This window comes from Saccostrea echinata, unplaced genomic scaffold (genome assembly GCF_033153115.1).
Source record: "Saccostrea echinata isolate AGI-Se365-2 ecotype Australia unplaced genomic scaffold, CSIRO_AGI_Sech_v1 ptg000028l, whole genome shotgun sequence".
Lineage (NCBI taxonomy): Eukaryota > Metazoa > Mollusca > Bivalvia > Ostreida > Ostreidae > Saccostrea > Saccostrea echinata.
Window position 1 is genome coordinate 9271580 of NW_026889777.1, and position 123333 is coordinate 9394912.

General features: G+C 33.6%; 6 protein-coding genes and 1 long non-coding RNA gene across 9 annotated transcripts; 4 read left to right on the forward strand and 3 right to left on the reverse strand.

Annotated features, from left to right (window-relative positions):
• Window positions 1-2156: 2156 nt before the first annotated feature.
• On the reverse strand, window positions 2157-9140 carry LOC133194099 (alpha-amylase-like). The gene is made up of 8 exons (XM_061330066.1): window positions 9076-9140; window positions 8172-8308; window positions 7381-7532; window positions 4506-5027; window positions 4306-4424; window positions 3988-4208; window positions 3550-3880; window positions 2157-2212 (listed from the first exon to the last, which is right to left on the reverse strand). The coding sequence occupies exons 1-8, from the start codon at window positions 9116-9118 to the stop codon at window positions 2175-2177; spliced, it is 1563 nt and encodes a 520-aa protein (XP_061186050.1). The 5' UTR covers window positions 9119-9140; the 3' UTR covers window positions 2157-2174.
• Window positions 9141-13084: 3944 nt separating this feature from the next.
• On the forward strand, window positions 13085-13679 carry LOC133193720 (uncharacterized). Its single transcript, XM_061329665.1, has 2 exons — window positions 13085-13311; window positions 13416-13679. The coding sequence occupies exons 1-2, from the start codon at window positions 13130-13132 to the stop codon at window positions 13594-13596; spliced, it is 363 nt and encodes a 120-aa protein (XP_061185649.1). The 5' UTR covers window positions 13085-13129; the 3' UTR covers window positions 13597-13679.
• Window positions 13680-13920: 241 nt separating this feature from the next.
• LOC133193986 (uncharacterized) lies at window positions 13921-16453 on the reverse strand. Its single transcript, XM_061329897.1, has 7 exons — window positions 16328-16453; window positions 16136-16238; window positions 15292-15507; window positions 14941-15187; window positions 14770-14847; window positions 14341-14648; window positions 13921-14093 (listed from the first exon to the last, which is right to left on the reverse strand). Exons 1-7 carry the CDS (start codon window positions 16436-16438, stop codon window positions 13921-13923), a joined length of 1236 nt encoding a protein of 411 aa, XP_061185881.1. The 5' UTR covers window positions 16439-16453.
• Window positions 16454-19589: 3136 nt separating this feature from the next.
• Window positions 19590-100576, reverse strand: LOC133194100 (DNA mismatch repair protein Mlh1-like). 3 transcript variants are annotated; one of them, XM_061330069.1, is made up of 20 exons: window positions 100475-100576; window positions 99062-99201; window positions 97476-97566; window positions 96586-96758; window positions 96148-96220; window positions 95777-95868; window positions 91452-91494; window positions 83181-83269; window positions 42662-42774; window positions 41915-42008; window positions 33704-33857; window positions 30077-30149; window positions 25855-26026; window positions 24732-24832; window positions 24419-24527; window positions 23820-23883; window positions 23466-23630; window positions 22879-22971; window positions 22073-22189; window positions 19590-19771 (listed from the first exon to the last, which is right to left on the reverse strand). In XM_061330069.1, the coding sequence occupies exons 2-20, from the start codon at window positions 99175-99177 to the stop codon at window positions 19607-19609; spliced, it is 2097 nt and encodes a 698-aa protein (XP_061186053.1). In that variant the 5' UTR covers window positions 99178-99201; window positions 100475-100576; the 3' UTR covers window positions 19590-19606. The 3 variants fall into 3 exon arrangements, with proteins under 3 accessions (XP_061186053.1, XP_061186052.1, XP_061186054.1); XM_061330068.1 differs by having other exon boundaries at window positions 30074-30149; XM_061330070.1 differs by lacking the exons at window positions 97476-97566; window positions 99062-99201; window positions 100475-100576 and adding an exon at window positions 96934-96941 and having other exon boundaries at window positions 30074-30149.
• On the forward strand, window positions 20649-20969 carry LOC133194101 (uncharacterized). The gene is made up of 2 exons (XR_009722041.1): window positions 20649-20722; window positions 20875-20969. It is a non-coding gene; the product is annotated as an uncharacterized LOC133194101 (long non-coding RNA).
• Window positions 62280-76447, forward strand: LOC133193721 (melanocortin receptor 3-like). The gene is made up of 2 exons (XM_061329666.1): window positions 62280-62394; window positions 73484-76447. Exon 2 carries the CDS (start codon window positions 73519-73521, stop codon window positions 75193-75195), a length of 1677 nt encoding a protein of 558 aa, XP_061185650.1. The 5' UTR covers window positions 62280-62394; window positions 73484-73518; the 3' UTR covers window positions 75196-76447.
• Window positions 100577-100863: 287 nt separating the features above from the next.
• LOC133194102 (cilia- and flagella-associated protein 221-like) lies at window positions 100864-114822 on the forward strand. Its single transcript, XM_061330071.1, has 21 exons — window positions 100864-101081; window positions 101393-101580; window positions 102204-102299; window positions 102514-102614; window positions 102851-102954; window positions 103291-103447; window positions 105531-105663; window positions 105973-106090; window positions 106371-106423; window positions 106623-106775; window positions 107308-107496; window positions 107929-108025; window positions 109654-109781; window positions 110329-110517; window positions 110680-110868; window positions 111191-111343; window positions 112131-112231; window positions 112584-112673; window positions 113066-113179; window positions 113531-113602; window positions 114259-114822. The coding sequence occupies exons 1-21, from the start codon at window positions 100937-100939 to the stop codon at window positions 114383-114385; spliced, it is 2697 nt and encodes an 898-aa protein (XP_061186055.1). The 5' UTR covers window positions 100864-100936; the 3' UTR covers window positions 114386-114822.
• Window positions 114823-123333: the final 8511 nt, after the last annotated feature.

Here is a 123333-nt window from a genome sequence, read left to right on the forward strand (position 1 = left end):
CTACAATTCTAGAAAGAAATGGTGGGTAACTCATTACATGCTTTGGTTCTATGAATATGCCGCCAGAATTGGTCAGCAATTAATTTTTTTCAGAAATTTTAAAAGGAAATCAAGTCAAAATATCGTATATACTCGCCTAAAAGTCAATTTGCTTATGAGTCGGTTGTATTTTTTTTTTTTTTACATATTATTTTGGAGGAAAATTGTCTTTGGCTCGCTTTTAAGTCGATAGGTTTTTTTGCCAGAATTGTTACAACATATATTCTAGATAAATCAGCACAAAAAAGTAATGTTATTTATAATTTTAATGAAATTTTCGAAACCTTGTAAGTCTACCTCATCAATACATAGGGCTCACGGTGGGTTTGACCGGTCGACGGGGATGCTTACTTCTCCTGCGCACCTGATCCACTTCTGGAATTTCCGGGGATCCATGTTTTATGCCCTGCTCACAGATTTGTATTGTTTGTAGGTTTTTTGAGCTCGAACACTATTCGTTATCTTCACCTTTTTCATTAAAGAGAAAGAAATTGATTTTAAAATTGTTGACACAGCCATTGGTATCCTCAAACCGAGTACCAAGAAAACATCTGATGTTAATAAAAAGGGATACAATAAAAAGGATGGAATTAAATAAGTTTTCGTTCACAAAACAGTTAAAAACGTTACACAACAAAAGCCATAAGACTTTATAAAATTAAAGATATAGAAATGATGATGATAAGGAAGGCATGTATTATATATTATATATAAAAAAGTAAATGTATCTAAAAAAGTATGTAATCGTGCACAATATCTAAGAAAGGAAAAATTAAAAAAAAAATTCAAATCAACGAATCACACATATGACTGGAAAATTATAATTTCGGACAAAAAGAAAATGAAGAAAAGATAGTTAATCAAAGATTACAGAACTCGCCTCAACGAACGTTATCTTTAAATAAGATTAAGTCCCTAATTGAACTAATAATAAATCTAGTAGTGTGCATCCCTAGATGCGACATGTATTTATGCAATTTTGGATCTATTAGGGCTTGCAGTTACTTTGGAATGGACTTGTTCTAACAAACTGGTCATTCATCTAGAAAATGCAGGTCAGATCTAGCATACAAGTAAGCCTGGTAGCTTCCCTAGATGTATCATCCGGCAATACAAGCTTGCTCTATGAAAGACTTAAACTGGAATAAACCTGCTCCAAAACCTTTAACAGGGTTACTTGTCCAGAAAATGAAGGTCAAATCCAGCATCCGAAGCAACTCCGGTAATGTGCATCACTTGTTGCCTCATACATGCAGGTTTGCTTCAGATAGGCCTTATGCTAGTCCTTCAAACTTCAGCTTGGCCTTTCGTCCAGAAAATGTAGGTCAGATGCTTCATATATTGTAATAATCTATGGAAGTGTACTTAGTTAGGCTTGTATATATAGTTACTTGGAATCAGACCTGCTGTTAAATATTTCACCTTGGACATATAACATACGTTCTTCTCGACTTCTCTTTGACTAATACCGGCATTCCCCCAAAGTTTTCCCCTAAAACTTTTGCATTAAACCATTCCAGTTGCAAGTACTAGTACACCCAATCATGTTAGTACCCGTTTTTGTATCAGTTTTATTTTTGAATTAAACAATGAAAAGTGAAGAGAATAGTAGTTATGTTCAAAGTCCATTTAAACAATACAAATTTTGAGCAAAGCAAACACAGACTTCTTAAAAGCAGAGATGGAATCAAGTGCCTTGGAGGAGTGAGATTCCCCAGTCGACAGGTCACACCCACCGTGTGCTTTTTTATGTTCGTGGAAGACGGAAAAATCTGTATACAATTCAGTGTCATAATAACTTCAAAACAATTCGTATGAAAGACGTCTATCAACATTCGACTTAACGATAGACTTGTATTCGAAAACCAGGTCATTATATCGACCATAGAATTTGCGAGGTTGTTTATATTATTGTATCATGTACTTATTTGTCAGAAGTCTGCCTCGTTTTACAAGCTAATCGTATGTAGAAAATGCTCTTGCGTATCGAATAATTTCAGAATTTGGGTATAATAATCAAGGTATGGATTCTTTAAGTCACAGAGACACATTTATTTGTAAAACATAGAGAAATTCAATTACAAAATAACTTTTAGAAATACATTTTTAATTGTTTATTATACACGTTTAATTGTTTACGTTGTAACCTTTTTAGCCGATCCCTTTTTGGCACCTGCAAAGAAATACATATATTCTCATAAAATTGCAACATGACAGAGATATAATTTATAATGATCAATGAAGAAAGTTGTACATGAAAAACATTTCCCGGGTGATGAAAATTTTTGATTTGAATTTTGAATGAGAAAGTGTACGACCTTCACCTTAAGCAAGTGTTGATCTGAACCTTCCTGAACAAATGTGAGACGATCTTTTATATCACCAAAAGTTATACTTAAGGTATGTCACTCGTCAGCTTTTTAGAAAAGTTCAGTCAGAACCCTTAACTTCAAAACTATTTGTTACAATTCAATTTTTATAACATAATTAAATTAAACAATGCAAATTATTCAAAATTCAATGAAAAAACTGCTCAGAAATTCATAAAGAAGCAAGATTTATGAGGGACTATTTCTTGTGGTGGAAGGATATTTAGAAGAAAATTCTTCAAATCTCCACATTTGTTAAATTTAATGTCTTGGAACTATAGCATCACATATTTTTACTTAGAGGAAATTTTCCGTTATGATATGCTAGGAATATTAAATATAGGTCTCAATTTATATTTTTAGAATAAATTTTACACATTCACTTAACAGACTTTGCCAAGAAATAAAGATATATTAAAGAAGTCTAGATAAAATTTACACCGTTTTTTGCCTGAAAATCGCAAATTTTGCCAATATCTCAAAATTTACATCACTGACCCCAACTTTTTCTTTCATAATTTTAAACAACACGATACTTCCAACCGATCAGCACTTAAGTCATAAAAAGTTTGATACAAGAAAATATTTTATTGCCTATTTAGATCTTTTATACCCCAAATATAATACTTTTTTTAGTGCAAAGAGGTCACACAATAATTTATGCGCATTAATTTGCATGATTTGTTCAATGATAAATATCATTCAAACTATTTTACGTAAAATGAGATTATATTTATTGCCAGAATTACATCTTATAAAATATGATAAAGATTAAAGTGATTGACCAAAGAGTTACAATTTAAGTGCAAAAAGGTCAACTTAATTGTACCCTAGCTCAAAAGGATGCACACTGACCCCCCATTTTCTTTGCGATTTTGAGTCATGCTATATGAGTACTTATTTAAAATATACTTCTCAAAAAATCCTTGATATAACTAATTTCACGAGTGACATACCTTAATGTAAAATTGCAGAAAAACAAATAAAAAGACAATAACACCAGATATACACCATCTTTTATCACCTCAAAATGAAGTTCCCATGCAGATATTTGGGAGTATTGTAGAGGAGAAAATACACTTTATGAAAATAGTTTTGGGTTTTTTTTCCTCCCAAAATGCAATACTAGTATACAACTTGCCTATATGAATTGCAACAACAGGGTCATCGCTGCTGTGGCTGATATGGAAGTGGGCGTGTCCATCACCTCCCACGTGAACTTCATTTCCGGTACATCGTCCATTATCGTAATCACCGGATATTACATCACAGTATGTACCCTGTGGTAAACCAGTCTGTAAGTTGACATTAATGTCCGATGTTCCCGCGTTGATAATGATGAAGCCCTTGTTTCCTCGAGAGAAAGCGATGGCGTAGTCTCCATTATCCCACCAATGTGACATCGTTGTTCCCATAACAACATTACGGAAGGCGACCATGTTGTAAATTTGACGCCATCTATGTTCACAAACCTACAGAAAACTGCGCAATAAAATGACCCTGCTTTCTAATAAACTGTGAAATGAAGACCTAACAATTTTTATTCTCGAAATTTTCCCTATCAGAAATTTTCACTAACCCATCCATTTCCACACGTGTTATCGGAGTGAATGGAGGGGCCCTTAATGCTCATGTCCCCGTTATGAGGGGGGCCCTGCCAGTTGTTGTGATCTTCCCCACCTTGGAAATTTCTGTTCCATCTGTAGCTGCTCATCACACGCGTAAAACCGTAAGGATGCGCCAACATGAACTCCGTTGCCATTTTATAAGCACGGGGTTCAAAGAACGTTAAAACGCCACCTAGTGAGAGGTCGATCTAAGCATTAGGCAAAGAAATAAAGATTATATTGAGAGACAATTTGAAACAGGTATCAATAAAAATTATATGTGTTTATACCTCCTCCGCCATGTCCTCTTTGGTTGTCATGGTTATCAATAAAAACAACAACGTCATTTGTATTTGGCATGCCCCAACTTTCGCCCCAACTTTTCAACCATTTTGCTTGATTATGGCGTCTAATAAAAGAAAGAGATGTCATAAACTTTTGCATATACAAACAACAATAATGAAAATGATCTCTGAAAGGGGTATGGTACCTGAACACGTCAGCTAGTTTGATTCCGTAAATGAAGTTTGTAACTCGTGCAATTCCGGTATATTCGCCCGCACTAATTGCCTCGTGACCCATATCAATCACCTCTTGATAAACAAAGGGCTTAGTTCCTGATGGAAAAAAGGCAGTGTTCAAATTATGGAGTCTTCCAAAGACAGCACGGAGATCGCCCGGCCACATGTGTTTGGCAGCATCCACTCGGAAACCAGCTACTCCTAGACTTATGAGGTGGTTGAGGTACCCCGCTATTTCATCCCGTACATAATCTTTGGAAAGTTTCAAGTCTACAAGACTGACCAATCGACAGTTTCGGACCTCGTTGGGGTCGTTGTAGTTATGGATGTTCCCGTCCCCAGTATGACACTCGGAACCACTGTTAAAGTCCCAGGCAGAAAAGGGCACGCCGGGATAGCTCAGTTTGTTCCCGTCCCAGTGGGATCCGCCCGTGCCTGTTCCACTTCCTCCCGCCCCTGTCATGTGATTGATCACAACATCAGCGTAGATTCTGAAGCACAAAGAAAAGATAGGTGCATGGAGAAGTCATAATGTACAGGCGCATATCCAGGAATTTTTTTCCAAGGAGGGGGGTCCTCCCCAGAAAAAAACCTAAACTCCTTTCCCAAACGTATCAAACCAAGAAAATTTCTTGACAAGCAAAAAAAAAATGTCCCCGTTTCCCGGGGGGTGGGGTGGGGGTCCCAAAGTAATTTTTAAGAGTCCCCCCTCCGGATCCGCGCATGATGTATACAAATTTTATTCCATATAGACAGGTTTTCTATGCATTTTTCGTTAATCAGCTATGAAGTTATTAAGTTTCAGTTTAATCATTATTCATTTGTTGAACCCCCCCCCCCCCCCCCGTTTCAAATATAAAATGATTACAATACCAATTTGCGGACAGATTCAATCGTGGCTTGGAAAGAGTTGTCGCGAACCAAGTTTGTGCATCGTTACCGCAGCGAACAAATATTTTTTTTTTGGGGGGGGGGGGGCACCAAGTCCATGGTTCTATTTCTTATTAGCTAGCTTTTTTGTCCCTCAATTATCACGCTCATATTTGATGTGTGGAAAATTTTCCCTGTCCCAAACCGGGGCGGGTTTTTTTTTTTTTTTTTGGGGGGGGGGTCATAGTTTACTCATTTAAAACTTTACTTTAACGTACGATTTTCCAAAATAACTTTGTAATTAAAATGCACATTCTTTCACCATAGTCTTTTAATTTGACATATTTACATAAGAATGATAGTAATTTGTCTCAGAGAGAGAGTTATCTCTCTTATCAGAGGGTAAATAACGTTAAAGACACACCCTTCAAATGAAGATCTGTTAATCCGGAAATTTTTTCGGCATCGGTATTCTTTTATTTTATCAGGTTAAACTTCGTATTTCTCTAATAGGGTGATGTGTTTTCAATTTATTGAGAAATTCGTATGATTTTTGGCAAACATATATTGTTCTGCCGAGCACATTTGGTTTTTTTAGTCAAGTCTTCGCTTCTTGTTGGAATCATTTCGAGTTATAGACAACAGACAATAGACAATATATTTATTTTCCAATCAAGGGCCCCCAGAGAGGCATGAAAGATACATTAGTAGACAAAGGCAGTACATTATCAATAAGGAGATAAATTTAGTTATAATTACAGTAAAACAGTCATTGTACAATTCAAACAGTCATTACAATTCATAGGACAGAAAAAGACCATTCTGTTGTTAATATATGAAACTCTTGGTCATGCACCCAGGGATTTATCAGTACCTTCTCAGGGGCCGAAATTCGGCCCCATTCCCATTTGAAAATGAGTTCAGTTTTTCCCAATTTGGCAGTATTTTTTCCCAATTGGTGAACAATGCTATTATATTTAATTATCTTGGAAAAACACAAAGTAAAATTGTCAGATTGTCTGTAATTTTCACTTATTTAACTAATTTAGCAAAGCTAAAGTCATAACATATGTTAAAAACATTGTAAAAACATCGCCAACTTTTAATCTGAATTTCCTCAGTTTTTTCTGAAAATGGTGATATTGTGTAATTATATAGATTTATTAAGTTATTTCTATCTACTCAATTGATCTATGAGTGAATGTTAAGGACTGTAGGCATTATTTCAAATAGAAAAAATATATTTTCATTACATTAACACATATTAAAAGAGGACTTTGAGAAAATGTGTCCTTAGTATAATTTTTTGAGGTTTATATATAATCTCCAGAAACAGATTCTGTAATGACCTAAATTGGAATATCATACACACATGTACTACCCTAAGTTATATAAACACTTTATACTCATTGAAGTCAATTTTACTTTTATTAACTAGTCTGTTATTCATAATTGATCTTGAATGAAGTTGGATCATATTTAATTGTCTGTTTGGTTGTCCAAATTAGAGTTCATGCTGAAATGTTAAATGAATTACACCTGAATACATGATTTAAGCAACATTTTAAATTTTCCCAATTTCATAAAAAAGCCGATAATTTTTTCCCAATTCCCCCAAAATGGTGTTTCCCAAAATAGGCTGGTAAATCCCTGGCACCTTACGTCGACGACTTCCTACAAACGCCGTTGCACGACTATGAACGCAAAAGGGTGTCGAGAAATTGAAAAGTACCAAGTTAATATCAGATAAAAGGTAAAATACCCCGGCATTAGATATCTGAATTATTATATATATTACTTTTAAGTATATCCAATCATTATTAACACCAATTTAAAATAATTGAATCATTCAGTTGGTCTCTTTCTTCGCTCGCAACCAAAGTTCGTGTTCTTTAATGGTTTTACAACCTTTACTTATCTACAGTAGGTTAGTTATGCCGCATATTTTGTTATATAACTCCTAGAAATTTTTACCTGACATTGACCTTATTGCACCTCTGTATCATATCCCTGAGGTCAGCCTCGTTTCCACTTCTAGTCGACAGCTTGTATGATACAGGCTGGTACCTCTCCCACCATGGTCTGTTGGGACTGGTGACCACTCGGTTCTCATTGGGTGGCGAAATCTGAAAAAAAAATATTTGTCCGAGAATTTTAAATCTTACAAACATAATTTTTTCATAAAGTTTTGCTAGACGTCAACAACACGACGAATTTGATATTAAAACATGCTGTAAACGTACAAAAATTGGCGCACTCAAAATTCAGGTCTATTATTCCTCTTTGATTAGCGCAATCATAAGTTAGCGCAATCGAGCCTTATAGACGACATACATAAGTTTAATCAAGCAATATAGCGTGTACATTAATTACAAAATAAGACGCAGCATGAACGCGCTAAAATATTATTACTGCTAAAATAAATAGTATTACGTTTACAGAATTATCCAATACCAGAAGACTTTATTAACAAAGGAAATCAGACAATAGGCTAGCTGAAGATATATAAAAAAAAAAACCAGCTGATAGTTTTATAAATTTATAATATATGTGAAGTAAAATATTTCGACCACTGACAGATGTCGTAGTCGTTATTACTTGGAGATAGTTACTCCTCCATGGCACCTGATCCCACCTCTGAGGTTTTCAGAGGTCCGTGTTTGCTCACTATTCGTATTGTATAATCGGAATTTTGAGCCCGATTACTGTTCGTTATCTCCACATTTTATTCACAAAAAGTAAAGGTGGGGGCCTGAAATGCATACCTGAACGCCACAATAACCACGAGGTCCAAGAAAACGTTCACATTCCGCAGCGATGTCACTCCATTTCCACTCAAACAGATGTGTAATGGTATGGCGGCCAGGGGCACAGGTCGGGTTACTCCACGTACCACCCCGTGCTTCAGAAAACGAAAAGAAGATGGTCATAGAACAACAAAAGCAATGTATTTTGTGGAGCAATTTTTTACCTTCTGATTTTTCCGATTTATACGAAAGTGCATTCGTACGTGAATCTAAAAAAATAGTGTCTAGAATATTTGACATGAAACTTCTGGGAATATGTCCTCCTTTTAAGGGACATGTATCGCAAGAAAATCTGATTTCCTGTGTCATGGATTCGCCAGTAATTTCCTTTACACTCTAAAAACCTGATAATCACTTTGAACCTATGTCTCAAGACTTGATCTGTGAGGAGATTAACTTCTATCCTTTAGTAAGAGACATAAATTCCCAGAATTAGCCAGGCTCGTAGCAACGGTTTCAAAAGGGGGAGGGGACAACTTCCAAAAATTATCTGACAAGTAAAAATCCCCAAATTTACTGTCCAAATTCTGGAATTTGCCAGTGCTCGACCTTAAAATAAAGTGGGGGGGCGGGGGGCAGCATGTAAAAGAAAGTTTACTGAAGCAAAATACTATACTTAGAAAAAAGAGGGGGTGTCGACGTGTCATGTTTGGTGAAGACCGCGGTTCTCTGAATGCGCCCCCCCCCCCCCCACTCTTTCTACGTTGTCCGTTCCTTTTATAGTGTATTAGAATCGCCCTTGACAGATGTTACAATTACAATTAAATTTTTTTGTCATATTTCGATTGAAGAATTTTCTCCTCGTTCTTGTTCATGTGGAGATTTTGACAGCAAATTTTAACACTTCAAAATAAATACTTACCCAGGGCAACAGATAGTAGTACTGGTAGTAACACTTGGAACATATTCACTAAACTGACTGCAAGGAGATTTCTTATCAGTCAATAAGTACTATATAGGTACTAATTATAGTAGCACCTGAACGGCACTCACCGGCTGCGCTAATGCAAGCAGAATTACAACACATGTACAGCAGGTTATCTTTCAAAACTGAAACCAGTTTAAAAAAATATATCCCAATTAGAACGTCAATACAAGGATGCAAACAGTGTAAGCACGAGCTTGAATTAAAATCTGATTACATACAACTGTAAAAATACATTGGTGTCATGAACAGTATTTGGGAAAAAAATCTCATATTAATTCTGACTCTTCTGTTTTATTTCTTGACAATCGTGCTACGCCTTGTTTACCAATTTATATACACTTATTTTAAATGAAAATATATTTGTCACTTGACAAGGAATTCCAAAACGCAATATCGCACGTGATTTTGACCACGTTTCCAGGTACTCCTTGAGTAATTAATATCCTGGTAGAATTCTACAAAGTTTAAAGAAAATGTACATAAATTATCTATAAACTGTTATTAATATCATCTGGAAATCCCGATATAGAGTTTTCAGTTTATTGAGAGGTTTTTCTTCAAAATTAAAGGTTTCAAATGACCTCTGAAATCGAAATCAAATTATAATAAATTCAGTAGTAATGAAATAATAAGTACACATCTTTTTTCCCTCTCTCTTCTTTTTTCCCCGTTTCGTTTTTTTCCCCTTTCATAATTAATAGATACCCATTCTCGGAGCCTCAGGAAACAAATCAGATTAACGAGGTTGGATCCTGATATTTAAAGTCTTAAACTTTTTTGTCAAGTATATTTTTAGTTTCTACACACATAGCTTAATTAAAAATCAAAACCAAAAATGGGGGTCAATACGCTTCTTTTGGCGCTAGAGTACATTTAATATGACCTATTTGCACTGAAATTTGTGTCTTAATCAAAATCACATCTTTACACTTTCCCTCCAATGATTTTATCCAAATAAATCATTGAACAAAATAAATTATTAGTATTTTTAAAAAAAAAAACACTTTAAAATTGTGACTAAGAAAAAGTTTCAAATTGCTTCGCATAATCAATTATTTGACCTTTCTGCACTCAAAAATATGATTTTTCTGTCATTAGAAATTTAACAAGCAAGAAAATTATTTTAAAGTCTTAAACTTTTGCTGACCTAAGGCAGATTGATCAAAGTTATCTCATATTTTTAGAAAAGAAAAACAAAAGTGGTGGTCTATGATGTAATTTTTTAGATATTACTAAAAAAGTATTAATTTTATGTTAAAATTGGCTAAATTTTTCCCTAGACTTTCAGAATATATTTATATATTTGTCACATTATAATGAAAGAATTCATAAGAAATAATTTAATAGATATTTCAGAACCAGCATAAAACATTTCACTGCAAAAAACAGTTCTGTGTGCAACCAGCATGGAAAAATAGGAATCTAAACTTAACAGTACTGTATATATTTCAAAAGGGAAAAATTGATCATTTTCTCCTAAAAAACCTTCCGCCACAAAATATGGTTTCTGGCTAAATCCTATCTGAATGGAATTTAATCGCGGTTTTTTCATTAGACATAGTTTAATTTGCATTGTAAAATCCAGATTTAATGTTTGAACTTAAAAATGATGCAGAATTTTATAAATAAAGGTCCAGACCAAAATCTGCCCAAAAGCACAGGATCGAACCTCCTTACAGGAGAAGAACCAGAATATTGCGAAATCCCATTATAATACACTTTAACTATATTATATATATATATATATATATATATATATATATATATATATATATATATATATATATATATATATATATATATATATATAATATAAATACTGCATGTAGTTGAGTGTAACATTGAAAATGTTCACCCCAAGAAGAAAACAATTGTCAACCGAGGCGTAGTTGTTGGTAGACCAACAATGGTATTCATTGTAATCACATTATTCAGTTTGTCCACTAGATGTCCTAAAGAAAAGATTTTCAAAGATGCAATGTATTTTCACTGTACTACCAAATTAGCCCCACCCTAGGGCCTGGACCCATGAGCCATGAATTTCACAATTTTAGTAAAGGGTTTACTCATTATGTAATCAGGTAAAAGATTCTCAAATGTGAAAAAATATATTAACTATGATCAACTTAGCCACATCTCTGAGCCTACACCTTGAACAACTGCAAGGGGCCATAAACTTCACAATTTTGATAGAGGGCTAAGTGTTTATGATTAATAAAGAAAATTACTTGCCTGCTAAATGCTCATGAGTAATGTTAAGATTTTTAAATACAGTGTATGTTGTGTATTTTCAATATCTGAAAAACTAAGTCCCATCCAATGGCTATGTATTCCACAATTTTGAAAAAAAGGTTGACCACTCATTATAACCAGGCAAACAGTATGCCTGCTAGATATCCATGAGTAAATCTATCTTTAAAAATTTGTTTGGTTGCCCTCTCCCGACTGACTGGCTAAAAATGGCCTGACTGAAAACTTTTATAAACCCCAGGAAAGAATTATTCTTTTATGCATTCCATAAATTAGATTTTGAAAATTCAGCATTGATTTGTAAATTTTCTGGGATAAAAATTTTCCCACCTAACTACCGAGCCAAATTTTTCATCCTGAGTCAGGAGAGCGCAAACAACATTATCTTAAAGCTATCGCGCAAGAATATAAAGCGTTATGCGTATTACATGCGATACGGTGTCGGCACTATTTCTCTTCTCTACTAATATCTCAATTCCATATATAAGACGTTTGGTCATCGTCACGGGCTGATGCACACTGACCTAAAAGGCCTAGTGTATACATTGATAGGTATGTCAAACCTGTACTGTCTATGGGGATTTCTATTTCATTCAAGTAATACAAAATGTAACACTAATCGTAAATCAGAAATGAATAAAAATAATAATTAGTAAAAAAATAAATAAAATCAGGATTGAGTAAATAATGTTTTGACACACACTAATAACTTACACGTTATTACAATCGAACTGCAGTGAGAGACACACATCGAACACTACGAAAGTGGACAATTTGTGGAGACAGTACAAGTTTGATGGATCCAACGGTAAGTAGAAATAAGCATAAAAACGATCAGAATAAAGTATCAAAATTCTTTTACGAAATACATCCAGAACACATTCACGCCCTTCCAACATGCTGACAAGTCACTTGACAATCCAGTTTTGCTAAAAATAGATAACATAATTTCCATTTTCGTGCGCATGCCTCTCAATGGGATCGGTTATTATTGACCATTTTCCTGATGATTGCATTTTATCTTTGAAAAAAAGTAATAATATATAAAAGCAGGATTCACCGCATTGTAAGGTGTGGTTTTAAATGTTACTTATGTAGTTGTAATCGATTTTTACCAAGATCCTGTTAGCTACAGATTTGAAGAAAAATTGAGTAAAAAAAAATATTGGAGGTTATATAAAAATATTTGTAGGCCTCCTTTTTTCCTAACTAATATGAAAAAGGACAAAACACATATGTACACGTATATTGAAGTTGTATTTTTCTTGATCAAAATAAAGCTTTTCTTCATTAAAAAAAATTAGATAGTACAAACATCAAAAAGTTTCCAACAAATATGTACAACTTGTACTGTTATTACACATGTAAAATATTTCTTCCATATATGTACGAAAATAACGCCATACAAAATCCATAATAACTAATGTTTGACAGAAACCTACAGCACAAAACATGTACATACCGTTTTTCTTCATACAAAAAAAAAAAAAAACAAAAACAAAAAAAAAACACCCAATAATTTAAATGGTAATTATAAATGCATGACCTGATATATACGTGTATTTAAGAGAAATAAGTTTTTACAAAATAAGCTGTTTGATACTCTCTCTCTCTCTCTCTTCCAGGCTTATTGATAATGTATTTTATCTGCTTTCATAGATAAATTGTTGTGCATGCCAAAATAGAGGGCAGTGCAAAAGTTGTGTATGCAGGAGAAGGGGCTGCACAAACTGTAGAAATGCTAACTGCCAATTCAGGGAAGCAGAAGGAAATCCACAACAATCCAGGTTTCACCCTTATGCCAACAATAGCAGAAGGAATTCAAGAGGAGGAGATGGTGTCCCTTCTCTTAATCAAATGCTGGAAGATAGAGCTAGACCTGAAAATAACAGAGACCAGGGTCAGGCAGTTAGTTTGCAGGTACACCAAAATTATACAAGAATCAACGGACACAGAATTAAATTCCACACTTTATGCATCTGTGTCTTTATTATTTTAAACATGAAAATTGTTCATTGTTGCAGAACGCCATTACCTCCATGCCAGAGGCGGAGTTGCGTGCAAGAGTATCAGTTGCGGCGACACTGCTTCCTGACGTACTGGCCCCATACCTCTTGGAAACAAGTGGATTTTGTTCGGGTAACTTCAGTGTTGCCTCATGGTGTTGTTGTGGGAGGTGTACCGTTTTCTCTGACCCACGGATGAACATCTGCTGTGGTCATCCCCACTGCATCACCACGAGGCCAGAATTTCGCAACCTATGTCTCAGACATGATGTTATTGAGATTGCGAACATTCTAAACTGGAGTTTCCGAACAAATCTTGATCCTAGTTTCAGAGCCAGTACGTTCAGGAACCAGGCATACCGCAATTTTGTACTCTGGCAGCATGGGCGGTTAGGAGCAGGAAGGCGAGTTGTAGTACCATCCTGTGTCTGTCGTCAGATACGACTTCGATTTCCTGAAGTCAATCCTGTGGACTATAAGGGCTATGAGTCTTTATACTCTGATTCAGATTAAAATAGAAATGTTACTTACCACAAGTTTTTCTTTTTTTTCTGCTGTTTAAAAGTTCCTTAGAAGACGGTGTAGTTTCTCCAGAGAGATTAGTAGCGATTTGATCCAATGTTTTTGCTTGTAAACTTTTCGTATATGCTTCTCTTCGGGCGCCATATGTTTGTCTCAAACAACTTGCAATGAGATCTAAAAAAAATTGTACTGAATAATTTAGTTATATCTTTACAGTGATAGATTTTTACCACCCCCCACCCCACCCCACCCCCCCAAAAAAAGGAGGGGGAAGAATAAATACAACCTGTATGTATAAACAAATTCAGAAAGAATACGGCATGTTTATAAGGCAATGCATACTTTATTAATTTCATTACCCCCCCCCCCCCACCCCCTAGTTTTTAACATAACATATGAAAAAAATATCTTATTTACGTACCAGGAATATAAGTATAACATTTAGCTACTCGTCTATCATAAGCAACCCACTGCTTCGTTTTACGAGAAAATTGTACGACAGGGACGCTGGTTCCATCCTTTGCTTGCTGAATCTCTCTGTCCAGATGGTGATTATAGTCGATGACAGCAAGTTGGTTCCTGATGACGTAGGAGTCAAATCCAAAGGACACTTGTTTTGGACAGTAGTGCAGGAGAGTGTGGGAATAGAAATTTTCAATTGCCCACGTTTGTCTACAGGTAGTGTAATAATTGAAGTTTCCAGTAAACTCCTTATTTACGACGATTTTTCTATATATAGAAATAAAAAAAAAAATTCATGATTTCTAATGATCTGTACTGTAATTGTTTGTATAGATAGTAAAAAGAGCGTACGTCTGTTCACTAACTTCAATAAATAATAAATACGTACCGAAATTCTGTGTAAGTAGATGAATTCTTGGAAAGCCACTTTTCCATACTTGTATTTGTGTCTTTAGCATGATTACATCTATAAGTTTACAATTAAATAGATAAAATCGCAATTTTTTTTAAAACAGTTCAAAATAGTTTCATTGGATATGTTTTCATAATGCATGGTTACCTGCCACCAGACCATTCATGCTCGTTTGTAACATGGTGCAGTATTTTAAACCATTTTTTAACCAGTTTTTGGGCATCCCCACCGCACGAACTACAGCAATACCAGAAGTGGTTTACAGTAGGGCGGATCCATGGTAATAGACTGCGATGGGCAGCTTTCTTTGCAGCATCCCCCAACATATATGCAAGCTTCTTAGCTTTATGCCAAATATCCAAACTGTGGCGAATGTGTTTAAACCTATCCGATTCTAAAATGACAATCAAATTTTATTGGAACGTGTATATACTTTTATCTGATTATGAATAGATAATATATACCAGATAATTCCAGTAAAGTATTATAAATTATTACTTAGCAAAGCAATGATCGTTCTGCTGGCATCAGAAACGATTTCCCAAATCACCAATGGATAATGGTATATAACCTTCTCCAGTCCCCTCTCAACCAACAACTTTTCCATTTTTGGACTGTATCTCTGTACTTCCCTGGAGTCTGCAACATCTAAGTGCACAATCAACCGACTTTCGCAGTCCATAAACACTGAAGTTGCTTTGTTAGCGGAAAATCCTGCAAGACAATTCACGGCTTTTACTGCTGTCATGACAGACATATCCTCATGCGCGGATCTAGAGGGGGGGGGGGGGGTCCGGACCCCCTGGAATTTGCAGAGTTATTAAATTTATATACTAAACCAAGTAAAAAGTGACCTTGGACCCCCCTTAGAAAACGCAGACCCCCCTCGAAAACGCGGACCTGTGTCAAGTTGGTACGAAAAGTTAAATGTAAGAAGTCAACCACTAACACCCCCCCCCCCCCACCTCAAGAAATATAGGTTTTTCACGTTTGGGCGGCGAGTTTACATTTTTTTTTTTTTTTGCTTGTCAACAAATTTCTGGGTTGGATTTTTTTTGACTGGGGTGGAATCCCCCCCCCCCTGGAAAAAATTCCTGGATCCGCGCATGATCCTAGTAGTACCAGTAGGTGGGTGGGGACTGTTCCCTTCATTTTTCTTTCATTTCTCTATTGTCAAAATTTTTCAGTTTTTTCTCAAATACCCCCCCCCCCCTTTCTATTTGAAAAAGCTGTAACATACTTGTATAAAAAATCACTATTTTTTTAAATAACAGATTACTGTTTATTCAGTATATCTAAAACCTGACATTCATTTAGCTATTAGAGTAAATATCTCCTGTACCTGGTGAGTCATATCGGACGTCAACTGCTAGGCTCAATGGCTTGCTTGCTAATTTTTTATGCACATTAGTCAGATGTTTTTCAAAAAAACTGTTTATTGCCTCCTGCAAAGAGAGTAATATCTAGTTTGTCTACTTTGAATTTCCTTTTTAATTGCAAATATTATTGATTGAAAATTTTAAAAAAAAATTACCTTATATAGAAGTTGATGATGGTAAAATGCACGGGAACACCCTGTTACTAAGTTTATAAACTTCGCTCCGGTGGCAAACTTACTCCAAGACGCGCCAGATAACAGTACCATCAATTGTATTAGCAGCGCCACCAGACTCTTCCCACCATAAAAAGGGGTCGAAATCCATTTGTTCTTATGGGAATTCTATTTTTCAAAAATGTATAAAATCAACTTTCATCCAAAATTATTACAAAATCATTGAGATGATCAGATAAGTGTAAGTTTATACCCCACCCCTTTTCCTGTCTTGTATATTCGTGCAATAAAAGAAGAATAAAAGAAATTCTTCAATTTACTTTCCTCCACCTAATGCTATTTTTATGAACCCTTCTGTTCTACTTTTGTTTATCCTTTGTAAAATAGACCAGGATTGTTTTTTAAAGTGTACATGTATTTTTTTTTATAATCATCTTATACATTTTAAATTCTTTTATAATATGTACGGATCTCAAATTGGTCAATGCAAAACGTAGTTATGTCTAATAATCAATTTACCTTTTAAAAAATTCATTCTATTGCATTTTATTTTCATTTTTTTTTCTTTTTTACAGAATAAGGTTAGTCAGTGAACTATTTCGTTTCTAATTGATGTCAGACACCTCTCGTATATAAATGTTTTGATCAATGGAAATATCACACAAAGATGATTGGAAACCTGGATTTGTTTTTTTCTTTTTTGTATACATACAACGCAGAGGTACTGGTATTTTATACCAGCAGCAATCTTCTCCCCTTCTTGTATGGTAGAATTATCAATGCGCTCTCCACACTCTGAACACGTTGATCTTTCTGTAAGATAGAGAATTTCCCTTTCGCCGACGATAAACCTCCTGTCCTTTACAAGATGGATTTCCTCGTCTTGCTCGTTTCTCCTTCAAACATAAATGAGTAATGTAGCGTATATAAATATAGATAAAGGTTTTATAAGCGCTTTTGATTATGTGGCGCAGAGAGAGAGAGAGAGGGGGGGGGGCTCATACTCGTGCCATATAGCTTCATCTGCGTCGTTTTCTCCCTCTGTATCTACATCTTCTGGATCCATGGTCTCTTTTGCATCATCGTCACCAAATATTTCTCGTAGTAATTTTTCCACTGTACTTTCACATTCCTACGTATACATGCATATTTTTATTGAGAATAATAGAGTTATTAACGATGAAAGAATATAATTTGAGAGATATTGAACCTTTATTTCCTTAAAAAATGACTACATGCATACATATGAATATTTTATTTCACACAAATTCTTTATAAGGCATAAAGTGCATGGATTGTTCCAAAAAGTATTTAATCCATTTTCCCGCTTCATATAATAATGATAGTACAGAAGCTACTTTTTTTGTAGAAATTGATTTTTTAAAAAAATCATAGTACATGAAAAGGGCGAAGAAATGATTATAATATAGATGAATTCATACACTGTAATCAATCAGATGCAGGATGATTTTTGTTTGTTTGTTTCTTTTGTTTTTTTTCTACACACAATGACTACAAAGTTATATCATTTTACATCTTTTCAAAGCGGTTCAGGGTTGGTGGCCTTCTTTTTTTTTTTAAATGAAATTGAAACTCTGACAGAGATCCTTTTTCAGAGGGCAGACCATAAAAAAAATAACAAAAATAAAAAAATAAAAATTATCACCTCTGTATCTGAAGTCTCTTCCTCAGATTCCATCATGTTCACAGAAACCTTTATAAATAAAAGTGATTGAAATTCTACACAAATTCAGGTGTCCAAGCTTATGCTTTATTTCGACATCTGATTTTTGTACGTTTAAATTGTACGCTTTTATATATATATATATATATATATATATATATATATATATATATATATATAAAAGTGAAATTTCCTCAAATATACCGGCTTACATTTTGCCTATTAACCCCATTGAAGAATGAAAGAAAGGCAAGAATTTATCTGAAAACATGCACCCTCACATTCATGTAATATATATAAATCTGCCCCCCCCCCCCCCCCCCGGAGTTCTGCAGAATATCATACAGACTAGTTAAAATGTGTAGAACATAAAAGACAGACAGACCATTTTCTCTTTGTTTTAAATACTTCTTGCAAAACCTTTAAATAATTAGCAGGAGGATGTATTTGAATTATTGAATATATTCATTGAATAAAAAAAATAATAACCGATCCTTTTGAGAGGCATGCGCACGAAAATGGAAATAATTATGTTATCTATTTTTAGCAAAACTGGATTGTCAAGTGACTTGTCAACATGTCGGAAGGGCGTGAATGTGCTCTGGATGTATTTCGTAAAAGAATTTGGATACTTTATTCTAATCGTTTTTATGCTTATTTCTACTTACCGTTGGATCCATCAAACTTGTACTGTCTCCACAAATTGTCCACTTTCGTAGTGTTCGATGTGTGTCTCTCACTGCAGTTCGATTGTAATAACGTGTAAGTTATTAGTGTGTGTCAAAACATTATTTACTCAATCCTGATTTTATTTATTTTTTTACTAATTATTATTTTTACTCATTTCTGATTTACGATTAGTGTTACATTTTGTATTACTTGAATGAAATAGAAATCCCCATAGACAGTACAGGTTTGACATACCTATCAATGTATACACTAGGCCTTTTAGGTCAGTGTGCATCAGCCCGTGACGATGACCAAACGTCTTATATATGGAATTGAGATATTAGTAGAGAAGAGAAATAGTGCCGACACCGTATCGCATGTAATACGCATAACGCTTTATATTCTTGCGCGATAGCTTTAAAGTTGGCCTAGAGAAGATTTTATAAGATATGATGCATTTTCAATATATGACAAACTTAGCCCAACTTCGCATCCTGAACCCTAAACAGGGATCCGAATTTAACATTTTTGATAAAAGGCTCATTGCTTATCATAATCATGACAACAGCTTGACTACTTGACATCCAGCAGGAGTAGATTTTTGAAGAGACCATGAAATTCACAAATTTTGTTCCTCTTTACCCATAATTTCTATACACCAACACTGATTGATTTTGGCTAAACCATTCCAGATGTTTAAAAGTTTCAGACCAACACACATTGCAAGAGGATGGACAGAGGTAACCTAAACAAGAGGCCTATGGGCCACAACGGTCACCTTCTTTATGGCCCTGTTGTTCTTCATCAGCAGACTTCTTCTCCCATATATTCATATGTAAAGCTTTGATTGCCTTGAATCAGGTGAGCTAAAAACTTAAAACAACACAATCACTGAGTAAATATTTTTATTAACATCGTTCAAACACTTTATATAAATCTGGTAAATTGGCAATTTGTAAAATACTTGAGTCTTCAGCAAAAGACTTGGGAGGGAACAAAAGATTCCGGAATGCACTATATAAAACGTGTTCCACAGTCCACTTCCAGGATTTATCAGTCACTCCCTCTTCTTCCTGAAAGCAGTTGAAAATTATATAACACAGAAGACAAGGGAATTAATCATGATCATTTGTTTGAAGCTTACTTTGTTTAAATAAAATAAACATTTCCAGAAATTATTAAGAATTTTTTCATGAAATGTACTTTCAAAATATTTTTAAAATATTTATAGTTTGAAATCACTCTTTTATTGAATGACTACTTTCTTATTTCATATGAAGGTTTTCTATGGATAATTCTGGTTGATTTGCTAATGTTCAAAATGAGTGCTTTTGAAAAAAGAAAGCCTATTGTAGATGTTTATTATCAAAAAATTGCAAAAGTAACAATACGTCTGAAACACTGAGTATTTCACTGGCTACAATTGATTCATGTGGGACAAAATATCGAAAAATGGAAAGGAATTCAGCAGAGAGAAAGAGCTGGTAACCCCATTTTTCTATACTTAGTGTTGTTCTTACTGAGCAAATAGCCTTCTTCATTCTGTAAATGTTGGTTTACTAGACCTACAAACTCTTTTCCTTAACTGAATTCCTCCTTTTTTAATATCTGTATCACAAAATACGAAGAAGACACTGAAATTGGTATTTCAGAAATATCACCAGATTTAACAATCCCTTACTTATACATTTCTTAAACAGGCTTTCTATTTTCTATAGCAGTAATTTTGAACATCAGCAGAAAACAGGAAGTATATTAAAGGGCCTGAATACAGTTGCATTGTTTACAATTTTAAATGTCTATTTTTATTCAAACTAGAAATATGTCTATAGGACATGAATGCCCCGTCGAGGGTATATTAGTAATGTAACATTTTGACACAAATTGAGAAAAAGTGAGGTCAAGGTCAGGGGAAAGGTCAAGGTGAAAAAATATTGATGCAGTTGAAAAGCTTACATCAGTATGTATCAGCGTATGAAGTTTGACACTAATTTAAGAAAAGTGAGGTCAAGGTCAAAGGAAAGGTCAAGGTCAAAAATTGTTGATGCAGTTGAAAAGGTCACACCAGTATGTATTACCATATGAAGTTTGATAAAAATATTATGAATGGTTTCTTTAAAACTGAGAAAAACACTAATTTAAGAAAAGTGAGGTCAAGGTCAAAGGAAAGGTCAAGGTCAAAAAAATATTGATGCAGTTGAATAGCTCTCATCAGTATGTATCAGCAAATGAAGTTTGACACTAACTTAAGAAAAGTGAGGTCAAAGTAAAGGTCAAGGTCAAAAAATGTTGATGCAGTTGCATAGCTCTCATCAATATCTATCAGCATATGAAGTTTGATAAAAATACCTTGAATAGTTTCTTTGAAACTGAGCTTTGAACAGAGCTAAATGCAAAGTGTGACGGAAGGACAGACGGAAGACTGACATGACAAACACTATATGCCCCGGCCATATTCATGGCGGGGCATAAAAATAACTTCAGTTTAATGAATACATGAATAATCTGAGAATTCAATGACAACGAAATTCTTCAAAACGTCATATTCAAACACCTATGTTAGTAAACAGGGCATGAGCTCTGTTATTGTTAGTGTTGACATTTTACCAGGTGTGTTCAATTTGTTTAGTCTGCACAAATCAATGAGCATAGACTGACAACACTGGTGAGTTGGTTTTGCTTTCTTGCATTTCTACTCTGAACTTTTTGGATTATAGTTTTTATATATTTTTCATTAATACACAACAAAATTTCTACTTTTTTCTCAAGTTTTATCCTTGTGAAATTGCAAGGATATGTGTCAATCACATCCCAAAAATTGTAGTTTTAATAATTTCCAGATAAAAGAATTTTTTTAACGCACTTTTAATATACTTCAGTGTGAAATGCTCTAGCAACATATAAGTCATGTTATTATTTAGAAAATTTTAGAAAATATGAGCTTCAAATCAGTGTCCCAGCCCCTTTAAATAAATAGGATGCTATCCATGAAAACTGCATGTATCATTAGAAAGTAAAGGGTATAGACATTAGGCCAACATTAAAATAATGTTTGCTTGCCCTATCCCGACTCAGGATGAAAAAATTCGTTCAGTATTTCTGAAATGCATAAAAAAAATTGCTTCCTCAAGGTTAAAAAAAGTTTTTAGGCGGACCATTTTTAGCAAGTCAGTCAGGAGAGGGCAACCAAACAATTCTTTAAAGATGGCCTTAAATAAAATAGTAACAGTAAATTATATGGTATGTTATTAATCCAACATTTTAGAGAAATGTATCATAAAAAATTCTCAATATATAATTTCTGGGAACAATATATATATATATATATATTTATTTATTCATAATGGCACAATTCATTTTGATATTTTGATTACCTGTGAATCTGTTGATTCTTTTTCCTGGTTCTGAAATAAACTGGGCTTGAAGCAATAAAACTCGCTTGTCTCCTTACAGAATGTATCAAAACACTCCCTCTCTGAGTCCCAATTTACCTGTGTCCAAAAAGAATAAAAAATGAAAATAGAAATGACAGCTATGCTTCTTTACATACTTGTACGGAATGTTATGTATGTTAACTTCTTTCTACAGAGAAAAATACACAAGCATTTGTTTCAGGTATTAAGGGAATTCATTTCAATATTATTGTAAAGTTGTATAAATACAATTTTTTTAAATAGCGAGATGTTTTACAAATTTAGAAATTATTCTTCAGTGTACCTATGAATTATGTCTTACAAAAATGAAGAAAACCATGAATGTACTATAGATTCCAAAGAATATGTCATATAGAAAGCTCATTTTAAATAATTCATGTTATCAAATACATTCAAGGACAAGTATTTTTTGTATCAGTTTTATTAGAAACACAATCCCTCAATTCACACAAACACATTCTTACAGACTAAATGTTTCTCCTATGTAGTATTAAACTGTCTTAACCTATGGGCAGATAAGGAAATTATATAACTTGTTTGGTCTCAACATAAATTAGCTATGCATCACCATAGCATTTAATTATTTTCACACTCAAAAGTATGATTTAAGAAATGAAATTTTGTTGCAAGAAATAGTAAAAATTTCCCTTCCGAGTTGAATGCATTTTAATGTCTCTTGCAAGGGGAAAATAAATAAAGTTTTATTTTTTTTGTCAATCTTTCTCAATTCTCAATCAATTACTTACCTCAGTGGCCAGCCTCAGTACAAACATTGGAAGACCCTCCATGTTGGGTACATAGTTATCAAGCAGGAGCGGCAGTGTGCATAAATTACCCTTCTGTAAAAAATAAAGTCATCAAATTCTTGGGATAAATACTTGATTATCAGCTCCACTACAATATTGTTACTACAATTCAATTGTACCTGTAACAGACCTCGATAAGTATTAATTCATTAATACAGCTCAACCTCAGTATCTCAAACACTGATACCTCAAACACTGATATTTCAGATATCTCAAAAACTGATATCTTAAACACTGATATCTTAAACATTGATAACTTAAACACAGATATCTTAAACATCATAGATAGGACAAAGTGATGTAGAAGTCCACGCTTCTTTTTCTTTGTGTATTTTAACTTTATTATCTTGAATCTTCAGATATATCAAAGTTTTCCTTGGCCCCATCCATCATGAGTTTGAGATATAACAAGGTAGACTGTAAATGATTAGAGGAATATCAGTTAAAAACCAGAGGGAAGGAAAACTGAGTCACAGTTGTCAAGTCCTTGTTATGTTGATGGTAATCAATTTCTTATGATCACTTGCCTGGTCAATCTCCATGGAGAAATAATCAGACAACATCTCCGCTTTAGATGTCAAGAAATCCACAATGTACTGAGCAAGGTCATCCTTTGGACCATCTGCCTCCGTCCAGCCACTCTCTTCTAGGTCAAGGGCAAGCATGGCAAGGTCATATATAGGGGCTGGCTCCTAAGTGGAAAGGAATAATAATATTTGGAACTTTTAAAATCATAATTTTATTTCCTCCATAATTTAATTTTCTTTATTTTATTTACAAGAATCTATTAAAAATATTCTACAAAAATTGGACGTTTGCAGAAATTACCAGATATATAAAGTACAAGTATAAACTATAATATTCACTACTACAATACTTACTGAAAGTCTAAGTATTCCAAAGTTTCCAAAATCAAATATCATCAGCTGGTAGAAAAGTTCACGACTGAAAAAAGATTTTGTCTAATGTTACTGAATAATCATGTATAGAGCAAAAATGTTTTAGACAAAGTAAAAAATGTTGAAGGTATATTTGATCAATTTATGTTGTATGTACCTTAGTTTGGTTGTGTTTACTAGGTAGAGTTTTGTCTGGTTTGTTGTATGTACCTTAGTTTGGTCATGTTAACTACATAGAGTTTAGTTGGATGCATTGTATCTACCTTAGTTTGGTCATGTTTACTACGTAGAGTTTAGTCTGGTATATTGTACATACCTTAGTTTGGTTGTGTTTACTAGGTAGAGTTTAGTCTGGTATATTGTACGTACCTGAGTTTGGTCGTGTTTACTAGGTAGAGTTTAGTCGGATGTATTGTACCTACCTTAGTTTGGTTGTGTTTACTAGGTAGAGTTTAGTCTGGTATATTGTACATACCTTAGTTTGGTTGTGTTTACTAGGTAGAGTTTAGTCTGGTATATTGTACATACCTTAGTTTGGTCGTGTTTACTAGGTAGAGTTTAGTCTGGTATATTGTACATACCTTAGTTTGGTCGTGTTTACTAGGTAGAGTTTAGTCTGATGCTGCATCAAGGAAAACTCTTTATTGACACAACCCACAAATTTGTGGAACTGGAACATTTCTCTCAGATCTACAATGAATTTAATTGGATAAAAATACTTTTAATGTTGACAAGATGATTGTAAAAATGTCCATGTGAACTTTTTTTATGACCTTGAATTGCTAGAAAGCTTACATTTTGACCATTTGTCAATAGTACAATAGAATTAACGGTGGTGGAGGGAAGGAAAAGGATAAATGTTTCATTCTCTGGAGGTATGAAATATAGACTGACTTTTATGCATATTTTCTTTGATGTCTTCCTGAAGTGTGAGAACACTGGTGAGTTTTACAGGCCTCCTCTTCTGTTGGGCTCCACAACTGGGTAATACCATTCTATAAATAGCAAATCACAACTGGGTATTACCATTCTACAAATAGTAAATCACAACTGGGTAATACCATCCTATAAATAGCAAATCACAACTGGGTAATACCATTCTATAAATAGCATATCACAACTTGGTAATACCACCCTATAAATAGCATATCACAACTTGGTAATACATACAAAGCTCATCTCCATGACTGTTATCTACATATGAAGGCAATGTCTCTCATGATCAATTGAATGTTTAAGTAGTATGCATATCTAGTTGCAACATCCCTGCAAGTTTGGTCTAGATAGGTTTAATAGTTTCTTGGGATGTTCCAAAAATTTAAACTATTTCAATCATCTTGAAAATATAGGTCAGATCATTCTAGAAAGTCAGATGCTGCATCTGAGGAAAGTTTATCCCTAGATGCATCATCCATGCAATTTTGGTCCAGGTAAGCTTATTCCTACTTGAGAATGGACCTGCTCCAAACTGTCGGTCAGATCCAGCATACAAGGCAAGTCTAGAAGTGTTTATCCTAGATGCATCATCCATGTAACTTTTGTCCAGGTAGACCTAAAAGTTACTTTTGAATGGGCCTGCTTTAAAATGTAGGTCAGATCCAGCATCAAAAGCCAGTCTGGTAGTTTGCATACCTAAATGCATCATCCATGCAACTTTGGTCCAGCTTAGGGTTATGGTTACTGGGGAATGGACCTGATCCAAAATATTGGTCAGATCCTGCATCTGAAGCAAGTCTGGAAGTGTGCATTCCTAGATGCATCATCCATGCAACTTTGGTCCAGGTTGGACTTATAGTTACTTCTCCCCTTTCAAACTGTTGCTACAGGCCTGTTATAAATAGCAAAACAATATATGGACCTGCTTCTATCAATCATTGATAATCATACAGATTCCATGATAATTGAACAACAGCTTTAGGAGAATATGAACAACTTCACATGGAGCATGTACTTCTCTGTAATATCAGACATACAAGCCTACATTTTCATATTTCACGTGTCTGTTGTTCGTACTTACACATCACCGCTGGGTGAAGTCTCCATCTGGCTGTCCTCAGACTGGGTGGTGTCTTTAGGGACATCTTCAGTGGTGGTGGTGGTGCTTGGGTTGACTGGCTTCATGAAGGCATCCAGTTTCTGTTCTCTGCTGTCTGTTCTGACCATGTGATGGGCATATGTTTTCTCTGGTCCTAAAAGCAGAGAAAATCTTCTACAATTTGAGTGTATAATGGACATAGTTACATATCTGTATTTTGTCTTTCTTATCCCATTCCTTAGTTTTTCAACAATCTCAATATGTAATAGAAACATATCTCTTTCTCTGTGAAAGATGTTCTAAACTGTGAATCGCTAGTATCATTTTATCAACACACTATTTAAAATTCTGATGAGGAAAATTATGCTAAATTTTGAAACTTGGAGCACTTATTCATGTATAGCAGCTCTCAGTATGGACTGCATGCCCATTTTCATTTAAATGCAAGGTTCAATTTTATATGTCTATGTACCTGTGTTAACTGTTCTAAACAGCCCTATATGGCCTTGGAATGTTGGTTTTAAAAATTTACATTCCGATGTCTATCCAACGAGGTAAATATGTCTATCCAAGAATATACACATGCAAATCTAAATTAATTTTTTTGGAGAGTCAAATAACATCTACATCATCTAAAAAGAATGCAGTATGTATACATAAAAAAAAATACATATTAACTCAGGTGTGTTATTTTACCATGACTTCAACATGGACATGGTTATGATTAGCCATAATGGTTCTTGAGATTTTTTAAAAACCACCACTTTTCGTTTTATTTTCCGATTATCTCTCCCTGCTTAGGGGTCACATCCCTATTTTTAGTACAAATAAAAGCCCTTTGGATACTTTGTGATAAATTAGACAAAAATTGGCCAAGAGGTTCTTGAGATATGGCCTTTTTTGGCTCAGAAGAGATAGATAGCAATAGGTCACATGAGTGACTCAGGTGACCTAAAAATAATATTTTGAACTAGAGAACCACTCAAATATTCTTTAGATCCTAAGGGTTTTTTTCCTTCAACCAATCTAAGTACAAGAATAACTTCTGATCTCGAGTGATTTAACTGCAGGTGTCCATGCCCTTTGAAATACTTTGTTTTTTTTATCCACTTAAATATAGTGCAGGGAAGAGCCTTTCTTCATGGACGAAAATGGAATTGTTAGCCAACTGACCAGAGAAAAAGCTTAACAGGTGAGTTTGATTGCATATATTCGAATTGAAAGAAAGAATATTTGTACTTACAGTAAGACTTGGATACTAGAAAGTCACGTATTGGGACTTGGTATTGAATTTTCTCTCTTTATAACTAAAATTATTTATATCCATGCAAGGAACAATCTTCTATGGGATTAATTAAAGTTTCCTCATCAGCTAGATTTCCTTAAAAGCAAGTTATTTATAACCAAGTTTTACTGTAAAGGAATTGTATTATGTAACATTTCATAATTCTATGATTTACTAAAATTTGAAGAAAACATTTTTTTTTTGTATTTATACACAAATGCACAATTTGTAATGACAAAACTCACTGAAAACTTGTGAGCCCTGAAGTGCAACATTTTAGATCACTGCATTTGGATTATGGAAAAATTATTCCAAAATACATCAGTTTTGCTAAAACATTACTTATTCTGGACTTACAGACTGATTGGAAGTTCATACATTTGCCATACGGAATCTTGTATGCTTTCTAAGCTACAAATAAATTGGATTTATGTATGGAATTAAATATCACCGAGGTCTTCCTTTCCAAACTCTATGACTGTCAAAGCATTGTTTTTGTTTGACACAAATTCTCAATTAGCATACAGATTCAGCTTTGAAAGCAATTACAAAACTTTTAAATGAATCAACTCTCAAGCCAATAAAATCAACTTTTTGACTCCCTCAGGACATGATATAATCAGCTTATATTCCCTAAAATAATTTTTCATATATGGAAAGAGATGCATACTTCCATTTAAATGACATTAACATTGGGATTCTGACCAAAAGAAGCCTAATAAATGTCCTTACTACATCTGCAGTTTTAAAATTGCTCAGTTGCTGCACAAAAGATAGGTTATCTACTCAGCTGTAATTCCCAGCAGCTATTTCAATGCTCTATCATATTCAATCTAGTAAGACCCATAGACACTTTTTCTGCTGTTTTTTAAGATAAGTATCAGAGACCAATTAATAAAGCCATTGCAAAATACCATTCATAGGATGAGCATTTTACAAGTAGAGGGGATGAAAATAGGTCAGTTACTACTAATATATCAAAATCTAGAACAAGTATGAATGGAAGCAACTTTGATCTCAAGAGTTTACTTAAAGCATTGTACAGTACAATGTTTTGTAAAATAAATATAAGTGGAAATTTTATAACTAAGACAAAACAGTAAAAGCCAGCTATAGTTGAACCTCTGTATCCCGACTTTATTTAGTACTTGAAATAAATCTCAGGGAGTTGTCTGTCCTGACCATAATAAGAATATGAAATTCAACTTCAATATCTCAGGGACATGAGTACTTCTTTTTGGACAATCCCACAATGCTCCACAGTTCTGCTTATACGATATCAAATCTCCTATGAGCAATGTCATTGTAATGTCAATTTGTATTACAGTAAAACTCGGATATAATGAAGTCACTGGGACTTTGAATTTTACTTACTTATGACTGAGATTCTTTATATCCATATAAGATTGATTGATTGTGCGTTGTTTAACATCCCGAATTTTTCACTCATATAGAGACATCACCATATTCCGGTGAAGGGTTTCAAATTTAGATCTTTACTCGACACTCAGAGCCATTGAGCAGTGAGGAATCTTTATTGTGCCAATGCCTACCATGACATGGGGCCTCTGTTTTTAAGGTCTCCAAGAGACCCGCAACTTTCACTCCAAAGTGCTAAATAGACTCATTAAAAATTCCTTATAACTGAGGCTTCCCCTTTAACCATGCAAGTTCTTTATACCGCGAGTTTTACTGTATTGACTTGTAATTGTTGCACTTTTTGGCAAATACGTTGTATTTCCACTATTGAAGAGTTATACTTCTTAGTGCGCTCTTTTGTGAAAAAGTCAGGAAATGTACAAATCTCGCGGGATTTTTGGGACAAATGTAACATAAACATGTAAACAAATGTTGAAAGTCGATGAACAATTCCTAAGAAAATGCAGATGAAATATTTTATTGTTGTGGACTTTATATACATTAAGAGTAGAAATGACAACGATATCAATTTACATCTATTGTTGATCGTATGTATCTATTTGTCGTATGGTACATTTAAATACAATACACATGCCTCGGAAACGTCGTATTTTTTATTAATGGATGATAAATTTAGGGTTCTTGCTCTCTTACATATGTCTTTTAGTTCGTATATTCTTTAATTGGAATGATAAATACATTTAACATTTAAAATTGGATTGAGGTTGGCATGTTTTGTATAATCCACACCATACCCAGTCAGACGACCAAACGCGCCTCTAATTTTGAAGAGTTCACTAATGGAAAACAAACGTATTAGGATATTTTTATTGAAAGTACATACTTAACATTATCTTATTTGCTGTGACAATTTTGAAACATTTTACCAGAATGGCAGTGAACAGATCAAATATCCTGTGTAAATATCTCAGATAATACTATTATTGGTTTATACTATACTTCTAAAGCTATTAATGAAATTCCTTTCATCAGCAAAAAATGATGAAGAGAAAAAATACTTTTATTAACTTAATATCCTGTAAACCAACTTTTATTTGGGTGCAAAATATATCCGTGAATTTCACAACCTTGCTTTACGTGTGAATAATTCTTGTCGCCAACTATTCATTTTATTGTGTATATACAGTCAAACTTCATTATCTCAATCACAATGGGATAGGGAAAAAACTTCGAGGTATAAAAGTTGTCACAAATAGTAGTTGGTTTAATGTATTATAACAATTAGATTAATTTTAATTAGATTAATTTTTTGAGTCCATATAAATCTGCCAAATAGATTTAACTAGTCTAAATACAGTCAAACCTCATTATCTCGAACCCAAAGAAACAGAAAATACTTCGAGATAACCGAGGATTACAGATATCCAGGGTGAAATACTTAAGGAATAAGCAGTTGGGACTTAAAAACCACTTTGAAATATCCATAGTATTTGAGATATCCATGTTTGAGATACCAAAGTTCAACTGTATTCTTACCACCACTGGTAGATTTAGAAGAATTTGGATCCTCCTCTTTACTGTCTAGGGACACAGGTGCTCCTGGTAGCAGGGCCTACAAAAGAAAAAAAAAAATTTATTAGTGATTTAAATCCTTCCACTACTAAATTTGAAAGCAGCTAATTTTTTTTTTTTTTTAGAGTAGTACTAGTGTAAGCATATTTTAAGAAATAGCAATATTTTAAGCAAATTTTGAAATGTTAAGTAAATTATTAAGTATTTTGTGACTTGTGCCACAAAAAAATAGTTACAGACATATATTTGTAAATCTAGATTCATACATAGAATTTGGACCCATAACAGCTCAACCATTTCTATGTAAAGTGAATGCACATGTGTGAATCATTTTGAATAAAACCATTAATCTCTGCCTGCAACTGAAAAATCTAGACTGTGAATGAAAAACTTTGTACACATATATTCCACAGTAAATAATACATCTAGACTGTGAAAGATAAACCATGTACAGGTAATTCCATAGATATCTCTGCCTGTAAATGATAAATCTATACTGTGAATGATAAACTTTGTACTAGTAATTCAACAGGAATCTATAAACCAAGACTTGTATAAACCTGGGTACACGAATCTTAACCTGCATGTGTACAGTAAATGTAGACCTGTATACAGTATATCTAGACTTGTGTACAATTTAGATCTGTGTACAGTAAAACTAGACCTGTTTACAATAAATCTAGACCTGTTTGAAACAAATCTAGACCTGTTTGAAGTACATCTAGTCCTGTACACACTATATCTTTGTACAATAAATCTAGATGTGTGTTTAGTAAATCTAGACCTGTGTACAATAACTCTAGACCTGTGTACAATAAATCTAGATGTGTGTTTAGTAAATCTAGACCTGTGTACAATAAATCTAGATGTGTGTTTAGTAAATCTAGACCTGTGTACAGTAAATCCAGATCTGTATTCAGTAAACCTAAAACTACAATAAATCTAGACCTGTGTGCAATAAATCTTGGATTGTTTTCAATAATAAAGTGCCCCGCCACAGCATGATACACCCGTCAAATATTGTTCAATTATCACAAACATTTTAGAGTGCAAGAAAATCAAGTCAACCTTGATACACGGATTTCCATGATTTTTCCATTCCTTATAATATTTCTTTATACATTTCCTGTGGTGTAGGCATGAATTATAACAAATATTACATTATAGATCCTCAACTGGTTGTGTTAGAGCTTGACAAATGCCCATCTGCAGCCCCCCCCCCCCCCCCCCCTTTTCATATTTGTGAGACATGATGCTCTGAAATTTGTTAGTTGATATTTTCAAAAAATTAAATAAAAATATCATATTATTCAATATGAATTTACTCTTAACAACTTAATCTATACCATCCAAATTAAATTTAAAATAAAAGACTGGCCATCAAATGAAATATGCTATAAACTGACCAGCAGTTCTTCTGTTTAATTCCCAAAGGATACAGATAAGAACTGCTTGATCAGATATGCTCTAACAGAAATGATTGAGACAGCTAGCCTTCCTACACTGAACTCATTAATTAATCTTTAACTGGATGCATGTCCACTCATTACTCCCAAAGGATGAATGAATCTGCGCTATCTGCTTTGTAGTGCAATTAAAATGCATATTTATGTCACACTGAAATTAAATTTGAAAACAAAGATTTTTTTTCCAATTTGTTACAAAGATTTATAAAAAGAAAAAAATGTAATCTTGATGCAACATTTTTAATAAGGTTTCTGCTTGACTCTTAGATTTGTAGGGACTATCTACCATAATTAAAACTTTTTTTTTGAAATACTTAATTTTTTTTTTTTAGACTCAATGTCAGACTGGTTTTAAGCTGCAATTCATATGGAGAACCGGCATGCTAATTCCAATATCACCCCCCCCCCCCTTCCGAGTATAATTAGTTTTAATTAATTAGTTTAATATAAGATATCAAATTAGTTTATAATACATTTAATACAATATCAAATTAGTTTTAATTACTTTTCACCAAATTCATTTTAAAAGTTAGGCTAGCCCACAAAAACTATGTAATCCAACATGGCTGATTCCTCTGCCCAATTCCCAAGAGATATAGGTATCACACCGGTAATTGACCAATCAAAATGAACTTAGTCAATTGTAGTTCCATACATAATAAAGAAATATTTTTTTATTGTGAGAAATTTTTTTAATTTCCCTTATTCTCTTTTTACATTTTTGGTATCTGTGCTTAAGATATTTTATGTACTTTGTAAAATATTAAAGGTTTTTGACAGGAACTATTTCTTTCGGGGCATAGGAGGCCACTTCCTGGGGTGCACACAGGATGTTTATAAACACATTGAATACACGTGGTTTTGAGGGTATTCCTGTTTGCGGATGGAAAAAATCAGAAAATGCCGTGTAGGTACCTTATTTTTTGGTGTCAGCTGATGTGACTGGTAACGTTTAACACTTCCTGCGAAAAATTTTTTCATGAATACGAATACCTGATTTCTAATGATTTTTTATTCTATATAGAATTACATAGTGAAAACAATTACAGGTGTGATACCTTATAGATAACACCTGCTTGATCGGCAATGCTCTACCAGTTAGCTCCTCACACTAAACTCATTAATTTCTCTCTAATTTGACATGCAATTTTCTGTTATCAAAATTCTCCTTGACCAGTGCTTGATAATTACACCCATGGGAGAGGTGGAATTTCTCTTGTAACATTATGTTTCTTATAGATTGCTGTAAAGTATATAATGAAAAAAATAAGTATTTTCTTGATTTTAACATTTTTTAATAAGGATACTGCAACACTTTTACATTTTTTGGGATTGTGTAATATAATAGTAAAAAGACAGGTTTTTTTTAAAATTTCACTTAAATTAAAGGTCACAGTGACCTTGAAATAGGTCGCGACACACCTTCCTCCTAAGATGCATAAACTGGCCAAGTTTGATGATTCTAAGTCTAATAGTTTTCTAGTTATGAGCCGGACAGGATTTTTCCATATTTGGCCATAGCATCTTAATTAAAGGTCAGAACGACCTACTTTTTGTGCGCGACACACCGTCTACCCAAGAAGTATCAGCTGACAAAGTTTGATAATCCTAGGCCTAATAGTATTAAAGTTATGAGCCGGACACGAGAAAAGCTTACAGACAGACAGACGGACAGACGGACGGACATGAACGCCATAACATAATACGTCCCGTCTAAAGACGGGCGTATAAAAATCTAAACCTGTGTACAGTAAATCTAGACCTGTATTTATTAAATCTAGATGTGTGTATAGTAAATCTAGACCTGTGTACAATAAATCTAGATGTGTGTTTAGTAAATCTAGACCTGTGTACAATAAATCTAGATGTGTGTTTAGTAAATCTAGACCTGTGTACAATAAATCTAGATGTGTGTTTAGTAAATCTAGACCTGTGTACAGTAAATCCAGATCTGTATTCAGTAAACCTAAAACTACAATAAATCTTGGATTGTTTTCAATAAAAATCTAAACCTGTGTACAGTAAATCTAGACCTGGGAACAGTAGCTCTGGACCAATTTACAGTATTTCTATAGAACTCTGATTCTTCATCCTATACCTGTATGACTTGACTATGATAAATCTTCACCTGTGTATAGTAAGTTCTGCTTGTGTTTGCTCCCAGAAGTTTGGTCTCAATAGCTGACTGAATACTGGCAATAATCGCATCCTCATGAAGAAAATGAACCTCATGTTTCGTAGGGTGTACATTGACATCAACATTTTGAGGAGCAATTTCTAAACTGAAATAAAAAACTTGAAATTAATACAACATTCTCAAGGGACTATATTCTGTACTGACCAATTTTTGCCCTTAGAATAAAATTCTGAAGCAAAATCATCCATCCCTGGCACTTCATTATAAGAGTGTTTTAATGTACTGAACATTGCTCCTCAAGAAAAAAAAACCTCTACCAAAAATCTATACTTATAAATTAATAAATTTTGCAAATAAACTCCGAAACGGATGCACCAGAGTTTTTACTTACTCCTCTAAGAAAACACTAGATGCAATATGATGTCCGTAAACTATATTTAGATTTCACTCGCATTGTAAGTATCGTACATTAAATCAAAAGTCTACTTTTATTTTCTATAAACAGCCATGAAATAGCAAAAACGTGAGTACGATGGCGTTTCCGGTTGGCGGATCTAAGTTTCTGGCAATTTTCAATGAAACTGACAACAATCGTTTATTTATTTCATAAAACGTCATCACTGAATTATTTAACCAAAACTTGATTTAAATGACATAAAAGAAATAAGTTTTGATAACCGATTAGAAAGGGAAATGTGCAAATAATTTTTGTCATTCACCGATCTTAATATTGACGGAAGCTTCTAGAACATCATATAGCATCGAGCCCGATGTTAAAAATAAAAACGAGACGATTATAGCTGCAGGAACATAAAAAAAAAAGCTTTTGTGTGAATGGTCATTGAAATAATGGTAAATCATTGATAACACTTTAAGTTGTGAATATATTTATATATCGAAAGACTATTACATATGTGTAGTAGGTTTTCCTAATAAATTTATCGGTATAATGTGTATGTTTTCCTTACTGAGAGCATCGTGGCAACGAACCCGAATTACAATTTCTACTTCGTAATAAAATTGCTTACATGAAAAGAGAAAATTAATGAATAAAATATTGCTCATATACAATTAAAGCTGTAAAATTTTGTGCTTTAATCAATACATTTCAGTTTTTTTTTTTCTGAATACAGTCTTTTGTATCAAATACTCGGCCTATACATAGGGCGTTAAAAGCTAATTTTTACACTGGTACTTGCGTCTTGGTTTATATATATGTATGTACCTTATTGACATGTAAAAAAGGTAACGTACATTTTTTACATATCAATAAGGTACATACGTATTTTAAACCAAGACCCAAGCACCTGTGAATTTTTAAACACCCCCCCCCCAAAAAAAATTATCAGTAAAATGTACATATTCGCTGCTTTTATCCTTGACGGAAATGAAATAAAAGCATCTGAAGTACAATATCCATAACATAGTATAACAGATTTCACAATAAACATCAATTAATGAAGTGTCATTTTTTCAAGTTTTTACAAAAGGGGGTGGGGTGGGGGGTTGCAGACGCACATGCGGGATTTTGAACAAAGTATTTCTTCCTGCTATAAGCCTGTAGGCTGTCAGTATAAACTATAATATATTTTCTGTTGGTAGTGGTATTTTAATTACCCGCGCTTGCGCGGGATTTCATCTAGTTTTAAAAAAAAAAAAAAGAACAAAATATTGACCAAAAATATTGATATTAAGGGATCATCTTTATTACTGAATTTCAAATTTCAAAAAATTTCAAATATACCACAGCATATACTAGTGTTAATTACTTATTGCAAGCTGTGGAATCTGTGTTTCGGACAATATAGTATGAAAAAATGTTAAAAACAACACCAGAAGCTTTGAAGTGACACCAACCAAAACAAAGCAATACCAGCACTCATTCTTTATAGACACTGTGATCAAGTGGAACCACCTGGACAAAGATACAGTGAGGGCAAAATCTGTCCAGGCCTTCAAGACCACCCTTGACAAGATTGTCAATAAGATGGACAGCGCTCTCTCCCATCATATAAAAACCAGTACTGGGTGCTAGGACGTATACAGATACAGCATGCAACTTTCACAGCTTTTAGAAATTCCTTTTCAGAGCAATCCCTATTATCAATATTGAATTTTGTAAAAGGACTGTCCATAGTACAGTTAGTACTAGTGCACCAAGCACGAGTCTCTGTCTACAGTCATCTGCATTTGCTTTCATGAAACTTAAGCATCTTTCTGACCTAATGTGTTAGAATGGACAATACTTGTGGCTAATCTCTCAAGGTTGCTCTGATTCATGTCATTTTCTCTTTGAAAAGTCTCTCTACTGACAAAATTCTAAAAATTTCTGATTGAAATTATTAAACTTTAATATAGGTGCAAATATTTTAACACCCGCAAAGATAGGTTAACTGGTATCAAAAAATGAAAAGGGTATTATAATGATATAAGCTTTGACAAAGAAATCTTATTTTTATTGCCAGTTTTGTTTGAATCAACCCCTTTCAAGTAATGAAAACATCTATTTTGTGTTTTAAAAATGTAGAAAAATGCATTAATAAATTATGTTTGCAATTATTAGCTGTTTACAATAAAAATTTCAAAATAACCTAAATTACCTACACACAAAAGAATATTTACAACTGGATACTGACTTGCTCAATAATGCAACAAAAAAAAAGGATGATTAAGAAGCACCTACATATTTCACCTTTGACAATGTTACTTTAACAAAACAACATAACTGACCTATTTTAAATTTGACAACTGAACTGTTTAAAAAACAAACCTGATGACCAATGAAAAACAAAAATATTTTTACCTCTGTTTTGCATAAATGCATCATTTGCTTAATAATAAATCTATTGTTTATTTTATTCAGATTTTCTATCCCCATCACCTGAACAATGATAAACATTCAAACAATTTTCTCCAGATTGTTCCCCAGGGTTTTCCTAATGATGTGGGCTAGTTATAATTAATGGTCTGTTGACTAGAAACTTAGTCCTACTTAGTAATACAATGGGTAATTTGATTTTTCAATTATGTGTTTTCATGGCCAGGGTCCCAGGAGTCTCGACCTTGTATCTGCCATTGTCTACTGACTGAAACAGGTCCCTAAGAATCATAGCATTCGTCTCTACTTTGTATATCCTGAGGCTGAAATACTGAACTCAAGAAAGAATCTTTATCAGTTTGAATTGAAAACATTTAAATTTAGGATTTGGAAAAATGATCAAATCATTATAAAGTTACCCTGCCAAAAACCATTATACATGAATACTGTAAGTCGTATAATTCCATGGTGTTAAAATTTCACCATTTCTCAAAAATTACCAATCGCGATGGTTTTAATTTCACACTGCAAGAAATTGATTTAAATTTTGTATAGGCATTTAAATTTTTTTAAAAACTTATGATAGCATTCACTATGGGTTTAATTTCACAGAAAAATGATGAATCGGGAACATAGTGAAATTTAAACCATCATGATTATTTGCCAATCTACAATATTTAAATTTTCAATTTTTTTTTTTTCGAGATAAAAGTACAAATTAGTAAAAAAAAATTTGATTTCTTCTTAAAACTATCCTTTCTTCGATAGGCATGGTTAACCAACAGTTTTACTGTAAATTGACTTTTTTCTACGACGCTTAACATCTTTTCTATGGTGAAGTCTTTTCCTTAAAGTAAAGAGGGGCTGCATGCTTTCAGCATTTTTTCAGTATTTAATTCTAAAATGTATTACAAACAGGCACATTTGGAGCCAAGCTTCATTCACACTTGTATCTACAGTCAAACTTCGTTATCTCGAAGTTGACGGGACTGTTGATGAACTTCGAGATATCCGGGGGTTCGACATATCGAGGGTTATAATTCAAATGAACTTCAAATAAACTTAGAGCAGTGAACATATACTTAACTGTAAAAACATGTCAAAATTCCTTCTTGTTTGAAATTCTGTATACGATTTCTTTAGTATACATGTACAAGTATTTAGCAATAAAAAGATTTTTGCATCCTCTTTATAATTCGCAAAATAAAACCTTTGTATAATATGCACAGAAGTATAATCCTTCTACCAACACGGCAAGTCAACCACTAGCATCGTTTCCCATGTATACATAACCGGATATCGTCTATGCATAGTAAATTTAAAACCGGTCGCTGTCAGAATAACGAAAACGAAATTTACATTTCTTTTATTGGAAAAACATGATCATACATGTATAATCGGTTAAAATAAAATTATTTTACCAGAATAAAATCAAATGCAAAATAAGAATCACACACTTTTGTCTAAAGAGAACAACACTGAATCACAGGGCACTATATAGCACAAGTTTTCAGTGCGACACACGTTCACATGATAGTTTGTACGGACGATTGTAAATTTTGCACGCTCATATAGGAAAAATAAATTCTAACTGCATAAATTACAGAATTTTGTTTCACTTCGATGTTTATAATTTTCACTTTCATATGCATAAACTATGTAAGCGCGCATATTTCACATAGCATTAAATAGCGATTATCAAGATAAACGTACCCAAGTCACAAAACAATTAACGTGTCATCCATGCGTATGCATTAGACTAATACACACAACCTTTGGCTTGCATGATTAAAATCAAGGTAAGCCATACATACACTTCGCATAATTATCGCGCTATTATCTGTTGATCACAGGAACACAGGTAACCCGAGCGTGACTGACAAGTGGGTGTTATCAATAGAGCATTCAGTTTACCTAACGGACTTGATCATCAGAGCGGAAAGTTATCCTGACTTCGAGATAACGCATATGATTTTAATGAATGGGTACACAATTTTACTTCGAGATAACCGGGGTATTCGACATTACCGTGTTCGACATAGAGGGGTTTATTTTAATCATTTATAAAGCAAATATCGTCGGGACCGCGGCCTTACTTCGACATATCGGGGGTATTCGAGATATCCGTGTTCGAGATTTCGAAGTTTAGCTGTAGTTTGTTTTAAAATCATTACATTATCCTGTACTTGAATTCATAGACAATAAACAGTCTGAAATGCACAAAATATGATTACTGCTAAATTAAACATGTTGGACCACGAATATTATAAATGTGAACAATTCCGTCATCTTTGGAAGGTCGTTACAACTAAGTTTTACCGAAATTTGATTTTCATTTCGTGTTGTGAAAAAACTGAAAATAGTACATCAAATTTATCATTGAAGAGGTAATGAGAATTGTACCGAAAATTTTCCAAGTTATACACAATGGTATACTGAAACTAAACACAAGGTCCATGGGCCACAACATAATTAACTGATTCACTATGGTCCTGCTGTACGTTTACCTGAGATTCTTGAGTCCTCAGATATCATGAAATTTTTTTCTCTGTCGAGTTCAAGATTACAAGGATTGATTGTATATAAAGTCCTCTAATTCTAATGAATAAGAGATATTTCTATTGTCTACAATGTTTGAAGATAATTAAAGCACTAATAGTGATTATCTCTTTTTAATTATAAATTGGGGATAATGAATGCAGACCAATGCAGATGTAACAAGTTTTTAGGCCTGAGTTTTACAATATACAGTCAAACCTTGCTATTGTAACGTATTTACATAAAATTACAGGGATCGTACCTGGTCAATTCCAGGGTTTTGGGTGTTCAACATTAACAGATTAAAAACTGACTAGTATGATTTAAGTGGACTGCCGAAATATACAAATATGTCCTAACCTTATCTAGGTAAACAATAATCAAATGGTATTTTTAAATCATTATAACAATCGGAGGCAAGCAACAATAAATTATTTGGTAGTCCTAACCTAATACTAAAACAAAAGCCCAGTCTCCCTCGGACTACCACATATACTGTAGGATGCCTTATTCAGGACGGACAATATATGTGATAGCCCTTCAACCACTACACTCACTGTAGGATGCCTTATTCACGACGAACAATGAGTATAGCAGCCTGGACGACGGACTGGTCAGCCAATGCAGACAAACTAACTAACTTTATGGCTAGCCTCTTTACTGGAGGACAACCTCTTCGTGGCAGGCCTTATATCTGGTTTGCCAAACCTCAAATGGCCTTCCAAATTCACTCTCAAACTGTGAAAACAGGAGAGGAATTAATAACTGAAAATATTTTATCCAGTATACTTTCATTCGTCTTCTCTCCTTGGCTGCATCCGAAGAATAACCGTAGACAACTGCGGAGTCTCCCTACATATACACAATTAAAGTCACGTGATGTCAACAGTGACTAATTGAGAACTCTGCATGGTCATACCTTAAAATTCCGGAATCATTACACTATGTTAAAACATTTTGAGATTTTTGAGGATTCAAAATATATACATCAAATAAATCAAAGAAAAGTGGTTAAGAATACCAGCTACAGACACAACCTAACACCAGCGCAAACCCCAAGCGCACCCCGGGTTCGCTTTCTGGGTTCGCTCGGGGTCCGCTTTCAGAAATTTTGGGTGCGCTCTGGGTTCGCCTTGGGTAATGTTTTACTTACATCGAATAACAAACTGGCATGCCGATTGGTCGACGCGCTGATTGGTTAACACGTCTTATCCCTAATCCTAATTGACAGTTCTGTTACGCAACACCGAACGCACGATCGCTTTCTGGGTTCACTATTGAATTTGGGGTTCACTTTCGGCATTCGCCAGTGTGCAAAATTAACGGTAGACCGATAGACAAAATCTATAGAAAATGCGTCCGGTCTATTGCAAGGTGAATATCTCAAAACTGATTTGTCTATAGAGTAAACGCGGCCGTTTTTCTCGATACAACTTTTCATGTAAGGTCTCTGAGGAAAAATCACCATGAATTTCCCAAAATTATTACTTCAATGATTCCAAGCCACTGAAAACTTAAGCTTAAATGCTCTATTGTTCAAAAATCTCCTTCATCTAATCCATTTTGCAGTACTAAATTACTACGTACATGATTTATTTATTCCTAAAAATGATCGTCATTTTTTGTAATCCAAATTTCCTCACTTCCTCTGTTTATGGTAAATACGTCTAAATTTCCCATTAAATTATCTCCTGACTCAGTAAACGAAAGAATGGTATTGGTTTGATTTATATCACATAAAAAATATATAATTAAAGTACATTTAAAATTTTAACATAAAAAAATCAATGCTCACTATACAATCTAAAGGCATGCACCTTTGCAAAAGAGGATAGAAAGATAGTTAATGTATATTAAATTCAGTGATATTCATTTTCATGACTGTTGATTAACTAGTACATAAAAATCAATTTCATTCTGAGAAATATGCTTAAAATTTTTAACCAATATAGCCAAAGAAAAAATCCTTGGAGCCTAGCATTTTTTTCTTCAACATGTTGCAGTAAACATTTTTTTTTTTGCCTATTCACACAAGTTTTCATTGACAAGAATTGAAATCTTCTTAGAAATTTTAATGTTCCCTGCATCTGAAAAATTCAACATGTTCAAATTGTACAAAAAAAAACCTGGAATCATTACTTAATAATTGTGGTTATAAACGTCCATGTGTCTAATGTCAATGCATAAAATAATAAAGTGTAGCGAAAAAGGAAAAATCCATTGAAAAATATGCAATTAAAATATAAATATACAGGGTTGTCCCTAAAAATTAAAATAGCAGGGGACATTAAAAGAGTAGAAGGGGATTTGGGGTTCCTCTCCTAACAGGGGAGTGAGGAGGAATACCAAAGTAACTTGGGGGATTATGTCATTATAGGCGGGGAAGTTCCCCGGCTCCCGGGCCTTAGGGACAACCCTGAATATATATATATTTTTTTTTGGTCTATAGGAAATTTGTCAGGCCTATAAAATTTGAAATTATTGTAGACCAATTGTCTACAGCTTAAAAGAGTTAGTTTCGCACACTGATTCGCTCTAGGTGCGCTCGGGGTGCGCTCCGGGTTCGCTCGGGGTCAGCTATAGCGAACCCCAAGTGAACCCGAAGAGGACCCAGAAAGCGAACCCGGGGTGCGCTCTGGGTTCGCTTTCTGTTAGGTTGTGTCTGCTCAGTACTGTAACTTTGAAAAATTCAACATTATATTGACATATTTATCAAAGTCATCAAAGATATCAAATTTTGAGATACAAAAGTTCAACTGTACTCTGATATCTTGAACTTAAATATGTCAAAAAGTTCAACTATACCTGAATTTGAAACAATGTTTTGTCAATAATTCTACAATTACCTCAGGTAGGCAAAAGGATGCATGTTTTTAGGAAGATATGCTTGGTAAATTGTGTCCACGGCTTTACGTAGAGATGAAGAATCCACCAAACGGTCTGAATAAAAAAAAACTACTTAAGCATTAAGATGCAAGAAATACAGCGCCTTGAAAGAAAGTAAATTCCCTGCATTATTTTACCCTTCATGAGATCTGGCTGACTGTAAGTCCTTAACAAGTATTACTTACAAGTCACTCAAATACATATGTACGTAACAAGTACTGTACACAAAACTCGTTTATTACAAACGGATATAGCAAATTTTTCTTGGATCCCCAGCTATATACATTTAACCAATTTCTTATATGGATATAACAAATTACGGATATAGGGAAGTAATTTCACAGGTCCCAGTGACTTCGTTATAACCGAGTTTTATTGTAAACTTATTACATTTGGCTGTGTATTCTTTTTAGTGCCTTTTGCAGTAAGCTACTTCCACTCATTTAAGTACATCGCTAAATGTCTTCCACATATACACATAAATTAGAGCACTACGAAATGCACTAAATCAAATCTACGCTAACTTGTTCAAAAATTAATTTCCGCCAAATATCGTCCCTGTGCATGAGGTAATGCCTTAATTTTTAAGACAATTCATGAATTCTAGTAGATCACAATAAATTTAGTGATCCTGTCTGTTGTGGTTAACAAATGGATAATTTTCAGCTTGAAGACACATGATGCTACATTTCAAATTTTTTACTTACGGTTAATAAAAAGAAGAAATATACATTTCTTCATTGAGTAATTAGCGTTGGTCACGTAACCATGGCATTTGAAGGATAATTTTTTGTCCTCATGTTGAATTTCCAGTAGTTCTCTACAAAAAGACAGAATTGTATTTACACACTCATGAAATTTACAAAATTTTAACTGCATACTTAAATTGGGACTGGACTTCTTTCGAAAGATACAAAACAAATTGAGAGAAGCTCTGAGAAAATTCAATGTAAACATCACTTTAACAATGTAGATATATTGAGTAAATGCTAGTTCTTATAACTGTAAAATTGCAAATTTTGGCAACCTACAACTTTATTTTCAATGACAATTCACAATAAATATTAGAATTGTTCTAAGGTTTCTGTTAAATATTGGTACAACTTTCAATTTTGTTATCTTTTAATGCAAAAAGTTTCCCACCGACATCAGTGTTTGAAACTCCTAAAAGTACAAGTTCTGTTAGATTTTTCATTTACAACAACCAATGCCATACTCTCTGCAATATACTGTCTAACTCAGACTTCTCTCGGACCTATACCCAGTTACTCAGGATATCATTTCAAAACCACATGGCCAGAAATTTTTGAATTCATCAGCAGCTAGCATGAGATTTGAGATGTAGGTACAGTAAAACTTGTTTAATTGAGATATTATGCATTCAATTTTTACTCCCTTTCAGTAAATTCATTGGTTTATAATGTTGCACAAACCAGAATGATGTCTTTTCAGTCTACAAAATAAATGGTGTCCAAATTGGACATGTTTTGAAAGGGTCTGACAATCAACAAGCATAGAAAATTTTAACCCTATTAAATCATGTGGAAAATGTCATGTAGACCCAGCTTATCATCAGAAGCATATATGACAAGCCTTTCATGTAAGTGAATTTAATGATCCTTTATCGATATCACACTAGCAGTAAAACATGGGTAATACTATTGGCAAAAACTTTTAAGCTCAATGGTCAAGATTGAGATATTGCAACATCATCAATTTTGATGTATGAAATAATTGTCTCGCCATTCACAAAATTTTCAAAATCAGCATGCAATTATGATATTTATCCTTTTTTGTTTGTAGCTGCAAAGATAAATGGTCTTACAGTGATTCATTTTGAAAATGGTTATCATGGGTCCAAAGGACCCCTCTTACTGACAAGTCCCATGCCAAAATCAGTGCGTCCAAATCCAAGAGTGTTGTATATATTAAATATTACAGAGGAATTATGGTGAAATATAAAAGGGTATTGCACAAAAGTTTTATTGTAGCTGTGAGTGGTTTATAATTTTACTATTGTCCAAGTAAGAGTACATGATTTTGTGTCATAAAAATAATATATTGTCAACTGTGCACTTTGGTTCTATTTTTATTAAGATCATACATACGATCTCACACATTGCATCAGTCATAAAATGCACAGAAGCAGAATAAGTAAAGAAAGTTTAAGAAGAAATGAAAATAGAAATAAAAGTAATTAAAAATTTTATACTTCTTATCTTGTAAGGAAATAACGAAAAAAAAAAATTATACAGGTTACAGCTGAAATACAAAGGTATAGTATTCGCTTCAGAAATGTTCCACAGTATAATCAGTGATAATCGAACTATGCTATCTAACTTTCAAATATTTTCTGATAATTGCTTGTTAACTGCAATTGTGAAATCTGACCTGTTGTTAGCAACCTTATACCTGTTAAAATCGTTCATGCATATCGCTTAGCACGTGGATTATGATGCAATCGGTCAAGTTTTGAATCAGATTATACCAAAAAAAATTAAAATAATACATGTCATTCTATAAATTTATTGCATCCATTGGGATGCACATTTATTGAAATAATGCGTCCTGAGCAAAATTTGTGCGTAATTTACGCAGGACCGGACCAAAATGAATCACTGCCTTATAAAAAAAATGCTTTCGTGGTATGAATATGACCATTTTTTTATCATGAAGGTTAACATGTTAATTGTCCGATGCTATAAAAATTAGCCAGTGTGTCTCAATCACTTTTATTACAGGTTGTGCTGTGATGACAACTAAAAACATATATGTTTAAGGCAGTTTGACCAAGTTTACACGTTCGTACTTCTATTATGGGTTTTATTTGTTGTTTTTTTTTGATTTTTTGTTTTGCAAAGCTGTCTATTTATTGATTAATGCATAATGCTTATGTGACATCTGCCTGCCCACCATTGCTGGGATCCAAACTCAAATAGTGAAGAAATAAATTCTTCTCTTTTTAACCCCCCCCCCCCCCCCCAAAAAAAAAAACAGTAGTCTCTGACAGAACTGTAGCTGATTTATACTTAACAAAGGTAGAGAAAACTAGCACTTGGACTTGAAACTTTGGCAAAAGCAATAAATAAAATAATGATATGATCCTTCCGTAGTTTAGTGTGTTTTTTCTCCTCCTACAGTTGTCAAGTTTAATTAAGAAATAATAAAATAACAAGGTTAAAAAGTTTTCTGGGACATGAGCTCGGTTGGTCTTCTGAACAAATCCTTTAGGCGCAATAAAACCAAAACACAGCTATCTTCTTTTAATATTTAGTAACCATGGCAACATCATTCATCAAAATCAAAAACTGATAAACAGAATTTTGTACATGTATCTTTAAGTGTAGTCTACTTGTCTACCATGTTATATTGAAACTGGACCAAAACTGTGTGAGGAGTAGCATTTTTGAAAAATTGTTTTTAGACAAACTAACAGACAGACAACGGACACAGTAGCTTTACTATTGCATCAGCTCTTCCGGCTCGAAGACCATAAACTGAGAACAGACTTAAGTCAAAATTTCAAACCATTATAACTTGTGAAATAATTTTGATAATAAAACAAAATTTTCGTCATTTAATTGTTTAAATTGAAATGCTTAACAAAATTGCAATATTTTTAAGCAAATTTTTTAGTTAAATAAAACTCAAGATGTTGAAAATTATATTAAAATTTTGACTTATAGACACATGCCATAAGTCACCGTCAAAAATTCAAAATGGCTGTGAATGAAAAAAAAATACTGTAGAATAAAAGCATTGTTAACCTTCAAACGACGTTGATGTCTGTTCTATTTTTAGTATTGTGGAATTCCCCTACATTCCTTAAATGTTACGTAATTTCCGGAAGCTAGACTATCGTCTGCACTATTTTTAATAGATTGTTTACAGTTTTAAAAATGGCAGAAAAAAAGGAAAGAATTGAATCCTGATGTAAAAAATATTATTGTGTGAATGCGGAATAAGGAATAAACATTACAGCATATTGCTGATACACTCAACATTCGTTGTGGAACAGTTTCCGATGTTATAGTATGATATAAGAAGGAGGGGTAGCACGGAAAACAAACCTTGAAGCGGGGGACCATGAATTCTTGATCTAAGGGATGAAAGGTGTTTAGTGAGACTGGTTCGGACAAACCGTAAAATCCCTTTGGGTGATTTAACCAGCAGATTTAGTCAACAAAGACCCAGACAAGTGTCTCAACGAACAGCTCAGAGGTGTTTATTCGACATGGGTATCACAGACGTGTTGTAAAGAAGAGAGAGGGAGGGAAGTGAACAGGAAAAAGAGACTGAACTGGTGTTGGGGTAAAGTCAGGTGGAATGTTTATGGTCAATGGGATAAAGTCATTTTTTCTGGCAAAAGCCAAGTTGTTTTGGGTGCGAATCAGAGGATTTTCATTTAGCATCGCAAGGATGATGCCGAGTCTCCCAAGTGCGTGTGCCCCCCAGCTCAATGAAAGGTCAGTGTTATGATTTGGGGGTGCATAACCTGGCATCGTGTGGGAACTGTAACAACTGTTGACGGTACTATTAACAGACACAAGTATATTGAAATCTTAGAAAATAATTTATGGCTCGTTATAGCACAGCACTTTCCTAATGGAAATTTCTTGTTTCAAGATGATAATGCCCCTATACAAAGAGCCAGAGATGTTGAAAATTATAAGGCTAGGAAAAATATTAATTCTATAAGCTGGCCAGCACAGTCGCCCGATTTGAATATAATAGAAAATGTGTGGTTGAAACTTAAAAGATGATTGCAATGTCGTGCTGAATACATTCTGAGCGCTGCTGAACTTTCACATGCATTAACACAGGAGTGGAAAGCTTTGACAGTAGGATATATACAGGGCCTCTACAGATCTTTACCAAGGCATAAGAGAAAAGTAATCAGGGTGAAGGGGGAAATGACAAAATACTGAACACAGGTATGTCATTTTATTATATTTATTTTCCATTCAAACAATCCCGTAACACAGTGTAAACAAACGCCGAGACGCCATTTTTGCCGGTGACATGGCATGTGTCTGCAAGTCTGTTCTCAGTTTATGGTCTTGGGACCTGGTCTCTGACAGTAGAGCTAAAAATATGCGAGCAATGACTCCATACTCAATATCACAAAGTCTTTAAAATTAATCTGTTAATATTTAGACAAAATAAGTTTAAGTTATTATCCCCTTGCAACAAAATATCAAGGGTAGAGGATATGGTGGCTAGTCCATTATTTCTTGCCTGTGTGTCAATCTCCCCAAAAACAAATTGTGGAAACAATAGACTACTAGGACTATATAGTTTCACTTTCAAAGGACAAGATAGGCTAAGACCCCTTTTTGGCCCCTGGTTTGGGGTGTCTTTTAGAATGATACAACAGTTTATCAATTAAAAACCTGTTGTCATCTCTGCCACAAAAAGAGTATTGTTTCTAAGTTATGGGATACACTGAGGTCATAGGAAGGTCAGAAAATATGTAAATTTCCGAATTTTCTCACTTTTATGCAAATTTTCATCGATTTTACAGCACATTTTGGTTCAGAAAACATAGAGCACAAGCTTGTCTATCTACCAAATTGATATATTTCATACACTAGTATCAGATGCTTCTTCTGTATAAAAATCTGATAGACAAGCTTGTGCTCTATGTTTCCCAAAGTGAAATGTATCTCAAATTTGACGAAATTCTGCCAAAATTGAGGAAATTTAGGAAAATGTCTCACTTCTGCACTCTCTTGTGGCCTCCATGTAAGCTTTGAATCAAAATTAGTGCTGGTTTTAAAACAAGCATCATTTTAAGTTCTTAACTACAAACTATCACAATTTTAACTGTATTCTGATTTTTACATAAATTAAGGGGCCAGATTCGGCCATTACCATACCTTGTCCTTTCTGCAGGAGTAATAAAGTGACCAAGGAAATAATCCTTTTCATTGGAAGTCAAAAAGGTTCAAAGGTCAAGGTCAGTGTCATGGCATCTTCTAACAAAAATTGTTAATAAAAATATATAGATTACATCTTTGAGCATATAGCCTATTTAACTTGTTACAAAAGTAGTAGGTGACCAGAGTGGCAACAAAGAACTTTAGATCAAGGAGTAAATGAATGCAAGTTTGTAACAGGTGTGGTCACAATAAAGCACAATTGGACTTTTTTACAATCAAACTTACTACAAAGTGTAAGAGATGACAAAGAAAAAAGGTCTGTATGTTTTTGTGTAAATTAAGTTATGCACAAAATTAAAAGGCAATCAATTTGACCATTTATATATACAGTCAAACCTCATGAGCTCAAACTCGAAGGCACTGAGATAAAACTTCGAGATATCTGAGGGTACGAGATATCAAGGGTATAATACTTAAGAAACATGTGGTTAGGACTTCCAAATCACTTCTACATATCCATGTTATTGAAGATATCAGTGTTCAAGATACCAAAGTTCAACTGTAATTATTGGTTACGTAATCATAATATTGTTAACACAAGATCAATTCATCAATTGAAAATCACAGAAACTAGCTGTGCTCTTTGAATGAGCAGCTTTGAAATTTTTGTTTGTCTCCATTTTATCTTATAAATTATCATTGGTCTTATTTACCGTAAGTAAGGACTACCAGTGCTAATTAATTATATCACTCTAATAAATATTAATATTTCTACAATTCTTTGAATAATAAGAAAGTTGAACACATTTCAATAGCAGAGCAAATCTGAAGTATCATATTAATTATAATGCCACATTTTAAGGGAACATAATTCTTTCAGAACTGTGGAATCATCTTTGAAAACTGTTTTAGTTATATATTTACAGTAATTAAGAACAAGGTTCATTAACCACCACAGCACCTGTTTTACAATGCAAAGGAAACATTTATTGGAACATTACCTGTCTAAATTAATAGGCAGATTATTTGACATGCCAGAGAAGCATATTATTCTAATGACCAAGTAATTAATTAATGGACTAAATTTAATTAATTACTACTGCAAAATGTCTAGCCATATAATCATGAAATTGTACTGTTCAGGAAACTGTAAATTGATAAAGCAAGCAAATTTAAAGAATTCAAGTTCAAGTTCAAGTTCTTTATTGACTTTGAGCTTTACGGCTCATCAGTGCAAATATATACAAACATGACTGTACAAGTGGGTTTACAGGAGAATGTCATGATAATTATGTACATATGATATTTACAATAAATACTTAATTTAACTTATCTTTTCTAGTTTTTAAGCCAAAGTAGATAAATTTACCTAAATTGCATAATTCTTTCACATTTTCAACATTAAAAAGTTGCAACAATTTAAACATTGAAGGTTTTTTCCAGTAATAAGACTTTATATATTTTTTACAAAGGATTTCATAAGCAGGACAGATTAAAATAAAATGATATTCATCCTCAACATAATTTGAGCACAAAAAACAATGTCTATAGTGTCTTTCTGTATTACTATATCGACCTGTTTCAATTGCCAATTGGTGTGATGACAGTCTCAATTTAGAAATGCATTTTTGATATTTTACTGGTATGGATTTCTGTAAGTAAAATTGTAAATTATAATTTGCAATTAAATATCTGTAAAGAAATGAACATTTTCTAGAACTATCTATTTGAGAAAGAATATTCTGTCTTGCTTGGTCATAAATTCTTTGCTTTATGATGGGAAGGTCTACACATTCAACTTTTTGTTTATCCCACAATTCAAACATACCTAAATTACATAAAATACTTTTAACATTTGACAACCAGTTTTTTGAATTATGCATTTCTACACACTCATATAAAACATTGTAACAATGTTGAATGATACAATTTTTTTGGTCAAGAACTTTCTTCCAAAACTTGATTATATCATACATTGTATAATATGAATTGTATATATGAATTGTAGTCCCCTGCTTTTGGGGTCATATTGGTTGGGGTGTAATGAACAAATTTTCATATAATGTTTTGTCTGTCAGCTTATATATTAAATGTCTGTCCATCAACATGATCAAGCTAAAAAGAATTTTATATCTTTGAAGTAATATACTATGGTGCAAATGTTACAGCCAAGTTATTTTTTTTAAAAGTAAGTTAAACTACAGTTGAACTTTGGTATCTCAAACATGGATATCTTGAATACCATGGATATATCGCAGTGATTTTGAAGTCCCAACCCCTTATTCCTTAAGTATTTTACCCTGGAACTGGATATCTCAAATCCTTGGATATCTGGAAGTTTTTTCTCAGTCCCATGGAGTTTGAGATTATGAGGTTTGACTGTATATGAAGTATTGTTGAAAAGAAGATTTTTATTTTCATATTTATATTCATGCATTTTTATATAAATACTACAAGGGCATAATTCCACGTAATCACAATTTCTATTCAATCTGCAAGTAGAAATTTATTTCTTGGATTCCCATTACATGTCTTTAATGAAAAACTGTGACAGCTTACATAGGGCAAAGTAATCCCAAGCAAAAAAAAACAACACATCTACAGTAGAATTATCTGAAGTGTTCAAATAACAAAAGACCCAAATTTCTGTCTTGCCCAAATGACCTTGATTTAATATCGTACCAGTAACTTGTGAGCAAGTCAAAGATAGACATTCTGATTCCTTTCAAAAATGTACTTGTTAACATTTTTCGCATGATCTGTGTTAATCTGCACATTCTCCAGAAATACATGAAAAAACTACTTAATTTTGGAACATACAAATTCAGAGATTTAGTTCTTCAAGAACAAGATGACAGTTTGTGAAACACTGATGCCTCTGCATGGCAGCTCATGGTTTCAAAAGTAAGTGAACCTCAAAGGTCAAGGTAGGTCAAAAATGTTGGTAACCAAAGAAAGGTCTTATCACAAGGAAAACGAAAGCCCTCATATCATATGTTTAAAAATTCTGGATAAGGTAAAGATTTTCAAGAGTAAGGGAAACTCAAAGGTCAAGGTCATAAGGTAAACTAGAAATATGTCCATAGGACATGAATGCCCCGCCGAGGGTATATTAGTAATGCAACATGAAAATTTGTATTAGTGTATGAAATTTGATGAGAATATCTTGAATAGTTTCTTTAAAATTGAAATCTAAAAAGTTGGATATAGATGACAAATTCTCGCCAAATTATGTATAAGTGCATAAACTTACATAAATATATCTTAAATGGTTTCTTTAAAATTAAGCAAAATGCAGATCTAAGAAAAGTGAGGTCTAGGTCACAGGGAAGTTTAAGTTTGATAAAAATATTTTGAATGGTTTATTTAAAACTGAGCTAAATACTAATTTAAAATAAATGAAGTTAAGGTCAAAGGAAAAGTCAAGGTCAAAAAATGTTGATGCAGTTGAAAAGGTTACATCAGTATGTATTAGCATATGAAGTTTGATTACACTATCTTGAATGGTATCTTTAAAACTGAGCTAAACACCAATTTAAGAAAAGTGAGATCAAGGTCAAATGAAAGGTCAAAGTCAAAAAATGTTGATGTAGTTGAATAGCTTACATCAGTATGTATCAACATATGAAGTTTGATTACACTAACTTGAATGGTATCTTTAAAACTGAGCTAAACTATAATTTAAGAAAAGTGAGGTCAAGGTCAAATGAAAGGTCAAGGTCAAAAAATGTTGATGCAGTTGCATAGCTCTCATCAATATCTATCAGCATATGAAGTTTGATAAAAATATCTTGGATAGTTTCTTTGAAACTTAGCTTTGAACAGAGCTAAACGCAAAGTGTGACAAAAGGACAGAAGACAGACATGACAAACACTATATGCCCCAGCCATATTCATGGCGGGGCATAAAAATGCTGGTACCCAAAGAAAGGTCTTTTTACAAGAAATACACAAATAAAAGCCCTACCACCCACTTTTTAAAAGTTATGGCCAAAATTAAAGTTTTTTTTTAAAAGAAGATAAAAATTCAAGGTCAAGGTCATGACATCAAAAATTTTGATAGCTGAAAAAAGGTCTTCTTACAAGAATTAATACACATAAAATATAAAATCCCTAGCACCAACCATTTAAAAGTTAAGCAAAGCTAAAGTTGGTAAAAGTTTTTCAAAAATAGATCAAACTCAAAGGTCAATGTTACAATTTCAAATATGTTGGTTTCCAAAGAAAGGTCTTGTCACAAGGAATATACATATGAAATACAAAATCCCTAGCATCAACCATTCAAAAGTTACAAGCAAGATTAAAGTTTTTGCAGACAAATGTAGTGAAGATCGACAGACTATAAACTTACATATTAAACCCACGAATCTCCAAGTACATAAAAAGAAATATTGTTTATAAAGAGAATACTTACTCTAGAGTTAGCATATCTGAATTGTCATTGATTATATTATTATATTAGCTTTTCATATTCCTGCTATTTTTTTAAATACACAGAAGTATGAAGTGCCATTAACTACCCCCCCCCCCCCCCCCCCTTGGAATTTATTGGGTTGAGGTTTTTTTGATGTCTATTCACAGTTCTCTTTGTATGTTTTATAAGAACTTCGAAATATTTACCTCAAAATTTCAACTTACAAATTTCTCTTTCATCTCAAAGTATATTTAGAGATCTAAGTAGTACAAGTCAAATTTGTGGCAATTTTCAGCTCTGTAAACTGATGACCTTTTATGCCAACTATCAAAGAATGCACTCATGACCATAATTAGTACCCTAAAATAAAATACAGCAAAATACCATGACATGTCCATCTAAATATGGGCGAACATAAACCACACAAGAATTAGGTAAATTACCAATATTATTATCAAATAATGCATCATATAAACAAACAGTAAATAACTACTATTAATTAAAAATGGACAGAAATAGTCCCAGGCTATGTATGTCAGTGATGGAATGTATGCCTAACTGTCCTCTGTGATGTAAACTCCTTCTGACTGCCTGATGCTATTTTTAGCCATGGATTATGATTTCTTCACTTTTGGTGACAGCCCGACATGGCCCTATACCATTACCTTGACAATCACAGCGCCATTAATCAAACCATAATGCAAATTTAACATCACCCACAAAATGCAGTGTTTTTCCTAACGGAAAAAAAGAAATTGCACTCCCGTCATCGATCGAGACTGATAATTGATTTTCTGGATTGACATTTATTGGGATTTTTTATTTGGTTCTAAACAAATAATCTCTTGTTGTATTCTTTTTTTTTTTTTTTTTTTTTTAAAATAAAGTGTCAGGACTAATTTGAACTTTCAGGTAAGAGATCTTTTTTATTTTCAATTCTTCATTCATTGATTGAATTTAAAATTTTGTTTTCATTCTTCAAATTATACAATGTCTTAGGTTGCATTTTTTTTTAATTTCCCATTTCTTTGAATATTTTTTTTTTCAAAATTAAAGAATAAGTGATTATAATTATTTGGATATTTTTAAATTTATAATAGACATATTTTTTCTGATTATACTCACTTACAGTCATTCAAAGTAAGCGAATAAACAAATAAAATTTTAATTTTAACATAAAAGCTCGATCATTACATTATTTTTTATTTCAATGAAATTATTTTTTTATTTTATAATTTCATGGGTCTTGTTATGTAATTGAAAACTTTTATTTACTAACTTTGATGAAAATCTATTTACTATTGATTCTTAATTGCCATTAATTGAAACTACAATTTTTCAAGTCCCCCTATTCAAATATCAGAATTTGAAACATGCAGATTTTACATTTCAAACTTTGATCATAATACTATGCTATGGCATTTGTCAAAATCTAAAAAAAAAAAAATACTTTACTCAACTCCAGATGGGTTTATACAAATAAAATATAACCTATTAAAATGACTTCAAATTTTACAAAAAAAAGTTACCAATAAGCTTTCAAATTTTTCTTATATATATCAATATTTCCTTTTTCACAGAAGTTCACAGCATGTCTTCATTATGAGGAAGTATACAATACATCTAATGAAAATCAACCTTCAAAATTTTAAACTTAAGTTCTCCATGTATTAATTAACATGAAGTAAGCAAACGTTCTCAGTACAGTATACAGGGAAATTTTCACCTCCGTTTTATTTTCATCCCTTCCGCCCTAGGCACAAGTGGGCCAATTTAAGACGGGCAAATTCAAAGAAGACAGTATAATTTCTTGAACAGAACTATGACTGGACGAATTTAAAACTGGGCAAAATTGTTTGTAAGTGTGTTAGGGCAAATATAACCATGTATACAGTATTTTATTCTGACACCCCACCCCACCCTCCTTGTGAAAAAAATTAATAAATTCCAAGTACTGTAGGTTTACTTCTGAATATATAATTTTTCAAATCTGTCTCAACTTTCTTTTGAAATATTTATAGTCAAAATAAACTTTCCCTGTTGATATGTACTAAATGCATTTCATTAAATTATTCTATATTACTCATGTCTCATTTTATGATGTATTTTTTAAACCAATAACTTTAAAAGTATTTCTAGTAATATAATTACAGTTTTGTAGTCAATGACATTTGCTAATTTCAGAAATGAAAAGCACTTTCAAACATATTTCTTGTTCTAAAAACAATGAAAATATATGCATGTATGTGGTTTTATTGTACAAGTTTTTGAAATGTCATTAAAAACAAAACCACTGGAAGAGTTAATATTTGGGGTTTTGTCAGTGTATACAGAAATAAAAATGCCAAAGTTTTCCAAGGAAGTTCTAAATTAACGAAAGACATAAGCAGCAATAATTTAACATAATCAGCAAGTACAAAAAAAATTATTTTTATAAAAGGTTACAATCAAGGTCGTCAGACAGACTAAATAATAATAATACAGTTTTAATTCTTCATTAAATAGTTCATTTGTAAACATGCATGCACATCTGCGAACATAAAGAAATCAATTGTACATCCCTTGGTAATTAAAAACAATTTCTGGAAAATAGCATCTATAGGAAAATTCAGGTAAAAATCATATACTGAAACTTTTATTTTAACAGAAAAATTCTTTTAAATATGATTTTTGACAAATTAAATACAAACACATTATTTGTTCTTCAGAAAAGGACAAACGATCAACATTCTAAAGGAAATAAGATCTTCCTAAAATTGTGCCTATAAGATATACATGTACCTCTAGATAATATTTGTTATGGGTAGTTCGATCGCAATTCATTGCAAAGATGTTAGATTTTTTTAGTTTAATGGGAAAATAATGAAATGATGCATAATTAAATTTAGAAAACACAAGGAATTAGGTGATTTTTCCTAAATAACATGATTCTGATCTTCTACATGTTTACATCAATATAGGATACATACATAAGATAGACACACCTAACTTGATGACTACATAAAGAGAATCGGCCTTTGTTTGTTTGTTTTTTTTTATTAATTGACTAATTTCTTGATTGGAGGGGATTGGTTGGTCAATATAAATATGATATCTATACAGTAAAAAAAAAAATTAATTTGGTCTTTTAAAAGGCAATGCTCATAAAGGAAATTTAATAATCTCCATTTTGTGAATAAAAATTCATGATCATCATGTATGAAAAATAAATACAGAAAACATGTTTGTAACAATTTAAGTGCCAGGGATGAACGATTTTGCTTCGTCATAAGCTAATTTGTTATATCAATTCAGTTTACAATACAGTCAAATCTCGTTATCTTGAACTCAATGTGACCAAGAAATAGTTTGAGATATCCGAGAAATAGTTTGAGATCAAATCCGAGGATTTGAGATATCCAGGATAAAATACTACTGTAACAGGAATAAGCAGTGGGACTTCCCAATCACTTTGACATATCAATGGTATTTTGAGATATGAGTGTGCAGGATACCAAAGTTCAACTGTTTATTTTAAAGTCCAGGGGAATAAAGATCACTTTGCCATAAGAAGCGTGTTCACTATAAGAGTGTTTCACTGTATTACCTTTCAACTTTGAAGGTTAGAACAGGGTGATGCCCTTTTTTTTTTAATAAATAAAGAAATGCTAATCTGTCTAAACAAAAAACCCTCTGATAGCTGACACAGACAACACTGGGAGGTCCTATAAAAGTTTATATTACACTTAATTAGTAGTTTGTGGGATTTTAAATGATACTAAGAAAACATTATGTATTGTAATTACAATGTCCATCTCATTAACTTCAGATTGAAATTTAGGCACTGTAATAAAAAAAAATTTCAACTTAATAACATACTTTAAAACAAACATGACCAAAGAATCAAAGGTTAAATTTCTGGGAGTCCGAGTTTTATGTTCATAGATTTGTATTCTTTGTGTTTTTTCTTTTTTTTTAAATTTCCCGGGGGTCTGTGTTTTAATGATGTTCATAGATTTGTATAAATTGTTTGTGGGTTTTTGAGATTGATCCCTGTTGGTAGATGTCTTCACCCTTCACTGAATATGAAGGAAGAAATGGTTTGGATACATTATATAACATGTATAATGCTAACAGCTTCGAATGTCACATGCAACTATATTTATATATGATGCTTCATGAAATTTTAACTATGACATATTTCTTACTTTTTTATTGTAAATTTAGTGAACCAAATTCAAACATCAAAGCTTTAAATTACTTAACAGAAACCCATAATACTTTTCTTATCCACTGATCTTCACCCTGCAGAATTTCTTTTTTAAAAATGACCTTGATTTTTTAGACATACATGTAAATCACACAAAATAGGGCTTGACATTGCCTAATATTAAACTAAAAGCAATTAATCCTCCTAAAACCAGAATGTATAATACAGTTGTAGTGCATATTGAAAGCAATCTTCTAAAACCCAGAAACATTAAAGGCAATTCAAATTTAATTCTTTGCAGTTGTTAGCTCACCTGAGCTGAAAGCTCTAGTGAGCTTTTCTGATCACCCGTTGTCCGTCGTCCGTCTGGCCGTCCGTCCGTCTGTAAACTTTTCACATTTTCAACTTCTCAAGAACCACTGGGCCAATTTTAACCAAACTTGGTACAAAGTATCCATGGGCGAAGGGGACTTTAAATTCTTAAAATAAAGGGCCAAGTCCCCTTACAAGGGGAGATAATCAAGAAAAGACAAAAATAGGGTGGGGTCATTAAAAAATCTTCTTCTCAAGAACCACTGGGCCAGAAAAGCTAAAACTTATGAGGAAGCATTCTGGGGTAGTGTAGATTCTAAATTGTTCAAATCAGGACCCCCGGGGGTAGGGCGGGGCCACAATAGGTATTACAAGGGAGGAAATCTGGTAAAGAACAGCATGGCCAAAGTTACTCAGGTGAGCGATGTGGCCCATGGGCCTCTAGTTTTAAGTTTAAATTTTATTGATAAAAATCTATATCGTAGTATCAAGGAATTAATAGAAATCCAGGTCTGAATCTCTTTTGACATAAATGCTCATCAGGTTTGACTGCATAGAAATGAATGTATTGAATGGATCATTAATACATCTGGGACAGAAGCTTCCAAAATGTGTAGGATGGTAGTCAGAGTGCAAATGTCCTTAAAATTTTAAGGTAGTGACCTGAATGATGTACACCAGTTAGCTGTGTTTCAGTCACTGTTTAGCCCAATAAACAAGACATATTAGAGGGGAAAAGGGTTTTTTGGGGGGTGGGGATGTTCAAGAACTAATTGAAAGAGAGAAATGTCTATTGGTTGAGGAATGCTAATATCATCATACTTCATTATATACAATATAGATTAGAATATTAGGGACAAGCTCAAGTCCAAGTTGTAATGTTACAGGTTTTTTTAAGTTTTTCAAAACCAAACTATTTGTATATTTTTTTTATGCATTGTATTTTTCATTAACAGTGTCTTTTGATAAATGATAAACGTTTTTGCCCCCAAAAATTAAAAATTACAGAAATTCAACAAAACTGCTAACATAATTTTCATAATTTAACCTATATAATATGCAGTAAAGAAATCATCAATTATGAAAAGGCAGTTCTATAATAATGCCACAAAGTACATTACACAAAACGCCTACCTATTTATAAAGAAATGGTGGAAAACTTTAACTCAATAATTGGTTATATGTATTCCTTACAGTTTTTAAATGTCATTCCCATAACAATAATTCAGACTATCAAAATAAATGGCTGAATAATTCTCTAATCAAATGTTCTTTTATTTTTACTATAATATTAAGTTTTGCTTTTGATCATAAAAATTACTGAATAACAATTTAAATATGAAATTTGCAATTTCCTTTAATTACCTCTCATTTTGACATAAATACACTCAAGTTTAAAATGCTGCAATCAAATGTATATAGTGTTGAATTCATGTTATCATAGGATAACCAAACATGTACCAACCTATATATACAGCTGTCTGGTACAAATAAGATTTTAAATTTTCAACATTCTAACAAATTCAATGACTTTATTAGGAGTAATTTTCAGGTAAGTATAAAGTCAACTGAAAATCTATTTCATTAAATTAATTTTCTTATTTCAAGTTTAATACAACGCTGTATCTATATATTTCTATTATTTTCTTTATCGAATGGCGATATATTTTACAAACATTGTTAATGCTTTTTTTTTTTTTAAAGTTAACATAATTTATTTTTATTATTTATTTAAATACAGCATGCAAATGAGATTTTAAATTAATCTAATTTAATGAAAAGTAATACTTTAAAACATTATTTACAATAAATAAGTCATTCATGTTTGTAAGAATTCAAAATAAAAGGTTCAGAATCTCAGGGTTTTTTAAAAAAATTTTATCAATGATTCAGTAATAATCTTAATAATTAATAGGGCTATAAAAATATATAGACCAAAGTAAACAATAAAACTTTAAATTACAAGCTTTATAAATCATAAATACTGTCACTTGAGAGACAGAAAAGATTTTAGTACTATGTTAATTTTAAGAATTTGATTTGATTTTTATACAAACAATATTAAAAACATAAAAACGAGATTGAAAATAATCTCTTCTACTTCCTGCTTTCTGACTACTTTAATTTTAATAGACATACTTATCAGATTTTTTCCTGCATCCACGTCATGTAATTTGACAGACTAAACACAGATATCGGAATATTAATCATACAGACCGACTTCTACGTAATGCCTTAATATAAGCTTGTCCATCTATACTCTATATCGCTGCTGTTTTAATTGTTTCAGAATTGAAGCTTCAAGACTACTTTTATAAATGTCTTAAATTTTCCCTTTTTTTCCTGTAATATTTCAGACAACAGTATATTAATGATACTTCATTAGAAGGGCTGCTTTTACAACTACAGTCAAACCTCGTTATCTCAAACTCAATGGGTCCGAGAAGAAACTTCGAGATATCCGAGAGTTCTAGATATTGAGGCTAAAATATTTAAATAAAAAGTGCTTGAGCCTTTCAAATCCCTTCGACATATCTATTGTATTCGAGATATCCATGTTCAAGATATCGAAGTTCAACTGTACTTCAAATCTTTGTTGAAAATCAGCTGCTGTCCCTGCTTGTACACTGTTTATACTCATTAAACTTTTTTTTTTATATTCACTTTACAAACAACCAATGTACAAAATTACAGTTGACTTGTTTTTTTTTTCCAAGCCCTGGAAGACCATAAATTAATATGATACAGCCAGAATAACAATTTTTTATAGAATTTATTTTAAGTGTACCTACATGACAAATTCTGTAAAAATGTGGTCTTTGTAATTTTAACCAACAATGCAGTCTGATATACTCTTACATACAGATTCAGAATTAAGTATTTTCTGCAATTGTATATATGATCCCTCAAAACTTTTTATACTGTAAATTACCTTTTATTTGCAAGAACTTTATTTTAGTTTAATTACCCAAGTCTGTCTGCTCGCGAAAATTTCATTCATGTGTATATTAGTAAAGTTTATATGCAACAAAAGCCATAGCTCGCAAAAATTTTGTCTCGCTTGTAAATACCAAATAGCTATATCACAAAAATAAGGTGTTGCGAAAATATAGTGATCTACAGTAATGAAATTTCTCAAATCATAAGCTTAATTAATTGATAGATTAGAATTTCAGATTCAGAACCAACTGAACTAGGATTTTGAAATCAAAAACCACCGGTAACTGGATAAGGACTTCAAAATCCAAACTATAATCAGATAAAAAAAAAAAAAGCTAGTTTATGGTATTTCAGAATAAAAAATAAAAGAAAAATTTTAAAAAATTGAATTTACGACTTTAAGATCAAAACTTAAAAACTATATTTATAATTAGGATTCAATAAGAAGGTCTCAACACTATCCAGATTAATATATCAGAAACAAAACTGACTGGATTAGGTTTCCGAATCAAATTTTAAACATATTTAATTAAGATTTCATAGTCAAAACTAAATGATTTCAGAATCAGAACAGAATTAGGACATATAGAATCAAATTTTACTGAATAAGGATTTTTATTTTTTTTTTGTAATATAAAATAATTGAATTAAGATACCAGTCGACTCAAAGCTTTCTGAAACTGGATTAGAATTTCAGAATAAATTTCTTCAAGGTGTCTGAAGTATTGTTGTTATTTTGTGTACTTGTTGCAATACAATTGATAAACATCATAAATGGGTACAACTATGGTATCCTTCATTATAAGTCAGGAATCAGCAATTATCTGGAAAGTGTCCGAAGTGTTGTTAATTTGTGTACTTGTTGTAATACATATATTGGAACAACTATCCTACATAGTCAGGAATTGGTAAGTGTCTGGGTGATACACATCCATCGATAGATCAGCATCAGCTGCTACTGCAGGTGTCATACAAGACATTACTGTAGGCAGGGACAAAAGTTATATCAGTTATAAGTAGTCCTCAAATGTTTCTCATCGCTATCACTAACTTTCCAATTTTTTGTTTTTTTGTTTTAGGTTGATCATTCTGCACACTTAATTGAACCACTTAATTGCTTTTCACACACAAACTATTCTTGTATCTGCTCCATATTTGGGAATTTCCAGGAAAGATGACATTTTCTGATAAAAATATTTTCTCATTATACCTTCTGTTTTTCAGCCAAAGTGAGTGTCCTAGGGAGAAAGCTCTCCTAATTGAAATTCAATAACCTCTTTCCTTGAAGGAACATGTTTAATGCAATGACGTTGCATCATATTACTCATTATAGACTTCAATCTTAATCAATTATTTCAAATTTATGAGAAAACAATCAAATCAAAACCCATGCGAACTTAACTGACTCAGAGGTAATTGCTACACCAGATAATAGAAAAATAAGAGAGACTTTATACTAAATCACTTAATCTTAAACTGAGAGGCAGTCCATTTCCATGGTAATTATACATATATATAGCACAGATCTAGCTATTAAATCATGAACATATATCCCGACCAATTCTATATCCAGCATACAACTAGCCATCAATTACCAACACATGTTCATTTCCACAGACTATATATAGAAAAGACCTTCAAACATCATGGACTTACAAAGACATAATATATATATATATAGAGAGAGAGAGAGAGAGAGAGAATTTCTTTTAGTCAATACTTTGTGCTGTTTAAGCTGCTATTTAAATTTTTTCTTTTTCATTTGAGGTTCAGAAATATATTAGATAATTCTGAATCAGTGCATGGATGCTTAAATGATTCACATCAGTTTAAAAGTCATTTTAATTCTCATAATTCCCTACAAGTTAATTAGTAAGTCTTATTTATAATTTTACATGAAGCTGTCACTTTAAATTGAAGTTTTTTTTACATTTGCAGGAACTGTAGTTCTGGGGCCCGATTCACAAAAGAACTTACGACTACGACAGACCAAAATTTAATTTTGTAAATAATTTTTTTTATTTTACATTGATTTGAAAATGGTCTGAATCTTTTTGAAAAGAAGTTGTGGAATCATATTAATGCGAAGAATTTTAAACAGAATCATTAATTTTGCAAGATTTTACAATCAACCAAAATTTTTAGACCTAATCGTAAGTTCTTTTGTAAAACGGGCCCCCGAATTCTCTCTCAGAGAGTTACAGTTCTCATGAAGTGAGTCAGATATTACATAATCATCATTACATGGCAGTTGTTATTTACGTCAACTGCAACAAAAAATATGGAATTTCCTTCCAAAGTTGTATCAGTTTCTATGTTCCATTTCTGTCTATTGCACGAGACAGAAAATTACACATTATGATAATCTAACCCCCCACATCATTTGATAAGCATCATTTAATATAACCCCCAGCCTGTTAACTTACAGTCTGAAATCACAAATATTGATGTTCAAAGCCCATGAAAATTTGTGATTGTACATGTAGATTTAAAGAGAACTGCCATTTTCACACACGCAACACAAAAATAAAAATGGATATTCCAATTATACAGCATGTTTATAAATTTTAGGATTGGAGTACTTTGAGTTTCCCACATACGCTCCCGAACACAAAAGGAAGATAATTTATTGCAGATTGGATGCTGGTAAAATACAAAGCTCCACCTACCTTTTGAATGAACACAATGGATTCAATGACTCAGGTACAAATCTATTTTTTTCTTTATTTTTAAAGGCACTCATGTAATATTTTTTCTCCAAAGTTCAATGATTCTGAAATCATAGGACTTAGAGATGTATGTAATATAAGGTATGTAAATTGCAGCTGATTTAAGTTAATCATATGTTCCAATTATTCAAATTCTTACTTTATTTTACAAAATTTGGAGACTTTCCTCGACAACCGTGAAATTTTTTTTATTTTTATTTTATGTTTTTTTTTTTTTTTTTTTTTTTTTTTGGCTTTTGCAATTTTAGAGAAGTAACTACAAGTCTGAATGTTCTTTAAGATGTTTATGTGTGATACCATCATTTTATCTATTCTACCCAAAGTGACATATAGGGAGAAGTATGCAATACTGAGGGATTTAGCTCAATATGAATTACTGAACAGATCTTTGATTTATTGAAGATTTCTATCACTCTGATCAGAGAATCTCTTCCTATCATATTACGTAGATCTTTTTAAATATCTTGTATGTTGTGTAACTTGGTGAGTTTTATCTCAGATATTTGCATAAATTTACAATATGAGATCTGGAGTGTAAAAGGCAATGTTTCTTGTAAAAGTACATGCAATTATAAAACCTTCTTGAAGCTCAATGCACTTCCAGGATACATTTTAGTTTAACGAGTGCATATAATTCTCCATTAATGCATATAATGTCTAATCAATGTTCACTGTTTGGAATATGTAGCCACAAGCCCACAACCATTATGGATACTACAGTGCAAAAAATTGCTTATCTAAATGAGAGATTTTTTGTGTTTCGTGGATATAAATGAAGCCAAAATGAAAATTCGTTTGAAGTAGGCTACCGGTAAGATGCCATCCTCTTTAAATTGTTTCCAGAATATTTATTTATGGATTGACTCCCTTATGTGTGTGATGACCAAACATGATTCCACTGGTAAATATTGATTGCCTGACCCATTACTCTCTTACTCGTTAATTAATTTTAACTGTCATTTGTGCTTCTGGGGCCTGTTTTACAAAAGTACTTAAGTAATGTTTGTAAAATTTTGCAAAATCATTCTGTTTAAAATTGCTAGCATAAGAAGTATCTTTCTACATTACTTTTAAAAAGATTAAAACCATATTTCAATTTAATATAAATTAGAAAGTTATTATAAGCTGAATTCAATTTTGGTCTAAGTTGCAAGTTCTTTTGTAAAATGGGCCCCTGATCATACTTAATTTTAAACTTTTTTTGTTGTTGACTTTTTACATTCTTTCTAAGACACAAAATAGAATGAAACTAAAGGTGCTGTGAGCCATGAGCACACAAAATGACCCCCCCCCCACTTCCATATGAGTATAATCATGGTAAAGTCCTTTTTTTTGCCATGGGAAAGTCCAAATATCTTTCCAATCAATATAATCCAATCAAAGTAGGAATGGCACAATGGTGCTATATGTTAAGTGCATTTATTATATACCAAACTGTTTGTCACTCAGTTTTACTGTTGAATTTACGCAATCACGAGACGATGTGATCCGACGTTCCGGATCACCACACTGTGGTTTTCTGAATCCATATCACCCCTCTCTGAAACTGATGACGTAGTACACAGACAAGAGGCCCACGGGCCTTATAGGTCACCTGAGTATCATGCAACAACTTCGCCACAATGGATTCATGTTTTAAACCAGAGGCCATGAAATTCACAATTTCGAAAGAGGCACACTTGCTCATCATAATTTTACATTGAGTAAGCTTACTTAATACCCAGAAAGAGAGCAGAGGATTATCAATGAATTAATGCATTTTCACTATGTAATCATTAGAGCCCTGCCCTAACACCAGAACCATGATGCAGGGGCCATAAAATTCACAATTTTGGAAGAGGCATCCTTACATATCATAACAATACTCTTAGTTCATCAGCTTAATACCCAGGAGAAAAGAAGAAGATTTTCAAAGAATTATTGCATTTTTACTATGTAATCATTAGAGCCCCATCCTAACACCAGAACCCCTGACCCAGGGGCCATGAAATTCATAATTTTGGAAGAGGCACCTTTACTCATCATAACTATGCATCAGTTTGTTTGTTAAATACCCAGGATCAAAGAAAAAGATTTTTAAAGAAATAATGCATTATCACTATATATTCAACAGAGCCCCACCCTAACCCCAGAACCCCTGACCTAGGGGCCATGAATTTCACAATATTGGAACAGGCACCCTTACATATCATAACTATACTCTTAGTTCATCGGCTTATTACCCAGGAGAAAAGGAGAAGATTGTCAAAGAATTATTGCATTTTTACTATGTAATCATTAGAGCCCCGCCCTAAAACCAGAACCCCTGACCAGGGGGCCATGAAATTCACAACATAGGAATAGGCACCCTTATTCATCATAACTATGCCTTCAGTTTGTTTGCCCTGGATCAGAGAAGATTTTTAAAAGAAATAATGCATTTTCACTATACATGTATATTCAACAGAACGCTGCCCTAACACCAGAACCCCTGACCCTGGGGCCATGAAATTCACAATTTTGGAAGAGGCACCTTTCATCATCATAACTATGTATTTATTTTGTTTTCATAATATCCAAGAGCACAGAAGAAGCTTTTTAAAGAAATAATGCATTATCACTATATATTCAACAGAGCCCCACCCTAACACCAGAACCCCTGACCCTTGGGCCATGAAATTCACAATTTTGGAAGAGGCACTCTTTCTCATCATAACTATGTACTTAGTTCATCGGCTTAGTACCCAGGAGCAGAGGAGAAGATTTTTGAATAATTAATGCATTTTCACTATATAATCATTAGATACCTGCCCTAACACCAGAACCCCTGACCCAGGGGCCATGAAATTCACAATTTTAGAAGAGACACCTTTCCTCATCATAACTATGCATATTGTTTGTTTCCTAAATACCGAAGAGCAGAGGAGAAGATTTTTTAAGAATAATGCTTTTCACTACATATTCAACAGAGCCCCACCCTAGCACCAGAACCCCTGACCCTGGGGCCATAAATTTCACAATTTAGGTAGAGGGCTCAATGCTTATTACATTCATGCCAACAGTTTGCCTGCTTGATGCCCAGAAGTAAAGAAGAAGATTTTTAAAGATTGCATTAATTCTGATGGTTTTAGCCCCACCCCTCAGGCCCCAGGGGGGTAGGGGTCATGAATTTCACAATTTTTACTCCCCTTCACATATAGATGCTATGTGCCAAATTTGGTTGAAATTGGTTCAGTGGTTCCAGAGAAGAAGCTGAAAATGTTCAAATGTTAACGCACGACGGACGACGCACGCCGACGGACGAAAACAGATAGCAATAGGTCACCTGAGTAAACTCAGGTGACCTAATAAATGACGTTTTTAGTCTTGCGCATCAAAAAGTTCCTTGACAAAATGGTTTGTTTAATGGATAAAAGTTATGTAATTGATCCAAAAAGTTTTTTCTTTTATCATATTTTGCTAGTTGTTAAGGGGTATATAATAAATTTATCATTATAACAGTAACTTGATCCAAAGAGCCGTATCACGTCTCATTGACAGGCGCGGATCATCAGATCAAACTCGACGCTTCGCGTCTCGTTTGATCTGATGATCTGCGCCTGTCAACTTGACGTGATACGGCTCTTCGGATCAAGTTACTGTTATAATAATATATATTTATCATTAAATTTTATTCACTGGTATAGGAGGAGATGCAGATAAGACATGGGTACCCCAAGCATAATGGATGTACAGCTAAACAGATGAAAAGACACCCCCATCTTTATTAATGATAAAGAATAAAAGAATACATGTTTATAGTAGGGATGTCAACAAATTTAAATGAGAATTCCACTATCGGACTATCGACTAAATATTTTTACTCGATTATTTGTTAAAAATTTGTTTCTTAATAGTAATTAATAAAAATGAATCAGCCTAATTCATTTCTAAACACAACAGTATTCTTGTAACTGTGAGTTAAAAGAGTTAAACTCAGAATCCTTAACTGGTCTTTGTTAATTGATCAAAGGGAATCAGTTGCTTGTTGGTTGGTAGACTGTGAATTAAAACACCAATCTCTCAAAAAAATCTTAATTACCCCAATAAAGATTCCCTTGGATGAAAACCTCTTCCCTTTCCTGGCATTATTAGCCCATAAGTTACTGTCTGTGCCTGCCACATCGGTGCCTTCAGAAAGGATTTTTTCGTCAGCTGGTCTTCTACTGTCCAAGTTCAGAAACAGCCTGTCTTCCAATATTGTAATTCAAATCATTTTTTCTTTTAAAGAATAATTAAACAGCTGTTACATATTTGTACGTACATGTAAATTGGGGAACAGTTATGAACGCAATTTAATGGCGTTTCTTTCTGATGTTAGTATCAGTCATTTCAAGATTGTATTGATGAAAAAAGATAATGAACATTGATCGATCTCAAAAATCTATAAACAATACAAATCTGTGAAAAGCACATAAAACATGGACCCCTGGAAATTCCAGATGTGGGATCAGGTGCCTAGGATAGTTTGCACAAATTCTCATAATTAAAATTTATCGCAAGCTCTCTATGATCTTATAAGAGGTATGCTTTAAATGTTTACCAATCACGGGTCAGACTTAACTGAAACTAGACATGTTTATGTCGCCTCGAGTGATAGATCAATAACAGGTACATGTATAAGCATCATGAAATATGAGTGTTTGATATCCTGCATAAATCAAATACATTAGATACATTTTTTTTTTTAGTTTCATATTCTGTGATTTCATCATTTTTCAAGGAACACCAATTTTTGTGGATTTCGTTGTTGAGTCGATCCACGAAATCAAATGTTCATTGAAGTTTAGTGCCTACATTTTGATTTATGATAAACCTTTAAAAAGCCTAATTACGACTTCCATTAACATATGCGAATAACCCCCCCCCCCCCTTTTCCCCAACAAGTTGGCTTTATAAAGGTATTTTATTTAGACAATTTTCTGGCAATTTTAAGTCAATTTGTTTGAATATTCTGCACGGAGATAAACAAACAATACATAGAACTGTCAACGCAGTGCATATACCAATCAGTGGTATAACACAAAGGATGATAGATAATCATGCAGGTCTAAATGTGTAGTTTCGTTATTCTCAAACAATATCCAATACCAATTATCACCTGCACTATGAAACACAAATTATCATAAAATAAAAATTCCTGTAGAAATAATTAATTACTCTCTGTTCATAACTGGCTTAAATCATACAAATTACAAACATAATTTATTGCTAATTTGACTCTGAAACAATTTTTTGTTAAACATGAGATAACGGGTATGTATGTTGTGGAAGGCCTGCCATTTCGAAGCCCTTCAAGGCTTGTTTGTCGTCCATTTTGCATGTTTAAGCTTTGAGTCGTATCCAGCGAGCCTGGATATGTTTGTACGGTGATCTACAAACAAGGGTCTGGATTTCACTGCATGTTGAGTCCAGATACAACACGCTGTGCATGTGAAAATACGTCTCTAACACCATTTTGTAAATTGAAGTACTTAATAATTTTTGTTACTTTTTTTGTCACACTTAGTTATCATCAGTATGTAAAAACTAAGAAATAAACATTTGCTACAAATAATGTATAAATTAAATATCAACCCAATGCATCCAGAGACCAGAGTAAACAATTTACTTGTGTATATATAGTGACTCTCTCTCTCTCTCTCATTAAAAGTAAAAATTTGGGGGAAAAAGTATTAATTCTCAATAATTAATACTCAAAATTAAAGTACAACTTCGGTTATTAACACTATATTAATTATAATATACAAATCATAACCAGCATGTAATTAGCATTGCATAATTGAACTAGATTCTAAGCCTGACTGACTTAAGATTACAAATTTTATTAATAGGTAGACACCTATATCAAATAAAAAAAGTCAAACAGATAAATCTGTGTCAAATTAAAAAAAAAAAAATACATGCTAATCATCTCTCTATATACTTCTCATGTCTTTGAATTTAACTGATCAAATATATTCAAATCTGGCATGCATTTAAAATTTAAATTCGAGATATGCATTAATGAAAATCAATTTGCTTTTCAATCAATAATGAGAAAAGTGTTTTACATAATTAATACAAAAATAGCATAATTTATACCTAACAAACATAAAATTTTCCATCATTAACTGCACCAGGATAATTTACATGTAGTAGCTAAGAGTCTAGTTACTGAATTCTCAAATTCTCAGACTAAAAATTTAATGGAAGAGGGTTTATATATATATATATATATATATATATATATATATATATATATATATATATATATTTATATATATATATATATATATATATATATATATATATATATATATATATATATATATATATGCCCTGAGTGATTGCCATGAAACATTAAACACACAAAAAAAGAATTGATAAATAAAATATACATTAGTCTCCATGAGACAGACTGAGGTACAGTTGGCCGAATAATATGACTCTAATTTTCAGGGAAAGATCCAAAATTGGTCATAATGACCAAGGCCAGATATATGTTTGTTTATTTTGATATATATATATATACTATAGTAATGTACTGCTTGTGTCAATTTTACATTCAGAAGACATAAAACAACTTTAGAGCACTAAATCCTTGAGCAAAAATAAACATCGACATAAAATAAAGCCTGATGCCAGTCTTAAATGGACATATTTATATCCCCTACGTCAAAAAGAAACTCGGACCAATAGTCCACTTTATTAACATACTATTTATGTACTTATGTTACTATTTTTTTCTCTCATAATTTTTTACCTCTGAGCTGATTTATTTATATAAATTTGTGATTATATTAAGGATACATGACGACAATGCACTTTATTTTCCTTTGATTAGAAGAACAATTTAAGCAGGTATTATGTGTACATATACTAATTTTTAGTGGAATTCACCTTTGACACACCTACTCCTTTGTGGTGTAAATTATGAATACCACCAAAATAAAACTTTATGTAGATGTCATAAAAAAACCAATAAATGAAAACATAATTGTATGTGGGAAAAAGTCCATGATCTATTGCAAATTATTTTGTGCAAAATTTTGAAGACAAAAAATAACACTATAATTTAACACTGTTAGTCCATATTCGATAGGCAGTTTTAATGCATTCATTTTCAGTTTAAATTTACAGTGTGCTAGCAAAAATTTAATTCACATTTATAAACTTAAGTATTTCTTAAAAATTATACAGAGCAGTAACCACAATTCGTAAATATTCTGTCTCGCTAATAAAGAGTCAATGACTATCTCGCGAAAATAAGGTGTCGCAAAAATTTAGTCATCTACTGTAAAATAGTTATTTATAACACAAGGCAAGTTACTCAGATTTAACACTATTAAACTTTTATAAGGCTTAGTTTTTCATGCAGCCTAATCTAATTTCTTAAGACATACTCCCCTTGGACTGGAAGGAACAATTTTTCTTTCATTTATAATATTTCTAAAAACCTTGACCTCGACAAAGTGACCTTGATACAGATAATGGACCACTTGTATAAAAAAAAAAAGATACATGTAGTTGGAGGATTAAAATTTATCTATCTGACAGCTGTGACCTTTAGCTGACAGGGAAAAAATGGTTTTCTGGTAATCATGTTATATATATAGATTAATAACCTTTGCTGGTCATCAGGGGTTCTGTGATGTTTACTTAATATGGACGCCAGCCTTGGGCCTGGTGGTATTTTAGAACACATTCACCCTGCCCAGTCCAGTAATGTATTTTGGTTTATTTTTTCTAAATATATAATCAACGATTCTCGAGACTCGTAGACTGAACAGTGTGTCCAGAGGTTGAAAATTAATAGCACAGGGGCGTTATATCTACCACTACAATGTTACCAAGGTTTCTTGTGATGGACACTGCCTGATATCATAAGTAAAAACTACATGTATCAGACCTGATGGCATCAAATTTGGTGAAAAAGGATTAAATTTTATGGAATATGGAGAGGTTTTCTTTCTGGTAGGAAATAGTTTTATTAACATCTCTAACTTAACAAATATTTCAAGATGACATGACAATTCTGTTGTTTAATATTTGGAATAAATTATGAAGAGAAAATAATAAGAATCAAATGTTCTATTTTAAAACTGGTGGCTACACACCAATGAATATATCACTGCTTCAACTTTATAGGGCTGTAAATGGGATAGTTCCATTTTTTTCTCTTTTTTTTTTCATTATAATTCTTAATTTTTCAGTTTTAGTTGAAACAATTCTTGAAAATTTAAGATTCTTTATCAAAAAATATCATTTCAATTACCGGTAATGATAAACATTTTTCTCTTCAACCACAATTCAGCATTTTTTTTTTTTTTTTTTTTTTTTTTTGAAAATTCGAATTAAAAAAAAAAATAATAAAATGTTTGGTACAGATAATTTAATGTATTACTTTAAAATGATTTTGTACACTATTGTTCACCACCATCACAAACCACTGTTTTAAGTCCACAAGTTCTTTTAAATGATGATAGAAATGGTTGTAGAACCCTGGGTTTCCATGCAACAATGACTGCACAGTTAACAATAAAGTCTCTAAATGGATGTGAGCTAGACTATAATTGATTCTAATGTTTTCTACTTATTACTGATAAAATAAAATAATGTTTTTAATCACTTTAAAGTTGGTCTTGATTGCTTTCAATTTTTGAAAGTATTCTGAATACATGTCAGTACTTAAATGTATAATATGAGACCATGTTTAGATTGGCTTAATTTTTTGATTTTTTTTTTTAAATATTTAAATTTGTTACTTTTTATTTTTTTTTTAATTATATTTATTTATTTATTTATTATCATGATTATTAAGAGTGAGCTCACGATGAAGTAGTAATTGAAAATCCATAGCAAAGCACACATTGTTTTGCTTACAAACAAATTTCAAATTGCAGATAATCCCCTATAAAAACGGGATTATGGATTCCAGAATTTTGTACTCTTCTGAACTTTTAAAATATTGCAAAACTTAATTGTTTTAAGACTCAGTTCAGAAATTGTCTTTCACCTAGTACTGAATCCAGGCATTTGTCAGCCCTGCATTTTTATTCAGTCATGCAGATTTCAAATAAAAAAAAAATTAAAAAAATTACGAATGATGCATTTTTTTTTAATATGCCATTGTAATCCTTAAATAGCAGTAAGATTGCGAGATGTGGAATATTTGTTTCAAAGTGGAAGGTCCGTCAAATCATGCATTAGTTACAAACCTTCAAGCCAATCACTTATATATACCTATAATAGAACTAAATTATAGTCATTTCAACAATTTTGTTTAAAGTCAGCATTTCATAAATTCTATGGTCGTTATAATGACCTTGTTAGCAAAAATAAGCATCATTGGGTTTGGATCGTATTTTGGCTGACATGCCATATCAATTGTTATAGGCCTTTGTTTTTAAACTGAATTTGACTAGGGAATATTCTGTCTACCTGATCAATACATAGGGCTCACGCTGGGTGTGACAGGTTAACAGGGGATGCTTACTCCTCCATGGCACCTGATCCCACCTCAGGAATATCCAGGGGTCCATGCTTTATGCCATGTACACAGATTTGTATTGTTTATAGATATTTTTTGAGATCCATCACTGTTTGTTATCTTAACCTTTTTATCCTTGTTAACTTTGACACATACAATGATATGTCATAGGACCAACAGTTGAATGTATTTAATAAGTAAGATGTATAAATTGACCAACAGCATCGTTGGACCACCTGATTCAACATCTCCAAAATATGACATTTCAAAGCTGATAAATCACTCAGATTTGAATTATATATTTCTTATAGGCACCAATCATGTCAGTTTCTGACATCATATACAAAGCTTAAATGATTTATGTCACATTTATTTTTTAGACTAGAGTGTTCCAAAAAAATGCATGTTTTGCCTTCTAAAGCATCATTAAATATATATCAATCTTAGAGTGGTCAACTATTCATTTGCATACTAGTATTATCATAAGTTCAATGCATTTGCCTGCCAAAAAAGCATCCAAGGATATTACATTGACTGCGATAGAAATAGCATTTATCATAAAATGTGACGATATCATATGGAAAAATGATTCCTCAACCCTCAAACTTAATTCAGTGAAAAAATCAAATTATTAAAAAAAATATTTAGGTATTTTATTCAAATGATTGTGCCCCCATATTCATAACAAGAAAAAGAGATATTCCATATATCTTTACTTTAACCAGTTAACTGTCAATCTACAACTTCATTTGAATTAAGATCCATTTCGCTATATCAATCTTTATGTAACTTCGTAGTAACATTATACAGTTTAAAGTATAATGTCACACACTCATAAACATGTTATATCTGTGATTATAATTATCCAAGTCCTGCACCTCAAAATTCAGAGGATATGAAATACAATCAAACCTTGTTATCTCTAACTCGACCAAGAAAACACAGAAATCAACATACTTTAACTTTTAAAGTTGTCACAGAGAAAAGAGTTGTAAATGTAAATACAGCTGAACTTCAGTATCTCGAACACGGATATCTCCAACACCATGGATATAAGTCAAAATGATTTGGAAGTCCCAAGTTCTTTTCTTTAAGTATTTTACCCTCAGTATCTCGAACCCTCAAATATCTAGAAGTTTTTTCTCGGTCCCATCGAGTTCGACATAACAAAGTTTCACTGTACTTTGAAAAGTAGGTTAAAGGTCAAGTTGAATGGTCCCAAGGTCAGTAATATGGTATTTTACAAAAGCCATAGTGTCAGGCAATACAAGACCAAAATATCAAATCCAAATCTGTTACAGTTCTTTAGATATATTGTGTGACAGATTGATGGACAGCTAGACAAACAGATAAAGTGATCCCTAAGTGTCAATGTGCTCTGCAGGTGACACAAAAATTAAGGTTTAAATTAGTTTTCTAGGTATATGTCAGATTAAAATTTACTTGTCCAAATGCATTTGTTTTCTGAATATGCACCTTCGTATTCCCTTGGGGTAAGAATTACTTTCATGAACTCTGACATTTTAAATACTAAATTCTCTTAATATTAATTAATTTTTATCATTTTTTGTAGCATTTGACAAAAACAGCCGAGATTGACTGATTACCATGGAAACACCTATTTATTTTCCATTTGATTTGGATAAACTGCCAACAACTCTAAATACTACTGTAATCCCATACAATGGAAACACCACTGGTCTGTATGCCAATTTTGTCAACATCATCAACTCTACGACGTGGGCCAACCTTCAGCCTCAAAACATCCACGAACGAGCAGACGACATCTTCACCAAACCAGAGAACATCATAACTCTGATCTTGTGTTTCCTAGCTTTGGCTGTGAATGCAATCTCTATAGCAGCTACAGCTCATATTCCACATGGACTGACGAACCACTCCAAACTCATCATAAGTCTAGCTGTATCTGATATCCTGGTGACACTAAGCGTCTTTATGCACATTCTTATTAAAGTCGTTGTGGCACCTATTATTCCACCTACACTAGATAACGTATCAGAAAGACTGACTTCTGCATGCATGTTCCAATTTGTGAACTCCATTAACATAACAGCACATCTGATTTCCTTGTTTAATCTCTTTGCCATGGCATTGGATCACTACATCTCCGTCCTGCAACCACTCCACTATTACCACATCATGAATAACTTCCGCGGGAATCTCATGATAACCATTTTGTGGGTCACGGCATTCGTTGGTGGCTTCTCAAACTTTCTGGCCGGATTTGGAAAGACGGATAAAGATGATTTTGTGAATTTTTGCGAGTATACACTATATTCAGAGTACCAGGCAGAATATATAGTGATAATAATGGCACTGATCTGTCTCGTCTCTATCTTATTTATCTATATACGGATATATCGAGAAGTGAAGCAAATAAACGCAAAATGTGTCATGCTTCTCAAGGACGGACTTCATAACAAAAAGGCTCTGCGGACAACACTTCTCATCATAGGAACATTTGTTGTGTGTTGGTTACCTAGCATGACTTTTCAGATAGCTATGATCATCCAAGTCCACGTTAATACTGAAACAGTGAAAAAACTCTTCACAACTCTGATTCGTGCAAATAAGTACCTCTATGCACTTTTACTAGTTAACTCCCTCACTGACCCAATCATTTACGCTGTGCGACTTAAGGATGTACAGAATGGGTATTTCAGACTTCTGTCCCGATGTTCAAAATTCTATCAGGAGAAAGTGAAAGAGGAAATCTACAGCCAGTCGAGAATTGCTTTCAATTCCAAAAGGAGGTCAACGGAAAATACAATAAAATTTCTTTTAACGGACTGCAACTCCAACCAACCTACGACTGGCATACACAGAGACACATCGGCTCCACTTTTGTGTGACAACGATGTTGTAAGTGAAATGTACTCTTTGACAAGAGATATACATATGAATGTGCTTTTCCAGAATGAAACTGCTGAAACGGAACATTGCGAACTCCATGCACTTTCCTGCCAAAATGATGAAGAAAACACAGTGCAGCTCAGTGAAAACACTCTTTGTGATAATAGTTTTGTGATAGTATCAAACAATGGTGTTCAGCAACCTGCTTGCAGCTCATCTGGAAAACCTATAGGACAAGTCACAAGTGAAATATCACACTGTGATACCAGTAATCGTGTAGTAGATAATTGCAATAGACGTGAAACGGAACTGTCCCACACAGTTTCTGTTCACATGCCAGTCGGGAAAAGTAATCTTCCCTCAGGTAAAGAATTCCTGTGCAATTCTAAACGAAGTAGATACTCAGTCTAGCATTTAGCTCCACTAAGTGCAAAAATTAGTCTGAAGTTTAAGGATACTCATTAACACACTTGTGTTGATTATCAATCTGTAATGTATTACCTTACAACAAACTATTTTTACATAAGAAATTCCAAAGAAAATAAAAATTGTCTATTTTTTTTTTTTAGTTTTGAACCTTAATGTTGGTAGAAATTCCTGATTCCACATCATCCACTTAAGAAATTATTGTGTGATTTGGGTTAAGGTGCTGAACTCTTAATTCCATTTTAAGTCTTGTAAAAGCTAGTCCAAAATTATAGAAATTATAGTGCTACACTTTGTGATATAATTAACTGATATGCTTGACTGAATGTGATATGGTTCAGTGAATGTTCATTTTTCTTTTTTTCATATAGTTGGGTGTAATTCTAGCACTTTGTGATAATGGTTGAGTGGATTCATCCATTTTTGTTACAGGGTTGAGAGAATGTAACCACTTTGTGGTATGGTTGAATAAATTCTTTTTGGTATGGCTGCATTGTAAATTATTTGTGATATGGTTGAGTAAATTCTTTGTGGTATGATTAAATTCTTTGTGATATGGTTGAGTAAATTCTTTGTGGTATGATTAAAGTCTTTGTGATATGGTTGAGTAGATGGGTGCATTACATTACCACTTCATATTCAAAATTGTCATTACTGCCAATACTTTTTACTGCATCAAAATAGTATACATTACCATTACATTTATATGTTTACATTACTGCAACAACTGTGTTGGCCAGCTTCTTATGCATGTACATGTAAAAAAGTTCAAAGCCTAATTTCTAACGAATTTGTAACCACGAAAGATTAACCTACATTGCTGGGATATGAAACAAACTTCTAAATAAAGATGATGTCATTTAATTAAAGGCTTTACATCTACTTCAAGTCATGAATTATACGGAATAGAACTCGTACTTATCTGTACCTCAACTACAAGGAGAATGTAATTGCTAATCAAATAACTGTATTGATAAATTGCAGCAGTAATGCACACCTAAAATTGAAGTGAAGAGTAGAGGTAATGTTTTACAATTTCTGGCAATGTAGCAGTACTGTGTTGCTACAAAGTAAATACAGTAAAACACGCTTACAGCAAACACGCTTATGATGAATTTACACTTACAGCCAAGTGATTTTCATTCCCCTTGGTTTTAAATGTATTAAGAAATTAATGGATTAGTGAATTACATTTATAACAAAATCAATAAAATTTTCATCCCTGGCACTTCAATATAAGCATATTTTACTGTATATCCATTTTTGTTGATAAAATTCCTACTTTTGTGATATAATTTTGTGAATGCCATGTATTTTTTGGTGAAGAGAGAATGACTCTTCATGCATTGCATGATTGCGTGGAAGTCTCAATGTTGTAAAACTGTTATCTAATGTCAATCTGTATAGTATACTCTTGTCTTTTACTTGACATTGAGAATGTTCAGAACATTATTGCAGTGATAAATTTTAATAAATTAAAAAAAAAAACATAATTGTTTAGATTTTTGTCAGAAATATAATGTGTAAATTGACATATAACAAGACACAAAGCACTCCTGATTAACCTTGTCACTGCTGTTCTTCATCAAATGATTTTTCAAAAGTTCCTCCTTTATTCTCAAGAAAAACGTTAATCCTAAATTGTGGCCCCACTAGGCCGTGTATTGAGCAAAAAAATTTCGATACAATACAATATTTTATAATGCGATATACTGGATTCTTTATCAAGTCTAACAAAAAAAGTCATATAAATCATTTAATGCATGAACTTAAAAACTAATTGTTTTGCAACTCATTTTTAAGTTCTTGTCTTACTGTCATTACAAATTACACTTCAAATTCAAACTTTTAACGAGTACAAAATCAACATGTTAAGTGAAGTTGTCTATGTTATCTTTAATAAGATGTGCTACCTCCTTAATGATTACATCATCATTGATCAATTTTAATTCAAAACAGTATACAATTAAAGTATATCATTGAGGGAGTTAGCAAGATTCCAGTTCCCCAAGGCCAGGACTATTTCCTGAAGTGAAGCCGAGGGAAATAGTCCTCGTCGAGGGGAACTGGAATCTTGCTAACTCCCACAATGATATACTTTTAACTGTTTTATTATACCAATATAAACGTAAAATTTAGAAGATTCAGGTAGTGTGATTTCATAGCAGGGATTAGCTCACTGAACTAACACACGGGGATTAGTCCATTCACATATCATACCAATGTAAAAGTAAAATCTAGAGGATTACGGATAACCAGGAATTAGCTTTTGATGCAGAGATTAGCTCACTTGACTAATGCATGGGGATTAGTCCATTCTTAACGATTTCTAGGGAATTAGTCACATCTAACGATCTAATGTTAAATAGGGAAAAAATCAGTAGAGGTATAATAATTAAATAAAATCTTTGGTGATTGAAATTCCCAACTTTTTAACACAACTAGATATCATTGAGATGGTGGCCATCTCAAAGGGCCCTGCTTTCAGCAATGAACATGAAAATGTAAGGTAGCTGAAAAGGGTTTATTTTGAAGAGGAACATTTGTGTACTATTAAGGGATGTGTTGTTTGAGTCTAAAGGGCTTCTATGTAATCCTCGTTATAATAAAAAATGGCACAAAAATCACGAGTGCTCAACACCTTACATCAAAAAATAGCACAAAAATCACGAATGCTGCATATCCTCTATGAAAATTGTTGCATATACTCTATCAGAAATATGGAAGGAAAATCACAAATGATCTGTACCCTAAGTCAATTGGTAAGGTTTGCGGCTGACTGGACTTAGGGAAAGAAATTATGCACTGAACAAAGATTTTAAACAGAGAAGCTATTTTTGAAATTGACCCTTGACCTAGAAACTTCGTTCAAGGTCACTGCATATCCACTGACAAGTGGCACTCTGTGAGTGAAGTATAAGCCACATTGGACCAAGGGGAGAGAAGTTATGCGCTGCACAAGGACTTTTCATATAATTCTGCTATGACCTTAACCTTAGACCTAGAAACATGGTTCAAGGTCACTGCACACCCTTTACCCAAAGCCACTCTGTGGGTGAAGTATGAGCCAGATTGGGCCAAGGAGAGAGAAGATATGCTCCGGACAAGGATTTAAACAGAGAGGCTATTTTTGACCTTGACCCTTGACCTTAAAACTTCGTTTAAGGTCACTGCACATCCATTGACCAGTGGCACTCTGTGAGTGAAGTATGAGCCACATTGGACCAAGAGAAGAGAAGGTATGCTCCGGACAAGGATTTTTCATATAATTCTACTATGACCTTGACCTTAGACCTAGAAACATGGTTCAAGGTCACTGCACACCCAAAGACACTCTATGGGTGAAGTATGAGCCAGATTGGGCCAAGGAGAGAGAAGATATGCTCCGGACAAGAGATCTCGGACGGACAGACAGACAGACGGACAGACTGATCATTATAGGGCACCCGCAGAGCGGGGCCCTAATCATATGGAAAAACTGCCTGCCCAATGCGCATAGGAAGTTATTTTTTCAATACGAAACATTCTTGAATATCAATACGTATCGATATATTGATATATTGATACAGCCCTAGGCTCAACCTTAGCACCATTATCTAGGTGTCGAGACTTATTAACTGAATTCACTAATCAACACCTGAATGCTTCAATATCAACATGACCAAACATGGCCTTTCTCTTTCAGAGAAAGAATTTATTTTTCCCTGATTACATGCAGTATGTGCTGTGTAAAATCTGAAACACCTTCCCCCCTCCTCCCCTCACACACACACATTTTAGCCCTGTTTTGACCCCAGGGTTCAGGATTTAATTACTCTTCTTTACGGTACAATATCTAGTATAAGGATTTGTATTTCCACTCAGTTGCAGTCAGTCAGTTCAACTTAAGTACAAAATAGACATCACAGCAGCAACGACTTCCCCGTGGGACACCTGTCTCAATGGAAGTCTTCATCAATACATCAAGAAAACATTCCCTTTATGTACTGTAAAGCCTGGATATCTTAAGGACAAACCAGAATATATCACACGTGTTGTGCCAAGTGTTCATTTTAAGTAATTCATACTTGTGTCAAGTTGTACGTCAATTTAAAGTTCAATTGAAATCAGACAAAAAATGTAGGAGGAGGAGCATTTTGAATAAAGTGCACTGCCACAGTGTATGATACTGCCGTCATATATTGTTCAACTATCATAAACAGTTTAGAGTGCAAGGAAGAAAATCATGTCAACTTTGATACAAAGATTTCAATGATTTTTCCATTCCTTATGTTTGATTTGCATCTCCTGTGGTGTAGGGATTAATAAGAACAAATTATACATCATACATTTCTCAACTGACTGTATTAGAGTTTTACAAATGCCTATCTGCAGCTTTGTTCATTGTTTTTGTTTTGTTTTTTTTTAAATAAATGATTAACACTGCTACAGCCTTATAAAACATCAAAAACACTAATCATTATGTTTATTCTTTAGACTATAAAATTGTCATCTTAGTGAGACATGACACTGCAATTTATTGTGAAGATATAAACATAGGTAATCAAAGATTATAGAGCTCACCTCAATGAATGTTGTCTTTAAGTAAGGCAAAGTCCCAAATTAATAATCTTAATTAATATTAAATAGTGAGCATCCCTAGATGTAACATGCATGTTTGGTCAATAAAGGGCTTATAATTACTTGAAAATGGACCTGCTCCAAAAACTTTAACCTGGTCACTCAACCAGAAAATGTAGGTCAGATCCAGCATCCCAAGCAAGTCCAGTAGTGTGCATCCTTAGATGTATCATCCATGCAAGTTTGGTCAACATAGGGCTTATAGTTACTTGGAAATGAGACCTGCTCCAAAAACATTAACTTCGTCATTCTACAGCTGAAATTGCAGGATCTGAAACCTCTTGACTGGTACAATGAAACATACTAGCAGTATCCTCCATGCATTTCTGATTAATATAGTGCATAAAAGTACTTGAAAAGAAATCTGTTCCAAAAACTTTAACCTGGGACGCCGATACCAAGGGTATATTACATAAGCTCCCCCAACTTCGTTGAGGTGAGCTGAAAATTAAAATGAAAATAAAATTTATTAATTAATTAAGAAAATTAGTTTTAATTACTTAACATCAAGTTTATTTTGAAAGTTGTGGCTAGCCAACAAGAACTATTTAATCTGACACAAACCATCAATTGTAAGAGACTAGATTTTACTCTACCCGGATTCCCAGATATAGACAACACCTGCTCGATCAGAAAGGCTCCACCAGAAATCTCCTTACACTAAATTCATCAATTAATCTCTAATTGAGACTGACCAGTTCCATATATTTCTGTAGACAGCCACTAACAAACCTATTAAGTAATTTATAATCAAGTAAACAGTTTATTTGCTAGATGTTCCAGAGTACAAATAGGTCATTCAGTGTGACACAGGTGACCTACAGATTGGACAAACATGGCAAGGACTCCCAACTGAACTGAAGATATGGTCACAGAGTTGAATAAGAAGGAGAAAATCACCAGTCATTGACTACCGCAATGATGGACATTAAGCATTAACTGCTCCCTGTAAAAAGAGGAATATGATGGGGTCAGAAAGGTAAATAAGTTAATGTGGGAGAAAATACTGGTCATTTGACCTTTAACTCAACCCAACAAAACTGCAGAGTGACCACTATGTATCCACTGCCCCCCTGCCCCTTTGGCAATTAATTTTAGAATGGACTCTTGTCATATTTCCACCACATTTTTAACTGTCCAAATATGTTGATTTAAGACCAGAATGTCAGACATTAGTTTATAGGAACTCTTTAATTACTACCCCTGTGGACAACAGTACCTATCTGAGCAACCTTTCTCATCCTGACATTCATTATGTGTAAAGTATTATTTATGTCAACAATCAATTTACAATATATTAAATTTTATCTCAAGTTTACAAATTGTAGTTTTATTGTTCTTTTGGAATTCTGTTCTAGTCCCAAGTCAAAATTCTAAAAGGATGCTGAATGTACAATTTTTAAGGTTTAATTTGGTTATCAATTAATGGCTGTTCTTAAGAAGATCTTTTAAAACATTTTCCTATATCATGCAGATATTCTGACTCAACATCATTGCCTCACCCTGGCCCAGGGAGTTATTATAATTGGATACACTTGCATCTACAATACAAACGGATTTTTGAAAGATTAATTTATTGTGCTCCAGATATTCTTGACATTTTGAAGATTCTTCACAATCACATCTACTGTAAACATACCATTTTTCCACTGGGACATAAATACACTAATCACAATTTCTGTTCTATCCATAGGTGGAAATTTACAAATTTCTTGGATTACCATGGCATGCCTCAAATACACTTAATAATAAGTACATTGTGACAAATTTTCATGAAAAATTCTTGACCACACACAAAATGTAAATTTATGAATCCCACGAAAAAATGTACATCTACAGTATTCCAAACATTACAAACTTTTACCCCCTGCAGAGGCCTCAATCATTTAAACTCAATATACAGATTTTGACTAAAAATGATTATCTTTGGTCCATACATTGGGCTATTTTCTTCCCCAAGGAGAATGGGCTTTCATTGAACAAACTTGAATCTGCTAAACTGAGGGATATTTCATGCCCAAGTTTCATTGCAATTAGTTGAGTGGTTTCTAAGGAGACAAATCTCCAGGGACTAACAGCTGAATAATGGATAAAATTTGTTCTGTAAGGTCAAAAATAAAAAAAATGTAATCTTTAATTTCTCAGGCCAAAAATTTTAAAATTCAATGCCACAGACAGGTCCTTTTCTTTTAAGGTGGTGTGATCTCTTTCTCCCTCTCAGCCAACAAAATGATATCAACTTATTCTTGCATATTTGTACTCTTATATCAACTATAATAAGTATACTTAACTCTAAATAATTTTATTCCAAACATTTTTATAAAAAGTTAATTCACAAAATAACATTTTAATAGGAAATATATTTGTGTTATCTAATAAAAACATCTTTCGATTAACATGTGAATGAAAAGGGGAATAACTCAATTTTCGTTTCTTCTTATAAGATAATTGTATCATAAAGCTTTAAGATTTATGAAAATATGAATAAGGCGAAGTTTTGAGACCTCAACTGCACTGTAAAGGAAGGAAAGACTGCAAAATATAAGTGCCGGAAAAAAAAATATCTATGGCGTGGTTATTATGGTCAATGTCAACAATGTCAAGGTCATGTGTCTTTTATTTTTAGCGTGAAATTTGTACTAAACAACATTGAATTGGAGCAATCAAAAGTGAGGAATACGTTCTGATTATCTTTTTTGAAGATTATATCAAAATCCACGATCATCCGACATTTATATCTATGGAATTGACACCATGGTAACTTCAATTTTTCTGCACATGCATACCTTAAAGAGGAAGAAATGAAGCAATATTTTCGTGTTGGGGCAAACTAAAATTATTTTTGCTTTTATTTTTCTCCATAAAAGTAGATTTTTTAGGTACTAAAACCCGTAACTTTCTGAAACCTGATACTTTCAATAATTGAATAAAATTTGCATGTGTCTTGCAAAAATTCTGCTTTTATCAATTTTCCCTTTTTTCTGTCACGGTGTCTCTTAAAATTATCATGAAATGAATGGATAAATGACTAAATATTTGGTAAACATGTTTCTAAAACATTTTTTCTAAAGTATTAATCATTTTAATAGAGAATATATTTTAAAATAAACAAAAATAATTTACTGCAAATGAAACAGTATGCGGGAAGATGGTGTGTTTCTATATTAAAATAGTGTTACATAGGAAATATAATCAAATTTCGTCTACCTGCCACATACTCATCATTCTCATAACAACAATTCTCATGGCCACATTTCATACATAAACATGTACCACTCAAAATAACCAGAAATGTCAAACAAGGGTGAACAAATCCTATAAATGTTACAAAGATTGAAGATTAATCTTACTTGGCAATGGACGGTCCGTAAATGGTCCTTATATTGTCCACATGGCTTGATTTGGCACATGTTCTGATGTCGGCAGTATTCTCCCCTTGCTTGAAGAATAAAAAGTGTAATTTATTAGCTAAAAAACTCAAATCTTGGGAAAATAAAAATATGACTTGTGAGTGGTCACTGAATGATAAAACCTGACTGCAATATAAATGCCAAATTCTACATATACAGTATGTCTGATATATAGATATTAATTGAAAAAATTTTATGATAAAGCCACTTAAACTTAATATTAGATTCTCATCCTTTTAAGCCCCCCCCCCCCCCCCCCCCCCCCCGCAAAAAAAAAAATTATAATTATAAGACTGGTCTGTGAATTCATTTCTTATCATTAATTTTTTACAATACCTGAGTGTATAGGGGGAAAATAACTCCCGGTGTTAATATTCGCTATATTCACGGTGTTAATAAATCCGTGAATTCAAGAAACAGTGAATAAGTTTTAAATATTAAACCTCAATGTTTTATTTGGAAATTTGAGAATAGACTACTTCTACGTACATTAATACATCTATTAGCATCCAGTGGTCCAGTGCTGCACTCATCGTAAAGTCATTTGACGTTTATAGTCAAAAAATTTTAATAATGGCTTTTGTTTTGATTAATCATCAATTAACTACTATATCTTAGCATTTTATATAAACCTACCCTGTTCGTGAAGTGAATACGTAACGCTGATAAATGTCGTTCTTGATATACTAGCTATGGATTACACAGATAAAGACAAGGGAGGTAATTTTTATTATACACCGATTCCGCGAATTCAACAAACCGCGATCGTGTCCGATTAGAGAAAAACGTGAAAATTACAACCCGTGAAATTAATCCCCTGTACAGTATATCATGCTCTTTTAACATAAATTGCTCAGTTTTCCACATTGTTAATGTTAATATGAGTATACACACCATTTTAATGACTATAAAGCTTAAATCACTTGAATCTGATTTTTGTGTCACCTACAGGGCAGAGCAACACTTACAGATCACTTTACCCAGCGTCTGTCTGTCCATCTGCCACACTCTGTATCTCAAAAATTATAGGAGATGTGGATTGGATATTTTGCACGTACAGGTGACTCTCGATGGCTCAAACTCCGATCTCTCGAAGTTCTCAATCTCTCGAAGTGATCCTCCGGTCCCGTTTTTTTCCTCTATATTAACTAAGCAAATTTACTTCCGATCTCTCGAACTTCCAATCTCTCGAAGTTCTCTATCTCTCGAACCAAGACCTTGGTCCCGTTACACACATTTCATTGCTTTTTACTCTCTATCTCTCGAAGTTTTGATTGCGCGTGTGTACACGCCAATCAAGCGTAAAATCAATGCAGCTTGGACTTGCCTAGATAACAGTGAACGCCTGGGGCTGGCATGAAGGTGTTAATTGGGTGTTTACATAGATGACACTATACCTGTGAGCATCCGAGTGTTGATATATAAATAATTAATTGGTTATAATTGGTAAATCATAAACGAATTGCTTCACAACATATTTTGACTTGACAACGAGACGAAAATTTTTTGAAAATAATTTAAGAGGCGCGTCAATAATTTTCCATAGATTATGAAGTTTTATTAGAGCGTACATAATCCCAGTATGACAACCATTGCACAAGAAATCCTATCTCAAGAATTAAATACCGATTTAATACGAGAAATCTGGTAAAGGAACTGATCAAGCCCGGGGGGAAGCCACACCGACGATTGCTATTCAGGTTTTATGTAATCATGAAATGAGAACAAATAAATATTGAAACTTAAAGAGATCGTTTTTAAATTATTTATTCAAAATACGATCATTGTTGTTGAAATCAAGTGAATTACCTGTAAAATACGAATGAAAACGTGCAATGACATTATCAACATATACTTCCGGTATTAATAATAGTAGAACAATGATGATCTGAACTGAAAATTCTGGATTTTATTCACTTTCTATCTCTCGAACCCCTCGATCTCTCGAACTTTTCTTGTGGTCCTTTGAACTTCGAGAGATCGAGAGTCACCTGTATATTGCTTGGCACTATGGCTTTTGTAAAATACCATGGTTACAACTCAACCCCCCCCCCCCCCCTTTTGAACCAGGAATTTGACTTTTGATATACTTTTCAAAATAGTTCATAGTGCCAATACACAGCATATTTTTGACTTTTGAAAAGTAAGTCTATGCTATTTAGCATGTGCAATGTTTGTCGTAAAACACTGTGAAAAATATCAGTGCTACATTCTACTTGACCTTTGACCTACTTTGCCAAAGTATTCTAGACTGTTTAAATTAACTTGTGTCTTTTCAATTTGGAGAGGCAGAGTTTTGATAATTAGCATTTAAATACATTTTTATAAGCTCATGATACTGTACTTTAGAACTGTATGTTACCATACAAACTGATACTTAACAAGAAGTCTCACTAGTAATACCCCCCCCCCCCCTTTGATGTAAATATACACTCTGATGTGAATGTACACTAGTTCAGTATGGAAAGGAGGTTGACATTAGATTGACATCAGATTCAAACATAAACAAGAGGCCCAAGGGCCTTGAATTGCTCTTCTGATAAACTGTACAACCTATCACTTCTATTTAAAGCCTCTAAGTATCCTATATATTTAGATATAGCCTTGAATTCCAAATATAGGTAGGTCATCATGACCTACATTTTAGATGAAACACTCTGAGAACCCAAGGTGATTCTAAGTCAATTAGTACCTGAGAGTAGGTCATGGTGACCTAGTTATCACTTGTCATTCTCTGAGGACCCAAGATGCATCAACTAAGTTTGATGATTCTAAGCCAATTAATACCCAAAATATTTTTAAAATTATAACCATAAAATTTCAAAAGTAGGTCAGGGTGACTTACTTTCAGTTGTCATACTCCAAAGACCCAAGATGCATCAACTGCCAAAGTTTGATGATTCTAAGCCAATTAGTACCTGAAATATTTAATTAAAGCCATAAATTTTCAAAAGTAGGTCATGGTGACTTACTTTTCAGTTGTCATACTCCAAAGACCCAAGATGCATCAACTGATAAAGTTTGATGATTCTAAGCCAATTAGTACCCGAAATATTTAATTAAAGTCATATAAATTGAAAAAGTAGGTCACGGTGACCTACTTTTCATTCGACCTACTCCGACAACCCAAAATATATCAATTGACAAATTTTGATGATTCTAAACCAAACAGTACCCAAAATATTAAATACAGTCATAAAATTTCAAAAGTAGGTCAGGGTGACCTACTTTTCAGTTGTCATACTCCATGGAGTCAAGATGCATCAACTGACAAAGTTTTATGATTCTAAGCCAATTTGTACTTGAAAATTTAATTAAAGCCATAAATTTTGAAAAGTAGGTCATGGTGACCTACTTTTCCTCAACTTACTCCGAAGACCCATGATGCATCAACTGACAAAGTTTGATGATTCTAAGCCAATTAGTACCCGAAATATTCAATTATAGTCATATAAATTGAAAAGTAGGTCACGGTGACCTACTTCTCATTCGACCTACTCCGACAACCCAAAATATATCAACTGACAAATTTTGATGATTCTAAACCAAACAGTACCCAAAATATTAAATACAGTCATAAAATTTCAAAAGTAGGTCAGGGTGACCTACTTTTCAGTTGTCATACTCCATGGACTCAAGATGCATCAACTGACAAAGTTTGATGATTCTAAGCCAATTTGTACTTGAAAATTTAATTAAAGCCATAAATTTTGAAAAGTAGGTCATGGTGACCTACTTTTCGTCAACTTACTCCAAAGCTTAAGACCCAAGATGCATCAACTGACAAAGTTTGATGATTCTAAGGAAATTAGTACCCGAAAATATTTAATTATAGTCATATAAATTGAAAAGTAGGTCATGGTGACCTACTTTTCAGTTGTTGTACCCCGAGGACCCAAGATGCATCAACTGACAAAGTTTGATGATTCTAAGCCAATTAGTACCCGAAATATTTAATTAAAGCCATAAATTTTGAAAAGTAGGTCATGGTGACCTACTTTTCAGTTGACCTACTCCGAAGACCCAAGATGCATCAACTGACAAAGTTTGATGATTCTAAGCCAATTAGTACCCGAAATATTCAATTATAGTCATATAAATTGAAAAGTAGGTCACGGTGACCTACTTTTTGGTTGATGTTTTTCGAGGACCCAAGATGCATCAACTTACGAAGTTTTATGATCATAGGCCTTAAAATGTCCAAATTATGCCACTAAAATGCTTTGAAATCGGATGCCTGCAAAGTTAAAAAAGAAGGTCACTGTGACCTACTTTTTAATAAATACATTTTATGGCCCCAAGATGCATCATTTTACAAGATTTAATGATTCTAAACCTCTCAGTAATCGAATTAATGACCTTAATTGTTTTGAAAAATTCAAAAAGTAGGTCAAGGTGACCTACATTTTAGTTGACGTACATCGAAGACCCACATGATATGAGGTCCTTAGATGCATCAACTGACAAGATTTGATGATCCTAGTCCTTATAGTAAACAAAGTATCAACATTTTGATAAAATGTAATTTTTGGTCAACTTTTAAGTGACCCTGAGACCACGCCCTATGCCTCAGGGTGATGCCTTGAACAATTTTTAATCTACAACATATCCTCATCCTTTTGTGTAAGTTTGGTGACAATCTGCCCAGTGGTTCTTGAGAAGAAGATTTTTTAGCAACCAGTACTTTTGTTTCTATTTTTCTAATTATCTCATTTCTCCCCTTGTTTAAGGGTCACAACATAGTTTTAGTATAAACGGGAGCCCTTGGGCCAAGGATACCCTGTGACAAATTTGACAATAATTGGCCAAGGGGTTCTTGAGTTATGGCCCATATTCTAAAAAGTTTACGCACACCGCACAAATGGCCATAGCATTAGCTCTTTGAGCCTTTGGTTCAGAAGAGCTAATAAATCCCACCATATTGCATGCCTAAACAAACAGTGTGCTAAAATTTCATACCTCTGCAATGAGAAAATGCTGAGAAAAACTGCGACAAAATTTGTTATGTATGGTACGAACATACACACAGATAAACAGGAAGTTGACATTAGATTGGTACAAAAGTGAATCCAACCATATGGCATGCCTAAACAAACAGCGTACTAAAATTTCAAGCAATTGCAATGAGTAGTTACTGAGAAAAGTGTGACCAAAATTTGTTATGTATTGTAGGGACATACACACGGATAAACAAGTTGACATCGGATTTGTACAAAAATGAATCCCACCATATGGCATGCCTAAAAAAAAAGAGTGTGCTTCATTTTCAAGCCTCTGCAGTGAGTAGCTGCTGAGAAAAGTGCGACCAAAATTTGTTATGTATTGTACTGACATGGTACTGAGTAGTTGCTGAGAAAACTGCGACGAAAAAATTTGTTACGGAGAGACAGACAGACAGATACACATCGGACAGACAGACACACAAGGGTAAAACAGTATATTCCCTTTCCTTTGGAGCGGGGTATAAACAGGAGGCCCAGGAGCTACATCGCTCACCTGAGCACTGTGGCTAGGAAAAAAAGCAAAAACAGTTTAGTATTGCAATGCTTAAATGCATAAGTGGTCCTGACCTACCCCTAAAAGGGACAGGGGTATGATTAGAACAAAATTGAATCTACACTAACTAAGGATGCTTACATATTTTTTTTTTTTTGACTGTGACTCTAAACCACCTGAGGATATATATATGACCAATCATGGCTTTGTTGTTCTTAAGAAGATTTTTAAAGATTTTTCTTACATATTCCTAATATGTAAAACTTTGATCGCACATCGTGGCCACACCCTACCCCTGGGGGTCAAGATTGGAACAAACAAACTTGAATCCACACTACCTGAGGATGCTTCCAATAAATATGACTAATCATGGCTTTGCTGTTCTTGAGAAGAAGATTTTTGACGATTTTCCCTATCTATTCCTATGTAAAACTTTGATCGCCCACTGTGACCCCACCCCTACCCCCAGGGGTCATGATTTGAACAAACTTGAATCTACACTACCTGAGGATGCTTCCATATAAATATGACCAATCATGGCTTTGTTGTTCTTGAGAAGAAGATTTTTAACGATTTTCCCTATGTGTATTCCTATGTAAAACTGATCACCCACTGTGCCCACCCTACCCCCGGGGGTCATGATTTGAACAAACTTAAATCTTCACTACCTGAGGATGCTTCCATATAAATATGACCAATCATGGCTTTGTTGCTTTTTAGAAGAAGATTTTTAAAGATTTTCCCTATGTATTCCTATGTAAAACTTTGATCACCCACTGTGGCCCGACCCTACCCCCGGGGGTCATGATTTGTATGAACTTGAATCTAAACTACCTGAGGATGCTTCCACATAAGTTTCATATTTTCTAACACAGTGGTTCTTGAGAAGAAGATTTTTGAAAGATGCCATAAATTTTTCATGAATTCGCAATTATCTCCCCTTGGAAGACGGGGTGGCCCTTCATTTGAATAAACTTGAATCCCCTTCAACCAAGGATACTCTGTGCCAAGTTTGGTTGAAATTGGCCCAGTAGTTCTGGAGAAGAAGATGAAAATGTGAAAAGTTTACAACAACAACGACGACGACAGACACTTAACGGACAAATTTTGATCAGAAAAGCTCACTTGAGCCTTTGGCTCAGGTGAGCTAAAACAGTATACCCCCTCTCCTTCGGAGCGGGGGTATAAATATACTGAAACGCAAAAGAAACGCAACATCCTATTTTAGGGGGAAATATCATATAAAGGATATAATTTTGTAGCTAAAAAGTAAGGACATCTTAAACTTTGTAAATATCGGTAATTTAACGGTTGAATGATTTTCATACCGATACCGGAAGTTAAGGTTGAGCCCGCTTAACAGAAATAAAAAATTGCATGTTTAACAAAACATTTGGCAATAATATGGGGTTTTAAGGATTTGTACCTGTCCATCATAAGTAATGCAGCAATGTTCCGAAAAATAAATTCTCCTTTCTTTTCCATAAGCGATGCCAAGGCTTCCTACAAATGACTTAAAAATGCTTTTCCATTGCTCTAGCTGGAAAATCTCAAAATAAAGGTGATGGCGAGTTGCAGATGCAAATATGCACCACATCATGACTCAAGAGGCTCTTACTTATCATTAGCATGAATGGCTGTCCTTGGACAGGAATTCCAAGGGTTACTTTACTGCGTTAGGTAAGAGAAAATTCAACCTCAAAGAATATTTCTTTCGCTCAGATCTCGAGTCTGATGAACCTATTGCATCATAGAAATCAAGCTGCAACTGTTGTACATGGTAGTCTTGCATGCTGTAATTGAATGGCTGGGTTGGGGGTGTTTTAATAGTCATGCATTACTTTCTAAAAGATAATCATTTAACATTTTTATCAAATCTCTGATGTTTTAAAATCGAGTTTTACCTTACTGTATTCATTTTTGAAAATCGTTAGATAAAAAAAAATCAAATATTTGTAGATTACTGATTGTTACGTTTCTTTTGCATTTCAGTATACTATAGGGATCAATATTCCACAATGGACTGTGTAGACTGACAATTGCAATAAAAACAGAACTAAAAGCGCTTTTGGAGGATTGTTGGAAACATGTAAAAAAAAAAAATACCTGACCAATCTTACATTTATTTACATATTTAAGTAAAAAGCAAATGACACAAGCATTTCCTTGGTACACTCTCGTTTAAAAACTAATACACATACATGTTTCAACTTTTACATATATAGAGCCCTTTTACCCCTTTTTTTCATGCATTTTTAATCAAATTAAAATTGCAAGATAAGAATCTCAATATTTATTTTGTGAAATTTTGATTCCCCATTGTGATTCCACTATACCCCTGGGGACAATGATGTAATGAAATTTGAATTTGCACTACCTGAGGATGGCTGCATGGCCCTGCTATTCTTGTCTTGAAAATATGATTTTCCAGTTTATTCCAATGTGAACCTTAGATCCCCCATTGTGGCCCAATCTTACCCCCAGGGGCCACGATTTGAACAAATTTTAAATACTCTACATTTACTAATTTAAGGAAGCTTTCACTGAAGTTTTGTTTTCTATTTTGACTCAGTGGTTCTTCAGATTTTTAATTAACGACATCACACTATTTTTGCTGTCAGTTATCTCCCCCTAAGAGAGGGGATAATTGAAAAGCTCACTTGAGCCTTAAGTATACCACAGTCTGGTAGCATTTTAAGAGGGTACATGACTTACCTTCTTAAGTGTGAATCCCACACTGGAATTATGTACTGCATACCTGTCAAAATAAAATTACATATCAATATTTACATTTCCAACTGTTTTCTCTGAAAACTCTTTGAAAGTTTAGTGTGTTGATTTCTAGATTGTCAAAACTAAATGTAAATTTTGCCAGGTGAAAGGTCAAGTGCCTAATATGCATGTCAAACTCCCAGGGCTGTCTTTGTGTCTGACTTCAGCCGACGGGCACTATGAAAATTCCCGTAATTTTTGGGGTACATAGGTCGAAAGGCTTATTTTTAGCCTTAATTTCTAGATAGTCAAAACTAAATGTAAATTTTGCCAGGTGAAAGGTCAAGTGCCTAATATGCATGTCAAACTCCCGCTGCTGTCTTTGTGTCTGACTTCAGCCGACGGGCACTATGAAAATTCCCGTAATTTTTGGGGTACATAGGTCGAAAGGCTCATTTTTAGCTTTAATTTCTAGATAGTCAAAACTAAATGTAAATTTTGCCAGGTGAAAGGTCAAGTGCCTAATATGCATGTCAAACTCCCAGGGCTGTCTTTGTGTCTGACTTCAGCCAACGGGCACTATGAAAATTCCCGTAATTTTTGGGGTACATAGGTCGAAAGGCTCATTTTTAGCCTAAATTTTTTAAGAAAATCCTTACATAGGGCGAGGTGTTGTTTATTGATTTTCTAGAAATTCTTTCGTAGAAACTACGTATCAGAACATGTAAACTTCTTGGTTTATCCCATAATATTATCGTATTGAGAAAATAAAGTACTATTTTCATGTGTAAGACAATCTCATTGTGTTTTATGTATAAAAACGTTTCTTTAAATTGAAACTTTGTTGAATTGTGCTACGTATTTTCTCCAACTTGCCTGTTCAATGCTAGCTGTCATAGTTTCTGTCATTAAACAACATCCATATCTACGGTAGTATACAACAGCTATAAATTAGGGAAATGCTCCAGACCAATTAGCAATAATTATTTCCATTTAAGAACATCTTGGACACAATCTTAATATATTTCATTTAGACATTATTTACAATATTCAAGCATTCAGCCACTTCAACGACCGCCATTTTTATATTTTGTTGTCTAGGGATTTGCTAAAGCACACAAATGACTATTACATTCACTACTAAGCAAATGAAATTAATCATACATGTATTTTCATGCTATAATTTTGCATATGATATTGTTGTAAAAATAAATTTAATTGAGAGTACATTCGCAATTAAACAGTCATAATGAATTTCACAGCTTTGTTCAATGATGTGTAGCACTGATACTCCTATTACGGCGCCTGATCAGTTAATCATGCCCGCAGGTGGTTGAACCAACACAGGCGTTAACACCTTTTGGTACACTGTGTATATTCCCTTATCAGTCAGACAATTAAAATTCTTACGGAATCCATTGTTGAATATTTCAGTGTATCCCTTGGGTACATGGAAGTTTTCACTTCTATTATTTCAAAAAAAAAAATTATTATTTTGTATTGATGTCTAAGTCAACTTCATAATATCACTTAAAATTATATTTTTTTTCATCAGACAATGAAAAAATATTTAGGTAGATTATTTTAATTAATTGTTACACATAAATCGTAAAAAGATGATGATTATTTCCACAATTGGACTTGTGAAAACTTTTCCGTATTTTTAAAATTAAACGTCAATATGGTTGCGGTTTTATTTTTAGTGAACAATTGCGACTTCCAACTTCACAAGATGGACGCAGAAAGCATATTGTTAAATATATTTTGATGAGACATATTTATGACGAGGTGATTAAATAAATTTTGTTTTGTATATCGACGGATATTTAATGGAACTTAATTTGTAAGACATCAATGAAATATACAGTACCAACCAGACCCAACCTGAAACAAAGCAGTCCCAGAGCAGTCCCACAGCGGTCCCAGAGCAGTCTCACAGCAGTCCCACAACGGTCCCAGCAGTCCCAGAAAGCAGTCCCAGCGGTCCCAGAAAGCAGTCCCAGCAGTCCCAGTGGGCGGGGTTAATCACTAGTAATCTAATGGGCGGAGCTTACTCAGAAATGAGATTACCAATAAACAAAGTAACTATAAAAGGCAGTGGAAATTGATGCATTTCTTTCTGAGCAGTAACAACAAATATTAACCATTCTTATGTGACAATCATTTCTGAACTGTTAAGAAAATCACAGTACGTGTATACAAACAAATAATAAATATTGAACGAAGAAGACGTTCACACCTACTGATAATATGATTATTTAAACACAGGTCCATGGTATATTAATTTTTCACCAAAATAAATCAATTTCTTTATTTTCTGTGATTGATATTGTTTCCATATTTATTTATTTTTATAGAAAATTAAAGTTGAATTATTTTTTCTATTAGAATTATCTTTAAATAGATCTTATAATTATAGAGCAAGGCCAATTCCCATACTATACTCTGAATGCATTTTTCTTACTGGAAAGTACTGGGGCTTTTGAAAAATTCTTTGCTAAATTTTGCTGAGTATTATATTTCAGTCATGATTATTTTCACTGACTTGCCAATTTGATTATCGTTAGATTTCCTTTGTAACAGAAACCAATAACATCCAGTTTTAAGTGTTGTATAATATAAATGTTCGAGTGTACATCTGTAAATCATGCAAATAGAACCCTCAGATTATGTTTAAAATTAATTAATCCCAAAATAAATTTATATACATTTATTGAAACAAAGATTTTTTGCAGTTCATGGATTAAAAATAGTGTCATTGTTGACCAGCATGTTCAGTGATGTGTAACACTGATACCATTCATTGACTTTCTGCTAATCATGCCCAAAGGCGATTGAAACTTCAGGTGTCGACACCACACAATTCCCGATATTTTCAAATGTTTATTTTTTAAATAAATGTACTTTTTTAATAACTTGTTTATAAATTAAAAACTAATTCATAAATAAATCCCCCAATACTTGTGCACATTGTTTATATGACGGAAGAATGGAAGAATAATTTTATTTCATAGTCATTTAATAAATTATTAGGTTTTATTTCAGGACGGTAAAAAATAGCATGGAATGCCCTTTTTTAAGCATGGTTTTTAGTTTTTTCAATTAAAAAAAATCCAGTACAGTACGTCCCTCTGAATATCTTACTGTAATAACAAGTTTGCTTTTTTTTTTTTTAAATAGTGCTAATGCAAACTTTGAGTACATAATTTGATAGCATTAATTAATTAAATAGGCCTTCATAATTTTGTTTCAAACACCTGTATTAAAATTTAATTTAAGGGATAAAAATCATCTCCTGACTTCCCTTTTTAACTACTTTCATTTTTCTTAAAATTAATTCTGGACGATGATTGTGTAAATTTAGAGCTCCTAAGACATATGGTAATTACATGTTTATCTATCTCTACTTGTTAAAATTTTGTAAGAAATCCTTGCTTATTATTTTTTATCTTAAACACCTCTCTGCTGAAAGTAAACAAAACAACAACAGGAAGCCTGCAAATTCAGAATACACAAGGGGCGGAGCTATCACGTCACTCAGAACCTTTCTCATGCATGAGTGAACAAAGCAGTCCCAGAAAGCAGTCCCAGGGACTGCTGGGACTGCTGGGTCTGCTTTCTAGAGCAGTCCCACAGCGGTCCCAGAGCAGTCCCAAAGCAGTCCCTGGGACTGCTTTCTGGGACTGCTTAGGTGTCAGGTTGGGTCTGGTTGGTACTGTATCTTTGGTTCTTTATTGTTTATTATTTTTTCTCGGTGAAATAATTAAAAAAGTTACCAAAATGGCACAGACTTGCGTTAAAACTGACGTAAATTTTATGATTTGGGGGCATTTTTCGTAAACTTGAGCCTTAGAATGGTTAGAATGGTCGATTTGTTAAACAGGGCAACCAAAAAAAAAAAAACAGAAAAAAGTGTCGATATATCGTCCAAAAATTCTGGTAACATGGAATGCCTCTGGTATTTGAAATCTATTAGACAGCAGTTTTAATTTATATTTTTGTTTCACATATAAATGAAAATACAAAAAAATCACTGACAGAGTGTCTAATTTGTTGGGTATGCCAGGGACATCAACAACTCATAGAAATATGGAATAATTTATCCATAACGGGCTTTGCCCCTTATGCAAATTATCCCAGTTTTCCAACTTTCATTGATGCTCTGGCATTACCAGCAATTTAGACAGAGATTCCTTAATATAACTGTGTCTGGGCAAATTTAAAATGGAGCAAAATAGTTTGCAAATGTGAAAAGGTGAAAATAACACATGTTGAAAATAACCGTGTACCTAGCAGAAATAGGATTATTGCCCATGTAAAAATGTTACCTGCTGACCACCTCTGCTATTTTGGCATGTTCCTCGGAGGGACTCTTTAATGCCTTCCTTCTGGTCGATATGTTGTAGAACAAATCTTCTACCTAAATACAAAACATAGTTACATTAAAAGTGTGCCTTAATTATATTGCAGGAATTAAAGCATGTCATATCTTCACCCCTACCCCCCCCCCCCAACCCCCATCCCCCATCCCCCCCCCCCACCCCCACCCCTACATTTTCATTAAAGTTTATTACAGTTTCATCATGTACAGGAAATCTGAGGAGAAGTTCAAGCAGAGGTATCAGTTTACATTAAGATATAAGTTTAAGTTGGGACACATACACATCAATTCTGACTTTACAATAAGTTTAACACTTACGGTGATTTGAGTTCCCACATTTCCAGCACACGGTTTCACTGCTTCTTTTAATTTCCCATCCACATAGCTTCCCCTTAGAAAAGGATAGTACACGTTTCAAATGTTGGATCAACAACAAATAATTCTAAACAATTTTCTGCTTTTTATCATACATATTGTTTTACAAAAGAATTTTTTAAAGTTCAAATTCATTGACCTGGTAACTCTAAGTTGGATGGACAAATGATTATAATTCCTTTACAAAATTGTCCAGTAAAATGACCATTTCTGTCAAATTTTGCCTTGCAAAGTATTCTACGTATATATTTTTAATAATATAAATAAGATTTCTTTTGAAAAATCATTTTGTGTGAAATAAAAATGTTATATAAGTGAACATAGGGACAATGAATCTTATAATACACGTATCTATTGGCCTTACACAAATTGGACACTTACTTGAAGGCACATTTTGAATCAGCAGTTTTAGTTGTTATGGAAACATGGGCCACATGACTTATGCTAGCCAATGCTTCTCCTCGGAATCCGTAGGTGGCTATAGAATTCAGATCCTCAAATTTCTGAAGCTTACTGGTGGTAAATCTCTCACAAACAATTTCCATGTCTTCCTTCTACAACCAAAGAATTCAACCTTTTACAGTCATCATATAGAAAGCTACTAAATTCTTTTCAAGGCTTCTAGTTGATTACAATTCTTGAGAATAATAACAGCTCTAACCTATCCCAATTCCTGTCCTGAGCCCTAAACTATGTAATTCAATTACCTCAATAACAGCTCTAACCTACCCTAATTCCTGTCCTGAGCCCTAAACTTTGTAATTTACCTCAATAACAGCTCTAACCTACCCTAATTTCTGTCCTGAGCCCTAAAACTATGTAATTTACCTCAATAACAGCTCTAACCTACCCTAATTTCTGTCCTGAGCCCTAAAACTATGTAATTTACCTCAATAACAGCTCTAACCAACCCTAATTCCTATCCTGAGCCATAAACTATGTAATTTACCTCAATAACAGCTCTAACCTACCCTAATTCCTATCCTGAGCCCTAAACTAAGTAATTTACCTCAAGAGCAGCTCTAACCAACCCTAATTCCTGTCCTGAGCCCTAAACTATGTAATTTAGCTCAATAACAGCTCGAACCTACCCTAATTCCTGTCCCAAGCCCTAACCTATGTAATTTACCTCAATAACAGCTCTAACCTACCCTAATTTCTGTCCTGAGCCCTTAACTATGTAATTTACCTCAATAACAGCTCTAACCTACCTTAATTCCTGTCCTGAGCCATAAACTATGTAATTTACTTCAATAACAGCTCTAACCTACCCTAATTCCTGTCCCATTGTCCTGAATCTGTAGCAGTTTGAGTCCACCCTGTTTCACGGTCACCTGAATGTTGGAGGACTTGGCATCCAAACTAGGAATATCAATCAATTACTACAGTAAAACAACTCTATTAACATAAAAATTCATTCTGATGAAAAACTATACTTTTTCTGAAAAAAATAAAGACCAGGAGTAAGTGAATATTATAATAACATAGCATTTTTTTTTTTACAATGTTGGGAACGACTTTACAGGTCCCTAGAAAAATGTGCTAAATTATAGTGTCACCATAGGCGACTTCAGTATGTATAAGATCGTTCACATCGAAAAATTTTTTTCAAAAAGTACAAGGTTTTTGGCTTTTTGACCACAAAATCGAATTCTATGGTTAAAAGTTTAGTTTAAAACTTCATTTTTAAACGAAGTTTTAATGATCATTCTCTGAAAATCGACAAAAAATAATTGTCAACAAAGCGCATGTGGCCATGCTTAGTGTCGTTTCTTTCGTACTTAGTTTTTTTTTTCATGTAAACAAACCAACAAGATGCCATTGAAGCTGAATTAAGATCTTGCAAAAAATACAGATCTAAAAGAACGAGTCACTAGCCCTCTCTAGGATGGTATGCGAGGACTAACCTAAATCTCCCGGGCATATGCTAGACTAACCATAAACAGTCAAATAATGTCAGAATAAGGGCTAACCCTAATCTCTCGGATGTATGCAAGACTAACCCTAATCAGTCAAACACTTGTGCAAGGACTAACCCTAATCTCTCAAGTGGGTGCAAAACTAACCAGGTCCAGCACAAAACCCTGATAAAGGTATAAATATAGCTTGATAAAGCTATATAGCTCTATCAAGGTATTACAAATACCTTGATCAAGGTATTTTATGTAATGAAAATAAAAAAAAAAAAAATCCTAAAAAAATTAAATTTATAAGTCAAATTATAAGTTGTGGTCAGTGTGTTCACTCGTGCATGAAAAGTACTCAGGTATCAAAAAGACAGCATAAAGAATGTCTCCTCACATGACATGCTTTTATACTGATTTCTTTGTGTTTAAGTACTTTACATGCATGAGTGAATTTACTGAGAACAATTCAGAACTCGACTTTCAGTATTTATTCTTTTTTAGGATTTTTTTTGTATTTTCATTATATAAAATACCTTGATCAAGGTATTTGTAATACCTTGATAAAGCTAGATAGCTTTATCAAGCTATATACCTTTATCAGGGTATTGTGCTGGACCTGCTAACCTAACCAGTCGAGTGTCATAGTGCAACAAGCTTGCGGATCTGGGGACCGGTAAAGTAAAGTCTACTCCAATGTTGGATCTCAGCCAATAATTTCAATCTTATAAATTAATAAAAAAATATCTGACTAACATGTCATTAACATGTTTGTTGAAGTCAATTTAGTGCAACACTTTCAAACTCTTAAAGGAAGGATGAAAGTCAGGGCTAATTTCTTGCCATATTATGCCAAAGATGATGACAGACTACAGATTAATTTTTATCAGAAAAGCTCACTTGAACTCTGAATTCATTTGACATCTTTACTCTGTTTTGATATCTATAAGAACCTGTTTTCGATCATTTCTTTGAGAGCATTTGCTGGGCGCTGGATAACCTCCCCTGCTGCTATACGATTCACCACCACCTCATCGAGCCGCTTTATTAAGCCTGGATGTGTTGTCATAGTTACTATCCTGTCTCACTAGCTCTATCCAAAAAAAAAAAACATAAAAGTACCGATAAGTAGGTTGACTGTAAGTACAGTGTTTATGAAATGTCAAATGTGAACGAATTTAGGGAGGCTAGCTTGCTCTGTATTTACGTACATGTCACTTGTGTCATCTTCACAATGCATTTAAAAACACCATTAACTAGCAGACGACAGTAGTTACTTCAACAGTTCAGATTCATTTAATTCAGTAAAATTCGAACGCAGGTAGGTTAAGGACGCCCATGAAATATACGCCTTTAAATATTCAGGGAAAATGAATACAATTTTAATATTTTTTTTAACAGCAGTAGTTTTGATAAATGTGAATTGTGGTGTTCGCATTTGTATATATCGGGTATCTGCTGAGTTCGGCCAAACTGACATCGCTTACATCAGCTGTTTGTCACGTGACAGGTTTAAAATTGGACCATATATGTAGTACTATAAAGATCCTAAAAGTTCAACGATATACGGGCATCTTTCCGCTTTAAAATCTATTTTATTTTCTTTGAGACAAATTCCTTAACCCGAAAAGTGCTGGGAGCAACTTCCTCATGCTCGAGAATTGTTCAAAATTTAGCCGTCTTTCTATAAACTCCAGACAAAAATGTAATACGCATTGGAATAATGTTAGATTACGGAATAAATAAATAACGTACAACCAGCTCCCAACACTTTTCAGAATAGTAGCAATAATAGCTACACGTGTTTAAAAATTCAGAATTTATAGTGAAGCGGATATCGTTGAACTTTCGATATTTTCGAGGGGCTCGACCTGTCATTCTAGCACGTTACTGTACAAATGTGCTCCCTACGGCTTTATATAAAGTCTACACATTATCAATTTAGTTTGACAATAAAATGTGGATTAATATATTTTAGAACATGTCTCTCTTTTGGCCCGACTACGCATGTTTCGTATTTATTTTTATTTTTACAAGCTACGATAAAAGCTTGATCCACGCCTCAAATACAGAGAAACTGCGTGTCAAACTAAGAAATGACGTCATCTCAGTAAGTACAGCGAGATCAAGCTTGCTTTCATTCTGCATACGCTAAGTGCTATTACGGCAAGATAAGTTGCACATCCATTTATCTTTGTAACATTTATGAGAAACGAAAGCATTTAGTGCGTTTTGAAAAGAACATATAGTATTTATTCATCGAGATTCATTTGTATTGTTTTATCGTGACGTCATAATAGCTTTGCCAAACCTCTGCATAGGCTGACGTATATATGGGAGTCCTTAACCTAGCTGCGAAGACGTACCTCCTGAATTGATGGAAATATTTGTGCATGTCAAAGGTACTCCATTCCCGCCATGTGTGACAACAACATTTTTATTTTCAAACACAGGAGATTGATTCAAGGACGATAACTGAGAGATGAAGCGCATTTATCTCCTTGGAGATTCTTCGTTCCTAGAAAGTAGTTCAGATTCTTCAAAAATTAAACTTAAGCGTATTTGTGCTAAATGAAGCAAACATTGACTGTGATAATTAATCTTTAAAATAATAGATTTTTTAAAATTTCATAGTTTTGCCTGATGTAATAAAGACACCATTCATTGGTTCAGCACTATTTTCATTTGCGGAATGATATTACGATTGCTATAAACAATATGGCGGACACCTTGTAAGAAGTGAAGACGAACAAGGAGTTTTCAGTGTAAACATGTAATCTCTGGAATTACACTTCTATCTTAGTAGAAAAGATAAGAAATCTTTAGTCATGCCTTCGGTCTCGGCTTTAAGCCGGACCGTGTCTGGCCCGATAGGACTGCATGAGGGGTCGAAAGAGTTACCACTTGTAGAAACTATGGAACTTATAGAACCTCGGAGAGAGAAGACCGTTCCTAACCATCTTCTAGAAACAAGTAAATCAGAATAACATGCATATCTCTAAGAAAAATATCACACCATGTCTGTTTTTTTTTTTTTTAAATAAGAGGATTAAATAGTAATTACATGTAGTGTTTTGATACAGCAACATCAACCTGCCATCATGTTTATTAATTTTCCTTTTAAAACATAGAATGAATACTATCCGATAACATTTGTGCCCTTTCTCTCTTAGATTGACAATTACGCCAGCCATTAAATGTAACATGCTGTTCTAAATTTCCAGATAGATCTAGTATAAGCATAATGACAGCATTTCACCATTTTGTTTTTTTTTTTTTTTCAGAAATATATTCCAAAGTGTCACAGAATGCTTGTGTCCTTGCTAAACCTGCAATCATCCATTTTGGAGGATTTGAGGTGGATAAGAAACATGTGCAGTCCCTACAGATTGTCAATGCCTCAACAGAAGTCATTAGAATGCACATTATTCCTCCACAATCCAAATACTTCTACATAAAATACAAGAAAACTGTAAGTATACAAGAAGTGCATTTCATTATGCACAGTGTGATAACAGTGTAGGTAGCTGAATGATGAATTTTTGCCTTCAGGTTTAAAAAATCTTCAGGTGGACAGATTTGCATAAAAATCATATTGCAATGATTTGCAATTATTATTCTACTTAACCAATACAGTTGGATTCATGTTTTTAGTAGAAAATGTTCACAGAATGTAAGTGAATCAACAAGTTATTGTACCAAATGTTTTCAGTTCAGTTCTAGTAATAATACTGCAAGAACTATGATAATCATTGTGGAAAAATAATACATGATTTTTGAATTCTTGTATATATATAACTGGTATACAGATACAAAAAAAAAAGACAAATCACATTTCTTTAATAGATTTACAATTTGAACTGTTGAAATAAACCAGAACAATAAGTGTGATTTTTCAGTATCTACTAAGAATTTCGAATAATACATGCTAGACCAAGTACTGTTTTTCAGTTTCTCTCAAATGAAAAATTGTTTTCTGTACCTCATTCATGAGTTGACCTAGATGTTAGTTGAACAGATTTGTTTTGAAGAGACTGATATGTTTGCTTCCTTTTTTACTTTACAGTATCTATATTCTGTTATTCATTTTATCAGGAACGCTTAGTGCCAGGGTTGACCATAGACTGTACTATAGAATTCAGTCCAGATGAATGGAGATATTACTATGACTGCATCAGAATTAATTGTCCAGTAAGTAAAAATCCAATGCAGTGACATTTTTTTTTCTTTTTTTTTTTAAATTCATATCAAAACTATTCACAATTACAAAAATACTGATGAAAATAAACTTTTAAAAATGAACTGTGCTTGTGTTTAATTTGAAAATTCTAATTTATTTAGCAAAATTTGCTGAATTTTCATGCAAATAAAAACCTTTTCTAAAGTGAAAAATTTTATTCATTAGGGGGAGGAAAACCTTGTGATTCCCATCCATGCTTATCCAGTAATGAGTACCAAGGACTTCCCCACACAGTTCAACTTCCCACCCGTACCTGTTGGTCATAAGTAAGACAATACATCAATAAGTAGTTTAAGATTTATTTGGACTTCTTTTAACTATACACAATGAATTCTAAAGCTACAATTGAGTGGAAATACTAGGAAATCAAAGCTTTACAGTCTCAGTGCTTTTTAGAATGATACAGTTATTTCCCTTCTTTAACAATACACATTGAAGTTTAAGCTACAACTAAGTGAGAACTGATAGGAAATCATAGTTATATGGTCACATTGCTTTTCAGAATGACACAGTTATTTCCCTTGAGATGTGAGGGACCAGTTGACTTTGAGTACCAGCTTATTTATGTACAACCACACCCCTCCTTCACTGTTCACCCAATGAGTGGTAAATATACACCCCTCCTTTACTGTTCACCCAATAAGTATAGGATTTATAAACTAATGACATCTGATTATTTTTGGACAAGAATTAGACTGGTGTAAGTTAATTGTTTTGTGTTTCAGATAAACATAATATCAATTATCTGAATGTTCAATGAATCATTCAGAAATTGGTATGTTATATATTCTGTTGATTTGGGTTGATTTCATTGAATAAAAAAACATTATGTTGTGTGTTTCATATGTTTCGATACTTTATTTTTAGGGCTCTAAAATAATCTGAATATTTTACTATCTTGATCTTTTGTTGTAACTTATAACTATATTCTGTGTATTGTAGGTATTATTCCGGCCCATGGACAGACAGAGGTATCTGTTACCTTTGCTCCTCTAGAATTTCAGACTGCACTGATGAAGATTCAGCTGACGATTTCCCAATTTAATTCCCAGCCAATCATGTGCACCTTTTCTGGTGTGTCCACACCAGGTCTATTGAAGTAAGTGCCCAGTCCGTGGCTGTCAATCAGCTTTGTCTAATGTACTGGTAAATACTTTTCTTTTGGACATGTTTTGCTTCCTTTGTTAAACTTCAATTTTACCCAAATACCATGAATCTACTGCAAGTTGATAAATATAGAATATCCCATTCTTTGAGGTTGGATATTATTTCTATCCAACTTGTTGTGTGCTTTCTATTCCGAGCATTGGTGAGGGAATAGAAAACACAACGAGCTGGATAAAAATCATATCTAACCACAAAGAATGGGAGATTATTTTTATGCCCCCGGATCGAAAGATCCCGGGGGTATATTGTTTTTGTCCTGTCTGTCTGTTTGTCTGTTTATCTGTTTGTCTGTTTGTCTGTCTGTCTGTTGTCAACTTTAACCTTGCCCATAACTTTTGATTGGTTGGAGCTATGACTTTCATATTTCACATGTGTATTCCTTGTGACAAGACCTTTCTTTGGGTACCATCATATTTGACCTTATGACCTTGACCTTGGAGTTTGCCCCACTTTTGCAAAATTTTATGAGACTTTAACTTTGGCCATAACTTCTGAACAGTTGGTGCTTGGGGTTTCAAACTTCACATGTGTATTTTTTGTGACAAGGCCTTCCTTTGGATACCAACAACTTTGACCTTTTGACCTTGACCTAGGAGTTTGACCTACTTTTGAAAAACTTTAACCTTGGCCATATCTTTTTAACAGTTGGTGCTTGGGGTTTCAAACTTCACATGTGTATTCCTTGTGACAAGACCTTCCTCTGGATATCAACCTCTTTGACCCTTTGACCTTGACCTAGGAGTTTGACCTACTTTTGAAAAACTTTAGCCTTGGCCATAACTTTTGAATGGTTAGAGCTAGGGCTTTCATTCTTCACATATGTAATCCTTGTGACAAGACCTTCCTTTGGATACCAACCACTTTGACCTTTTGACCTTGACCTAGGAGTTTGACCTACTTTTGAAAAACTTGAACGTTGGCCATAACTTTTGAACCGTTGGTGCTAGGCCTTTCATACTTCACACATGTAATCCTTGTGACATCACCTTCCTTTGAATACCAACCTCTTTGACCCTTTGATCTTGACCTAGGAGTTTGACCTACTTTTGAAAAACTTTAACCTTGGCCATAACTTTTGAATGGTTTGTGCTAGGGCTTTCATACTTCACACATGTAATCCTTGTGACAACACCTTCCTTTGAATACCAACCACTTTGACCCTTTGACCTTGACATAGGAGTTTGACCTACTTTTGAAAAATTTTAACCTTGGCCATAATTTTTGAATGGTTAGTGCTAGGGCTTTCACATATGTAATCCTTGTGACAATACCTTCCTTTGGATACCAACCAAATTTATGGTTTGACCTTGACATAGGAGTTTGACCTACTTTCGAAAAACTTTAACCTTGGCTTTAATTTTGAATGGTTGGTGCTAGGGCTCTCCTACTTTACATATGTAATCCTTGTGACAAGACCTTCCTTTAGATACCAACAACTTTGACCTTGACCTTGATGTTTTACTTACTTTTAAAAAACTTTAACCTTCGCCATAACTTTTGAACAGTTGCAGCTAGGGCTTTCAAATTTAACATTTTTTGTCTTTTGGCCTGGATTTTGACTTGCATTTGAGAAACTTTAACCTTCGCCATAAGCTGCCATACGGGGGCATCAGTGTTTCACAAACACATCTTGTTATCATGTGTTTTACACACAGCTATCTCATTTTACTTTGTTGTTATATACAAACCCACTTCATTTGATTTAATCACCAGGTTTCACACAAAAACCATTGTGACATCATAATTGTAGATGTGAATATGTTATCATATGACCAATATCCACTGTTTAAAGGTGTAAACATGGGATAAATACATATACATTATTGCTGTAGCAAACACTTTTGTCATTAATCTGATTGACTCACAATTTACATATCAAAATACTTTTCTAAGAAAGAGATATTGGCGCAAGACTTGAAAACTTTCAGAATACAGTAAAAGTTATTTATAAATAGGAAATTCTTTGAAGCGAATACTTGCTAATGGCACTTGTAAATATTTATTTGCCTCTGTAGGGAGATTTCTATGCAGTCACAAGGGATTGTTGACAACATCCTAGATCCCAGATGTCTCTCACCATTAGATAGGTCAAGGGAGAAAAAGAAGTCTTTTAAGATTAAATCCAAAGGCTCCCAGCAAACACCACAAGTAAGTCAGTTACTTGGATCAGTGAATCAGAAGAAAAGAGGTGAAATTGTGCAGTTTTTTATTTGTTTGCATGTTTTATTTAAGATTTTTATTTGTTTAGATATATTTATTATTTTGTTTTCCTTTGTTCTATGAATGCTTGGTATTTATTCCTTCTACATTTTACCTCTTTAAAATCCATTTTGAATCAAACTTGGAGAAATTTGGGGTAGCTGATTAAGCATTGTTTTGTACATCATATAAAAAAGAGATAAAACATTCATTGTGTTGACTTGTATTAGAGTAACACTGATAGTATTTTATTGACAGATTCAGGAAGTGGAGTACAATGGCGTTCGGTTTCCTCCAAAGCTAGATACTCCGTATGCTGTGGCCCAAGTCCTGAACCAGGAGCCCGGGAAACTCCGAGCCAAAGATCTCCGAGACAGTATGTGAAGAGTTGTTTTACTGATTGACTGATCTGATTAGTGAAGAAATATGTTTACAATTTGTTTACAATAAGGTTGCTTTTTGCTTAATTTTCAAAAAAAGGTCTCTCATGTTTGAATCAGTGTTTAAGTACCCCTGTTATAAATTCCTGAAGTTTTCTTAAGAAAGTTCTTCATGTTCATGTCATTTTAGTATTTACCATAAGATTTTAGTTATAAGTATGATTGATGAAGTAATGTTGAGACTTATTCTGACTAATTTCATTTTGAATATTTCAGCTGTGCTAGCTCAAAAACAGTCAACTAATAAACCAGCCACTAGACAAATGAAAGTTAGTATTAACATTTAAAAATTTTCTAATACCCCCCTTTCACCGTACTCTTTAAATTGTGAATTACAAGTTATTAAAAAAAAACTTTTTACAAAACTGTTAAAAGTAATGGGTATTTTATACTTAAGAAGCCTAAAAGTCACTACTTTTTCGTGTCACAATGTTTAAAATCTTGTAAACTATACTCTAATTTTTGCAGGAAGCTATGTTTGAGCACAAGGTGAGACAAAATGTTTACGAAGAAAGGCAGAATCAACTCAGGTGGCAGGTTAAACTCGGGGACGATCAGATCACAAATTCAGCCCGAGCCAAGATCCTAGAAGAACGAGATCAGTCCTGGAATGAATATAAAGTAGGCGTGTAAAAATTTAGCCAAGATTGGAATGAAATGTGCAATAAAGAATTTTGAGAAAGTATGAAAATGACCAGCCTTAATCAGATAAAAGAATTGTTTACATTCAATTTAAAACTACATGTATATTGAATATTGTTATATAATTTTAGATATCAGAAATCCTATTAGAATCAAACGTAAGGTTTCCTGAGTTTATCGTTGATTTTTTTCAAAAGTGAAATTTGTCGGACTTTCTTTGGTTTGATAGTTTGTATACAGTGTAGTTGAAAACAAACATTTGAATTCAATATTCTTTTTAAATAAATACCAGCAATTTCCAATGTCAGTGAAAAATGTCTGACATTTTAGTTGTAAAGTTGGATGTTTTTTGGTGTATTTGTTCCATTTTCTTTCTTGTTACTTTTGAATAAAAAAAATTATTATAATACATTACATTTTATAAAGTTTAATAATGTACCTCATGCACCAGCGTAATGATTCATTAACGGTTCATAAGCTGATTTTGATAGCATCATCTGTTTTCTGACAGTATGACCGGCGTGGAGATCCAGTCATTGAGGAAGAATATAAGAGAACGGAAACAAAGTGTACTTTTAGGCGAACATTCCGTGACAACACAGATTTAGCTCCAGAGACAGCCATGTTTGATACTTACAGTAACGACCTATGGGCAACACGTCACGCTGCACTGGGAAAATTTGCTCAAGCTGCCAGAAAGGTAATTCAATATGAATATTTAGGTGCTTGATTATTCACTATTGGGTAATTTTTTTTATTTGTAATTACTCAGATAAGCAACAGCAAACATAATTTGTAAAAGTTATGAATCTGGATCAATATTACCATACAAAATTTTACTTATGAACAGTTTTTTGACTGTAAACGATAATGTATGATAAATAAGTTCAGCAAATAAATATACTAAAAAAACACTTATAGCACCAGGAATGAACAATTTTGTTCTGTTATAAATGTAATTTGTTATAATCTTCATATTCATATTATATTCTAAAATGGCAGGGAATAAATTCACTTTGCTATTTAAAGCATTAATTCATCATAATTGTTTTGCTGTAATGATCTTCTACTATAGATGGGAAATAAACTTGGATCAGGAGTTCATTTGTTCATTTGAATTCTGTTTTGACAGGTGATTATTCACCTGAGAGCTAACTGGAAGATCAAGGTGCTGAAGAAAGTGGTACAGGATATCCTAGAGCAAGAGAGGAACGTGGAAACTAGGACAGGTGGGCATTATATACTCCCAGTAGTCATAGGAAGCAGGGTCTGAAATCAGAAATCAAAATTTACTGAAACATTTACAAAGTAGAAACCAGAAAAGGTGGGAATAGGAACCAGGGTCCCAAATCAGAAATTAAAATCCTGAAAAAATGTTGTGCATAGTTAACCCTAGGAGTAATCCATACCTTGTCAAACTTTTACCCTTGTATGTGCCTGAATTTTTGCTTTGCCATCTAAACTTAGGGCCCTGTCACACCAAGCTGCGTCCACACGGAGATATTACGGCGTTGTAAAAATTTTAAAAAGTGGAATTGCAGGGAAATTGCCCAAATTTCTGTAAAATTTTTACAATGTGAAGATGTCACGGCAACCCACGCATTTCTATGGCGTTCTCGCGGCGTGCTACTGCTACTGCGTTTCCATGGAAATCTCTTCGTGATTGACTGCACTTCCGCGGAGCTTTTACGGCGTGTTAGGAGTTGTCATCTCGCATTCACGGCGTTCTGACTGCGCTTGCTGCGTTCACAATACGTTCATAATGCGTTCTTCACTATGGATATATATTCAGAAGGAGTGTAACACATTTTTTTTTAAAGATTCAAGTCACATGACGAAAAGACTTCTGCTTATGCTAAGAAATATTCTTTAATTAAAAATGATCTATTTGAATAATTTAGTACTAAATTACTGACAGTTTTATAATTAAAACCCTTCTTTTTTCAATTATATCAATTCAGATGTGTTTTTTCCTTTGATTTTATTATAAATATAAAAAAATAAACACACTGAAAAGTTGTTATAAAATTTAAGTAATTCCATCGCAACTCCACTGAAACAACAGAACAAGTTCTGGTGTAATTTTTTGCTTCCCAATTCCACTCCCATGCTCCTGGCCCTGAGTGCAACAAATACGTTAGAATTATTGCTGGTCAAATATGAGGCCATTGCTCTTGTTTTGTGAGCTGGCTGACAACGCTCTAACAACGCCATGAAAGTGCATTGGGATCGCAAACGGATGCGGTAGAAATGCCAAGAGGGCGCAATGATCGCAGTGACAACTCCTTGTTGTCGCTGTGTAATCGCAGTCAAAAAAATCCTAGGACAATTTATCTCATTGGAAGCGCCGTAAAAGCTCGATAGAAACGCAGTGACATCTCCAAGGACTCCGCGAGATCTCCGTGGAAGCACAGTCTTCTATCACTGCGTTCATGCTGCGATCATGTGCGTCTTCACGGCGTGCGTACGGAGCTCCCACTGCGTTGTTGGAGATCTCACCGCGCTGCTACGGCGATCATTCTACATTTCTACTGCGTTCTTATCAGATGGCATTCACACGGCGCGTACTTTGTGCATGCCCAAAGTGCGGGCCGTCCCCTGGCGTTCTAGGAGACCCTACGCGACCCTACCGTGTTCAGTGGAGATCTCACCGCGTTGTCACGGCGCTGTAGGAGACTCTACTGTGCTCACCTCGGCGTTTTGCATTTTTTATGAACACCGTGCGATCGCCGTGAGGATGCAGTCCCGGTGTGACAGGGGTTTTACTGAACATTTATTTGTATATCACAGTTTGATCAATGTACAAAGTTATGATGTGAATAATTTGTTTACATGTTACTTGGTTGTAAATTAACAGCTCTGTTGGAGAAGAAGGAAAAAGAGGAGGAGATGGAACTGATTCCTCATGACATTCAGATAACGGCCAACAAAATCAAGAAGTACACGTTCCCCACCTACGTCCCTCCCAATGTCAAAGATGATATGGTAAGATATACTAAGTTAAAGTTCATTATCTCAAACACTGATATCTCGAATACCAGGGATATGTCAAAGTGAGTTGTCAGTCTCAATCACTTAATCCTTATATTTATTACCCTGGTTATTGCAAATCATTGGAAATCGCGAAGTTTAATTTTGGTTTGAGATGACAAGGCTTGACTGTATGTATAGATATTTGAAGATGGAGACATTTTCATTTTTTTTAACCCAGTCGTGTTGTTCACTGACATTAACAATTATAGAGGAAAAAACTGTCCCTTTACTGACTAAAATGGAATTTTTTTCTGTAATTTTAACAAGTTTTGGACAGAATATGGAAATAAAACCCATAATTTTACATAGGTACTGCATGGGGGAAAAGTAATATAAGGGACAGTGATTTATCAGAGTTACCTCCCTTACCAGGATCTCCCCTTTAAGGTTGCTTTCTTTCCATTTTTGGTGTTAAAGACTTGAAAATAAGGCTCATGAGATATATTTTAATAAGGCTGTGGTAGATGTTGCATTAATTCATTGTTTACTTTCACAACAGGCCCCTGATGCACTAGGAAAAGTTCCCTATAAGCCATCTGAGGTTGTAGTGAAGAGAAAAGTACCATACTTTAATCTGAAGGTTCCCAAGCACTACACACTGCTAGGTTACAATAAGCATCTGGTCCACGAGGCCTCCAGGGGGTATGTAGCCCCGAAACTGGCACGTCCACTCCGAACAGGGGCAGAGGTAAGTTAATACATGTACTACCCCTCTCTCTCTCTCTCTCTCACATAATCTAATGTTACATCATATTTATTCTATGATTTTTTTTAATCCAGGCCTACATAAATTACATGTAGGTGTTCCTGTTGTCATTTGCTGACATATATTATTTGCTTTTTTCTGTAGGATGAGAGTATCAGAATCACTGTACCTACAGAGGAGATTGAGGTTGTCGCAGTAGATTCTGGAGAAGAAGACGTTACACAGGAAGTGACTCGTGAGGGGTCAGCTGTGAAGAAACCTCAGCCATTGGTTGCCCTAGTACCACCCAAGGCTCTGTTCCAACCAATAGAATACCCATCTCTACATATCTTTGTGAGTTTTTTGTTGCAGTACAGTAAAATTACTACCGTAATATTGAATAGATAATGAATTCTGAAATTTGTAACATTTTGATCTACAAAAGAAATCTTTACACAGGGTGTTATTTTAACCAATATCTGAACTTCCACTTAACTATTGGTTTCAATTTGATCATGAATTTTTTTGTTTAAATTCTTTTGAAAATGTTCAATCAATTTTTCACATCTTTAATTTTTCTTACCATATTTCTCTAGTACATTTACAAAAAATTTTCCCCACTCATCCAATTTTTTATCATGTTTTTTTCATTACTGGTTTCTGTTTGCTGTTATAGAACCCTGCCCCTGGGCTACAGGTGTTCCAGGCACCCGTTCCTTACTCTGAGACTGACACAGACTTCCACCTGTGTCCCATCCCTACATACTTCAAGAAGGACTTTGCTACTAACCCCCACTCCGCCACCCAGAGGAGATACCTGGACAGGGAGGTAAGTTATCATGGTCATTTGAAAATGCAGATGTTTCAGGCAGATAAAATATTTCCCGAATTTAAGAGTTTTGGCAATGACAGCATTAAAAGAGCCCAACATTGGATTATGCTTAGTGTCTGTTTCCATAATGTGATGGAAAGAAAAACAAAGCATTATCAACCATGGGTGTCCAGTGATGCCATGGGCCTAATTTGACCATGTAAATTTCTGAAAAGTCAGACCTGTTTAAATTTAGTGGACAGAGCATTGCATATCTGTTGGAGCCCTGATAACTACATATCAATTAAAAATGACATAATACTCTCATTTATGTATTTTTACATCATGAATTGTCTTCTGTCATATGTCAGAATCAAAATCTTCCAAAATAGTCAATATTTCATGCTGATTTTCAATATTATGAACAGGGCACAACCCTGATCTAAAAATGTAAAAAGTATTTATTGGTAGTTATTAAAAATCAATACATTTTGTACATAATACCTTGTTTATATTTTTTTTTCATATTGAGGGCTCTGCTGTTTCTTTAATTCTTTGTTGAATGTACAAAGAGACCAATTTTCCTTAAAAATTAACATTGTAACTTTACAAAGCCCCTCAAACTCACATCAGTAATTTTTTTAATCTTTGTTTTTTTTTTGTTTTTTTTAACCTGCTAATAATGCATGTATCTATCCAGACAAGAAGAAAATGATGTGTATGATACATGGACAAAGAATTACTGTGACTCATTTCTAGAGATATCACCTTTATTACTACAAATCTTACTTTTGTTTGATAACAGGATGTAGTTCGAGGCATTATGGGATGGAAGAAGTTTCCCTCCCAGGGTCTGACATCCCTCGCTAACACCCCCACACTGACCAGTGTATGGGTACCACGATGGTGAGTTGCTTCTTCTTTCACCATTTATATAAACTAGTTGTAAAAATTGTCTGATGGACACTGATGGAAAATACTGGTATGTGTGTTAGTTATAATTTCCATTAATGTTTTATAATGCATGAGATTGTATTTTCAATGTTTTGATATATCTAGCAATGATTATTTATGTTTTGGTATACAGCTTTTATGATGTAATAATACTGGTAATTGTATAAATGTGTTTCTTTATGATTTAGTGATAATTTTAAGTAAATTATTGGTGTATCTGTCTTTGACAGGGACAACCAATTTGATAGTAATTGTTTATTGATTTTATATATGATTAAATTGTTAGCTTGTCTGTCTGTTACAGGGATGACCAGTTCGGTAGTGACCTACTTCCAGAGGAAGTCCCCGTCCTGCTTGATCAACTGCCGGAGGATGACAGACAAAACATTGAAGAGTAAGGCCCAGTGTTCGCAATTTGTCGTTTGATTGATGGACAGTTTAGAAGAACTTACATTTTATATTTCTTTTACAGTTCATCAAGATTACTGTAAATCCCTTTTTATTCATGAGAACTATTTTGGCTTAATTATGTGAGACTATCTCGTTGCAAAAATTTCCTTCTCTTTCAGTAACAAGTGTAAAGATCAGTCACACTGCAATCAAATATGATAATCACTGCAATTTTTTTTCTTCTATTTTTTGCCTTTAATAATAAGAATTATTTTTCATCTGTCAAATATATGTAAACATACAACTCCAAACCAAATTTTAAGTGTATTGTATGTTTCGTAGTGAATGATAACTCTTCCTTAGTTAAATCTTTGACTTCTTTGTCTTATTTCTCAGGGAGGAGAATGAAAACTTCACACAAAGCTCTGAAATGATCTTGACCCCAGATATGGTTTCTGCACAGTTTGCAATTATTGACCCCAAAGTTCCAACAGAAGAAAAAGTTGCACCGTGAGTTTCATCAATTTCTTTTCGTTTTTATTATTTTTCCAAAGTGATTAGAGTTGGTTAAATTCAATTCAATTTCAAGATTAGGAATGTGACACTTGTATTCATATTTGATATTTTATTTATTTTTTTTTTAGTTAAGACCCCTTTTCAAATTTCTAGATCTGCTACTGGTATTGTTTTATAAATTAACGCAATTTATTGTCCAAGTTAATGAAATAAACAGAGCTAATAGTATATGTTGTAGTGCATTGCGAAAAAAAAAAAATTGAACAAAATGAAATTTAAAAAATGCATATGTTCAAACAATGATAGAATATGCTTTAATTAAGAATTGTCAAAAATAAATTTCAGTGACACTTTCCCACACGGAAACAAGCTCCCATCAACAAACATTCCAGTATCGACATACGGGCCAGTGCCAAGGTAAAGCAGGGGTTATTGTTTTAAGTTTCAGCTCTCTTCTGTTCACTTGTATAAATTTTGCTTTAAAGCTTATGATTTTTAAAAAGAAACCTAATTTATACTGTAGAAGCACAATGGGGGGGGGGGGGGGGGGGTGTTAAAATTTCGTTGATTTGTCATTTAAAAAGGTTTTGTGGGCATTAAGTTTTGTTCTCTCGAAAGAAGCTCTATTCAGTATATAGTCATATAAAAATTTCATATGGGATTAAATTCGTTGACAATTGTTAACAATGAAATATATGAAATTTAATCGCAAACGAATATTTCTGCTTTTACAGTAATTGAAATGCTCACAATTTTAGCATACTGTGCTAAACAAAATTTGACAGAAATGACTTTTAACTTGACGGTTTTATAAAGGAATAATAGACATTTTTATCCCAGTTAGAGTTATCTCCCTTAACAAAGGGTCATTGAACATTAAGTACAGTGGCAAAACTTCAATTTGTGAACAAAACTTGCATGCAGGAAAAACTTACCTGATAATTAATATGATTGCAATATTTGTGGAGGGTACATATTTAATCAGATGTTTCCATTCAAAAAACATGGATAATTTGTGATATTTTGATATCTAATTTTTCTGTTGTACATAACTGTGATTTTGTTTTTTTCAGAGAGAAGAGGGAAGAGGAGCTAGAGTTTTTCATGACTAAAAAATACAACCGTTTAGGATCCAAAATACAAACTAAAAATACAACCCTGTCTAATTCAGTCACAGATCCAAGCCTGTTACTGAAGTGAGAACGGGTTGCTGCTAGAGAAAACAGTATTTTATAACTTTGTAACTCACTCACATTGAAAGTTTGTGCACATATTGAATTTTATTCTCTACTTCAAAAGAAGTGTATATGAATTCCATGAGAAGTTATTGTAATTCTGTGATGTGCATCCAGGAAATTTAGTGTACCAGTACGTTCTTTGTGTGAGAGAAAGAGATTTACAATGTTTGAAATGACAGTCTCTGTTATGTTCAGGAATATGTCTTATTGATATGTGAATTCTCAAAAATATGTTTGTTTTTTTTTCCTTTTGAGAAATCTTTGGTGTTATGAGTGTAACTATTGTTATATAAGAAAATCTGAAACATTTAAGAATGCTTCAATCCAAAATTCAGCCGTCCAGTTCTATAAAATGTGTGTGATATTTGTGGTTCTACCATACATTTTAAGATGTAAATAAAAAATCTATTTATACTTGAATATAAATTGTTTTTATTTCTCTACTTACTGTATATTGACTCCAGATTTTACTTTGTGAATTAAAGAAAATTGTTTTACGGTTAAAAGTTGGTTCCTATACAAATCTATACTAAAGAAAGTCTAACATTTCCAATGTTTTACTGAGTGGTCATAAAGAAAATCGAAGTTGGACCGTAGAGTGAGATATTGGACCTGTCGATGAGATATTGGACCACTTACGTCAAACCATGAGCAGGATTTGCATTCGTTGGTGTTTGACAGTGACAGAATTGAGCGAGTTTTAGTGCAAAAAAGGAAAGTTACATCATGGAAGCCAGCACAAGATACATGTACAAGATACAAGATATTTTATTTACCAATCAAGGGCCCCGAGAGGCATTTCCACATATGTAAATGCACAATTTAAACATAATTCACAATATACATTGTTTTATATATATATATATATATATATATATATATATATATATATATATATATATATATATATATATATATATATATATATATGTATATATATATATATATATATATATATATATATATATATATATGTATATATATATATATATATATACAGTTACATAAACAGTATATAACATTGTATTCATGCAGTAATAATCATAGACAATACCAGTGTCAAGTGTCCAAATTATTGTCATTGATCCCAAGACAATACAAATATGTTATGCTACAACATGTTCATACATGTATTTATACATTTGTATGGGTTTTTTTCCCTTTAAAATTGTAATATTAAAAAAATAAAATAAAATTGGAGAAAAACCATGCATGTACATGATGACAGATGTATTTATACACTGGTTCTTTTACCATTTTCAGAAATAAATTTTCCAAGTAAGCATAAAATTTCTTTATTTTCATTATTCAAAATCCATACAAGTTTTTCAGCAGGTGTCAAAGAAGAGAAATGGGTTGATTTTTGAGATTGTTTCCATTAATTGCACTCTTTCATTCTTATATTTTGGACATATAAGCAAAAAATGCTGTTCATCTTTAACCTCCTGCATATTACATTAAGAACACTTTCTAGATTCAGGGGGAAGACCTGCATATCTTCCCCTTTCAATATTTAATTGATGTGCAGAAATGCGTAGTTTAGTTACATTTTTCCTCTGATCATAGTTATTGATAATGTTGAGATAGTGCTCTCTTCCAAAGTTATTTTTTAAAGTGGAATAAGTTCTGCATGTCCAAAAAAAAGGCATACCAAAACATTTATTGACTGTGATCTCTGGCAGAAAGCATTTTGTCGACCCCTCGAACCAAACTGTTTGCCTTCGCCCTAATGGCCACAGGCAAAGAGTTTGGTTCTTGGGTCCGACAAAACATGGCCACAGGCAAACAGTTTGGTTCTTGGGTCTAACAAAACACATATTGCCCTTGAACCCAGTCAATAAATGTATAATATGAACTGCTGTGAAGGAGAAATGTCTGAAGTAATATAACATAATGAAGAAGTGGTGATAATCAAATGTAGATTTTCAAACAGTCAAAAAATTTTAGATAATTGAAATCACATTTTCCAAAAGTCAACAGCATCAAAAGATTCCTCACAATAAATTAAAGCAGGCTTTTTGACTTCATGAACAACTTCTGCTTCAATCAACGTGGAACTTGGAAATACATGTATTCAATAAATCATCTTCAAAATCACTTTAATAAGAATCATTCTGATTCTACACAGTTTCTCTAAACTTGATATTGAAAAGATGAGTATGGCTTTGACAATATCTTTGTCAACTTAGGGGACAGGTTTTCCAACTGTAACAGAAAAGGAGAAAAATTTGATGGACCAAACCGTACCCAGGCCCCCTGAATCTTTAATCAGACACTCTACAAACTGAGTTATCTTGCCACTGGTGATCAAACTAATCTGACTGCCATTCCTTCCTCCTTAAAGGTCTTCCTTACAGAAGACACTGACCCAGGCTGTCTTTCACATCTCACTTCCAGGCATGGCAATATTGACAGCAAATATAACAGAAGAAAAATGAGAAGGACTGGACTGGGATTCAAACCTGGGCCCCTAAGGATCTCCATTCAGGTGCTCTACTAACTGACTTATCTGGTCACCAGCAATTGAACCTGTCTGACTACCACACAACAATTTGTTGGAATTGACATGGGAACACATTGTGCTTCTATATTAGCCTACCTGCTTTTGTATTCTTGAGAAGCAGATTTTTTTTAAACTACTTGAAAAGAAGAACACACTTGTTGTGGCCTTCAATTCAGCCTTTTCATAATTATATCATTGACATTTTATGCCCTGCCATGAATATGGCTGAGGCATAAAGTGTTTGTCTCGTCCATCTTCTGTCCTTCCAGATATATATTACATGTAACCAAAATTTAACCACTTATACATATGATGAGAGCTTTTCAACTGTGGCATAATTTTCTTACCTTGACCTCATTATTCCCTACTTTGCCTTACTTTGATTTCAGAGTAACTAATCAAATTTTTTTTAAGTCACCTGAGTCACTCAGGTAACCCATTGCAGTTTTTGCCGCCATCATCCATTGTTTGTCAGTTTTATTTTTGAACATTTTCAGCTTCTTTTCTGCTTGGAATCCCTTAACTAATTTCAGCCAATTTTGGCAAATACATGTAGCATATATGGGTGAAGGGGAACAACAACTTTGAATTCAAGGAATCTGGTGCTAGGGTGGGACTCTTTTGATCATATAGTGAAAATGCATTGATTCTTTGAAAATCTTCTCTATTCATGGGTACTAAGCAGACAAACCAAGTTTATGGTTAAGATGATCAAGAGAGCTTCTACCTGAATTGATCATATTGAGAAAGTGCAATAATTCTTTGAAAATTACTTACACTGCTCACAGGTGTTAAGCAGACAAACTTAGTGCATGGTTATGAAGCAAGGAAGCTTCTCTACGTAATTGTGAAAGAACTGCGAACGATAGTAATGTTCTACCGCCTACATTTAACATATTTGAATGATTTTTCATATTCATATAAATATTTATATGGATTTTTACAAAACATAATTTAGTTGGGAAAACAAAGATAGATAACTCTATAAGTTTGGTAAAACTTGTAATTTTCACTAAAGAAATCAATGAAAAACCTCGTTTGGCAACTTATAGCAAAGGTTAAACTTTCTCAAATGCAACTCAAATATGTTGGTACCCAAAGTAAGGTCTTGTCTCGAGGAATATACCTGTGAAATATGAAAGCCCTAGCAGTAACCATTGAATAGATATAGAAAAGGTTAAAGTTTTTCAAAAGTAAATCAAACATCAAGGTCAAGGTCAAATAGTCAAAATTAATGGTGCCTTAGGAAAGGCCTTCTCACAAGAAATATACAGGTGAAATATGAAAACTGAAGCACGAATCGTTCAAAAATTATGACCAAGGTTTAAGTTTTTCAAAAGAAGCTCAAACTCCAAGGTCAAGGTCAATGGATTACAATTGTTGGTATCCAAAGGAAGGTCTTGTCACAAGGATTACATATGTGAAGTATGAAGGCCCTATCACCAATGGTTCAAAAGTTATGGCCAAGGTTAAAGTTTTCCAAAAGTAGGTCAAACTCCAAGGTCAAAGTCAAAGGGTCAAAGTTTTTGGTATCCAAAGGAAGGTCTTGTCACAGGGATTACATATGTGAAGTATGAAAGGCCTAGCACCAACGGTTCAAAAGTTATGGCCAAGGTTAAAGTTTTTCAAAAGTAGGTCAAACCCCAAGGTCAAGGTCAAAGGGTCAAAGTTGTTGGTATCCAAAGGAAGGACTTGTCACAAGGATTACATATGTGAAGTATGAAAGGCCTAGCACCAACGGTTCAAAAGTTATGGCCAAGGTTAAAGTTTTTCAAAAGAAGGTCAAACTCCAAGGTCAAAGGGTCAAAGTTGTTGGTATTCGAAGGAAGGACTTGTCACAAGGATTACATATGTGAAGTATGAAAGGCCTAGCACCAACGGTTCAAAAGTTATGGCCAGTGTTAAAGTTTTTCAAAAGTAGGTCAAACTCCAAGGTCAAGGTCAAAGGGTCAAAGTTGTTGGTATCCAAAGGAAGGACTTGTCACAAGGATTACACATGTGAAGTATGAAAGCCTTAGATCCAATTGTTCAAAAGTTATGGCCAAGGTTAAAGTTGGATAAAATTTTGCAAAACTTGGTCAAACTCCAAGGTAAAGGTCAAAAGGTGGTACCCAAAGAAAGGTCTTGTCACAAGAAATACACATGTGAAATATGAAAGCCATAGCTCCAACCAATCAAAAGTTATGGGCAATGTTAAAGTTTTTGCGGACAAACAAACAGACAGACAGACAGGGCAAAAACTATATACCCCCGAATCTTCGAGGGGGGGGCATAAAAAGTGGAAGAGGAACGCGGGGGAGGGGGGAGTTCCCATCCCCAAGAACCAGCTGTGCGTGGAATCAATTCTATTTATTTCAAGTTGCATATTTTAAATCACAACATTACGTACATCATTAATAGATGATTTGTTTTGTTTCGCTTAGACAAGGGTTCAGGGTTATTGCCCAATTATACACAACCATGAAAAAATAATGTGTCCTTATTGTATCGTATTTACTTCCATCCAATAAATTGAAAATTTGCAACATGACACCGTGTTGAAACGGGATGGATGGAACATACGTTTTGAAGTTTTCTTCATGTTTAATCAATTGCTGCAGATTAGCACTTTCATACAGTTTTCAAAACGCAAAATTGGATGGAACATACGGTTTGAAGTTTTCTTCATGGTTAATCAACTGCTGCAGATTAGCACTTTCATACAGTTTTCAGAACGCAAAATTTAGAAACCACACAAATTCAGGCCTGTATAACGCGGGTGGGTGGGTCTGAGTATAGTATTTTTATGCCCCCGTATAGAAGATTCGGGGGTATATAGTTTTAGCCCTGTCCGTCAGTCTGTTTATCTGTTTGTCTGTTAGTCCGCAAAAACTTTAAGACCTTTTGACCTTGGAGTTTGATCCAGTTTTTCACAAAATTTTCCAACTTTAACCTTGGCCCTAACTTTTGAACGATTGGTGCTAGGGCTTTCATACTTCAATGTGTAATCCTGGTGATTAGACCTTTCTTCGGATACCAACAACTTTGACCCTTTGACCTTGACCTAGGAGTTTGACCTATTTTTGAAAAACTTTAACATTGGCTATAACTTTTGAACGGTTGATGCTAGGGTTTTCATGCTTTCATACTTCACATGTGTAATCCTTGTGACAAGACCTTCCTTTGGATACCAACAACTTTGACCCTTTGACCTTGTTTGACCTACTTTTGAAAAAAGAATTAACCTTGGCCATATCTTTTGAACGATTGGTGCTAGGGCTTTCATATTTCACATGTGTATTTTTTGTGAGAAGGCCTTTCCTTGGGCACCATTTATTTTGACCCTGGCCTTGATGTTTGAATTACTTTTGAAAAACTTCAACCTTTTCCATATCTATTCAATGGTTGCTGCTAGGCCTTTCATATTTCACAAGTAAATTCCTCGGTACAGGACCTTACTTTGGGTACCATCATATTTGATTTGCATTTGAGAAAGTTTAACCTTAGCTATGAGTTGTCATACGGGGGCATCAGTGTTTCACAAACACATCTTGTTCCTTTAGATCCCCCCCCCCCCCACCTTTCGCTGTTGTAAGGTCGAGCACTGGTAAATTCCAGGATTTGGACAGTTAATTAGGTGCTTTTTTATGCCCACGTATCAAAGATTCGGGGGTATATACCTTTTGCCCTGTCCGTCCGTCTGTCTGTCTGTTTGTCCGCAAAAATTTTAACCTTGCCCATAACTTTTGATTGGTTGGAGCTAAGACTTTCATATTTCCCATGTGTATTCCTTGTGACAAAACCTTTCTTTGGGTACCATCATATTTGACTTTTTGACCTTTACCCTGGAGTTTGACCCACTTTTGCAGAATTTTATTAGACGTTAACCTTGGCCATAGCTTTTGAACAGTTGGTGCTTGGGGTTTCAAACTTCACATGTGTAATCCTTGTGACAAGACCTTCATCTAAATACCAACAACTTTGACCCTTTGACCTTGACCTTGGAGTTTGACCTACTTTTGAAAAAAAATAACCTTGGCCATATCTTTTGAACGATTGGTGCCAGGGCTTTCATACTTCACATGTGTATTCCTTGTGACAAGACCTCCCTTTGGATACCAACAACTTTGACCTTGACCTTGGAGTTTGACCTACTTTTGGAAAACTTTAACCCTGGCCATAACTTTTGAACAGTTGGTGCTAGGGCTTTCATATTTAAGATGTCTATTCCTTTTGACAAGACCTTCCTTTGGATACCAGACACTTTGACCCTTTGACAATGACCTAGGAGTTTGACCTACTTTTGAAAAACTTTAACCTTGGCCATTATTTTTGAACGGTTGTTGCCAGGGCTTTCAAATTTCACAGGTATGTTCCTCGAGACAAGACCTTCTTTGGGTACCGACTTGACCAGGAGTTTGACTTGGATTTGAGAAACTTTAACCTTCGCCATAAGCTGCCATATGAGGGCATCAGTGTTTCAAAAACACATCTTTTTTTCTTTTTTTTTCGCTTGCCAGATATTTTTTGGAAGCCCCCCTGCGCCAATCATTTTTGGTTTGAAACCGTTGCTACTGCTCTGAAATTGTGTACAGAATGTCCAAAGTAAAACCTCTGAGTATTTTTTCTTTGGAAATTCCATGCTGAGAATATCTAAGATATTTCTCTATTACATAAGATTAACCTCATGCAAATAACAAGGACCTCGATCTTCGTGTGACGAGAGTCATGGCACGTCTTTTACATAATAACTCGGAGAAAATCAACGAATGTTAAATGTCTTATTATGTTTTAAAACCAAGTCATTAAAATTTAATGAAAAGGAAACTGTTAACTAAGTGATTTGACTTTTTTCTTAAAATTTATCCAATCAGGGTTTTTCCGACTTTAGAAGTAAACTTTTGCCCTACCAGGTATCAAAATAGCATAAACACTAATGAAAAACTTTTTTGTTGAACTTTGAGAAAATGTAATGCGTATAGAGGTGCATACTGAGTTTATCTAAGAGTTCATTTTCAACGTGCAGTCATATTTCTCCAGTAAAAAAAATGTTCAAAGACTATGAGGTATTAGTGAACAAAAATCACTGTTGTTTAGATACATAGGGGAATTCCTTGCAAATAATGTTTTCAATTATTTTATCTTGGTTTTTAATATAATGTTAGAAATATTTAGATCTATTTCAAGTTGTGCCATTCACTGTAAATTTCCGTTTATTCCATTTTCCATCGAAGAGCAGATCCTCCATCTAACTGCATTAAACTACCATGGAAATGGAACTCTTCAGTGAACACTGTTTAGAACTTACTTATTAAAGTATCTAGTAAATAGAGTGTACAGCTCAGGGAGTTAATCGGCAGGAACCTGAATTAAATCTCCTTCGTTGGAATAAGGGGAAGTATAGTTTTTCTTACTCCTCCAACGACATATTTCAGGGTCGTCAACAGGTGTCTGAGGTGGGGTTGGGGGGGGGGGGTTGGGGGGTTGGTTGGTTAGTAGTAGTTCTCTCTCCCCTTATAGTCAGAAAATGTTTATGAATGGGTATACCATTTTGGTGGGTTCCGATGCATTTTGTAAGTCTTTTTCTCAACAAAATATAGAAGTATCAAAATCCAATAGTATAAATTAAACAGATTAATTTATTTTGTTTCAAAAATGATATTTTCGATTTCTTTTTTAAGGGATGCAATCCCCTCAACGCACCCGATCCCCATTTCTTCCGACGGCCTAGAAGAGCAAAGTTCACACAATTCATTCCAAAACTATAAATATACTAAGGTATATCAATCCCGCATTTTTATATTCGAATAACGTATAAATACCTCCATTTTGCTTGTCATATTTGAATTATAGCCCTACATGCATGTATGTTTAATGGTACTAGAAAAGAGACCTGTGGCATTACATAATAGAAAAAAATGTTAAAAGTTTTCAGAAGGTCGGACGACAGTCACACATATATCCAAACAAAAAATTTACTCATGGACTTTAGCAGGGCGGTCACCAAATTTCTAGAAAGGGGATGCGGTAGAGGCCGGGATATCTCAGGGAGGTATCCTCCCTGAGTCAGAAAAGGTAGTAGAAAAGGGGTAGCTTTTTCCGAAAATAGTGTTTTGCTGATAGTTGAAGGGAAATTATCATTTAAATGCCCCACCCCCCTCCCAACTTCTGGCTGTAGTATAGTCGAATCATCCATGCGCTCAACATTTTTTTGGTTGTAAATAAAAGAGTAGGAAAATTCCTCCATTCCTCCATGAAATAGGTTTTTGCGCGTTTAAAGTTTACTTTTTTCGGCAATGTTTTTGCAGGCGCCTTTTTCTCCATAAAATTCTATTATTTTTTTGGCTGCTCAACCCATCCCGCCTTCCTCTTCTCTTTTTGAAACACAATACTACATGCCTCCACTGTCTGTTTATTTTCAGTATTTT

Excerpts from the sequence above, each read along its gene's own strand:
- LOC133194099 (XM_061330066.1), bottom strand. The coding sequence starts at position 9,118 with ATGTTCCAAGTGTTACTACCAGTACTACTATCTGTTGCCCTGG. Across the intron at positions 8,309-9,075 it reads ACTACTATCTGTTGCCCTGG|CACGGGGTGGTACGTGGAGT; the intron begins GTAAGTATTTAT and ends CGTTTTCTGAAG. Across the intron at positions 4,209-4,305 it reads AAGAGGACATGGCGGAGGAG|GTGGCGTTTTAACGTTCTTT; the intron begins GTATAAACACAT and ends ACCTCTCACTAG.
- LOC133193720 (XM_061329665.1), top strand. The coding sequence starts at position 13,130 with ATGCTAACTGCCAATTCAGGGAAGCAGAAGGAAATCCACAACAATCCA. Across the intron at positions 13,312-13,415 it reads GTCAGGCAGTTAGTTTGCAG|AACGCCATTACCTCCATGCC; the intron begins GTACACCAAAAT and ends TCATTGTTGCAG.
- LOC133193986 (XM_061329897.1), bottom strand. The coding sequence starts at position 16,438 with ATGGTACTGTTATCTGGCGCGTCTTGGAGTAAGTTTGCCACCGGAGCG. Across the intron at positions 15,188-15,291 it reads AACGATCATTGCTTTGCTAA|AATCGGATAGGTTTAAACAC; the intron begins GTAATAATTTAT and ends TTGTCATTTTAG. Across the intron at positions 14,848-14,940 it reads CATGAATGGTCTGGTGGCAG|ATGTAATCATGCTAAAGACA; the intron begins GTAACCATGCAT and ends GTAAACTTATAG.
- LOC133193721 (XM_061329666.1), top strand. The coding sequence starts at position 73,519 with ATGGAAACACCTATTTATTTTCCATTTGATTTGGATAAACTGCCAACA.
- LOC133194100 (XM_061330068.1), bottom strand. The coding sequence starts at position 99,177 with ATGACAACACATCCAGGCTTAATAAAGCGGCTCGATGAGGTGGTGGTG. Across the intron at positions 96,759-97,475 it reads ACAATGGGACAGGAATTAGG|AAGGAAGACATGGAAATTGT; the intron begins GTAGGTTAGAGC and ends CTTTGGTTGTAG. Across the intron at positions 91,495-95,776 it reads ATAGCAGAGGTGGTCAGCAG|GTATGCAGTACATAATTCCA; the intron begins GTAACATTTTTA and ends TTATTTTGACAG.
- LOC133194102 (XM_061330071.1), top strand. The coding sequence starts at position 100,937 with ATGCCTTCGGTCTCGGCTTTAAGCCGGACCGTGTCTGGCCCGATAGGA. Across the intron at positions 102,300-102,513 it reads GCATCAGAATTAATTGTCCA|GGGGAGGAAAACCTTGTGAT; the intron begins GTAAGTAAAAAT and ends TTTATTCATTAG. Across the intron at positions 110,518-110,679 it reads CACTCCGAACAGGGGCAGAG|GATGAGAGTATCAGAATCAC; the intron begins GTAAGTTAATAC and ends TTTTTTCTGTAG.